General features: G+C 51.1%; 2 protein-coding genes across 4 annotated transcripts; both read right to left on the bottom strand.

Moving 5' to 3' along the window:
• Positions 1 to 28220: 28220 nt before the first annotated feature.
• Positions 28221 to 43853, bottom strand: KCTD15 (potassium channel tetramerization domain containing 15). 3 transcript variants are annotated; one of them, XM_033128874.1, is made up of 7 exons: positions 43703 to 43853; positions 41994 to 42090; positions 40451 to 40543; positions 39636 to 39811; positions 34544 to 34688; positions 31865 to 32170; positions 28221 to 30665 (listed from the first exon to the last, which is right to left on the bottom strand). In XM_033128874.1, the coding sequence occupies exons 3-7, from the start codon at positions 40514 to 40516 to the stop codon at positions 30507 to 30509; spliced, it is 852 nt and encodes a 283-aa protein (XP_032984765.1). In that variant the 5' UTR covers positions 40517 to 40543; positions 41994 to 42090; positions 43703 to 43853; the 3' UTR covers positions 28221 to 30506. The 3 variants fall into 3 exon arrangements, with proteins under 3 accessions (XP_032984765.1, XP_032984763.1, XP_032984764.1); XM_033128872.1 differs by lacking the exon at positions 28221 to 30665 and having other exon boundaries at positions 31691 to 32170; XM_033128873.1 differs by lacking the exon at positions 28221 to 30665 and having other exon boundaries at positions 31691 to 32170; positions 41994 to 42087.
• A 30421-nt stretch (positions 43854 to 74274) lies between these two features.
• CHST8 (carbohydrate sulfotransferase 8) lies at positions 74275 to 138373 on the bottom strand. Its single transcript, XM_033127030.1, has 4 exons — positions 138030 to 138373; positions 133905 to 134120; positions 76381 to 76418; positions 74275 to 75837 (listed from the first exon to the last, which is right to left on the bottom strand). The coding sequence occupies exons 2-4, from the start codon at positions 134032 to 134034 to the stop codon at positions 74731 to 74733; spliced, it is 1275 nt and encodes a 424-aa protein (XP_032982921.1). The 5' UTR covers positions 134035 to 134120; positions 138030 to 138373; the 3' UTR covers positions 74275 to 74730.
• Positions 138374 to 142199: the final 3826 nt, after the last annotated feature.

Raw genomic sequence — 142199 nt, 5'->3', positions numbered from 1 at the left:
TGTTACACATCCAATCTGTTATGCCTAATGCAGCGACTACTCTGTTTACAGCAGCAGCAAAATCAGCTTCCATCCAACAAATGACCCAGCAGCAGTGGGCCAGCCGCCTCCGAAATGACATCTGTTAACTCTTTGTCAAATGCCCTCTCGTTGTCCCTTTCTCCCAAACAGCTAGCTCCGTGGTTAATTACGACCTGAGCATATGACAGTCTTTCAGAGTGGAGAGAACTGCTTCGGGGCAGGGAGAAATCTAGCTCCAAGAAATTCTCTTCTCTCTCTCCCTTCAAAAAATAAAAGCCATAGCAAATTGTTTGAAAATAAACATTCATTTGTAGCAACAGGCTCGGTTGTTGGAATATGTTTTGATTAAGCCCCAAGATTACAGGGTAACTGTATAGCACTGGGTCTAGAAGCCCAGCCCTTCATGGAAAAAAGAATCACATTAAATTCTCGTCAAACCATAAGGAAGTTTCCATCAGAGGAACATGGGCGGCCGCGATGCCTGTGAGCTGGGGACCTGGCCCACGTTTGTGTTGCTGTTATCAACTTCGTGAATGTTGAAAGGCAATTTCATCTTAATTGGTCATTGGAAGTTGGAAAGACCAATCTGCTAAACCGAAATTTAGGCCCAGCCCCAATTAAGGAGGGAAAGTGACTTGTATGTCCTGTTGTCTGAGGTTCGTGTGGGCTGGATTTCCTTCCAGGAGGTCCTGTGTTGTGGCTGGTTTCTGGTACTGGATCTGGGGTTGCATCTGGAGACCTCCTTACTTTCACTTCCCGGGAGGTGAGCTCAAAGCTGCAGAGTCTAGGCCTTCACTTTGGGATCCATGCATTGGCCTAGAGCTGAATATGTGCAGATCAAGCATTCTGGACCTCTGTGTTCTCTGCCAGCTCACGGTCCCGGGTTCTTGCTAAGTGGCTCCACTGTGATTGCCTGCCAGCGTCTCTATGTGGGGTTCATGAAAGGATTGGCCAGGAGCTGGACTGAGCCACTCCCATAAAACCAGAAGACTCAAACCTGGCCCGGACACCCGTCTTTGCAAAATCCAGAATGGAGTGCTGCCGTGCTTCAGGAGGAAGCCCCTGATAGCTGCTACTGGCTGTACAGCTGAACCCCTGTCCTGATTGAGGGGAGTACCCGGCAGCCTGGCCAATGCCAAAGCATCCAATAGGCTGCCTTCCTCTGCTTCTCTGCCTTTAGCAGAGGGGACCCTGAGAGGACTGCCAGTCACAGGCGTGAACAAGGCCTGTTCTCCAATCTGTGGACAGTAAATGGACTGACATTCTCAGAGACTATTTTCATTTCCTTTGCTGTTTTTGATAGAAATACATTTTAGTACAATTCAAAAATCAGATTGTGATCTGCTCTCTTTTCCAGAAGCATCCTTTGCGACACCACCCAGATGGGCTCTGAGGCCTGGCTGTTCCTAGCTCTTCCCAGCTGAGGGGTCTGTAAGGGTGAGAGAAGGGTCCCTGAGAGTCCCAGATGTAAGCTGCTTGTGTGAATCCTCCAGTGCTACCTCAGACATGAATTTCCTCATATGGGGGCATTTAAATGTGCCTTTGCTTAGAAATCAGGGCCAGACCAAGTGGACGGTAATGGTTAGAGGGAGTGACTCTGGAGGTGGCGAGCCTGGGGAAGGAGGATCTTTATTTCTGCATGGATTAATTCACCAAGATCTTGACTCATAAGCCACCAAAAGGGCCCTAGACCTTGAATCAAAGTCAGACATTTCGGCTCTGGCTTTCAGTGTTGTGTCTCCAATCCCTGTAGTGAATAAACATCTGTGTGAGTTCAGTTTTCTAATTTTTGGCAATCAGTTCCTCCAACTAATATAATTACATTCGAAGTAAGTTATGTGACAGGAGTAGAATTGGAAGAGAGCATTGAAATGAGCACGTTGGCTTTGTTCCCTGCTGGCTTTCTGCTGGCAAGAGACAAGTTTCCCAAACCACGCCTCACAGGCAGCCACACGTCTGGATGAGATCTTATGTGGTCTTGTGGCACATCGCAGAGCCCCGGCCCTGGGGTATCTGTGGCTTTGGTCCTGCAGACGGCATCTTTCCCATGTGATTGGATAATCTGCCTCCTGACACCCCTGCTTGCCTCCGAGTTTTGAGACATTCATCCTGAGAAAGGGAGTAGGAAGAGCTGATACTTTGGAGTCGAAGCCCTTATGCGCTGACCCCATCCCGCGCCCTGCCCACCGGCCTTGTCATCTTTACATCCCTTCAGCTGTGAGCAGTTGCAGGGAGAAGGCCACGGAAGCCACCTTTTGAGTCTCCTTTCCCAGGACACCCCCCTTCCTGCCTGCCCAGGACACAGGTGGAGTGGGGACTCATTTCAGCCCGGGCCCTGGGAGGCGGGTCAGGGTCAGTCCCGAGGCCAGAGCCCTTCCCTGCCATAGCCGCAGGGCTGAGGCTTTGGGTCTGGGACGCAGGACCTGAAGTTTCCTTTTAGACGCTGTCTTAGGGATGCACATGTGGATTAAATTAGAGCAATATGTTTTTCTAACAGCATCTTGGCTGCAAAGTCAAGCAGATAAATGGAAACAAACCCAGCTCTATGTGAATGAAAAGGGGCTGCTGGGGGTGGGGCGACACTTCTCCCTGAAGCACCACAGGGCCGCCCTCCTGGGCTCTCCCCACCCTCCCTCCTCCCCCTGCAGCCCTGACCCCTCATCACAGGACTCTTCCTGCCACTCCACACCCCTCACCAGGCCTGAGGTCTGGCCTGACTGGCTTCCTGCCTCTCCCCTTATGCTGTCTGTGCAGCTCCATTCCTTGCCCATGCTGTGCCCTCTGTCCAGGATCTCAAGTCCGTCTGGCACTGTGGTGAAGAGTACAACATTCCAGAGTCACAGTGGACAGGTCACTTACCTATTTCCCATGCAGGGTCCTGTAAGGGTAGGACAGTAGCTCCCTCACGGGGCTCAATGAAGGACTGAATGAGAGAATCCATGTGAAGCCCTTGTCACAGTGCCTGGGACACAGCGAACATGTGTTGGGCAGTATCATGGTTGTTACCACTACCTGCCACCTCTCCAAACTCCCCCAGCCATCAGGGCCCAGTTCTGTGGTGGCCGCGCTGACCACCTCCCGTGGAAGGGATCATCTTCTGTGGGACTCGTTCTGCACCACCTGGCAGCAGGTGGTGCAGGGAGCCCCCAGGGTCCGGCTTTGATGGGGTAGCAGCCGGGGCGAAGATGGCAGGTAGTTAGGTAACACTTGTTGGTAGATTGGCTTGTGATTATGGGTTTTGTTGGTGGTTTTAAGAGAAGAAAGAATCGACCAAACTGTCCCACAAAGGCAGTTTGCATCCATCACTCCTGGGCCTACAGGGCGGCTCCCACGGCTCCGCAGGGAAACAGGTGGAAACTTCCTAGCAGCTGATGCCTCATCAGGAACTAATTAGTCACCGATGACTCAAGAGTCCAGCAGTGGTGTATCATATTTGTTTAAACCATTCTGCTTTGTAAACACTGTCATGAACTTGCAGTAACGGAGCCCCTTCCTTGGAGGAGAGCGTTAGGGGAATCCCTCCTTCTCCATGGCCTTCGCCCGTCTCCCTGGTGCCCACTGGCTGTTTCCTCACCAGAAATGCTTCAGAAACCCTTCCTCGTCGGACAACCCCACTCACCTGACATCCCCCAACAGCTGTGGTCTCCAAAAGGGCAGGGAAGGGGTTGTCCCTAAATCTGTCACCAACCCACCCCCCACCCCCGCCAAGGCCGAGGCATCTAACACAGGTGTCATGAGAGGCAAGCGCTCTGGAAATCCTGAGTGACTGATATTATTTTGGAATGCCAAGTGACCATCAAGTGCTTTTCTCATTTCATCGTTACTTTGTGACAGAGAAAGACTGAGGGTGCCTTTCAGATGGGCAAATGGGCAGAAATCCTCCTCTCCTCTTGGTCCTCACAGCTCTGTAACTACACTTGTCTTCCAGACACAGCAGATTCTCCTGGAAGGCAGGGACTGCTTCCCACTCCTGTGGCCCTCCTCTCAACACCTGGCACACAGTAGGTGTTGTGCAAGTAGATGCTGTGACTGAGTGAGTAAATAGGAGTAAACAGAGAACACATGAGATAATAGAAAATATACCTTGGTCTCTGCCCCTGGTTCCTGGTACTGGGCTCCTGAAACCCCTGTAATTTCCTCGGTAGGAGTGTCTTTTGTTCTAATAAAGCAACTCTGAGTGGGCTCCTGGAGGGAGGCTGGTGACCAGAAAGACCAGCCATGACTAGAGGCTTGGAATTTTCAGCCTTGTTCTCCCCCGCCCCAGCCCCATTTTCTTTGAGGGGACAGATGCTGAAAATGGAGTTAAAGATTGATCACGCCTACGTGAGGAAACCTCCATAAAATCCCGAAGTATAGGTTCAGGGGCTTCTGGGTTGGCAACCACATCCGCACACCTGAGGGTGATACACCCCAACTCCACGGGACAGAAGGACCCTCCCAGACCTCACCTTATGTTCTCTTCATCAGGCTGTTCATCCATAGCCTTTATCACATCCTTTTATAAACTGGTAAATGTTAGTAAGAATTTTCCTGAGTTCTGTGAGCCACTCTAGCAAATTCATGTAAAAAAGTAATATAAATGGAGCCACTTTAAAATGGAGTTGGAACTGCTATCCCAGAGGAATGTCTTATGCCTCAAACCTTTGGAATGTTAAAATAGGACAAAATAACCTTTGGACTGGGCTTAAAGCAACATTGTGTCCCAAAGAACACAAGAAATCCTTGTTTGCAAGGATAACAAGAAAGTAGATATTATGACTATCTGACTGATGACTACTGGATTGAAAATTAAAAACATTGTTTAGAATTAGTGTCACTATGTTAGTTTATCTGCACCAAAAGAAATGCCTTTCTTCTATGATGTAATTGTCCCCCTTCCCTTTCTCATAAATACCCCTTGCCTTTATCTCCTAGTCAGAACACTATTTGGGCTTCTGCCTGAATCAGTGCTTCCCGAATAGCTACTCTTTTTGAATCTCAACAAAATGCTTGTTCCCTCTTCCTTTGGCCTTTTATTTTTAGGTTATCATTAATCAAACCCAAGGAGGGAAGTTCTGATTTACAGACGATCGGTCAGAAGCACAGGTGGTAACCTGGATTTGCCATTGGCATCTGAAGTGGGGTGGGGGCAGCCTTATGGGACTGAGCCCTTAACCTGTGGGGCCTGGTGCCATCTCCAGGTAGATTTGTCAGATAGTGTCAGAATTGCGTTCAGTTGTAAGGCACCCAGCTGGTGTGGCAGAATTGCTTGGTATAGGAAATCACCCCACATATTTGGTGACCAGCAGTGGCAGAAGGGAAGTGTTCTGTGTGAAAGTAAAGAAGAAAGACACAGGAGGAAGAAGCACTGAGTTATTTTTTTTTCCTAATACAGAGAAATAGAGGTTGCTAAGAAAATGACAGTGCAGGTTTATTTCACTTTTAGAATATTGTCACAAGAATCTGGTGTGAGTGTGAAAGAAAACAAGGGCTGTGTGACAGCCCCTCTGGGCAGTGACCTTCAATGAGGGTGGCCTGTAAGGAATAAATGCCCTCTCTCCTTTTCCTTTCTCCTTCCATTCTTGAGCAGGAGAATCCCGGGGGCTGGACCCAATTGGAAGCCAGAAGCAAATGAGCCTATTAATGCGTCCCACACGGGCCAGGCTTGAGGGCAGCGAGCCAGGTGGAGAGGGATCTGCAAGGGCAAAAGGAACACATTTGGCTTTCGTGGGGAGGCAGAGAAGCGGCTCCCATTTCTCAGCAGCGTTCTCAGATCCGGACAAAAAGGGCCTTCATCGGCTTTGCTGAATCCTCTCCAGTTCAGACGCTGATGCTTTCTAAATTCCCCACAGAAGACGAAGACAGACTCGAGTAGGGTTGTGGTTAGAGACAAATCTCAGAGGTGTCCACCTCCCACCTTTCTACACCCCAGTCTCCAACAGGGGCTCAGAAATCACAGCAGGGCTCCATCTCCAGTGCTGGTTTGGGATTAGCCAGGTTACAGCGGTGTAGGAAGAAAGCAGCAGATCGCTGTCTTTTCTTTTAGGAAAAAAGAAGGTTACAACCCACAGGCTGCTCTTATATACACGTCCTTTATGGAGACAAAGGGCCGGTGGAAAATTAGGAAGTAGATTTTTCTGTTTTTTGTCTTATTTATTTATTTTTAAAGGATTTGATGCCGCTGTCTTAAGAATCTGAGTTTATATTAAAAATGTGAAATTGCCAAACCTCAAAGCAAATCCGTGGAGCCAAAGTAAGTGGAATGGTAGCCGAGAAGAAAAACCAAGGCGAGGCTGTGATGTGGGGTAGCGCTGGAGGCCCTGTGGCCTCGCTCATCTCGCATTCCGCCGCGCTCAGGTTGTGTGGGATCACAGCACTTTCCAGCGCTTGTTCGTATCTCTTGCCCCGGGTGAGCCGGCGGGGCTGCAGCAGCCCACACATTCAAAAGACCTGCGCTGCTGACAGAGAGCCTGGGCTGGGTCTCTGTTGGGAAGTCCTAGGATCTGGGAGACCCCTTATCTGCATGCAGTTTTCGGCGGTTCACCCCAACACTGCTCCCTTTTACCTCCACAGCGTGGAGACCCCTTCTCAGGGTCCTGCTAAGCACCTCCCTTTCTGGACAGCATTTATCTTTTCGTAGCTTGCTTTTCCACCTCCTCCCCTTAAATCCAGAGGATGCCAAAAAAGGTAAACACATTTTAAGAAAGGAAAACTATTAAAATTGTAATACTCGATATATACCGGTAACAAAAGATGAATGCAAGTCACGTTTGACTTCTGTAATTACAAGAGGTGCTCAAAGTGGTTACCATCAGCGTCCAGACACTTCTGATAACAGCGAACTACTGCTTGAGTAGTGTTGACCCAAAACGTCCACTTGCACACATTTTTTTGGCACGCCCAGTATATATTTAATATAAATTTAATATAAGTATGTATATTTTAGATCTTGTCATATATGTATGTTTATCATTTTCATTACTGAGTATATTCCAGTATATGACTATACTACCATTTATTTATCCATTGCTTAGTTAATGGAAATTTAGGATATTCCCACTTCGGGGCTAATAAACAACACTGAGCACATTTTAATGTCTCCTCATGCACCTAGCCTTCAGGATGTGGGGTACACGGCTAAATGAGGACCTGTCCAGCGATGGGGAAGGGCATCTTCAACTTTCCTAGCTCTTGCCAAATTCATCTCCAAATTGTTCAATGAAGATACACTTCCGCTGGCAACACAAAACTATTTCCATTTCCCTGCATCCTTGCCAACAGTTGGTGTTATCAGATGATCAATCCCATTTTGCCCTTCTTATTTATATTTCCTTGAAAATCTTTCACATGTTTATGGGTTATTTAGTTTTTCTCACCTATGATTTGACTGGTGATATCCTGACCATATTTTATTAGATTATTTGTATTTTTCTTATTGATTTATAGCAGTTTGTGAAGTATGCTGGATCCTAAACTTCGGTTATATATATGGGTTGTGAATATTTTCTCTCAGCCTGGGGGTTGGTTTTTTGTTTGTTTGTTTGTTTTTAACATTAATTGTGATGTCTTTTGATATGCAGAAATTTCAGATTTTAATGTTGTTGAATTCTCTTTCTCTCTTGTGGTTTATAATTTGTCTATTTTACTCAAAAAATCATTTTCTACTCCCAATGACATAAAAATATTGTATTTTTTTATTTTTATTTTTAAAATTTTATTGGGGAATATTGGGGAACAGTGTTTTTCTCCAGGGCCCATCAGCTCCAAGTTGCTGTCCTTCAATCTAGTTGTGGAGGGTGCAGCTCAGCTCCAAGTCCAGTCACCATTTTCAATCTTTAGTTGCAGGGGACACCATCCCATGCGGGAATTGAACCAGCGACCTTGTTCTTGAGAACCCACACTCTAACCAACTGAACCATCCGGCTGCCCCTCCAGAAGCTCAGCGGCAGCTCGTTGTCTTCAATCTAGTTGTGGAGGGCTCAGCTCACTGGCCCATGTGGGATCGAACTGGCAACCCTGTTGTTCAGAGCTCACACTCTAACCAACTGAGCCATCCAGGCACCCCAAACTGTATTGTTTAATTTCCAAATATTGGGGGATTTAATAGCTAGCTTACTGTTATTGATTGTTAATTTAAAATTTTGTGATCAGAAAATGTACTCTATGATTTCAATCCTTTAAAATTTTTTTATGGTCTCTCTCTCTCAAAATATATATATATTTTTAATTTATTGGGGTGACAATTGTTAGTAAAATTACATAGATTTCAGGTGTACAATTCTGCATTACATCATCTATAAATCCCATTGTGTGTTCACCACTCAGAGTCAGTTCTCCTTCCATCACCACATATTTGATTTCCTTTTAAATTTATTAAGATGTGTTATGTATTCTCCATTTCTGACTTTTTTTTTTAATGTTTTCTAGCTCCTTTTTCATGTCCCTATCTCTTTAGCAGGTCTCTGGTGCCTGCTGAGTCCACCCTTTGGCTGTGTCTTTTGTGAAGCTAGTTGGGTGGTGGTGTGGTATAGTCTGAAGCTGGCCACCAGGTGTGTTGGTTCTGGGGTCTCTTGGGAGGGTCTCCTGTGCAGGCCCGGGTCAGCAGCTGCCTGACCCTGGGCCACCTGGTAGGAGCTACAAAGTGATCTGCAGTTGGTAGCTTGCTGTGCTGGGATTGGAGGGACCTGGTAGAGGCTATTGCCACTAGTGCTGGGAGCTGCTTAGCAGGAGGTACAGGACACACGCCGAGGCCAGCCGCTGCTTGTTTGGGACTCATGGACCTTTGAGAGGTTTTAGGAAAGTACACAGTATGGTTCAAAGCTGGCAGCTTGTGAGGAACAGCAGCTAAATAGGGTGGGGCGAGCAGTGTTAGCCATATTGGTGGAGACTCAGATACGGTGCTATCTTTCACCTGATGGCTAGGTTGGGGGAGGGCTCAACAAAGAAACAACGGTGCCTGCCAGCACTTCTGCTGGAAGAGAGATGTCCCTCTAGCTCTTTCCCTGAAGCCAGATAATTCATTTCCTCCCTGCATGTCCCTGGTGCTTTTTGAACTGCTATCCCTTCTCCAGAGCTTGGGTGAGTGTTTGTGAGTAAGTCTGTGTGTGGGCCCTTTAAGAGGTACTGGGTCTGCAGCAGCCCTCCATCTCACCTGGATGGAATCCTTGCAGATTTTCGCAGCCAGATGATGTGGGTGCTCTGGGCTGAGGAGCCTGGTGTGGGGCTGGGACCCCTCACTCCTCAGGGGGTACGTCACAGCCAAGATATCCCTCCCAATTCTTAACTGCCACACATCAGTGTAGGACCAGCCCCTTTTGCATCTCTTCCCCTCCTACCAGTCTTGCTTGATGTGGTTTCTTATTTATATCCTTAGTTACAGGAGTTCTGTTCAGCTAGTCTTCAGGTGGTTCTCAAGAGTGCTTGTTCTATAATATAGTTGTAATTTTGATGTGGCCATGGGAGGAGGCGAGCACAATGTTCACCTACTGTGCCATCGTGACCAAAAGTTCTCAATGTGGTTTTCATTTGCATTTCTCTAACAGCTAACGATGTGGAACAGTGTGGGGACAGAGTCCCAGAGAGCAGTTTCCAGGCTCTCGGCCTCACGTGGAAAGGTGCTGGCTTGGGTGGTAGATGGCCGTCAGCTGTGACTAGTTGGCCATCAGCTGTTACCAGTTAGCCATTAGCTACTGATCTAACGGCTGTGGCTAAGCTAGCAAGCGTGGATTGCAGTTAGCACAGTGAAGTGCAGTTAGCAAGTGGGGTCGGTAGGCAGAGAAGCGGACGGTGGATAGTGGATCGTGTGGCTCCTGCTTCCTGTGTCTCTAACCCAGCCGCCAGCGAGAATATAGTGGTATGATTCCCCTATCTATCGCTCCATGGGTGTTCCTTTTTGGCCTCGCCATATCCTGCGTTCTTATGTGGGGAACGGGACCAGAGACCCCGCATGACACCCTGCATGACAAACATCTTTTCATGTGCTTATTTGCCATCTCTATATCCTCATCACTGAAAGGATTGTATAGGTTTATTGCCTATTTTCTTATTGGATTGTTTGCGGGTTTTTTTACTGTTGAGTTTTGAGGGTTCTTTAATATATATTCTAGATACAAGTCCTTTGTCAGATATGTGATTTGCAAATATTTCCTCCCAGTCTGTAATTTTGCCTTTTCATCCTGAGTCTTATGCAGAACAAACCTTTTTATTTTAATTTTGATGAGGTTTAGTTTATCAAATTTTTCTTTTATGGATCATGCTTTCAATGTCAATCTCAGAACTCTTTGCTCAGTCCTAGATCCTGAACATTCCTCCCTACGTTTTTCCTAGACATTTTATACGTTTACATTATACATGTAAGTCCATGAGCCATTTTGAATTAATTTTTGTTTAAGGTATGAAGCTTAGGTTGAGGTTCAGTTTTTTGCTTATGAATGTACAATTGCTCCAGCACCATTTATTGAAAAGCTCTCCCTCATCCACTGAATTGCTTTGGCTCCCTTGTCAAATGTTACTTGGACATATTTGTGTGGAATTGTTTTTGTGTTCTCTATTCTGCTCCACTATTTGTCTAGCTCTCTGCCCACATTATCTTAATTAATGTAGCTATGCGTATGTAATGAACCTATGTAATGTCAGGGAGAACGTTTCCTCCCACTGTATTCTTCTTTTTTCCAAAATTGTTTTGACCAAGCTAGGGCCTGTGTCTTTCCACATAAATTTTAGAACAAATTTGTGTATATCTATAAAAAAATCTTACTATGAATTTGATAAGAATTGCATAAAACCTATAGGTCATTTGAGGGAGAGACTTGGCATCTTTACTATGTTGAGTCTTCCAATCAATGAACACAGTATGTCTCTACAAGTTTTTAGGTCTTCTTTGATTTCTTTCATCAGCATTTTGTAATTTTTTTCATAATCATATACTCTTTTTTTTAATTGAGGTATGTTTGACATAACAGCATTTCATCATGCAGACCCTGTACATGTTTTGTTGGATTTATACTTAAGTATTTAATTTTCTTTGGAGCAATTTTAAATGGCATTGCATTTTTTTACTTTGGTTTCCACTTCTTCGTTGTCATGCAACTGATTTTTGCATGTTGATCTTGTGTCCTGCAACCTTACAGAACTCACTTACTAGTTCTAGGAGTTTTAAAAAAATTCTTTGGGATTTTACATGTAGGCAATATGTCATCTGAAAATAGAAACCATTTAATCCTTTCATTCCAATTTCTATGCCTTTTATTTCTTTTCCTTGCCTTATTGCAGTGGCTAGAACTTCCAGTATTATGTTGAATAGAGTGGTAAGAATGGAAATACTTATCCTGTTTCTGACCTTGGAGGGAAAGCATTTGATTTTTCACTATTAAGTATAATGGGAGCTATAGGTTTTTTGTAGATGCTCTTTATGAAATTGAAGAAGTACCCCTATGTTCCTACTGTACCAAGAGTGGTAATCATAGATGGCTGTTGAATTTAGTCAAATGCTCAATTTGTGTCAATTGATATGTTCATATGATTTTTCTTTTTTTTTAGTCTGTTGAGATGAATTGGTTGGTTTTCAAATAGTGAGCCAATCTTGCATATTTGGAATAAATCCCACTTTGTTATAGTGTATTATTCTTTTTATACATTGCTGGATTCAATTTTCTAAAATTTTTGTTGAGGATTTTCATATCTAAGTTCATGAGAGCTATTGGTCTGTAGTTTTCTTTTTTGTCAGGATTTGGTATCAAGGTAATACTGACCTGAATAAAATGAGTTGAGAAGGGTTCTCTCTTCTGTTTTCTATGTAGAATTGGTGTTTATGAATATTTTGAAACATTCTTTTTTGAATGTTTTGTAAAATTCTTTAATGGACCATCAGGGCCTGGATATTTCTTTTTCAAGAGCTTTTAAATAACAAACTTAAAAGTTATAGACATATTTAGATTATCTATTTTGTTTTAGCTAAATTTTGTAGTTTGCAAGTAATTGGTCCATTTCTTCTAAGTTGTCGAATTTATGAGTGTAAAGTTATCATAGTATTCCATTATTACCTATTTAATGGCTACAGGATCTATTGTAACATTCCCTGTTTCATTCTTGATATTAGTGATGTGCGTCTTCTTCCTTTTTATCTTTGCCAGTCTTGCTAGAGGTTTATCAATTTTTAAAAATCTTTTTGAAGTACCAGATTTTAGTTTAATTTTCTCTATTGGTTTCCTGTTTTAAATTTTATTGATTTGTGCTCTTATTTTCTTCCTTCTGCTTGTTTTGGGTTTATTTTGCTCTTATTTTTCTAAATTCTTGATATGGAAGCTTAAATGATTGATTTAAGACTTTTCCTTTTTTCTAATGTAACTATTTAATGCTATAAATTTCCATCTCATCACTTCTTTAGCTGCATATCACAAATTTTGACATGATGTGTTTTCATTTCACTCAGTGATATGTTTTTTAAAGTTTCTTTTGAGACTTCCTCTTTGACCTATGGATCATTTGGAAGTAAGCACGTTGTTTAATTTCAAAGTGTTTGGAGATTTTCTTGTCTTTCCATTATTGATTTCTAGTTTGATTCCATTGTGATCAGAGAACATACTCTGTGTGATTTCAATATTTAAAAAACTTGTTAAGGTTTATTTTATTACCCAAGATATGATCTATGTTGGTGAATGTTTCATCGGCACTTGAAAATAATGTGTTCTGCTATTGTTGGGTGAATATTCTATAAATGTCAATTAGATCCTGTTGGTTGATAGTTTTGTTTAGTTCTTCTGTATCTTTGCTGATTTTCTACCTAGTATGTTAATCAGTTACTGAGGGTGAGGTGTTAAAGTCCCCAGCTACAATTGTGAATTTTCCTATTTCTCCTTTCAACTCTATCAGTTTTTGTTTCATGTATTTTGAAACTCTGTTGTTTGGTGCACACAATTAAGGATAGCTAGGTCATCTTGGTGGATTGATCCTTTTATCATTTAGTAATGTCCTTATTTGTGCCTAGAAATTTTCTTTGATTTAAAGTCTACTTTATGTGATATTAATATAGTCACTCCTATTTTATAAAAAAAATGTTTGCATGATATATCTTGTCTATCTTTTTATTTATTTAATTGAGACATAATAGACATTTAACAATATATTAGTTTCAGGTGTACAATATAATGATTTGATATTTAGTGTATATTGCAAAATGATCATCACAATAAGTTTTGTTAACACCCATCACCACACATATTTACATCTTTTTTCTTGTGATGAGAACTCTTAGCAACTTTGAAATATACAATACAGTATTATTAACTATAGTAACCATGCTGTACATTGCATCTCTAGGACTTACTTATTTTATAACTGGAAGTTTATACCTTTTGACCCTCTTCATCCATCTCACCCCCTCCCACCCCATGGTTGCTCTGGCAACCATGAATCTTCTTTATATTTGTGAGTTTGGTGGGTTTGTTTTTAGATTCCACATGTGAGATCATATGGTATTTGTCTTTTTCTGTCTGACTTAATGCCCTTAGCATAATGCCCTCAAGGTCCATCCATGCTGTCACAAATGGAAGGATTTCCTTTTGTTTTTATGGCTGAATGATATTCCATTGTATATACCACACTTTATCTGTTCATTCATCAATGAGCACTTAGGTTGCTTCCACATCTTGACTAGCGTAAATAATACCACTATGCACATTGGGGTACATATCTTTTCAAATTAGTGTTTTCATTTCCTTCAGATAAATTCCCAGAAGTATAATTGCTGGAGTGTATGATAGTTCTATTTTTAATTTTTTAAGGACCCTCCATACTGCTTTCCACAGTGGCTTCACCAATTTACATTCCCACCAGTGGTGCACAAGGGTTACTTTATTTTCACATCCACACCAACACTTATTTCTTTTTTTTTTTTTTAATAATAACCAGTCTAACAGATATAAAGTGATACATCATTGTGGGTTTGATTTGCATTTCCCTCATGGTTAGTGATGTTGAACACCTTTGTATATACCTATTGGCCATCTGTATGTCTTTTTTTGGGAAAATATCCATTCAGATCCTCTGCCCTTTTTTTAATTGAATTGTTTGCTTTTTTGCTATTGAGATGTATTAATTCTTTATATATCTTAGGTATTAATCCTTTATCAGATATATGATTGGAAAATTTTTCATTTTCTCAGTGTTTTCCTTTGCTGTGCAAAAGCCTTTTAGTTTGATGTATCCCCACTTGTTTAGTTTTACTTTTGTTGCCTTTGCTTTTGGTGTTAAATCCAAAAATTTATGCCAATTTTTTAAACAAAATAATATTTGGGTGGTATATGTTTTCCATCCTTTTATTATTTTTAATGTCTCTGTGTTATTATTTTGAAGTGAGTTTCTTGTAGACAGTACATCCCTGGGTTGTGGATTTTTTTTTTTTTACACATTCTGATGATCTCTGTCTTTTAATTTATGAATTTAGAACATTTATTTTTAAAGTACTTATCAATGTGTTAGAGTTTAAGTCTGTCATTTTATTACTTGTTTTCTGTTTGTCACCTCTGATTCTCATTCTGTTTCTTTTTTTTTTTTTTTTTGCCTTCTTGTGGGTTATTTGGGCAAGTTTATTTTCATTTTTATTTCTTTATGATTTTTTGAGTATATTGCATTGTATAGTTCTTTTATAGATTGTTCTAGGTATTACCATTTAAATATGTAACTTTTTTCAGTGTTAAAGTTTGACCATTTCAAGTAAAATGTAGAAATTATACTTCCATTTAGATCCTTTTACTATCCCCATTTTTAAAACAAAATTGTCTTAAGTATTTTCTTTCAATTTTAGTATATGTGCTGCCAAAGCGAGCACTAGTATTTTCTTAATATACATTGAATGTCACATGAGATAGTATTATAAATTCTGCTTCAACCACACAATATGATTAAAGAAATTCATGAGGTAAACTATAGTCTATTGCACTTACTTATATTTCTACCCATTCCATAGTTTTGTGGTTTTTTTGATTGTATTTTTTTTCTTTTCTGAATGTCGCAGCCTTCTTCTGTTAATTTCTTTCTGTTTGGAGAGCTTCCTCTAAGGATAGATCTGCAAGCAACAAATTCTCTTAGTTTTCCTTTGACTGAGAATGACTTTAATTTCTCTTCATTCCTAAAGGATAGTTTCTCTGGACAGAGGATTTGTAGTTGACAATTCTTTTCTTTAAGTGCTTGAAAAATGTTGTGCCACTTCCTTCTAGCCTCTATGGTTTCAGTTGAGAAATTCACTGTCATTCAAGTTGATGTGCCTTCTCAGATAATGTTGTTCCTCTCTGGCTGTTTTTAAGATGCTTTTCTTGTATTTAAGTTTTGGAAATTTGATTATGAAATACCTTGGTGTAGATTTCTTTTAGTATTTCTTCACATACTTTTTCAGTTCCATATTTCTTCTCCTCTAGGACTCTGATTATATGAACGTTACATCTTTTGTTATTGTCCCATACAACTCTGAGGCTCTGTTATTTTTTTCAGTCTATTTCCTGTTGTTTAGTTTGAGTAAATCCTTTTGATTTGTCTTCAAGTTCATTGTTTCCATCCTCTGTCATCTCTGTTCTACTATTAGGTCTATCTAGCAAGGTTTTTTGTTGTGGTGGTTTTTACTTTTATAATTTCCATTTGGTTCTCTTTTATTACTACTATTTTTTTGCTACAATTTAAAAAATTGTTTCATTTGTTTCAAGAGAATTTGTAAGTGTTTGTTGAAGCATTTTTGTGATACTACTTTAAAATTCTTGTCAGGTAATTCCAACATCTGATTTATCCAGGTATCGGAGTCAGTTGTCTTTTCTCAAGTTGTGGTTCTTTGGAGTGATGAATGATTTTCAATTGTATCCTGAACATCTTGGTTATTATGTTAAGACACCCTTGACCTATTTAAATCTGTTTTAGCTGGCAGTTGTTCTGTTTAGGTTCAGTACATAGGTTCTGGCACACAGTTATAGGCATTAGTTTTAGTGACAGTTTGGTAATCAGAGCCCTTTCACTGTGATTCTTGTCTTTTAGCTTCATTCTCCTAGCACTGCTGGGGCTACTGCTCAGTGTCTGTTGGTGTCATTCCCAAGGACACTTGGTGTTGCTGAGCCATCCTCTCGGTGGAGGGTTGGGATAGGGAACAGAAGCTGTTGGACCTGAGTCTTTTTATACCTAGTAGAGTGCAGGTAGACACATGGCTCAACTGATGCTATACCTGCTGGTGGACCAGCCCACCAAAGCATACTCTGTTTGTACACCTGCTGCAGGTTGTACAACCTGCGAGTGCCTGTGTCATAGAATAGGCATTGGAGGCTCCCCACGAAGTCTCTTTTGAACTTTTCCTTACTTGTCCTTTGTTCAGAGACAGCAGACTTTCTTTGTCTTTTTTCTAACACCTGTTGGCAATTCTGGGTTCTAGGAATCTTCACCACCTAGGCCCGGGTATATGAGAGATATAAAAGAAAATTTTGGAAACTCACTACATGGTTATTCCTCAAGTCCCAAGTTTCCAAGCTAATCCACTTTCTTCTTTTCAGCTTTAAGAATCTTTTCATCATTATCTGTTAAATAATTTCCAGGATATTTATATTGCATTTTGGGGGCATTGTTGAAATCACCCTTTCTTTACCACATTGGTAAGGGAGGGTTTCCTGCCCTGGGTTGTGGGGATGGTTGAATTCACAACCACCAAGACTGGGCAAATAAGATTTAAAGCATTTTAATAGTCACATATATTCATAGCCCAGGGGAGGACACCACATGTCACATAGGGTCACATGAAGGTTGCACTCAGGACACAGTGAAAAAGCAGGAGCTGTGGGAGGTAGACTAGTAGTATCAAGAGGGTGGAGTGCACCCTGATTTCCACAGGAGGACATGATTAGCTTGTTTGAATAATTCCATGGGCTAATAGGGTACTGAAACCTGATACAGTGTGTTTGCCTGGCCCCTTTGATAAGAAGGGTTGTTTGGCTAGGGGAACGTATTTGTGGGAGCAGAATGAGGAGGAAACTTGCACTTGGATCATTCAAGGTCCTCCTGATCTTACCAGATATCAAGACAGCACATGATAATGAACTTTACTACACAGGGACAAGTAGGGAAAAGTATCACCTATCTCCAGAACTGGAACTCAAGTTTTATTTTTAAAAGAACTTTGTTTTTTTTTCCCCCCTTCTTCTGCCTCCCCCCGTCCCTCCATACGCAGTCCAGTTCAAGCTGTTGTTTCTTAGTCTAGTTGTGTGGACACAGCTCCCTGGCCCAGGCTGGTATGAGCCTTGCGCTCCACCCGCCACCATCCCCACCCCCTGCTGAGGCAGTCAGTCACCAGTCGTTGGTTGACTGCTTACAGCAGCTCATGGCAGCTCTCCTCGGTTGCCGGCCAATCACGCTGGCCGCTGCCCACTCATGGCAGCACAGGTAGCCCTTGGCAGCACACAACAGCCCACGGCAGCACATAGCAGCCCACGGTAGCTCAGGGCAGCCTATGCCAATCTCCTACTGCTCACAGCTGCCCAGCTCCAGGGAGAGCCGTTGTTCACAATCTTAGCTGTAGAGGGCGCAGCGCACTGGCCCATGTGGGAATCGAACTGATGACCTCAGGTGTTAGGAGCATGAGGCTCCAACCACCTGAGCCACCAGGCTGGCCCAAATCCAGGTTTTTTTGATATAAAACTTTACTTCTTTAGATCTTCTATTAAAATTGTGGGAATCTTCTTAGACCATCATCATGAATCTTGAGCACGCCATATGCAGCTTGAGATGATTTAGAAAGTGCAACTTAAATTGTTTTCCATGAAATATTTTAATTGAAAAGGACTGTAACCTGGGGCTGCTGGTTAGCTCAGTTGGTTAGAGCACAATGCTTGTAACACCAGGCTTGCTATTTGGATCCCCTGCATGGGCCAGTATGAGCTGTGCCCTCCACAACTAGATTGAAACAACTATTTGACTTGGAGCTGATGGGTCCTGGAAAAACACACTAAAGTAATAAATAAAAGTTAAAAAAAAAAAGAAAAGGAATATAACCATATTATAGATAATTAGGGAAATATGGAAAAAAAGAAAGACCTTCGTACTTTTAACCCACAACCACACCAATTATAATTTTAGTGTAATTTCTAGTCTTTTTCTCCCCCACACAAAATTTAAAACTGTAAGGATAGAATACATATGGTCTATTAATCTGCTTTTTTGTATATGATGTTTTATCAGAGTTTTTCCTCTCTCTCTTTCTTTCCTGAACAATTCAGACCAAAATTTAGTAGATGGAGCTGAGCAAGGGGGGAAGCGTTGGTGATCCAAAGTAGAATTTGTACCCTGAGAGGTTAGGAGGACATCTGTACAGGAGAGCAGCGCGGGGTGGGAGTGTCTGAACCCAGGATGGGTGAGGGGAGCATCTGTGCAGGGGGGTGACCTAACACACGTCTCAGAACCCAAACAGGATGAGGAAGGTGTCTGAGAGTTTGGAGGGAGGGAAGTGAGTAGATATTTTAAGGCTATGGGGTCATGTTTCTCACTGTTGGAAAAGAGAGTTAAATATATGAAAACGGAGAACGTTAGACTGAAACGTGGTGTTAAATTGGAATTGAAAGCATTGGTGAGAAATCATGATTTTCTCTTATAAATAGAAACAGAATTAATATGCATAAAAGCATGAGTACATATGTACATATGTTCCCTGGCACTGTCCACTGAGAAGTTCTAGGAGAAGTGACACCCCAATCTTCGTTTTTAGATATTATTTTCCATTAACAGGAACCAGGGTTCCTTTTAATGCAGGAAGGGCTGGAGCAGAGAAAATATAAGATGAGCTTGAAATGGCTTGTTGTGCCAGGAAGCAAGGAGATACTCAAAAAATGATGAGGACATGTCAAAAGAACATTAAAGCCAACATAAAGGGGCCAAATCTGGGACAATTGGGGCACCCAAATAAATAATGAAAGTAACAGATTATAACCTACTGAATAGAATACAAATGAATGAGTAGCAAGTCACTGATGTAAACAGATGAATAGATGAAAAATTTGATAAGGATCAAAGTTTTACGTAGTTTCAAAGTAGCTACCCACAAAATACTAATTAATTACAAAAAGGAAAGGAGTAGCTTTACGGTGGGGGAGTGTGGTAGCCACCACCATAATCTAGTGATCAAAGTGAAAATTATCAGTAATGGAACAAACAGAAATCATGTGCCACCTGATAGGATGCAATGAGAACAGGAATACCCTTCTGGGATATTCCTGCCAAAGATGCATAACCAGAATCTTTTTTTTTAAATTGAGGTGAAATTCACATAGCATAAATATAACCACTTAAAAGTGAACAATCCATGCCACTTAGTACATCCATAATGTTGTGCAACCACCACCTCTATCTAGTTCAAAAATATTTTCATTACTCCAAAATAAAACCCCATACCCATTAAGCAGTTACTCCCCATGACCGCCTTCCCACAAACCCCTGGCAATCACTAACCTGCTTTTCATCTATGGATTTACCTATTCTAGATATTTTATATAAATAGAATCATACAATGTGTGACCTTTTGTGTCTGGCTTCTTTCACTTTACGTAATGCTTTTGAAATTCATCCAGGTTGTAGCATGTATCAGTCCTCATTCCTTTTCATGGCTGAACAATATTTCATTGTATAGTTATACCACATTTGGTTTATCTATTCATCCACTGATGGACATTGAGGTTGTTTTTACCTGTTGGCTATTGTAAATGGTGCTGCTGTGAATGCTTGTGTATAAGTTTTTGTTGGGTCACCTCTTTTCAATTCCTTTGGGTATATGAGAGTAGAATTGCTGCCTCACATAACCTAATCTTATCATGAGGAAATATCGGACAAGCCTGAACTGAGGGACATTCTGCAAGATAACTGGTTTGTAATCATTAAAAATGTTAAGGTCACGGAAGTTAGGGAAAGACTGAGGGGCTCTTCCGGGTGGAGGAACTAAAGAGCAATGACTGCTAAATGCAGCACATGGTCCTGGACCAGATGCTTTGCTGTTAAGGATGCTGCCAGACAATTGGTGAAAGCTGAACGCATCAGAGGAGTAGATGTTTGTAATGGATCACTGTACTTTCCTGATGTTGGTGACTGTATGATGGTTACGTAGGAGAATGTCCTTGTTTATAGAAAACACACACTACTTTCCTGATGTTGGTCACTGTATGGTGGTTACGTAGGAGAATGTCCTTGTTTATAGAAAACACACACTAACATATTTCGGGGTGTTGGCACGTCATGTCAACAAGTTACTGTAAAAATGGTTAATCAAAAAATAGTTTTAGGGCCGGCCCGGTGGCTCAGGCGGTTAGAGCTCCATGCTCCTCACTCTGAAGGCTGCCTGTTCAATTCCCACATGGGCCAGTGGGCTCTCAACCACAAGGTTACCGGTTCAACTCCTCAAGTCCCGCAAGGGATGGTGGGCTCCGCCCCCTGCAACTAAGATTGAACACGGCACCTTGAGCTGAGCTGCCTCCCGGATGGCTCAGTTGGTTGGAGCGGGCTCTCAACCACAAGGTTGCCAGTTCAATTCCTCGACTCCCACAAGGGATAGTGGGCTGTGCCCCCTGCAACTAGAAAAAACGGCAACTGGACCTGGAGCTGAGCTGCGCCCTCCACAACTAACATTGAAAGGACAACAACTTGACTTGGAAAAAAGTCCTGGAAATACAAACTGTTCCCAATAAAGTCCTGTTCCTCTTCCCCAATAAAAATCTTTTAAAAAAATAGTTTTACATGGGACTTGCAACTTTCGTATAAATTTGGGATTGTTTCAAAGTGAAACAAAATTAATGAAAAATACTTGCTCAGTTGTCTCTCAAGAGTTATCCCTATTTGTTTCCAATTTTCTCCTGTTCTCTCTTGGATATTCTCCAGTAGGTTCTTGCCTCCTCATTCCACTTGATAGGACTAGTGTTAAAGTCCCCAACGAGCTCCATGTGGCTGCATCCAGCAGTCAAGCCCCAGGCCACATGGTACCGGCCTCATCATCAACATACAGCAGGTCGGCAGGTCGACCCCTTCCTCCGATGCAGCTCCTGGCCCTCCTCCCACCTCACTGGCTGCTCCTTCTCAGACTCCTCTGCTCGTCCCTTCTCATCTCTCCTGACTTCTAGACATCAGTCTTGGGGCCTCTTCTCCTTTTCCGTTGGAGACCTCATCTAGTCTTGGCTTTAAATACCACCTAGCTATTGATGACCGTGCAACTCCTACCTGCAGCCTGGGCTCCTTCCTGAGTTCCCCACTGTGTATCCGATCACCTGCCTGCTCAGCATTTTCATTCGTATGTCTAACATGCATCTCAACTCAACGTGTCCAAAACAGCCTTCTCTATCTTGCTCGCCCCACAATAATCTTGCTCATCCCAGTAAAAGGTTACTCTATCCTTCCTTTGCTCAGGCCAACAACCTTGAAATGACCCTAGACACTTTACTATGTCATATCCTACATCTGAAGAGGCAGCAAATCGCACTGGCTCTTCCTTCAAAGGGTATCCAGAATCTAGCCACCTCTGACTACCTCCACTGCTTCTACCCTGCTCCAAGCCACCTTCATTTCTCCTCTGAACTAGTAGAGTAGCATCTAACTGGTCTCTCTGCCTCTCCCCTTTCTCCATTTGGTCCGTGTCACCCCTCTGCTCGCTACTTATGTCACTCTTATAAAAGCTCAAGTCCTAATAATGGCTAGCCTGCAGGGTATCTTAGGTTGGGATGCTCCCGAAGCCGATGCTAAGACAAGTACTTGAGTACAAGTCATTGACTTAGAGGTGATTCCTGGGAGCAAGAGGAGAGAAACAGGGACGTGAAGTAGGAAAAGGAAGGATGCCAATATACAGTATGCTGATAAGTGAGTTACTGGTGTGAGCAACCAGTAGGTGTTGGTGTGGGCTCAACACCCCTGGGGACCTCTGGAAGAGTACCCAGTGCATGCCTCACAATTGTCAAATGCAAGAGGCAAGACATACGGGTATTTATTCACCAACTCCACATTGGTTGAGGCTACTCCCAGGGGCATCAACTCCCTGGCTTTCCCCATGGACGAGGGTCTGCTGCACTCCTGTGGCCATCACAGGCCCGCAGACAGAGCTGCAGAGGCAGTAGGAAGCGATGGGGTCTGTGTGCATCCAATGGGGGAGTGCTAAGCAGATATAGGTGGGGCATGAGCAGCACCTTCTGTAAAGGCCCTACATGACCTGACTTCTGTCCTACCCCAGGGAGCCCTGTGACCTCACCTCCCATCACGCCCCACTCTCTGACTCACCCCAGCTGTTCCTCAAACACATTATGCATGCAGCTACCACAGAGCCTTTGCACTTGCTGCCACCTTGCCCAAAATGTTCTTCCACGAGGTATCTGCCTGTCTTCTACCTTATCTTCTTTGGGGCTTTATTTAAATGACACCAGCTCAGCAAGGCTTTCCTGGGAAAACAGATGATGGCCTCCAGTTAGAACAATCTGAGGAGAGTCTAATAAAGTACTAACAAAGGTGTGGAGAGGGCACAGGGAAATCAGAAGGGGCAGTGAGTCCCCCCGGGGTTGTAAAGGTGGTCATAATTATCATCACTAGGAAAGAGAGGTGTTCTTGGAGCTGGGTGGGCTGTGCAGGAAAAGCCTCATGATAGGGTCTGAGGCTTTTGGCGGAAGAATGCTCACTTGCATTCTTCCCTCCAGTCTCCTCAAGGTGTTTCCCATCAGCCACGCCCAACAGGAACCCAGCGGGTAAGAAAGCCCCTTCATGCTGTTCACAGATGTCAGCCACCAGACACAGGGCAAGGAGAGAGGGGCAAACGATAGATGTCCAGCACACTCACCAAAATAGCAACACACACACACACTGCCTGTCCCCTTCCCTGCTTTATTTTCTTCCTTAGCACTTAGCACCATCTAACTGGTGATACACTTTGCTTATTTTGTTTATTTTCCATCTCCCTCCACTGGTGTGTAAACTCCACAGGTCAGGGATTTTTGTCTTCATTCATTGCTGTATCTTCAGCAGCACCTAAACTAGTGATTGGCATATAGCCTGTGTTTAATAAATATTTTTTGAGTGGATAAAGTTGCTAGGTGTGGAAGGCAGAATAATGCACCCAAATATGTCCACATCCTAACCTTAGGAATCTGCCAATACTCGTATATTAGGTTACATGGCAAAAGGGAATTAAGGATGTAAATGCAATTAAGATTAATCAGTGGACCTTTAAATAGGGAGATTATCCTGAGTTATCTGCATGGGCCCAATATAATCATGAGTCTAGAAAAGTCAGAGTCAGAGAGATTTAAAAATGCTACACTGCTAACTTTGAAAATGGAAGAAGGGGCCATGAGCCAAAGAATGTGGACAGCCTCTCGAAGCTGGAAAAGCAAGGAAACAGATTCTCCCCTAGAGCGTCCAGGAAGGAATGCAACTCTGATGACACCTTGATTTGAGCCCTGTGAGACCATTCAGACTTCTGACTTCGAGAACTGTATGATGACAAATTTGTGGTTTTAAGCCATTAAATTTGTGGTAATATGTCACAGCAGCAATAGGAAACTAATACACTAGCCTTTGTTTTAATGGTGGAAGCACAGTCTCTGGAGCCAGTTGGGGCTGGTCGTATAGCCCTCATAGGTGAGGGACCTTAAACCTTTTCTTTTCTGTGTAAATAAAACTATTAGTTGCTCTTTCCCACCAATGTAGTTTAAGGATTTGTGAGCTGATGTATGTAACAGACATGGCCCCTGACCTCTAGTAACCCCTGACCTCTAGTAACCCCTCTACTGTCTAGTGGCCCCTACAAGTGCATGGCAGACTGTAGATAGACAATACATATTTGTGACTGGATAAATACATTTAGTCAAACAATGTTCCATAATAGATTTCATCTTTCCTCTGTTTTTAGGACACTGAGGTTTCCAACCACATTTTCCTTTTTACTGATGTCAATACATTTCCAAAATCTCTTTGTGCATACCGCAGTTTTGGAAATTAGTCTTCTACTTCTTCAAAGCAAGAGCCCCAGTGGCTGCAAGGCTGCTGTTCGCCACATACAAGAAGAGCTGTGGACAGTTGCCTTCAGCACAGGGTGGTTCAGCCCGCTGGCAGCTGGGCATCTCCCAGGACAGTGCGCCCCGCATGTGGCCAGCAGGGGCTGAAAGGTGGGGAGGGGAGAGGAGGTGGACTAGAGGCGGTGTTTAAAGGCGCTTTGATAAATTACCCTCCTGGGCTGGACTTCCACTGGGCTCCTCTCCCAGGGCCTGGGAACCGGGGAGGTTGAGAGCAGGATGCACCAAGCGCGTGAATGATGGTGCTGCACTCATCTGAGCCAAGGACTCCTCTCCCCGAGGCAAGAGAAGTGTCAGGGGCCAGTTCAGCAGCTCCCGTGGTGCCAGCCAGGGTGCGCACGTCCAAATCACCCTCCCTTCTGGTGCCCGTCCAGGATCAGCGCTCCTGAGACTGCACACCTACTATCTGTGCAGGGAGGTGGGGGGTTCCCCAGACGTGTGGGGAAGTGGGAGCGCCTGACAGGGACAGAGGAAGCAACAGAGCAGGCCGTAGCCAGAGGACTTTCTAGGCGGCATCCATTTGCCCACCTCTGTACTGCTCACAGCTAGTGCCCCTAAAACCCACAGGACCTGAGTGTGCAACTCTGAGGGGAGGAAAGTGTTGTGAAGTGAAGCCAGCAGGAGAACAAAGGAGAATTTTCGGAGAGGGAGGCACCTTCCACTAAGGCCTCAGGGGCTGGGGAAGTGACTCACTGGGCCCCTGGGATGGACCCACCCACGGGGGCTCCCTGGGACTGAGACTGCGGCTCAGCTGCCCAAGCACAGGCCCCGTGAGGTGGAGAAGGGACTGTCAGTCTCCTGCCTTAGTTGGATGTGGCCTCCCCAATGGTTCACCACCCCCAACACACACACCTCAGGAGCTGGTTTGTGTGCAGCCTGGGGGCGGCCCAGTGCTCACTGGGTGCTGTGGACGGGGCTGCTGCTGCTGCTGCCGCCGCCCAGGGGAATTGTAAGCTCGGTCCCCTCTGCCCAACCCTCACTCCTATTGGCCCAGCAGGGACCTGGACTCCCCAACTCTCTGCAGAGCCACACTGCCCCCCTGTTGGAGTTAGGTCAAGGTGGCAATGTTGGCGTCTGGCTCTGACCCAGGGCTCCCTGGACAACTGTGATGAGAACTTGGAGAGCTCTCGCCGCACGCCCAGCTTCTTGGGCAGGGCAGTTGCACAACCTCCCCCAATTATGCTGCGAATACTGTGTGGCAACCGGGCGAGAATTCCAGGACCTTGTACGTACTCGTACAAATCTGCCTGCCTGCTGTTTGGCTGCAGGGCGAGGTGTGTGTCTTTGTGAGCCTGGGGAAATGGGGGGTGTGTTCGCGTCCAAGAGGGCGTGCCCGCGTCCGGAGTGGGAGCTGCCACCCCACCCTGCCAGTGTAGACTGTGTGCCCCAACCGCAGCTTCTTCGGGAGCCCTGGACCGGGTCCAGGACACAGAGGAGGAATCTCTGGTGACAGTCTAGACATGGGCTCTGAGCAGCAGGCTTGGCCGGGAGCAACTCAAGCCCGTGGTAGCTGGCGCACTTCCCGCCAGCTCCAGCCAGGGGTGTGGGGGTCTGTGTGGTCCTGGGGGCGGGGCGGTCATCCTTCAGGCGCTGGGACTTCCTGGCCCGGCCCTGGCTCCGCCCCTGCTCTTTTAAGACTGTCCTGGTTTGTGACATCTGTGCGAGGAGGTCCTCCACCTGTTATTCCAGAGCCACTGGGTCAAGGAAGAGCATTGTCTAGAACCGGTGCCAGTTTGTCAGGATTGGCCGTTCTGTGTAATGGAAATAAAGACAAAAATCCAAATGCAGCTGACCTCCCGCCCTCACATTTGTCTTTCTTCCAGTCCTGTGCCTACCCCTTTCCTTCATTAGAATTTTGGAGAAGCCTGGTTCCTTGTGGAGATGCCAACATTGAGGTCTGAGAGGTTTTTGGCCCTATGTGCAAGTCAGGGAATTTGGGGGTAATCCATGTTTGATGTCATGACGAACTTGAAAACTATGATATGGAAAGTTCTCTTCCAGAGAACTTTACAGAGCCTCAAGTAAATGATTCTTGTGGATAAACAAATGTCTTCTCTTAGCCTCCTGGGTTGTCTTGTGCTCCACACACCTGCAGAAACTCCATGGCACATAAGGATCTTTGCAGCAAGCAGGAACCCTTTGGATAAGGGATGTCCAAAGCCTCCAGTCACATCAAGTCAGTTATATGACCTTAATATCGTACACATTTTGTCCAAGACATCCTTCCACTGAGAGTAGGAGGGTGAAACTAGAAACAGAGCCTTTCCCTGTGAATAAACAGCAGCCAATGGGCAGCTTGGATCCACATCCCCGGGAGGGGCACCGTACCCCCGAGGGGGCCCCTCACTCTGCCCTCAGCTCTTGTTTGGAGAGCTTACCATGGGTCAGGCGGGTGCCTTGTTTGTCCAGTGCTGAGGCTCAGGGGAAGAGAGCTGCCAACCAGTGTCTCGAATAAGATCAGCTGGGGGCAAGGGGTTGGGGCTGTCCAGGGGCTGGGCTCTCCCTTCCACTGAAGAAAACCCACAGAGAAATGCCGCTGGACTTACTGAGGATGCGACGCATAGACTGAGGCTAGGCCTGGAGGTCTAGGGAGAGTCCCTGGTCAGCCCTCCTTTCTGACCCTCAGCATTCACGGGGTGTTTTCCATTTAGGTCACTTCAGAAAACTCGGATGCTTCTAAGAGAACGTCACCGCTAGTCTTGCTCCTGGCAGGAAGCTGCTCTTTGCTGCCACCAATACCTTTTTCTTTCTCTTGGTCCACAAAGGGCTACCTCCTGGGCCCCAATCTCCATCAAACTGTGACATCATAATTCCTACAACACCCCACTTCAGCGCAGGGTCAGGCTCAAGGCCAGCAGCTGGCCTCTCTGGATAACTGTTGTCCCTCCAGCTCTGTCTAGAGGTCCCCATTGAACCAAGCACCCCGCCTCAAACTGAAAATCTTCTGGCAGCCCCTGGTTTTGTATGTTCTACCTTGTCACCGACTTATGAGAAACTCATCTTTTGTGTCCTAGAGTGTCTTCCAGGGCCATTGCAGCTGTTTTGCCGTCTCCAGAGTCAGGAGGGAAAACAGAGCCCAGTGGGATGGGACCATCTTGGCAGGTCTGCCTCCTGGATGGGAAGGAGGGTAGCCCCTCCAACCCTGTGATCATTAGATTCTGCTGGGCACGGCTAAATTAGTCTTCCCTTGGTCAGGGCTCAATGGAAATCGCATCCCCACTTCTCATATCTGCGCTTCTTTGCCCCCTTTCCAAATGTACTAGTGGTTTGGTTCACACATACACACATGCAAAAATCAATATAGTGCAAAAGGCCCACTCCACCCTGAACACAGGAATCCAGGATTGGCGGTTTGGGAGATGAAGGAAGTCTGAAGTCAGTGCCTGCACCGCCCTCACTCCCAGGTGTGCCAGCAGGGTACATGCTAGGTGCCTGGGGACCCCTCAGCTGCTTAGGGCTCAGCTCTCCACAGCAGCTCCTCAGATCAGGAAGGTTAAATACCAGGGACTTGGGCTACTCAAGGTCCTATTCAGTGGTCAAGCCAAGTCCCAAGTGTGGAGTGGTGGCTCCAAAATCACCTAAGTCAGAGTACCTTCTTGTGGCTGCCTCAGTGAATTAGAAACAAAGCGCTAGATCTGTGTTATAATTTATAAAATATCCTTTATTTATTCTTAGGAACACAGTCAAATGGTAGCTTAAAAATAAACAACACTTTTTAAAAGGTATTATTAGTGTTGTGACCTGGCTTTGAGCCCCTTGTGAGGACAGTGGCAGAAGCCACTGGCTACAGCTTTGCTGAGTTCTCTACTGCGCTGACAGAAGTTTGGTGGGAAACAGGGAGGTGTTGGATCAGCTCTGTCCAGTTGCTTATAATAAAAAATTATTAGTTTTGAGGTTTATGAAGAGCAGAAGTAACATGTATAAATTGCTGGTATTTGATCAAAAGATTACTTACAATATAGTCATCCCAGGAAGTATATAAATGTTTTGAAGGAAAATTGATCATTTGTACTAATTGTTTATGGGGACTATGTATATTAGAATTTTAGCATTACTATGGGAGAATAGTATTTCTCTACAGATTCAGAAATTCCACAGTTTATGTGAAATTGTACTTCCTGATTTTACTTACTTTAAAGAAGAAATAAATTAAGAGTAACATTCAGTAAGGTATTTTTTTTTTTTTTTTTTTTTTTTTTTTTTTTTTTTAAGCACAATGGTTTACTCAAAAAGCTAGTTTGCTTAAAAATGTTAGGGAAGCTCCACCAATCAGTAACCATGCTGGCTATCACACCAGAAAAATTCATGAACACACGCAGCACTGAGCTATTTTCACAAGACTTCCTTTCTAATAAATACAACACTTTCTCCTCTCAGAATGTGAACCTCAGATGCCAAAATGCAGATGTGCCAGCTGGAGGTGCGTTGCTAAGCAAAGAAGGCTAGCAAGTCTGTCCAGCAAATTAGATTGTACAGCAGGATGACGTCTGCTTTGCAACCTCAGACAGGAAGCGGCTGTGCTCTTGTCCTCCAGGCAGGTCAAGACTGGTGGCCCTTACCGGGCATCTAAAAGTGTCCTCATGGGCTAGAACATAAGGGCTTTGAGGAAAAATACAAAAAGGCTCATTAAAATTAGAGGCCTACATTGAGTACCTTCAAACTCCTTCCCTTGGAAAGAGATGCATTGAGGTTTTGTGCTGCACTCGGGCGATCTGCCCGTCTCATGCTGGGGGCTGCATGTTCCCCGGCTGGCCTGAGCTGTGGACTATCACCTTCTTCTACCACTTTGTGGGGCTCTAAGGAGGACTTCAATTTCAACCAAAAGCCAGAGGGAAAATCTCTACAACACTTACGACTGGGTCAGAAGCCCTTGGATACCTTCTCCCTGCCTTCCCCAGGTTCACAAGCGGTTAGGGCTATGAATAAGAATTCAGAATCCATGCTGCCCAGAGTGGATAACCACAACAGTGAGGAAACACCCAAATGCAAAAATAAAATAACAGTCAGCTCGGGACCCTGCCTCTCCCCCAGCTAGCACTGCCGGTTCTTCCTTGATCTGAACTGAATGAACCAAGGGAGGACTCCCACCCGCAACCCCCTTGCACCACATCCAGTCAGGAGACCCCTGCTGTTTCTGCACAGGACAGAGCCTCAGTCTTTTGCTTTATAGCATCATTTATGGCATGAACTAGGAACGCAGTGTGTTTACACAAACACATGACATTGTACATCAGCATCTTTACAATATTAAAGGAGTCATATACAAGTCCACAGGCATCATACACAGGGCGGTGCAGGCCTGGCACCCCACTGAGCAGTTATCTGCAGTTTTTCCACCAGGGGAAGAGCCAGTTCAGGCAAGCGTGACAAGGCTGGGGTGTCCATCTTTGGGCCTGTCTTCTGGGAGGCAGCAGGTCTATGAGGACCCCTTGGGGCCAGTCCTTGTTGGAATCTGGGGCCAAGAGCCCCAGGTATACCTGTGTCTGGGTCTTACGAGAAAGCTAGTGTCACAAGTTTAATTAAAATTCAGTGTGCATCTTAGTGTGGGAAGATCAGAGCTGAGGACGGCTTCCTGAGGTGGGGCCCTAGAGGATGCTGCTGACATACGGGCCCCTTCACCGTGGGGCCCATTCCTGAGGTAAGGATGCCATGTGGCCCTCTGGCTGGTCCGGATGGGGAGGGCCCAGGTGTGAGAACACACAAACAGGACTGGAAGCCCTTGGGCATTAGTGACCCACCAAGTGTGGCCTGTGCCCCAGGTGGCAGCAAAGGTGAGGGTCTCAGATGGTTCCCCAGCCATCCATTCCTCACACCGAACCACACTCCTCCCAGCAGCCCTGCCCCCGAGGGTCCTGCTTCAGCTCCTATAGCACTGCCCTCCTTGCAATTGTCCCTTGAGCAGGGACCAGAAGTCTCCAAGCCCCATTCTGGGCCCCTGGGCCGGAGCGCCTGGCAGCTCTTCTACCATTGTGGCACGTCGCACATCGGACTGAGACCGGAGCACCAGATAAAGAAGTATTGGGCCTTGTCCACCTCTCTGGCTTGTGCGGTTACAATTAGTTCCGTCTTAAATACTGTAGAAAAATAAGCCATCTCTGATGCAAGGAGACCCACTAGAGTCTGCCACACGTGGAGAAGGGCGGAGCGGTCCTCTGCAGCGGGCTGGGGAGGCCTGTGTTGACCCCGCTGCAGCAGGCCCCAGGGCCTCCCGGGGAACTGGTGGCAGAGTGCCCACCAAGGCATCTTTGGGTCACATCAACAGTCCTTCAGTAGGCACGCCTCCAGCACCCCACTTTCTGTTGCCATGACATTTGGGGCTCCCTGGGCCAGCGTTATACTCTCCAGCCCCATTTTCAGTCCCACCACTAAGCAGGTATAGGCAGAACTCCCCAGCACTGTTTCCAGGTACCTGGGCTGTCCCCAGGTCCAAGGGGCCTCAGGGGGGCATTGAGGCAGGGCCTAGTCCAGGGGCTCCTGCTTTATCCGGACAGCGGTAGGGGTGGGCTGTGGTCGCCGTTCCTCCCGGCAAAGCACATACTCGCTGAACTGGGAGGAGTCCACGCCGCCCCCGCAGGACGCGGCCATGCTAAAACCCCTCTGGAACAGCCTCTCCAGGACCTGCCAGGGAAGAAAGGGGGGGGTCAGCAATGCCCAGCTGCCAGTCTGCCTGGCTTGGCCTGGTGGAAGGTAGCCAGGGCAAGCTACCATCTCCTGTTATGATCTCAAGTCTCACAACAGAGGTCCCTGAGAACCACCAGATGGGCAAACACAGGCGGGACAGAAACAGCCAGGGCCCCTCAAGTGACCAAACCTCAGTGGGATACCCCACCTTGCTGCCTCAGGGGGCCATAGTCTTGATTCAGGGAGGCAGAAAGTGCCTTTGGGTTCCTTGTCTCTTCTCCAGGGTGTAACCTGACCCTCTGCTCTCCAGACACGTGGTCCCAGGGCCCCTCCTCACCGAGGCCTGCCCCAATAATAGAGAGACCCTGCCCCCAGCCTCTGGGCAGCCACCTGCTTCCCAGAGCTGCTTTGAGGCCTGGGGGCTGATCAGCTCAAGGGAGCTGGGGGTGGAGAGGAGGAGGAGTCTTCTCTGTGTTTGAATCTCTACAGGCCTCCATGTCCACATGGCTGGTGCCTCTGTGAGGGTGGGGTCTGGTTACTGTGTCCCATACCTGTGTCCTGAAGCTAGCAAGTTCTGACTGACAGCCTGTGGAATGTATGCATTGTCGGGGAGGGGAACTTTCCCCACAAAGTCTACTCTTTCTGCCCCATGCCTGAAACAGGATTCCGCTCTTGGGTCTGGAAGAGTTGGTAGAAAATAGGCCCCACTCCATCCTGGGCTTCCCAACTCTTAGACCCATTTAGGGAAAGCCTTTCTAGAAACACCCTAGGCAGCTGGATGAGGTGCCTGTGGCTCAGGTCAGCTGGATGAGGAAGGGGCTCCAGGCCACCTCCACTCTCAGCCTTTGTTTGACCTGCTGCTCCTATTGCCTGGGTTTAATTTGAATCCAAACTCAGACTCTGGGAGTCAAATGAAGCATACTTTGTTGAAAGTACTCTGGACAATTTTTATAGAACATCCTTTTGGGAAAAAAAAAGAGCACGGATCAATTTTTTTAAGTCCATCCCCCAGGCGCCATCATTTAATTATGAGCAGGATATAAATTATGCATCCACGCATTGTTGCCTTTTCTGTGAGCTGGCAAGGAGGGCTTCACCATTTCAGGGGCCAGGGACCATGCCTCCCTCCATCTCTCTGCTGCCGGAGGGCTTTGGGGAGGCAGGGGTGAGGTGGGTGGGGCAGGCACAGCCCTCACCTGTACTGAGTTGAGCCGACAGTAGCCATTGAGCGGGAAGCGGATGACATGGGTGGGGTCCTGGTTCCACCCCGCATTGACGGAGTTGCACATGACGTCCCCGGTCTCAGGAAAGACCTCCTCGATCAGGGCCTTCTCGCCACTGAGAGCAATCCGCTCACCCAGGTCCGGTGTGACCCGCACCACCAGGCAGTCACAGGCCCGGCTGCGGCGCCGCTGCTCCTGGTCCTGCTGCCAGCGCTCCAGCTCACGCACCATGGGCTGCAACTGGTAGTACCGTGCCTCCTCGTACAGCAGGCTGAAGTCCTGTGGGAAAGCACAAACAGGATAGGGGGAAGTGGGGCACCTCCTCTCACTCTTCCAGGGAACTGTGACACCCCTCTTGCCCCTGCACAGTGTGGACTGGGATAGTTGCGCCCATTGTACAGATGGGGAAAATGAGGCTCAAGTAATTGCGTGCAAGCACAAGGGAAGCAGCTGGTGTGTACTAGTGCAAGACCTCCTGAGCCCTTCCTTCTAGCCCTAAGCACTCAGGGAGGCTTCATCTCTCTGGAGCAAAGAGAAGCGTCTGGGAACACCAGGAGGCTAGACTAGAGAAGACTCAGGTTACATCTGTGCCTGGGGATCTGCTGCCTTCTCAAAATCCCAGAGGGGAGAGTCTCACCTGCCCTAGAGGAGCGCACAGCCCAGCAGGGAGGCAGAACAGACCTGCCTAGGCTGGATGCTCGGCAACCTCACCTTCCAGCCCTGAGGACCTGCTCACCAGTGACGATCTCCTCAGAACCTCAGGTTCCTCTTCTAGTAAATGGATGTAGACACCCAGGTCAGAGAAGGGATAAGGATTTTAAAGGACAAGAGGGTCTACCAAGTGCCTGGCTGGCCCCTGCCCTAGCAGGCTGTGTGAGGAGGGGTTTGGGGGGGGGAGCCCATCTCTCACCAGGCAGGCAGCCCCCTCCCTGGCTGGACGGGCTCACACTAACTGTTCTTCAAACACATGCCTACCCACACCTGCCCCAGCCCTGCGTAGCCAAGGACCCATGACTCATGCCACTCACTGGGGCTCAGCTCAAGGTCAGCTGGTGAGCCTGAGGACCCTTGGAGGACAGGCAAGGAAGCCCAACAGCAAAGCAGGGCCTGCCCTCCCACCTGCTGGCTGCAGCCTATGGAACCGCCCTGAAGGAGGCCGCCAGTCAGGGACCCATCCTGTCCCTCCAGAGGGGTTCCACCCTGGGCCTCTGCTCTTATCTGCTCCTTAAGTGATATGTGCACACCAAACAAGCCTCACACCTTTCCTCATAACCCAGAACATCTCCACCCAACACCATACTAGCCATTCCATGCGGGAGTTGGGTATCCCTCTCCCCAGCCTGTTTTACCCCTGGGCCTGAACACATCTACTCAGACAAGCCGCAGGCCCAGAGGCACCCCTAAGTGTAACTTGCCACTTTGCTCCATCTTCCCTGCCTTCACCCTGGTCCACAGCCTTCAAAAAAAAACAAACCCTCCCTTGGCCTGTTCCCACCTCCCATCCCCCACCCCCCCCACATCCTTCTCTACACAATAGCCAGGGCAATCAATTTGCAAATCTTATCATCAGTCCCCTAAGTCCGACCCATCTACCGCATTCAAGGTAAAATGCCAAAAGCTGAGCTAGCCTCCAAGGTCCTGACAGCAAACAGCGGCCTCCCTGACTGCCCTGCCCCTCGAGTCCATACAGCCCCAGGCTGACACCTCTCCAGTTCTGGAAGGTACTGCTCCTGGCCACCCCACCTCCTAGCCAAGGTCCTCACACCTGTCTGTCCCCCCTCTCCTCCTTAAGCTACCCAGAGAAACATCCTTTCCTCACACATGCCCCACCCGCCGCCCCGCCAGCTTTCTGGTTCCCTCTCACAACACTCTACTTTGAAGCATTTGCCTCTGTGGAATTCAAGTGTTTTTCGTTCAACATCTGTCTTTTCACTAGACCACAAGTGCTATGGGGACAGGACTGCCTTGTTTCAGCCGGGGTCTGGTTGCTGGCACCCAGTAACTTAGATGGAGGACAAAACAGCCCCAGGACCACTGGTTCTCTGGGTGCTGGAAGGAAGGAAGGAAGGAAGGAAGGAAGGAAGGAAGGAAGGAAGGAAGGAAGGAAAGAAGGGAAGAAGGGAAGAAGGAAGGAAGGAAGGAAAGAAGTTAGGGAGGAAGGAAGGAGTTGCAATCCAGCATAGCCCAGGCCTGAGTTTCCTTCCTTCAGGATCCCTGGTGCCACAGAGGGACCCAACATTGAGGCAAAGGATTGTCGGAACTAGAACAGGTTCACTCCAAGACCTGGGAGTCACCTTTTGCTTACGGGGTATTTGGTTTGGATCTGGGTTTTACCCCTACACATTGTCAACAAGGAACAGATTTACGAGCCTCTAACTCCTGTAACTCCAGCACACAACGGCCCTTCAACATGACAAACACGAAACCAGAGTAAGTGCCGCCGCTGCTGCTTCATTGTTGTTACACCCTGATAAATAAGCTAAAAATGTGAGAAAACAAAATTAGTTTAGAAAAACTGATTTAGCCCTTGGCTTCATCACTTAACTTTTTATGGTTGCCATGACGACCGTGGGTCCATTTATTAAGTCACAGCGTCCCCTGTGTAATGCCACCGCACAGGCAGCGCTGGGAAGCCACCAGCTGCGGACTTACCTTGAAGTCATCTGGTAGCAGCAGTTTCGACGTCCGCAGGAAGCTCAGGACGTAGCGAAAAATCTCCCCATCCCGGTCAATAAAATAATGTTGCTTCAAACTGTCCAGGACGATGGGTTCAGTGCCATTGAAGAGGCGACTTATTCTGGGAGAGATGGAGGGTGGGATGTCTGATGGAAGGGCTAGTCCCCCTGACTCGCCTCCACTCCTTAGGGACCACCCTGCTGGATGGGCGAGGGGCCTTACATCAGTGACTCTGGGACTGTGCCAAGCCTGATAGATGTCTGCACACACCAGCGGCAGCCAGGCCACGGTCAGACAGGACACCGGCACAACAAACAGCACATGCCACACACCTGACCTACACACACAAGCCACAGCCAGAGAGAGACACACCCCCACTGCAAACGCCCGCCCGCCCGCCAACACGTTACAGGCCTGGAAAACTACATCAAGACACAGACATAGCCTCCTTGCTTCCCCTTAAACCCTTGCCAGACAGACCCACCCAGAAAAACTCCCCCCGACCATCAGACATCCCAGCCTATAGCCACACACCCAGTAAACACATGTAAACCATCAGACAGTCTTGGGTCCCCCACATCCGCTTCACTCAATCCACATGGCTGAGCATCAGATGTGACACACCTGGGCAACAGGCACAGGGTCACATGGTTCCTTCCCTTGCAACACACAAATCACAGGCAGACCCAGACACATCCTGGCAAAGGATACACCAGCCCACACGAGCCAGCCAGAGACACAGCTATGTATATGCAACAAACTGACAGATAAACCAACACCCACTAACTCAGGGAGCCCTAGGGGAGATGTGAGGCAGCAGAAGGTTCTGCACGCAGGCCTGCGTGCCACCGTGCACACACACCACACACCACACTGTGTACACACATCACTGTGTACACACAAACAGTGTAGGCACGTGCACGACAAAGCACAAAAATGTGCACACCTGAGAGGGGTCTGGGAGGGGAGACAGGTCCCAGCACCCTGTCCTCTGAAGGAAGGGCAGTGGTTCTGACAAAAACGCAGGAGTTCTTCGGCAGCTCCTGAGGTCTGTCCCCAAGCACTCCAGGGAGGAGGAACCAGGCCTCAGAGCCAGAGCTTCGGCCTCCCCAGCACCCAGGGTGGCAAGCTCTGGGTTGGCTGCCTTCCCCTGCAGACCCCAGGCCCAGCTGTGGACAATGAGGAGCCACCAAGAGGGGTGGGGACTGCCAAGAGCTTGGCTCAAAAACAGGAAGGAAGTTGGCAGGGTTTTCCCAGTGACAGCACCTCTACACACCCTTCTGCAGGTAGGGTCACGCACTTGTCCACAACAAGACCCCGCCACGGCGGCAGCTCGTCTGCACAGCCTGGGAGGAGGGGAGGCCGGACCTGAGACTCGGGCCTTCCAGTCCAGCCTGCGCAAGCTGATGCCTAAGCCCCCTCTCTCTCTGCCTGTACCTGCGCGGACCTTTCAGGGAGGAGCTCCTCTCCCCCAGCAGCCCTGTCCTGTCCCCGATCCGGTTCACCTCTGCTGAGGCCCTGCCCTGCCCGTCATTGTGCACCAGAGCACATGAGCTGAGCAGAAGCTGAGGGGTTAGAGCCCCAGTGTCTCCCTCGGGGCCTCTCATCTACACTGTCCCCTACTCTGGTGGCCTGGCACATTCAGGCATCAACCATGAGGGTCTGCCCAGGTGTGGAGTAGAGATGTAGTCACCTGTTCTCACTCTGGGGACATGGCCCAGCCTCTGTCGCAGTGGGGCTGTATGAAAGGGCTGCCTCCTGGATGGGCATAAGCAGGTCAGAGCCTGTGGTGAGGTGTGGAGAGACCTGAACCTGTGAAATAGCGCTGCAGTCACCAAGATACACTCATCTCAGTGCCACAGGCCATCGAGCCCTATCAAACCTGGTGGCAGGTAGCCCTTAGGCCTGGTGATAACGGTACCAGGGGACACAGCCCTAATGGAAATCCTTGTGGGCACCATGGCCTGTGCCAGCCCTCAGAGCCCCTACGACCTGGCCTCAGCAGAGCCTGGGCATTCAAGTGTCAGACTGAGGGCCACCCACCATCCCTGGAGACAGATGGGATTGAGCAAGGCTGTCAGGTGCCACGGGCAGTCATCAGCAGACAGCCGAGGGCCCCCACATGGCACCAACAGAAAGTAAAAGCCACATCCATAGGTGAAAGAGCAAGTCCGAAGCCTCAGCCTCCCGGCGGAACTTTCTCCACCCTTCCTGGTTGAGCTCAAACATTGTGCAGCAAGCAATGCTCTAGGTTTGGCTGTGTTGCAAATCCCTCTGATGTCAGAGCTGGCTGGGGCTCCAGACCATCCTGTCAGTCTACAGTTCTCTGGATCCACCCACCTTCCAGGGCTGGCTGGGTTCTAGGTTGTCTTATTGTTCCAAAGCTAGAAGGTTCTCGATCTGCCTTATTTCAGGACTGGCTGGTTCTAGAGCTCTCCATGGTTCAGTGTATCTTCACAGGACCAAGGTCTTTCATGCCCTTAGGGTTTGAGGCTACCAAGGATGTGAGCAGGTTGAGGGAAGCTTAGGTCAGTCACCTGTGCAAAGGAGTCCGAGACACTTCAGGGTCTTAAGAGTCAGCTCCTGCCCCAGGCCACCCTCTGACGGAGGCTTTAGGGTTGGGGGTACCAACTTCAGAAGCTTTGGCTCCAATTTCCTCAATGTTTCAGCGGAAGGTTTTATTCGTTTTGAAGCTCCTGGCTGTCTCCGTTTGTTGCTTCCCACAGCCTGGATGGACGTGAGAGGGAGGCTACGATGGCAGCAGCTAAACTACATCCAGCAGGCACACACCAGCAAGGTGTCAGTCCCAGGGAGTCTCCTCCCAGCCCCCTTCAGCTGGGCTCGGCTGTCTCTGGGCAATGACTGACAGCTGATCCTGGGCCAACCAGCAGTGGCACCTGTTCCTTGTGTTGGAGGCACTCTGACCAGCCAAGAACCAGAAGCCCAGGCATAGCTCTGGGGGCAGGGACCCAAGGGTCTGGTGGCACGAGCCCCTGGTCTCACAGCACTGTCCAGAGTAGGACTTTGCTGACATCCAGAAGCCCCCCAGGGGGTCTTAGGGCTTTGAATTCTCCCTTTCCAGGTGACTCACAAAATGACACCGGGTGAGGGATTGCTCTTGCTTTCCAGAATTGGTGAAAAAAAACAAGATTTTTCATTTAAATGATTCATTCAAAGAAGGACGAGAGATCTGAGGGGCCTTTGCCAGTACAGCTGCCCAACCCACTTCTCAGGCCTGGCCTGACCCACTGTCCCGACTGTCCTACAGGTCCCATAATCCCCTGGCCTCTTAGGCCAAAACTTCAGGCCAGGGGAGCAGGTCTCCCATGAGCCAGATGCTATCCAGGCAGAACAGTAGACATCGGGACCCCCCAGCCTCTGGAAAGAATGCAGACCGCCAGCCCCTCTGGGCACATCCTGCTGCCAGGGGGCCACAGGGGCCCCAGCTCCCCAGCGGGATGGGTGAGGAGCAGCTGCACTGTGGGTCTGGGTGGGGGGAGGACCACCCCCTGCCCTTCCTGCTCCCACGCAGCAGCCTGGAGACAATAATGAGGAGGCCATTCTCTGTGGGCCTGGGCTGCGATTACCCCAGAAAAGGCAAGTTTCTGATTTCAGGAAACTCTTCAGAGAGGCTGTGGGCAAGAGTTTTATGAATTTCACTCACAAATGTTGTCAACCGATTAAGGGGTGATCTATCTCAAACAACTCGGGAATGCCACAGAGGGAAAAATTGAAATTAAATAAGCTGAATCCATCTCCCGTCCTAGACAGGGCTCAGCAAGCCAGCGCACAAGCCGGCACTGCTGCTGTGGTCTCGTGGCTGCCGCCCCCACCCCAGGCCCCAAGTGCCCCAGGCCTCGCCTCCGTTGGGCTGAGGGGGTGAAGCCTTGACTGCTCTCTGTCCCCCAGACTCCCCAGCTTCTGAACTGGACACTGCCTCCACCTCAACGTTCCCTCTCGAGGAGCACCTCAGCCCCCAAGGAGGGGTCCCCCCCCGGGCCCCCCACCAGCTGAAGCAGCCACCTCCTCTAAGCTCTGAGCAAGCACACTGGCGACGAGGCAGCCTGACAAGAAAGCTTCCCAGAGATGATCCCTCGGTGTCTGGGGGATTAATTAACTCCTCTTGCTATTTTAAATGTATAAAACAGGGGCGACGCCGGGCAGCCGCAGCCCCCCCCACTGCTCAACCCTCAGCAGTGGCCGCCTCACCGTGCCAGAAGCAAGCAGTTGCAGGAGCGGCAAGCAGCACATAGCATCACCTCCGGGAGAGGCTCACAGAGACCCATCCCAGCTCGGGCCAATGAGAAACCAGGTCTGCCCGTGGGAGGGAAATGCCCAAGAGGCAAGAGCAGAAGAGTCAGCAGTGCCCAAGGCCTCCTACAGATGGGCCCGTGAGGCAGGAGCACCAGGGAGCTTGGCAAGGTGCGAGGGTTCTGGTCAGAGACGCTGTTTGTGCTGATGGGGTCATGAGGCTCATGCTTCTCCATAGCCCCAGATATCCCTGAACATCCGGGAATTCCTACCAGTCACTGCAACCCACCCCTCTTCAAGGGAGCCTGTTGCCAGCCCTAAGGGTCCATCCCAACAGGCAAAGATGGCAAATTGCAGCTTCCCTCCTCCTTCCCTTTTCATGCTTTCCCAAGGGTTAGAATCGGAAGGAGGATTAAATACTTCTCCCTGACTCGACTCCAAGTATACAGCATTGCTCACAAGTGATCGCCTGCAAAGGCCAGGCCTGAGTCCCATTCAGGAGGAACCTGAAGGTACGTGAGATTCCCCAACCAGTTGCTGGCCAGCTTCAGGTGGGGTTGGCTCTGAATAAGTGGCTTCTGCCAGAAGCCCCACCCAGCACTACCAATGCTACCCGCTCAGGGTCACAAGTCCCTGTGCAAAGCAGCCTTCAACATGCAGACTTGGCCTCCCAAACTCTAGTTCTCCGGGTCTGTATTCGTGAGTGGTCCCTGGAGAGCCCCGTGTGTTGGCTGGCAGAGGAGACAGGCCCCACTGGGAGCAGGCTGCAAGTGCCGTCAGTCATCATGCCAAGCCTGGTGTGACAATGGGCTCTTACCTGGAGTCGGGGTACTTGGTGAGTGTGGCCAGGCTGCTGGTATACATGTGACCACCCACGTCGATATGCACAGGTGCGTTGGACTTGGTGAGCTGGGCTGGCAGTGGGATCCCCTGGGCGGCCAGGGGAGACACGGGTGACCGGGTGAGAGACAACCGGGACATGCTTCCTCCCTCCTGGATATGGAAACAAGGCAGAAAACAAGAGTTTCTTCACAACAGAGCTGTGCACTCCCTTTATTGCCAATGTGATCACAGATCTAATCAGATCACTTGTGCCTGTGCCTGATCACATATTCAGCTGACAAATTGTGGCCACCACTGTAATTAAGTGTATTTGCATCATTTTCTTCCGAGTACCAGAGGGAACAAGAAAGATGCTTATTAGCAATAAGAAATCAAGAAAAAAAATTTTTCAAGGTGTCAGCCTCCAGGGGGGCATAAAACAAACTGCAAAATTCTAATTAAAGGTCGCGGGCTTATGTGTTAGATGTGAAATATCCCCTGACAAACGAATCACCAATTTGTGAATTGGGATTCAGGGGTTTTTGCAAGTTTGTCTCAGTAACGAGACACCTCTAAATTAGTGACTTCCTCAGCACCTAAGGCGTTGAGTTTTATACATGTAGTAAATTTCACATCAAATTAAGAGCATTTTTGTTTCAAAAAATACATAATCGTACAGCCAGTCAACAGCCATCTCTTGAATGCCGCAGCTGTGAGGAAGGGCAGCCAGGGCACCGGCGAGCAGGTGCTCAGGAAGAGGGCAAAGAGGTGGCCACCAGCCGCTGACCGGCCCACCCTGCTGGCTCTCACCGCGGTGCCGGCGCTGCCTTGGGCGTGAAGCGAGGACCCGCTCGGCCGCTCCTTGCGGTGAGGCATCTAGTCTTCCATTGCTGCCCGGAGTATCTGTAGGAAGCACCGACAAACCAGAGAGGGTTTACTTCTCAGTAGTCGTGGGTGCTGTGTATCCCATGGAGTCAGACGCTTATAATAGTCCTTTCTGGACCCCATGCCATACCACACAGCGTTCTCTAAATTCCACCCACCACTATCTTGTTCCCATACCCCAAAGTATGCCTCTGGGCTATAGCAAATGACTTGCGAGCGTACACATACACAAACACACACACACACACACACACACACACACACTCTGTCTCTCACGTGTTTTCTGGGCAGTTCCATGTCTGCTAATTCAGCTAATGACAATACTGAAACATATGCTTACCATAATTGCCCCAAAATGTTTCAGAACAAATCTGATTTTCCTGGTATTTTGGTTGAGAGCCATGTTACCAAGCGTGTCTCCTCTTGCATCAGCAGAGAACCCTGTGGACCACTGCTCAGGGATGATCCTCCACCCTCCATGGGCCCAGGACCTCTCAGACCCCCAGAAGGGTCTGATCTGTGCTTAAGGTATCCCAGGCCCCCTCTAGGGATCACACTCCGAAGGCATCAGAGAGCTGGCCAGAAGGAAACTGACAGCGTCTTGGCAAATGGACCCTATCTCCTGCTCCTCCCCAGTCACTTCGCGCCTTTCTGCTCCACAGCCACCTGAAATGACTGTCCTTCAGTCTCTAGAAGGCACCCAGGGCATTCTATGGGCCCTATGCAGGAGGGCGGAGAAGAGCGGGTTTACGTAGCCCTTTCCAATGACTTGGTGCTGTCTCATGGGGGTGGGAGGTGTGCATAGTGAATATCACCCTCCCCACTGGCTTCCACAAGCTTAACCGGGACTTGTTTATCAAAACCCTCAGGAAGCAATCTCCCTTAAGAGTTGACTTTGTGCCTTGAAATACAATATCCAATTTTGAAACATGGACCAAGGTCCAATGGGCATCAAATCCTGCGAATTTAAGATTACTCTCCTAGGATTTGTTCTGCCCTCAGTGTCCTGGCAAGTCCCCTAACATGAAACTGGGTGGGGGCAGGGGTTTGCTATTAGCAGACAGAGATGTTTAATTTATACCCTCACTGGGGGCTGCTCAGGGTATGCTGCTTTTGGCATTCTTGAGTTCCAGTTAGCTTAAAAAAAAAAAAAAAAGCAGGTCACTTATCTCAAGGAAGTTCTGAGAAACCAAAACAAATTTCAGGAATGGGTTATCCTGCCTTGGGAGGCTCTGCTGGGTGAAGAGTCAGAAGGAAAGCCATACTGAGGATAAACTATGCTGGAAGGAATTCTGATGACTATGCTATTATAGCAGACTGCACAATGTTTCCCCCTACTACCAGGACACTACTCAAAAGTGACATTTAACACCAAGTACCCTTCACAAAAGCTGCTCAGTCCCGTTCTCACCCAGCCTCTTTTCCATTGCAAGCACAACCTGATGTTCACGGCAAACGGGAAACTCACCATTTGGAAGCCCCAGGCTTTACGCCTTGACCCGAACCTCCACGGCTCCCTCCGACCAACGCATCTGTGCTGGACAACCCTTTCCCCGAGACCACTGCTGAGGTCAGAAGCATAAAGTGGGTGCAGTAAGAGATACAAGTTCATTCCGCCAACACCAGCACCAAATCCATGACCCAGCCCCAGCACCACGGCCCTCCCGAGACAGCCTGTTGCAGGGGCCTCGGCGGTGGTGTGCACGAGAGCTGGCTGGGTATTGACCCGCTTCTCAGAGCTGCGGCGGGAGCCCGGGGTCCCGCGCCCGCCCGCCCGCCCGCCACCGAGCCCCGCCCGCCAGAGCAGAGGGAAGCGAGCAGAATGCCACGCTCATTTACACACAAAATGATTTTGTGTCCCATTGTGCTCGCAGTTGTTCAGCTCTCTGGGGGTGATTAAACTGGCTGAGCTGCGGCAGCTTGAGACGATTTCACTAAATCGCTTCTTCGTGAAGTTGCTTCCTTGGTAAGCTATTATTTTAACCATAAAAGGTAAACAGAAGGCGCCTCCCGAGCTCCCTTCAGCTCTGCGCCCTGGGCGCCAGCCCGGAGGCGAGACTGCCAGAGGCCCGCAGAATTGTCCAGGGGGTAAGTCGGAAGGGAAGCCAGCAGGCCACCTGGTGCGCGCCAGCCCAGTGGTGGACCCCGCCGGCCGGCGGATGTGAACTTCGGGTCGCCAGAAGCCGACTGGGCCGAGGCCGGCAGTGCCGCAGGGCGGGGGTGTCCGGGGAACCCGAAGAGCCTGGCAGGGTGGGGAGGGCTGTGCGGTGGAGGCGGGCGGAGGACAAAGTTAAATCAAGAGGCAGACACTTAGAGACCACAGATGGGAAGCTCGCCTAATTAAGGACGTAAAAGCGCTTTTGTTCTCAAAGTTTATTGTTGGCGGGATTAAAAAAAATTAATTGAAACTAATGCTGTTATTCAATGCAGTTAAATTCCTTCATGCACATTTGAGATAGGTAGTGAAAACTTGAAGCTTATTTTTCTGCAGAAGAGGGTGGGGGGCGCGGGAAAACCGAAAGGCGCTTCGGCTACAGGAGAAGGGGGGATGCTTGGGACTGTGTGCCCGGTGCGCACGTCCAGGCACTGAGTACCCGCGGCAGCAGGAATCCAGGGGCGGCGATCGCGTCTCCATGCGGCCCACCCCAGAGCCCCAAGCCCCGCGCTCCTGGGACAACCACCAGCGCGCCAGCCCCTTGCCTCGTTTCGGACTCTGGGGGTGGGCCTCAGAGGACGCACATCTGTCCCGTTAGAGACTTTTTCTCTCTCTGATTTGAGCGCCAAGCCGGGCCCTGTCCGCCCCGAAGCCCCAGCTGCGTGAGCCGGGTTCTGACCCCGGAAACTCGCCGGCCCAGCAGGGCGCTGAGCCTTGCACTGAGGCCCGAGTACTGGGACCTGCACCCGCCCCCCCCCCGCCCCCTCTCAGCCCCGCGCGGCAGGAAGCGCTGAACCCGCCCGCGTGGGGAGGGTCTACCCGGGGCCCGGGCCAGCCCACGTGGGCAATCCCCCCTCCCTCGCCAGGCCTTTGTGCTGGGTGCCCCCACCGCCCAGCACCGGGACAAAGCAGTCGCCCCCGCCCAGGTCCGAACCCCGGCCAGGGCGACTTTCTCCATATTGCAGCCACTTTGGGGACAGGGGTGAGCGGCGCTGAGCGGTGGCCACCCGCGCGGGGCTTACCTTGGAGCCGGAGCGGGGGATCGGGCTCGGTCACAGCCCCCGCCCCCCGCAGCCGCCGGTCTCCGGCGCCGGGCGCAGCCTCGCCGCCTGTGCTCGCTGCGCGGGTCGCTCCGGTCTCGTCCTGGAGTTACTTTCTCTCTCGCCCCCAACCCTCCCCCCCACCCACCCCTCCCGCCCCGGCCCCCGCTTCGCGCAGCCCCTCACGGCGCGGCGCGCCGGGGCCTCCCCTCCCCGCCCTCCCCTCTCCTCCTCCCCTCCTCGCGGCCGCCGCCGCCGCCGCCGCCTCCTCCTCTTCGCGCCGCTCTCCCGCTGCCCTCCCGCGGCTCCCACCCCCTCTCCTCCCTCCTCTCTCTCCAGCCGCCTTCTCGGCTTGCTGGCGAGAAAACCAGCTCCCTACCCCAGTTCGTGGCCCGTGCCCCGTGGCGGCCGAGCCCGGACGCAAAGGGCAACGATTCCGCTCCAAATTACCCAGCGCGGCGAGCGCGAGCGGGAGCGCGCGGCGACTCCTGGCTCGGGGCTCGGCTGCGCCGCGGGGCAGAGGATTAGAGTCTCAATTAGCTCCGCGCGCCCGCGCCTGCCGCGCTCGGCGACAGAAATGCGCTGTTTCCCCTCCTTTCGCTGGGCGATTCCCACCCGCCTCTCCCGGAGCCCGCGCCTTCCCGCCGGGGCCTCCGCCAGGACCCTCCCGGGAGCGGTGCGCCCAGGCCCCCGCGCCCTCGGTCGCCCAGCCCCCCGCCCCCCGCCGGCCGGCCACGCGGCGCCCGGGCCTCCTCCGGGCTCAGGAGGGGGCGGGGGAGAAGCTGATTTTAATCATTGTCATTTCATCTGATGTAATATTTCCCCGGGCGCTTTCAGCTGGGCATAAATTTTCGGCTCCCAAATAAGTAACACAGGGCACGTTTCTCACATTTCTTGACTCCTCGGTTACAAAGAGGAGAGCAGCCGCCGCCGCGGCGCCCGGGGCCAGGGGCGGGACTTGGGAAGAAACTGGGCTGCGAGTCGGCGGGGGCTGGAGCGGAGCCGGGGGCCAAGGCCGCCCCTCCCCCTCCCCGGCCTTCCTTCCCGGGTCTCTGCCCGGATTGCCCCTCTCCTGGGGAGCAGTGCCGCTCGTGACGTCTGCGGACACGCGGTCGGTCACTGCAGGGGAGGGGCGCGCGGGGGGCGCCCAGTCGGCCGCCCCGGGCGAGGCGCGCCATTTCCGCTCCGTGCGCGGTGCGTTCGAGACTCCCCACAGCGCAGAAGCCAGCGCCCGGGGCGTCCCACCCAGGTCCCCATATCAGCTGCCCCTTCCTCATCCTCTCCAACCTCCTCCTCCCCTTCCCCTTCCTCCGCTTTCCTAGGCGCTCCGCCCGTCCCCCACACCTCCGGACCATTTCCCGGCTCCTAGGAAACGGAGCGCAAAGCTGCCAGTGCGCTGGGCCTGCACTACGCCCCCGTCCGGCTCCGAGGGCGCCGGGGCCAGAGCCAGGCTCGGTCTGGAGGGCGGGTGCGCTCAGACCCGGAGCGGCGATGGGGCCCCCACCCTGAACTCCAGCCAGACCTGGGCGCCCTCTAGCGGCCACACTCATGGGGGGCACTGGGCGCCGGCTCGAAGCAGTGGGGCTGGGGGCATTGGTGGGAGGACAAAGTTGGGACCTGCTTCCCTTGACTAGGGGACCTCACGAGTGGGAAGAGCGCCCGGCCCGCTCTTCTGTAACTTCACACGGGAATAAGCAGAAACTTTCCTCTTAGGGGACGGTATTTATTTATTTATTTATTTATTTATTTATTTATTTATTTATTTATTTATTTATTTAAGAGCTTGAACTACAGGAGAAGGGGGAAATTTTCTCATTAAAGTTACATCCCTGCAGTTAGTTCAATTACTTGATATATGCAGAAGATGCTGTAAATTTATAGATTTAAATAGCTTACAAAGATGCCGCAGGCCCCATCAGTTAATTTCCTTAATTTATGGATTTTTAGCTGCTCCTAGAACAGGAAGGGGGGGAGGAAGTAGGTCAGGGATCTGTGCAGCGGCATCAAGGCATCAGCCGGCCCACGGGCTGCCCACTGTGCTGCTGGTACCTGGCGCCCCAGGACTTCTGGCTCCCAGCTCCTGCCTGACAGAACCACTCTCTGCTTTGCACATCCTGGCCAGGCCAGGCAGGCCAGACCAGGCCCTGGAAGTCTGCTTTGCTCTATGGCTGACAGTCCCAATCTCTGCAGGGCTGCACGAGGCCAAGGAACAGTAAAGCCCCCATTTACACACACCCCACCGGGCGTGAAGCAAGTACCCGAATATTTTGGCCTCCCGAATCCCTTCTTAAATGGTGGCTGGGATCACAAATGGAGGAGAGCATTGTGGATACCCCAAACTTCTCGGACAGAAACACCCCTTCCTTGGCCTTTGAGTGTTTGCAGGGGAGGGGAGAGCATATGGAAAAAATGCACCAAGCTCATGTTTGAGGGTCACAGACCCAATGAAAACCTGCATGTGGTGGCCCTTGTGGTCCCCAGTGCCCCTCACTCCTCTTTCCTCTCCTAGGTGCCTGCTTTGTGTTCAATAGGAATGAATATATACATATAAATGAATACTTAAAAGATTGGTATAAACTAAACTGTTTTAGGAAGCCACGTGGCAATGTGATTAGTATTGGTATTCATGACTTAACATTTCTTTTCCCACTAGATGAAGTTTCTAAGATTTGCAAGGTACATGTCAAGGACGGGTGTATAAATGGATTTTTATTTATTCACAACTCCAAGACTAATTGCTTCTCTTTGCCTCAAGGCCACGAGATTGGTTTTAATATGACACTTCAAAAGTATTCATGGAACTACAGAGATACTAAGTGTCACTATTTAAGAGACAAATCTCACCGTGGTACTGGTGACCCTGAAAATAGGATGTTCCACTTTATTTTAAATTCCTACATTTTTTTTAAGAGTTTCACTTTCTACCAACTATATTAAAAATGCACAATTTAATCAAAACAAGAACAGACCATTTTGAAGGAACTTTATTTCCTTAATATTGCGGGGAACTTTGTTTTCATATTCCTGAATCCTTTTATTAAAGAGATGAACTTTATATATGTCATTAAGAAGAGTAAGTTTGGGTCATAATTTATTCTCGCATTTTAAAAGTTCCTGGCTAGGGGGCAGCTAGTTACCTCAATTGGTTAGAGCACGATGCTTGTAACTCCAGGGCTGCTGGTTCGATCCCTGCATAGGCGAGTGTGAGCTGTGCCCTCCACAACTAGACTGAAACAACTACTTGACTTGGAGCTGATAGGTCCTGGAAAAACACACTTAAAATAAAAAGAAGTTAAAAAAAAAAAAAGGTTCCTGGCTAAATTGTCAACCATGTTTTACACTGAGAGACTTAGATGTGGACTGTAACAGGCTTTTAATGATCTGTGGTATACAATGCAGTGGTGGGGCTTATTTTTTTTTAATTGAAGATGTATAATTAGGATTGAAAACATATTGAAACATCTTGTAAAATACATCTTGTTTCATTACTATGGTCCAAAAGATGAAATTGGATGTGAGTCTAATCGGAATGTAACTTGCTTTATCAATAGGTGTGACTAGCACTTAAGCCATTACAGTTTGCATTTTAAAAAGCAGGGTCAAACCTGGCTTGCTTTGAGGAGCCTTCACACGTATTCACCTGAAGTGAGATGCAGGTGCTGTGGACAAGCCCTCAGTCTCCAGATGTTTCAAAGTGGCTTCCAGTGTGACTTTGTTGCTGTTGCTGCTTGCAATTATATTTCAAAATGAAGACCTTAATACGGAAAGTGACATGAGCCCAAAATGAGATTCCAGAGTCTGCTGAACTCAACTCTCTCAGGAAGGCTGTGACAGGACAGCAGACGAACAGGCTGAGACACAGTTGGTGCCCACTGAGGGTGGGGTTGAGGGGCTGGAGTGTTAAGGCAGGGCTGTCTTCTCCCTTGCCCTCAGGCCCCCTGGGGTAAAAGCCAGACCCTCCTAGATCTGTGCCCACCGCGAGGCACAGAGACAGCCCCTGACCAGGCTAGGATGGAGCCAGCCTGGCCCAGAGATCACAGCCTGACATCCACGTAGCCTCTGCTTACACTCCAGGAGTCCCCTCGATCTTTCTTCCTGGTTAGGACCTCAGAGAACCTGGAGGGAAAAGGGCGTGAGGAAACGTGGGAGTGTTGGTGCTGCCACCTGGCCCCCACCACATCCCCCAAACTGGCCTCTTGTCTGTCAGTGAGCAGACCCACTCCCTGGAGAGCAGAGATCCAAACCTGCCTGAGGGATGTGGGTGGAGGCAGATTGTCCCTGCCTGTCCTTGAAAATAAAACAAGACCAGCCAGCTCTCACTGAGCTCTGCTCAGGCCTGGCACTAGTCTCAAGGGCACTTATGGTTTCTGGTGGGAGAGAAAGCAGGGGCTGTCTCCAGGTGCTACAGACCACTCCCTGCCCCTTCAACCCCCTCCACCCCATCCTGCCTTCTGCCTGCTGCTTAGAACCAACTCAACTTACCCTCCCCAGGAGCCAACATCGCCGTGACCACACTGAGACGAGGAGAGATGACCAGGAAGCCCACTGTGTTGTGGCCTTTGAACGGCCTTGGGGGGACCAGGAACCCCTCAGATTGCTCAATACTCAGAGGTATTTGAACTTTTTTCCCAAAAGAAGTTTCAGCGTTTTTACCAGATTCTCAAAGGGTCTATGTCAGGGGTGCCCAAACTGCGGCCCGCGGGCCAATTGCTGCCATTTTTAATTGTCCCGCAGCAAATTCCAAAAATATATTTAGTTCACTTAAATAAACCAGGTGAGACAATACGTCCTTCACCTCGAGTGAGTGGCCCGGCTGTTTGTGTATTTTACCGCATATGGCCCTTGGTGAAAAACGTTGAAAAAAGTTTGGACACCCCTGGTCTATGTGAATTTGGGTGCAAGTAAGAAAACCTGCCTCAGGATGGCTTCGTGATGAGGAAAGTTGATTCTCTCACATAGTGGCAAGTGGGAGGCAAGGTGGTCCTGGAGTTGATTCAGTGGCTCCGCAGAGTGTTCAAGGACCCAAGCTCTCTCCACTTTCCTCTGCTGTCCTCCCCACACGGGCCTGTCCTCAGTGGGCACCTCCCTGGTCTCAAGATGAATGTACTTCAAAGCTTCACACCTCCCTGCACAAGCATGGAGAGCAAGGAGATGATCCCAGCACCCCACATTCCAGCCCTCTTTGTCGCATCCCATTGGCCAACTTCCAGGCCAATCTCTCGGAAAGGGATTAGCCTGGACCAATCAGATTTCGCTCCTGGCCTACATGGGGCTGGAACTGCTGCCCTGAGTGAGTCCTGGGGGGAGAAGGTCGACCCTGGGCACAGTCAGACTCTGCCTGGGGGAAGGAGGAGACAATGATGGACTTTGTGTTGAGGGTTAGGGTTCCCTCAAGGTGAAGAGCTGTTGACTAGGGCCCTGAGCTGGAAGGAAGGTAGAAGCAAAGCAGTGAAGAGAGGACCCAACCCCCAAGGGCAACTCCAAGGAAGCTTCAGACAGCGATGCTGCTCTAGGTCCTTCTCGGGTCCCGAGAGACACAAGACCCAAATGTGGAGGTGGCCTGGCAGAGCATGGCTATTTGCAGGCTATCAAGCCGGGCCACCGGCCCCAGGCCCTCCATGCCCCTCACCTGTAGGTTTCTCTCAGGGCTCACTCTTCTCTCCAGCTACAATAGTGAAGTCCCCAGGTCCTCCCAACAGCCCCTCAGGGACGAGACTGTTCCCTGTCAACAGCACCTGGGGTCCCACAGGGCAGTGCATCTCCACACAGGCTGGCACCTGACATGAGGAAGAAGCACAAAAGCAGTTCCCAGGACTGCTCTCGCTGTGCAGCAAATGGAAAACATTTCCAGGAAGATGAAGCTGTTGCCATCCCTAGGGACCCATGAGGTCCTCCTGGTCTCTGAATCAATGTAAGTCTCGTCTGGATCCCGGGAAAAACAGCCTTAAACACCAAGTCCTGCCTCTAAATGACTGTGTGGCTGCCACTCTGGCTGGAAGTGACCCTTGAAGTGGCCCTAGGGTAATAGGACAAGGGGCTCAGCAGATGCATGTGTACAGGTCTGAAGGGAAAAAAAAAGTTGAGACTGTCAACTGGCCAAATAATTCTCCAGGTAATCCACCAAAAGAAATCATTTATTCGGGAAAAGAAAAAGAAACGGAACCACCAAGGAGTGTGTGCACGCACACTCGGTGGCCAGTCTGCCCACTGGCCGCCCACGTGGGAAAAAGGTTGAAGGGCCCGACATGACTTCCCCCTTTAGTCACATCCCTTCCCCGGAAGTTACCACAGAGTTCAACAGAAAGTCAAGACTAGAGAGTTAACTAGGGGCCCCCGTAGTCCTCCCAGCTCTATGGTTAAGCATCTTAAGATGTCAATTCACTTTTATTAAGACAGTGAGGAAAGCAGCCTTTGGTAAGTCAGGAACCCTGCCCAGGGCTCCTTCTTGCAGCCAAAGCGCAGTACATTGACCCTCTTCTTTATCACAGGCAATTCCTTCTACTTGGGCCTATCCTGTAGACAACAAGAACTTGGAAGTCTGAGTCCAACTGGGTGACCTTGGGCTTTATCTCTTGAGTCTCAGCATCCTCCCTGTAATGTGAGAACAATAATCGTACCGAGCTGCTGGGGCTGCTGGGAGAAGTCCATGTGACAGCATATGCAGAGAACTTGGCCCAGCCCAGTGTAAGTGCTGCTGAAATGAGACGGTTAGCATCCTCTTTCAACAGACCTTCCAAGAGCCTCCGGTGGGGCTGTGGGTACAGGCTCACCCCTATTCCAGGCACTGTTGGTCCAGCACCCACCCACAGGAGGCACACAGGAACCGGGAGAATGAGAGGGAGCCCCCTTGAGTGGCCTCTTGACTCTAAGATTTGGGGCTGAAAAACCTCATGATTGTGTAATTAAGATAAAAATGTAGATATACATTAAAGGGGAGAATGTAAAAGTTGCCTAACATTTAAAGATAAAACACTAGACTTCAGAGAAATTGCATGCTTGCTTTGGGTCATGCCCCTGGGGTAAGACTGGTGTCCTCAGGCTCCTCTGTCCCCAGGGCACTTGGGGTGGATGGAATCACAGGTTGGGGCCTGGAGGCAGAGGAACCCCACAGGGCATTGGGGGTCTGCTGGTAAATTCTTTTCATTTTTCAAACTGTGAAACTCTTTACTGTCTTTTAAAAAGTATTTTTAAATTTTAATGAAGAATACATGATCATTGTACCACACGGCGGGGGGGTGGGGGGTGGAGAGAGAGAGAGAGTGAGAGAGAGAGAGAGAGAGAGAGAGAGAGAGAGGGAAATGAATGAAGAGGAAACAAAAATCCTGTTTCCCCTTCACAGAGAGAAATGTGTCAATGATTTCATGTTTGTCCAGTTCATGTACACGTGAGTGTGCAGGCACACACAGACATACAATTGCACAGACTCACAGGCATACACACACTCAAAGGCACACATCGACACAACCTCAGACACAAGTGCACAGACACACAGACACATACAGCCACAGACACACATACAGTTGCACAGGTGCATGCATACAGATATACAGATGCACATGCACTCACACACAAGTGGCAGACACAAAGGGGCACGCAGCACACACACGTAATGTTGCACAGACACACATACACAGAGTCCCACAGAGCCACCGACACAAAGCTACATGTGCACACACGCCTGAGCACAGACATGCACATAGTTTTTCAACTGTGGCATCAAACTATTCTTACTAATCCGTAGCCTGTCTTTCCCCGCACCATGTATTTCACAATGTAGAAAAAAATCTGACACCCGTATACTCACCACCCAGAATATACCAAATATTAAAATTGTGCTTCAGATCCCTCTTTACAAATAAAATGAAATGAAAATCTCCTCCCTTCTTCCCACTGTAATTGCTACCCAGAAGTTGCAACATTCCTGAGCACATTTTTTTTGCAACATATGAATGTATTTATAAACAATGATAACATTTGTGTATGTTTTCAACTTTTACATAAATGATGTCCTCTTGCATCTTGTTTTTGCCACTTGCTTTTCTCCCGTGTGCCCTCCCGTGTCCCTCCTTTGATGCATACCGGGTCTCTGTCTCCTGCCCTGGCCCCCCTCCCTCAGCCAGCTCTTCTGTGTATTATATACCAAGGGCCCCAAAAGGCCTCTCTTGGTGGAATTGGGTCTTTGAAGCATTTGCTGAAAGACGTGGTTTCTGACCACTGTGGTGTCAGAGGGAAGGCTTCATCTGCCACCTCCCACCCTGCTGCTTTTAGAAGAGGGCATTGCCTGGCGGGGGTTTGGGTGAGGGGTGGCCCCTCTTCCCCTTCTCCCTTCCTCTTCTTCCTTCCTTCTTCCTGCCATCTCTCATTTCCTCTTCCTCCTCCCCGCGTCTTTTCCCTCTCCTTCCTTTCCCTATCTTCCTCCTCCCTTTCTTCCCTCTGCCCCCTCCCTGCCCCTCCTCTCTCCTTCCCTCCTCCCCTCTCTCTCCTCTACTACTCCTTCCCCTCCTTCCTTCCACTTTCACCTCCAGGCCATGCAAGCCTCTGGCTGAAAAGCTGGAAGGTCACCCAAAGAAGTACAGAAAGAAAAGGCATCTTGATATGTTTCAAAATATATCTCCCTATGATTTTTTTACAGTTCTATTTTTTACATTTACCTCCCTTATCCTTTTAGAATTAACTTTTGCTTATGATGTGAGGTCAAGATCTAAAAAAGAATTTGTTTTTTTTAAAGATGGCTAGCCAGTCTTCTAGGTAAATCAACTAATACAAATTTTAAATTAGGATTTTGATTGGAATTGGAGAGAACCCAAATCTTCTTATTTTTGCTTTATTACAGAAGGAACATGGGAATACATGTGAGTTATAAAAATTGAACCATCTATTCTTTTAATAATTAGAATGAATTACAAATCCCTCTACACACACACACACACACACACACACACACCCTGGCAATCTCATTTTCCTCCTAAGGAACCTCAGTTTGGTATGTGATAAGTTAAATTATTCATTCTACTTTTTCCCTGCCCTGGAGTAGCTTTAGACATCTCTCCCCTTCTCCGGCTTCATGCGTGGCCAAAGGTACTTCTCCACTCCCTGATCCTGGGCTTCACCGAAGAGAAGTTAGTAGATGTGGCACAAGCAGAGGCTTGAAGCTCGCTCCTGCGGCTGAGCTTGCCTCAGACATTCCAGCAGGAAGAAAACGCCCCAGGCGGCTGCTGACCCTCCAGGCTGAGCCCCGGAATGAGACACTCGGGGTGGGGCTACACCAGCCACCACAGACGCCTGAGAAATAAATGCCTATTGTTTATGCCGCTGAAAGTTTGTGCTTCATTGTCACGCAGCAAAAGATGACTGATGCATACTGTATCCGTGTGTGTATGTGTGTGTGTGTGTACACATTCTCACACAAATTAGATTGGGATTATAGGAGATTTTATTCTATGACTTTAAAATTATAATTCTATTGTATGAAATTATGTGTGTGTTTGTTTATTTATTACCTACCTTGGCCCACCCCTAACGTTTGAAGGGCTTAGAACAAGAGGAAAAATGGAGATCCACATACCATATGTCTAAAATGTAAAAGGTGTAAGTTAAGCTAACAACTGTTAAATAAAATACATTTTATCCTCCAATTTTGACAGATATACCTTTATAATGACCTGGAAATTCAGGTTCAGTTGGAGTTCTCAGGTTCTCTGGAGTGAGTAGTGTGCTGGAATGTGGGGGCATGGGAAGAGCCGGCCCCCTGCCCCCTTCTCTCACCTACCTGGCTCCATCCCCATGGGGAAGGGCAGGGGGCACGGTGGTTCCCGTGTACCACATGTGCGCACCTTGGTCTGCACAGACAGGCTCTGTCCACACCCCCCACAAATGCCACCCCTTGCTTACCCCTCATTCCTCGAGCTGCATACACTGGTGGATGCTGTCGACCCTCAGGATGATGGACCCGAGGAAGAGGCCCATGCAGGCCCTGGTCGTAAGCCTCAGCTGTTAGGGCAGGACATTCCAGGGTTCCCGGTGCATCAGGACCCATGGACCTGTATTGTCCTCTTACCCTACTGATTATCATGGCTTCCTTTTACAGAGTCCATCTCTCCCTCTTGGGGATCCTTTCCATTGATCTTTACACACACTCAAGTTATCTCCCACTAAAAAACGCAAACAAAACTCTAACTGTCCCAGTACTCCCTTCCAGCCCCTCCCCTGCCTCTGTCCACCTGTCCCAGAAGCGTGGTCTACACTTCCCATCTCCTACTAGCTTCCCAGTTTCTCCCAAACCAATTCCAGTCGCCCTCTGGCCTTAAGGTCCCCAAACACCTCTTTCTCAGGTAAGCAAGGCCCCATATCACCTCGTTCAAAGGCATTTCCCAGGCGTTACGGTTCTGAGCCCCTCAGCAGCATTTGGCTCAGCCAGCCACTCCTCTTCCCTCTGCGTGTTGGAGGTTAGTGCTGCCCAAGAGCTCCCAGCTCTCCTCTTCTGTGGGCTCCATCTCTGCCTCCTTTAAAGTTAGACAGGGCCATGTAACTTGCTTTGCCAGCAAACTATGAAACAGAAACCTGAGGAGCCCGTGTGCTATTCCCATACCCGGGCAAGTGTGGAAGCTGGTTTCAAGATGGAGCCTCCATGAACCCAGTTCTGAGTGATGGTGACGAGCAGAGCCCTTGCTGACCCAGGTTGGACCAGTACAATGAGGGAGAAGTTAACTTCTCTCTTATTAAGACTTTGAGACTTTACGGATATTGGTTTCTGCATCCTAACCTTGCCTGTACTGGCTGCTGCACTTGACATCTCCAGAGCAGGGCCCTGTTCCCCCCAACCCCTACTCAGCCCATGCTTTCCAGCTTTGTTGGCTGGTTCATCCCCCTCTATCTGGCCACCCCTCGGCTGCCTTCTGTTCCCCTCTCACACTTTCTCCCCATGTAATCTCATGTAGCTCTGCAGTGCCAATGACACAGATTGGCACCCCCCTCTACCTGCAGATCCCACTTCCCACTTGATGCCTCCCCTGGGATGTCTCAGAGGTTCCTCAGACTCAACATGTCCTGACTCAGACTCACGATCTTGCTCCCTCCAAACCTGGCCACCTCCCAGTGTCCCCATCTCACCCTGCCACTCAGTTGTGCAAGCTGAAACCTGGGAGTCATCCAGGAACCTCCTCCTTCCTGACCCTCTTCTCCATTTCCCATCTCCAATCCATCACCAAGGTCTGTCAAATTACGCCTTAGAACCACCCACACCTCTCCATCACCACTGTCACTCTGGTCCAGCCACCCTTATCTCTCATCTGGATGGCTGCAGCAGCTGTCTCTCCAGTCTCACTGCTGTCAATCTTGCCCTTGCAATCCATTTTCCCCATGGCAGTCAGAGGAATCTTTTCAACATTTATGTAACTTGCTTAAAGCCTTGCCAAGGATTCCCTTGCTCTAAGATAAGATAACACCATCATTTGTGGCACATGTGGACTGGACCACCTCTTCCCTAGCTCTGTTTCCATGACACCCCCTCATTCTCTGTTGCAGGTTGCGCTCCCTGGGAAGCACACTCTGAGGTGCAGGTTATTGCAGGAGGTTTATTTGGAGAGTGCTTTTTGCATCAACATTTGTGGAAGGGAGGGTAAGAGAGGAGAGGGAAGAGGAAGAAGTTGAGCTCTTGCGCAGTCTCAACAGAGGCCTCAGCCGACCCAAGGAGCACAGAATTGTCCGCCGTTTCAGGAAAGCAAGCTGGGCCTCTGTGTGGCCATACTGATCCCTGGATGTGACATTGGATATGGGGTATGACCTTGGGCCAGACATCACTCTTTACCTGAAGCATTCTTTGACGGGGACTGACAGCTAAAGGCTTTCTGCAGGCAGCCCTCCCAGAAGCTGGGGGAACACTTTCTTCAGCCCACCCAGAAGCTGGGGTCTGGGTGGTGCCTCACAGTGTCCAGTCTGTCCCCCGCATGACCTGGGACAGCTCCTCAAGATTCTGGTATGCCGTGGGGGGACTCAGAAGAGGAAGGTTAGCGGGGTTGACTACAGCCTCCACTGCTGCAGTTGGTCTTCAGGCCACAACCGACGCTCATCTTCTCTCCCCCTGGTTATCTATTCTGAACTCTCCCCCACCCTTAGCTAAGAACTGTCCTGGCCTCAGGGGCTTACCTGGTGGCGTAACCAGCCCCCTGTCCCTGAGGGTTCTGAGATTCTGGCCAACATGACCTTTTCAGGCCAGAGTTGCTGCCCTTGTCCATTTACTGTCAAAATTGGGCAAGGAGGTACCAAGAAACACCCAAGTAGATTAATCAGGCACCAAATATATTTTCCTTGTCCCCACTGCATAACAAAAATGCTACCTTTTTCTGATGATCAGGGTCCATCACCCCTGTCAAGACGATGACTATCTTGCTTGCTGGTCCCTCAGCGTGACAAGCCTAAAGTGCCCAGGCCGCATTAGCTCGTAGTTCGTGAAACTCTTGCTGGGTTCCTTGGCAGAAGCATTCCTTGTTTGGAATCTCTAAACTCTTAGGGCCCTGGGTTGTGGGGATGGGAAGGGCAGATTCCCCAGGTGGGTGACTAGGCTTGATGGTAAGCAGGCCCTCTGACTTTCACGCATTGGTTCCCAGACCCATCTTACCTATGATAAAGTGTGTTAGTTTCTCATTGCTGCTGCAACAAATTACCACAAACTTGGTGAGTTAGAACAACATACGTTTATTATAGTTCCAGAGGTCAGAAATCAAAAATGGGTCTCACTGGACTAAAGAGCAAGGTATAGGCAGGGCCGCATTCCTTCTGGAGGCTCTAGGGGACCATCCATTTCCTTGCCTTTTAGCTCCTAGAGGTTGGCTGCATTCCTTGTCTCGTGGCTCCCTTCCATCTTCAAAGCTGGCTGAATCTTTCTCACATGCATCAGTCTGACACTCTCCTGCCTTCCTCTTTCACTTATATGGATGTTGGGTCTACCCAGATAATCCAGGATAATCTCTCCATCTCAGAATCCTTACTTTAATATCTGCTAAGTCCCTTTTGTCACGTAAGGGAACATACTCACAGGTTCTTAGAATTAGGAGATGGACATCTTTGGGAAAAGGGGTCTTTGTTTTGCCTACCACACATAGGTAGACCTGTGTCAACCCATTGTTGATTTAAAGTATATGCTCTGGAGAATGGTATCCCATCTTTGCAAAATACCCTCTCTGAGCTGGCACTTGAGCTGTGTTTTTTTATTTTTTATTTTTTAAAATTTTATTGGGTAACAGTGTGTTTTTTCCAGGACCCATCAGCTCCAAGTCAACTCATTGTCCTTCAATTTGGTTGTGGAAGGCACAGCTCAGCTCCAAGTCCAGTCGCCATTTTCAATCTAGTTGCAGGGGGCACAGCCCACCATCCCATGCGGGAATTGAACTGGCAACCTTGTTGTTAAGAGCTCGAGCTCTAAGCAACTGAGACATCTGGCCGCCCACCAGCAGCTCAGCAGCAGCTCAGCTCAAGTGGTTGTCTTCAATCTAGTTGTGGAGGGCGCAGCTCTCTGGCCCATGAGGGAATTGAGCAGGCAATCTTGTTGTTAACAGCACGCATTCTAACCAACTGAGCTAACTGGCCACCCCTGAGCTGTGCTTTTAACAGTCCCTTCCATTGCGTTATCAGATTTGCAGATTCAGGGTAATACGGTAAGTGATATGACCACAGCATCTTATCGTCATGTGCCACCCTCCCACCTCTTTTGCTGTAAAATGACTCCCTTTATCTGACACAATGTTGTGTGAGAGCCTGTGTTGGACCATCAGATACTCTGGAAGTCCTTGGATAGTGGTCTAGCTCAGGCCCTATGGTCAGGAAAAGCAAATCTGTACTCAGAATATGTGTTTATTACTGACGAAATGAATCACTGGTCCTTCCAGGATGTAAAGGATCCAATGTGGTTCACGTGCCACTAGATGACTGATTGGTGTCCTCAAGGAATGGCACTGTGTCTGGGACTTAGCATTGGGCTCTATTGCTGGAAGACTGGACACTCAGCAGCAGCAATAACCAGCTCAGCCTTGGTGGGTGAGAGCCCATGCTCTTTGGCCTCTTTCTAGCTTCCATCCTGGCAACCATGGCTACTCCTTTCATGCACGCTGTACGCCAGCAGTGAAGAGACCAATAACAGAAGCTGGTTAATGTCACTCAGCCAAGCCATTCTGTTGACCTGGTTGTTTAGTGTGTCTTCCATGATGGATGTTTTCTAAGGAGTGTGAACATAAGAGACAGTGAGCTTCACACTTGGTGCTAAGGCCCATCCACGTGACTGCCCCGACAGCCTTGGCCTATCTTCTAACCAGTCTCCTTCTAGGCCCCTGACCACTTCTCTTTCCACCAAAGTGGATGACCAGGTGCATTGTCCAGAGCTCCACCCCTTGGGAGGATTTCATTTCCTGCCACCTCTCAAGGCCACCCCTGAGGGGGGCTGCAGAGCAGACTATCCAGTTTCTACTTGCTTCCACACACCAAGCCAACGCTTCTGTGAACTAAGCTCTGGCTTTTCCCTCTTTCATCCGCTGGTCACAATCCCTGCCATGCAGCCCTAGGAGTCAAGGGAGAGGCCTTGGTGCCGCAGTGGTGGATAACAAGGGAGACTAGGCTACCTGCTCACACAGCTTGTTTGGGGCCTCTCACCCTGCTCATACCTGTTCCTGGATGTACCACTTGTGTCTTGTGATGGATGCCTCTGGCTCCGTTTGGCCTTCGGACATGGTGGGTCTGACAGAACTCAGCTCATCATGGGCAGTGCAACGGTCTGAATGTTTGTGTGTCTCACCCCCCAACACACACACACACACACAATTGTTGAAATCCTACCCCCTAGAGACGACAGATAGTATTAGGAAGTAGAAGCTTTAAGAGGTGCTTAAGTCATAAGGATGGAGCCCTTATGAATGGGATTAGCGCCTTATAAAAGGGACTCCAGAGAGATCCCTAGCCACTTCCATCCTCTGAGGACACAGCAAGAAGACACTGGGTATGAACCAGAAAGAAGGCCCTCGCCCAGCGGTGCTGGCACCATGATCTTGGACTTCCCAATATCGAGGACTGTGAGAAATAACTATTTGTTGTTCATAAACTACCCAGTTTATGGTATGTTGTTATAGCAGCCAGAAAGGACTAAGACAGGCAATTATGGCTGCATTTTCACTTGGTGTCCCATGGTCATGGTTAGGTACTCTAGCAATACCAGGGTTCGTAGCATGCCAGGAACTGCTTTTCAAAAGATTTATAATTTTGTACAGAGCATGGCCTTGTGACAGAACCTTAAGAGTCTGCATTGTAATTCTCTCTTTAGGGCTTGCCAAAAAATCTGCGTGGTGTCTTTTCCCAATAGTGATACCTCCAATACCACAGGGTGCTCTGGGTCACATAACCCGAGTCAGCACCTCTTGTACCGCAGCCTGGACCTGCTGTAAAGCCCTTTCCATCTCTGGACTGGCTCAAAGCTGGCAGCTTTTCATGTCTCCTGGTATGTGGTTTGGAGTATTCCTACATGAGGACTATGCCTTCAGAACCCCAAGAGGCCTACCTAGCATTGCGCTTTCGAGGTGGGAGATGCACGATGCCATGATTTGTCCTTTCCTTTGGTTATCCTGGCATGTCCCGGCCCACGGCAGCTCCTAAAAGTTTTATTGACATGATAGGCCCCTGGAACTTTATTGGGTTAATTCCCACCCTCCTCTGGAATGCATGGGTCTTTTGAAGGCCCACTATGTACTAGCCAGTACTTGCTCATTCATTCTGATTCGCGTGAGGTTACTGATATGATATATTCCCTATATGATATTCTACAGGATGTCCAGCCAATCCAGGTCTTGGACAGAGCTCTGAAGAGGTAACATATTTCTGGGACAAGACGTTAAATGTATACGTTTACATTTCATTATGAATGCAAACTGCATTCCATTCCAACTGAATGCAAACTGGTTTTGATCCTCTTTTTGATAGAAATGGAAAGTAATGTGTTTGCCAGATCAATGGACAAATACCATGTACTGAGATCATGGTATTTTGCACTGGCAAAGACACCACAATTGGCACAGCAGCTGTCGTTTTGACTACTACTTGGCTGGGTTTGCCATGGTCCACTGTCACCCTTCAGGATGTGTCTTCTTTTTGCAGGAGCCAAATTGGTCAATTCAATGGAGCGAGCTCTAATGAGGACCACTATCCTTGGAACCTTTAGGTTTTGTGAGGTAGCTCCAATATCTGCCCCCTCTGTACACTGCCCCTCAGGATGCAATGTTGTTTTTCACTTACTATTTTGGAAGGGGATGGAGGCAGATTCAGAAGCTTCCTCTTTGCTTACCCCATTCCAAAAGCTCTTACCTTACAGGCCAAGGAGTCCACGTGGAAACTGTGACAACCACTCAAGTAAGTATGTTTGAATTACACATTTGGGGGAAAGGGAAGTGACCATGGGGTGAATCTAAGCATCCAGTGGATCCACTGTAGGCCAGACCTGAAAGCCATCACTCCATCTATTACGTACGCGGTCCCATGTATCGCCACTCTCATTGAGGGCTACTGCGATGCATCAGACCTCAGCATATCAATATCAAATCAATGGTCCAATGGTCCTACATTTGTTTGGGTCTCTTCTTTCTCTAGGGCACCTGTTGGAGAGGGACTGCAGGTATGATTACTAGATATATGAGCTTTGGTGTTACAGGTTCATCTTGGGAGCTTACGTCTCCATCAGTCACTGGATTCCTGGTCTGAATACAGGCTCAAGTCCAGAAACTGGGCAAGGAGTAATGAATTTTTGTTTTTAATTGGGAGATTGCCTTTAGGCTCCTGATTATCCATTCTTTTATTTTTTTTTAAAAGATTCTTATTAAAATATAGCTAACATACAATATTATATTAGTTTCAGATATACACCATAGTTGTTCAACATTTATATACCTAAAAAAGTGATCACCATGATAAGTCCAGCAACCAACTGACACTGTACTATGCTGTCACAAAATTATTGACTATATTCCCTATGCTGTACATTATATCCCCATGACTTGTTTCTTTTATACCTGGAAATTTGGACCTCTAATTCTCCTTCACCTTCCCCCCACCCTTTTTTAATTTTTCAATTACAGTTAACATTCAACATTATTTTACATTAATTTCAGTTGTACAACACCGTGCTAGATAGTTATATAATTTAAGAAGTGATCCTCCTGACTAGTCTAGTATCCACCTGGCACTATACATAATTATTACTAATTATTGCCTATATACCCTATGCTATACCATACGTCCACATGACCACTTTGTAGCAATCAATTTGTACTCTAAATCCCTTCCCCTTTTCCACCCATCCCTAACTCCCCTCCCGCCTGGCAACCATCAAAACGTTCTCTGTATCTATGAGTTTATTTCTGTTTGTTTGTTTATTTTGTTCTTTAGATTCCACATATAAGCAAAGTCACATTGCATCTGTCTTTGTCTGACACTCCACTCACCATTGTACCCTCCAGGTCCATCCATGCCAACACAGATGGCAAGAACGCATTCACTTTCCATGGCTGAGCAATATTCCATTGTATATCTGTACCGCCTCCTCTTTATCCATTCTTCCATCGACAGGCACCCGGGCTGCCTCCGCATCTTGGCTATTATAAACAATGCTACAACGAACATGGATGTACACGTCCCCTCAAAGTAGGGTTTGGGATTTCTTCAGATAAATACCCTGAAGTAGGATTACTAGGTCCTTCTTTGTCTCTTATTATAGCCTTGTTTTAAAGTCCATTTTGTCTGGTATAAATATTGCTACCCAGATTCTTTGTTTGTTTGTTTCCATTTTCATGAAATATCCTTTACCCCATCCCTTTCCTTTAAGTCTGTGGGTGTCTTTCGATCTGAAGTGAGTCTCTTGTAGGCAGCATATGTAAGGGTTTTGTTTTCTTATCCATTCAGTCACCCTGTCTTTTGGTTGGACCATTTAATTCATTTACGTTTAAAGTAATTGTTGATAGATGTGTGTTGATTGCCATTTTATTATTTACATTTTTAATTTTTTTTTTCTTTTCATCTTAAAGAAGTTCCTGTAAGATTCCTTGTGATACTGGTTTGGTGGTGATGAACTCCTTTAGCTTTTTCTTGTCTGGGAAGGTCTTTATCTGTCCTTCGATTCTAAATGATAGTTTCGCTGGGTAGAGTAATCGTGGTTGGGTCTCCTTGCTTTTCATCACTTTGAATATTTCCTGCCACTCCCTTCTGGCCTGCAAAGTTTCTGTTGAGAAATCAGCTGACAGTCTTATGGGAGCTCCATTATAGGTAACTAACTGCTTTTCTCTTGCTGCTTTTAAGATTCTCTCTTTGTCTTTAACCTTTAATTACGATGTGTCTTGGTGTGGGCCTCTGTGGGTTCATCTGGTTTGGGACTCTGCACTTCTTGGACTTGTATGTCTGTTTCCTTCGCCAGGTTAGGAAAGTTTTTGACATTATTTCTTCGAACAGGTTTTCAATTCCTTGCTCGCTCTCTTCTCCTTCTGGTACCCCTATCATGCAAATATAGTCATGCTTGATGTTCTCCCAGTGGCTCCTCAAACTATCCTCCTTTTTGGTGTGGTTTTTCTTTTTCTGTTCTGATTGGGTGTTTTCTGCTACCTTATCTTCTAAATTGCTGATTCCATCCTCTGCTTCATGTAATTTACTGTTGATTCCCTCTCATGTATTCTTTGAGCATCCTTTGAGATCATTGAGCATCCTTGTAACCAGTGTTTTGAACACTGCATCTGGTAGATTGCTTGTCTCCATTTTGTTTAGTTCTTTTTCTGTAGCTTTGTTCTGTTTCTTTATTTGGGACATGTTTCGTTGATCCCTCATTTTGGCTGCCTCCCTGTGTTTGTTTTTATGTTTTAGGTATGGCTGCTATGGCTTCTGGTCTTAGTAGAGTGGCCTATATAGTAGGTGTGCTGTGGGAGTCCGTGGCGCAGTCTCCCTGGTCACCTGAGCTGGGTGCTCCAGGTGTATGCCTTATGGGGGTTGTGTGTGCTCTCCTGTTGTAGTTGAGTTTTGGGTGCTGTTTGCACATCAATGGGAGGGACTCACCCTCAGGCTGCTTGGTTGTGAGAACTGGCCGTGACTGTGGAGGAGCTATTTTGTAGTCGCTGACTCTATGGAGCAAGACTCGCTTTCACAGGGCTCTGGTGCCTACCCTGTCTGCCCTATGGGTGTGTCATTCCCGGAGGCAGCCAGGTGATGCTCTGCTGGGTCTGAAGTTAGCCACTGAGTGTGCCAGTCCTGGGACTTACTGGGAGGAGCCCCACTGCAGGCCAAGTTCAGCCACAACCTGTGCCCTGCCTGGGGACACCTGGCATGAACCACAAAGCAATCTGAAGATGACTGCTGCCCACCCATACTGGGTTTGGAGGTGCCTTGAGAGACCAAGCTGTGAACTGAGGCAGGTTGTTGCTAGTGCCAGGTTTGTGGATGCTCAGCCGAGGTATGGGACATGCCGAAGTCAGATGCTCCTTGTTTGGGTTTTGTGAACCTTTGAGAGATTTTAGGAAAGTCTCCAGCATGAGCCAACACAGGTTGTTTATACGGAAAAGCCGCTGGAAGTGGCTCGGGTGGGCACCCGTGTACCATTGCCACATTCTCAGTGCCTAGCACAGTGCCTGACTCAGAAGATATAGAATGGATGTAAGCTGCGGGCTTCCCTGCCTCATTATTGACCTCTTTTGTTATGGAAAAACGATCGCATTTCTCCCCTTCTCAGAGCCTTTCCTTCAGTGACTTCCATTGTTCTCAGCACCAAATCCAATCTCCTTATTGTGGCCTGCAAGGTCCTCCTCGACCTGGCGTCTGTCGCCCCTGGACCCTGCACATAATGAGCTGCAGGGGTCCACAACATATCCGTGCACACCGCCCTGGGCTCCAGCCCACTGCACTTCAGAGGTGGTTCTGAGTCATGTCCTTGGAGCCAGCCCTACAGGGTCATGTGCCCTCTCTGCCCTTGGGTACCCAGTTGGGGTCTGTGCTCCGCAGGCCATGGCCCTCCGCCCCAACCTGCCCCTGCTCAGGTTACCATCCACCTAGGACCCCATTAGGCAGAAACCCTGACTGCAATTTCATGGAGAGCCCAACCCCTGAAAAATGATGGCGAGCCCTTGTCCCCATGTAATTAATTCTCCTGTGACCGAGGCCTCTCCCCCAGGGTGGGCGTAGGGCCAGGGTGACTGATTGCACCTGCACCGCCTGCGAAGACTTTGGCTAGTGGGAGGCATTGATGGCGTTTCCCAAATGAAACGGTGCATGGAGATTAACGAGCCCTGAGCTGGGGGCTCTGGGTGCCCAAGGCCCGAGCAGTGAGGCCGGGCCTGCCAGCCCAGGGCCCCCCCGGCCTGCTCCGCCCTGCCACTTCAAGGAGCGGGGCTTTGGACTCTGTATCTTTGCGCAGGTTCCCAGGATCTCCCAGAAATGGTTGCCTCAGCCTCATGCCTGAAACCTCAAACACAAATAATTTTCAATTTGCCTGGGAGTTTCAATCGCACAATCCAATGTTAAATAATAGATTAGATGCCTCAGGGAGAGAAACAGGATTTAAGAAGAAGAAATAAATAAAAGGAAAAGTAAAGTTCAGCACATCGGCTTGAAGAGTAAGAATGTAGCTTCCCCTCCTCGCCTGAATTTGCCCGCCCTGCCTCAGCCTGCCCGGCTGGGTTCGCTTCCTACGGTCTGTGGGGATTGCCCTTCATGTATCTGGCTCTCCCAGGAGCAGGTTCCAGTCATCAGCAGCCCTGGGCTCCATCCCCACCCTCCTGCTCCAGCCTCTGCACCCCAAGGAAAGGCAGGACTTGTAGCCCTGGCAACAGCCACCTATCCAGGCCAACAGGCCGACCCAGACACAGAAAGATACAGAGAGTTACAGAGCACAGTCAGGCTGTCCCAGGTTACAGGCGACAGGCATGATCTGGTGGGGTTGGGGACAGACACAGGTGCAAGATGGTGGTGTCTTTGGATCTAAGAGGGGGCTGAAGAAAATGTGTCTATGGGGCATGTCTATAAGGTCTGGAACTGAGGTCATCTCTGTCCGGTGACCTTTCCCTCTGCCCATCCTGGCCACCCCTCCCCACCCCCAGCGCAGTCTGCCCTTGCCACCACAGGAAGCCACATCCTGTCCTAGGTCACGATTCCCAACTCCAACCTTCCCTCTGCCCATCAGCCCTTCCTGTCCTCATGCCCCTCCTTATCGAGCTTAGATCCCATGTGTTGCCATTTATCTGTCCCCTCCCTACTTCCATTATACTTGCCTAGGAGGACTGCAGCGCTGCCCTTCTCTGTGCTGCAGGAGAAGCGGGATGGCCTGTTGGTGGTCACCAGGGCCAAATTGCCAGGGTTTGAATCCTGGAACATCTTACTAGCTGTGTGAGTTTGGGCAAATCACTTAACCTCGCTGTGTCTCCGTTTCCTCATCTGTCCAAAGTGGGGAGGATAATGATTGTATCTATTTTACAGGGCCGTGATGAGGATTAAATGAGCTAATACATAAGAAATGCTTAGAGCAGTCCCTGGTAAACCAGTACATCCCATCATTCTTATTATCGCTTCAGGAACCCTGGTGGGAGATGAAAGTGGCTTGGAGTAAGATGAAGGCACTGGAGAGGGAAAAAAGGATTCACTTAGGGGGCAGAGAGAATGACACGTGCGAAAGGGAGGAAACCAGGGCTGATTCAGGATCAAGGGCTGAGATGGAAGCTTGGGGGAGGAGAGGCCTGAGGTGGGAGAAATGGGAGGCTCGGCTGGGATGTGAGAAGTGAAGGAGGTACCCTTTGATGTGCCCAGAGGTGTGAGCTGGGCAGCTGGCCATGGGGGTCTTGAGGTCAGGGTTGGAGGTACAAACTTGGGAGTCAGCAGCATATCAGTGTGAAACTGGCTGAGCTTGTCCAGGAGTGTGTAGACAGGAGTGTCTGTCTGTCCAGTTCAGAATGTGGGATAGTGGAAGATGCAGAAGAGAGCTGTTTCCATGGTGGCAGACCATGGCAGGTTCAAGAGTAAAGGCCAGTGGAGGCGTGGGGCAGCAGGTCCAGTTTTGCTGGGAGGGAAGGGACAGAAATGGGCCCAGAGCTGGAGGAGATATGGGGCTAAGGTGTTTTCTGTTTTGAAGATGGGGCCTCAGTGGGAAAGCTGATGACCCAGCAGAGAGGGGCGAGTGAGTGAGTGATGTCCTTGAGAAGGAGACAAAGAGCTGGGGATGCAAGAGGGAGTGGAGGGCTGACCCCTGAAGGGCAGGGAGAAAAGATGGGGAGCAAGGCTTGGTGCAGAAGGAGCATCATGTTGACATAAGACAGTGATGGACTTTCTGGCCCTTCCTTGCATTTCACAGCAGTGAGATATGCACCGTTAGCCACGCACCTTTGTGTGGATGTCTGCGTGAGCGTGTCTGTTATGTCTGCTGGAGTGTGTGGATGCGTGTTGCTCTGTGTCTATATGCACCTAGGGTTGTGTGCACGGGTGAGTGTCACAAGTGTGTGGATGTGTCCGCATGTATGTTTGTATGTGTGTCCGTGGATGGGTCTCAGGGTCTGGATGTGTATTTGTGGGGATGGCTCTATGTGTCTATATGTGTTCTGTGTCTGTGAGTGTGGACATGGTGTGTGTGTCGAGGGTGTACGTGTGGTGGTTGAGGTCACGGATGGCCCGACGTCACCCTCATGGGGAGTGGAGGACAAACACCAGCAGGCTTGTGGTCATGAATGTAAGGAAAGCCGAGTGAGCCCTTGCCTCCTGCACTGTGGGGGACAGACTAGAGGGGGTTGGTTTGGTTGGGGTTTCCAGCAGTGTGAGACAGAAGGAGCAGTGTACAGGTCATAAGGCGGGCCAGGATGCACCCCAAGTCTAAGCTTGCCAAAGAGGGGAGTGAAGCCAGCAGGGGTGATGGCAGCTCCCCACACATCCCTGGTGACATGTGACCCTTCCACGCACTGGGTTCTCCCTGCTGACCAGTCTGTGCTGTGCTTTCTGGGATGTTCTGGTCCCCCACAGGGCCCATGTGATGGGTGCTGGGAATATATGGGGGCTTGGTGTTAGAGTAGATGGGTCCGCTGGAGCTGGTAGAGTCCAGAATGGCCTCCGGGGTCTGCCCAGAGACAGCTGGAGAGGCAGGGCTCCCCTGACTCCACGGCTGAGAGGGAGAGAAGGCAGAAGACCGCCAACCGGGTTGGGAGGCTGGTGACGTGGTGTGGGGACAGAGCCCCAAAAAGCAGTTTCCAGGCTCTCGGCCTCACATAGAAAGGTGCTGGCTCAGGTAGTAAATGGCCATGACTGTGATCAAATGGCCAGCAGCTGTGGCTAGTTGGCCGTCAGCTGTAACCAGTGAGCCATTAGCCATGAATATAACTGCCGTGGCTAGGCTAGTAGCAAAAAGAAAAAGGGGGAGCTAGCAAGAAGATGGTGGCTGAGTCTGCAAGCGGCACAGTGAGGGTTGAGAATTGTGTTGCTCCTGGTTCCTGTGTCTCCAACCCAGCCGCCAGTGAGAGTATAGTGGTGTGACTCCCCTACCTATGGCTCCGTGGGTGTTCCTTTTTGGCCTCACCATGTCCTGCGTTCTTGTGCGGGGAGTGGGACCAGAGACCCCGCCTGACCCCGCACGACACTTGGTGTAGTCGGCAGGATGCCCCGCCTGACACTCTGCAGGCCGCCCCGCACGACACCCCACATGACAAATGGCGCAGCGAGCAGGGTACGGTGCCGGCCAAAGCTCTCCGAAGGGTGATGGAGCAGTTTGTGCCTATGAACACTCAGTTGCAGGAAGACCAGGAGGAGCAGCTGCCTGAGGGCTGGAACCCCGTGGAGGGGTGGGAAGACATGGACGGTTCCCCAACCAGCAAAGCCGGAGAAAGCGAAGGTCCTTGCGGCCCTGTGGGCTGGGAAGTGCTTGCTGAGGCAGCCCGGATGCAGGACTTGTAGTCCCAGGAGGAAACGCTTGCTGAGTCCTCCATGGGAGCTGAGGGTGAGGTCAAGGTCATCCCTCACCCCCAGGACAGCCCTGCCGAATGACTATGGACTATGGGGAATTGCCTTCCATCCCTAATTTAATGGACAGCTTGACTGTTTGGGAACATACCACCATGTAGTGGAACTGGCAGATGTTTGCTTTTGTGTCTTGACCGGCCACCATTGAGAATATGTAAGCACCTTGACTGTGAGCCGCTGTTGTTCCAGCACGGTACCCTGAGAGGCCCAGAGAGAGTGGCAGTGCCCTGAGAGCCCTGGCTGTGTCCAGGAAGTCTGGCTGTGTCCAGAGAGAGTGGCAGTGCCCTGAGAGCCCTGGCTGTGTCCAGGAAGTCTGGCTGTGTCCAGAGAGAGTGGCAGTGTCCTGAGAGGCCCTTGTGTGCCCGGGTAGACTAGTGGTACCCTAAGAAGTCCAGGAAGTCTGGCTGTGCCCAGAAGTACTGGTGGTGCCCTGAGAAACCCTGGCTGTGCCCGGGGAGACTGGTGGTACCCTAAGAAATCCAGGAAGTCTGGCTGTGCCCAGAAGTACTGGTGGTGCCCTGAGAAACCCTGGCTGTGCCCGGGGAGACTGGTGGTACCCTAAGAAATCCAGGAAGTCTGGCTGTGCCCAGAAGTACTGGTGGTGTCCTGAGAAACCCTGGCTGTGCCCGGGGAGACTAGTGGTACCCTAGGAAGTCTGGCTGTGCCCAGAAGTACTGGTGGTGCCCTGAGAAACCCTGGCTGTGACCAGAGAGCTTGGCTGTGTCCAGGAAATAGCATTCACCTCCAGGCTCCTCGCACAGGGCCCCTCGCGGAAGACTCTTGTCGCGTAGATTGTGAGGCGAGAGCCTGTAGGGGTGGAGTGTGGGGACAGAGCCCCAAAAAGCAGTTTCCAGGCTCTCGGCCTCACATAGAAAGGTGCTGGCTCAGGTAGTAAATGGCCATGACTGTGATCAAATGGCCAGCAGCTGTGGCTAGTTGGCCGTCAGCTGTAACCAGTGAGCCATTAGCCATGAATATAACTGCCGTGGCTAGGCTAGTAGCAAAAAGAAAAAGGGGGAGCTAGCAAGAAGGTGGTGGCAGAGTCTGCAAGCGGCACAGTGAGGGTTGAGAATTGTGTTGCTCCTGGTTCCTGTGTCTCCAACCCAGCCGCCAGTGAGAGTATATAGTGGTGTGACTCCCCTACCTATGGCTCCGTGGGTGTTCCTTTTTGGCCTCACCATGTCCTGCATTCTTATGTGGGGAGTGGGACCAGAGACCCCGCCTGACACCCCGCGCGACACGCGGTCTTCTGTGTGTCTGAGGGAATGCTCCGCCCCTCACGGAGATGCACACAGTCGGGGCGTTGCCGCCACCTCGTGGGCTGGCAGGAGATAACCAGGCCGCTGCTCAGGAGCGAGGACTTAGCTCCCTCAGGTGGCCAAGCCCTGTCCCTGCCAGTGGAGACCTAGGCCCTCCTCCCAGGTAGCTGGGCGACCCCAGGACAGCACAGATGTCTATGGGCACGGCGGTGGGAGAGCACAAGAGAGATTGGTCCCAGCCTGGTAGGAAGGTGCATCCCAGCTCCAGATCTTGTCCTGTTCAGCTCTGGGCAAGTCTCTCTGTACCTCAATCGCCTCACCTGTAAAGTAGGGTGAGGTAGGCAGCATCAGGGCTGCTGGGAGAGGACTGTGGGGACAGAGCCCCAAAAACCAGTTTCCAGGCTCTCGGCCTCACATAGAAAGGTGCTGGCTCAGGTAGTAAATGGCCATCGACTGTGATCAAATGGCCAGCAGCTGTGGCTAGTTGGCTGTCAGCTGTAACCAGTGAGCCATTGGGCACTAATATAACTGCTGTGGCTAGGCTAGCAGAAAAAAAAAGGGGGAGCTAGCAAGAAGGTGGTGGCTGAGTCTGCAAGCGGCGCAGTGAGGGTTGAGAATTGTGTTGCTCCTGGTTCCTGTGTCTCCAACCCAGCCGCCAGCGAGAGTATCGTGGTGTGACTCCCCTACCTATGGCTCCGTGGGTGTTCCTTTTTGGCCTCACCATGTCCTGCGTTCTTATGTGGGGAGTGGGACCAGAGACCCCGCCTGACACTCCGCATGACACATGGCGTTGTCGGCAGGATACCCCGCAGGCCGCTCTGCATGACACATGGCGCAGTGAGCAGGGTACGATGCCGGCCAAAGCTCTCCGAAAGGCAGTGGAGCAGTTTGTGCGTATGAAAACTCAGTTGCAGGAAGACCAGGAGGAGCCGCTGCCGGAGAGCTGGACCCCCGTGGAGGGGTGGGAAGACATGGACGGTTCCCCAACCAGCATAGGCCGGAGAAAGCGAAGGTTGTTGCGGCCCTGTGGGCTGGGAAGTGCTTGCTGAGGCAGCCCGGATGCAGGACTTGTAGTCCCAGGAGGAATGGCTTGCTGAGTTCTCCGTGGGAGCTGAGGGTGAGGTCAAGGTCATCCCTCACCCCCAGGACAGCCCTGGCAATGACTATGGACTATGGGGAATTGCCTTCCATCCCTAATTTAATGGACAGCTTGACTGTTTGTTTGGGAACATACCACCATGTGGTAGAACTGGCGGATATTTGCTTTTGTGTTTTGACCGGCCATCATTGAGAATATGTAAGCACCTTGACTGTGAGCCACTGTTGTTCCAGCACGGTACCCTGAGAGGCCCAGAGAGAGTGGCAGTGCCCTGAGAGCCCTGGCTGTGTCCAGGAAGTCTGGCTGAGCCCAGAGAGAGTGGCAGTGCCCTGAGAGCCCTGGCTGTGTCCAGGAAGTCTGGCTGTGCCCAGAGAGAGTTGCAGTGCCCTGAGAACCCTGGTTGAGTCCAAGAAGTCTGGCTGTGTCCAGAGAGAGTGGCAGTGCCCTGAGAGGCCCTCGCTGTGCCCGGGGAGACTAGTGGTACCCTAAAAAGCCCAGGAAGTCTGGCTGTGCCCAGAAGTACTGGTGGTGCCCTGAGAAACCCTGGCTGTGACCAGAGACTTGGCTGTGTCCAGGAAATAGCATTCACCTCCAGGCTCCTCGCACAGGGCCCCTCGCGGAAGACTCTTGTCGCGTAGATTGTGAGGCGAGAGCCTGTAGGGGTGGAGTGTGGGGACAGAGCCCCAAAAAGCAGTTTCCAGGCTCTCGGCCTCACATAGAAAGGTGCTGGCTCAGGTAGTAAATGGCCATCGACTGATCAAATGGCCATCAGCTGTGGCTAGTTGGCCGTCAGCTGTAACCAGTGAGCCATTAGCCATGAATATAACTGCCTATAACTCTGTGGCTAGGCTAGCAGAAAAAAAAAGGGGGAGCTAGCAAGAAGGTGGTGGCTGAGTCTGCAAGCGGCACAGTGAGGGTTGAGAATTGTGTTGCTCCTGGTTCCTGTGTCTCCAACCCAGCCGCCAAGGAGAGTGTAGTGGTATGACTCCCCTACCTATGGCTCCGTGGGTGTTCCTTTTTGGCCTCACCATGTCCTGCGTTCTTGTGTGGGGAGTGGGACCAGAGACCCCGCCTGACAGCCCGCACGACAGGACTATCAGGCAATGCATGGGAGAAGCCAGCACAGTACCTGCTGCCCTGAATGCTTGACTCAGGCTGGTACACTGTAGGCCCCACGTTCTGAAAAGACTCACTTCTGACCTCTGACCCTTGCCTTGGGCTTCAAGTGTTCTTGGGAGAGGTAACCTCCAGCCTACTCTCTCCACCACTCCCTTCTCTAGGCTGGTCCAGAGGTGGGGGAGGGGGCAGTAGCATCTGGTCCCAGGTGGCCCCAGCACTGGCCGACCTGTGGCCACCCTCTGCTGCTGTCTCACAGCTGAGACTCTGTGCAAAGGGCCCTTCTGGGCAGCGTGAGGAGTCTGGGAGCAGCACAGCTTTCAACGTCAGGCCATGCCTCACTGAGGGAACAGAACTCAAGGCTCCCACGCTCTCTCCCCCAGCCTGGGCCAGTGGACCATAGAGGGCAGCCATGGTCAACAGTCCCCGTCCTCTCCCCACTCCAGTGACAATTCCCCTGCTCTCCAAGGGGACCAGTTTAGTCCTTATCCAGGTCATTGTAGCCATCAGCGTGGAGTCCCCAAAGATGAAGACAGCGTTATTTCAGTCCTGCTCAGCCCCAGACTGCCCACCCTAGGTCCTTGAGACCACTCTGGTCCATTCCTGAGCCCAGGTGTCAGCACTAGTCCCCCTGTGCCCAGATCTGGGTCCCACTGCTCTTAGGTGGGGTGGGGAGGAGACGCCAGGAGGAAATTCCCTTGATGAACCATGGGTGCTCCAGAGAGGAAGAGCTAAGAGGAGATGGAGGAGTGAGGGGAGACCACTTGCTGGCCTCTGGATTCTCCTTATTGAGGTGGAGTAACCTCAAGGACGAAATTGGCAAATGGGTCCTGCCTGAGAAGGGAAGGAGGTGCTGGAGGACTGTCCCTTCATCCACTGCCTGCCCACTTCTGTCCTGGGGCCCTGTGTGGGAGGCCGGGCCAGTGGGGACAGCAGGAGGCGGAGGGTTTGGCCATGTCTTAGAGGCCAGAGGTGCCTGCCTCTCATACCTGACCACCTGGCTGGATCTCACATCTCATCTTTCCAGGGAACTCCCGGGCTTCTGGGGCTCACAAGCCTCAGGGAGAACCCTAGGTTTTGGGGATGTCTGTTTTCTTTACCACTCAGAGAGCAGAGCTCATGTCTGGGGAGGTCTCAGCTGCTCCGAAGGCAAAGGCCTGGCAAAGGCTTCACTGTGGGCTGCCCTGAGAGGCCCCCATTTGGAAGACCAGGCTGGAGAAGGGCACTGGGGGTTGGTGGTGGTTTCCCCAACTTGATGAACCTGCTTGACCCCTGGGAGGAGCCAGTGGCCCTTTCTTGGGTTCCTGACCCAGACAGACCCTCCCTCCAGACTATACCAACAAAATGGGGAGCAGACGAAATGGGGCAGGGTTGGCAGGAGGGAGCAGCACAAGATGGTCCCAGAGAAGATGGGGACTGTCCACAGTCCCCCCTAACCCTGACACATTATAGGGATTCACACACATGTACACACCCCCTCACTCCAGACACAGAAACCTATAAGACAGATAGCTACCACACCACTCACACACACACGCGCACACACACACACACACACACTTTCCTGTGTTGGCATATGGTCCACTGCTCCCAAGCCTTAGGGCTATACAAGGCTTGAGGTTGGGGTTGGGGGCTGGAGCTGGGTCCAGAACCACCTCAGTGGATTCAGAAGGAGGACTCAGGACCGGGATCTCTTGCTGGGGACCATCAAGTGGACATCACGGTCATTGCCTGTTATCTGCTATCACCATCAAGAAGGAAAGCCCCTCTTGGATGGGTGTGTGGTGCGTGTACACCTGTCCAAGTCAGGTCTGGTTGTCTGAGAGATGACACAAGTAAAGATGTGCTTTCCTTCACTCCAGCATGCGCGCGTGCACACACACATGTTCACACTGTGGGAGGATGGTCCCAGGGCGATCCTGATTGTCTTCAAGCTGCAGACTGTCCCACCTGGGCTTTCGGGTGTCCCCGTTGCTGAGCAGATGACCTGTGCACTGCCTCAGTCTTGGCCAAGGACATCCCATGACCAGAGACGGCTTCTGCAATTGTGAATTGGGTCTCACTTTGTGAGCACCCCGGCCCGTTTCCGGGCAGTTGTTTCTGGGTCATCTTTAGCCCTCCCCACCTCCTCTCACTGATCTGGCCCTGGCTCAGCTGTGCTGGGTCAGCCTCTGGTTCTCTGAGCCTCTCAGCACCTGCCTTCCTGCCTTCCGCACCTGAGAGTCTCTTAGGCCCTGACAACAGCCTCCTTCCTGCCCCTCTGGGTTCCTGTTGTCAGATGGCCCAGGCCACTCCAGCTGAGTGGAAGCCTCCCCCTACTCAGCGTTCTTGGACGCATGTGGCCCGAGCAGGCAGGTGGCTTGTTCCACCTTTGTACATTTCCAGAGCCCATGGTGGAGGCAGAATGGGAGATGCAGCAGCTCATGGCTGGCTGGGACCCAGTACAGGATCCAGCAGCATGTCCCACCCGGGGGACCACAGTGCCTCCTTGTCAGGGTCCAGCAGAACCTGAGACCCTGGCAAGTGGGAACAGATTGAGAGAAATCTCCTGGGAGAGATGCACAGAAAGACCCAGAAGGGCATGCAGCAGACTTCTGGAAGACAGAGGCTGACAGAAATATGACCCCAAAGTAGGCACACAGACACACTCCTAGAAACAGTCAGGCAACACTTCCCATTACAAACGAGACCCCAAAACAGCCAGTCACACCCATACTCAAAGTTCCAACAAACACTTTCTCCGAGAACTTTGCAGGGGCCCCTGCAAAGTGCACTTACAAGAAGAGACCCCAGTGGCCTCCATGGGGATAGGTCTATTTTCTTTTAGGATGACGGTGCCAGCACCAGGATGGGAGGACCCAGTTGACCGAGTCCTGGCCTGAGAGGCCTGAGTGCGAGGTTCTGCAGCTGGCTCTGAATGGGAGCTGCCAGGTCCCCTGCAGGTTACTTTTACCCTGGACTTTCATGCAGCTGGGCCTGCAGGCGCCTGGCTCAGGCTATCCTGGGGAGAGAGAAAGAACTGCAGACAGCATGGGGAAGGGTTCATGTGTTCCCACACCAACACACACAGTGTAGACACTGCTGCTCTGGAAACCATGTGCTTTATTTGGAACCTTATTCCAAGGGAACCTCCCCCTGCGTAGTAGAAAAGCTGCAAACCTGCGGTTTGGTACAAGGCAATGGCTAAGGGACTGCAGTAAATCCCTTACCGCTGGGCCTTTGTCCTCTGGGCCTCAGACTTCCCTGGTCATCCTGACTCTTGGCTGAGCTGGGTGTGGGCAGCTGAGACTCCTGGGGTGTCCGGCCCACCTCCCAGCATCTTCCTGAGCCAGGAGTGAGGAAGTGGATGTGGGACAAGGACCAGGGTCCCAAGCCAAGGCCTGGGCCTCTGGCTCCCACCAGGGGTCTGCAGCAGCCACGGCTCCTCACGTCCTCGGAGCCCCGTTGCTCTTGGGGATCTCTTGGCTGAGGAACCATGGAGAATGGAATGCCCCGCGGACAGGCGATGGGTGGGCAGGGCGCACACAGCCAGTCGGCTCCGCGCCTCAGTACAGGTCAGCGAAAGGCTTGGAGTAGTTGAACATCAGATAGTCCATGTAGTAGAAATCGTAGGTGCGCTGCCGCTGCGGGATGGGGAGCTGGGCGAAGTACTGGTGGGCGATCCGCGCTGTGGTCCGCGCCTCCTGGGAGTGCCGGTCCTTGAACCGGGGGAAGGTCAGGTTCTGCGGCGCGTGGATGAGGCTCAGGAAGAAATTGGCATCGTCCTCCATGCTCTCAAACTTGCCCACAAAGTCATAGTCGATGAGGCAGGGGCTGCACAGCCGGCTGACGTGGTCCCAGTGGATGTCCATGCCCACCGGCCGGTGCACGTCCAGCAGGTACTGGACGAACTCGGGGAAGCGCACGCCAGAGCCTGTCCGCAGGGCCTCCCGAGAGGCATTGGCCCGGTACCGGGCCAGGATGGCCTTGCCGAAGACCGGGTGATAGTAGCTATTGGGGTGCTCGAACTTGTCGCGGAAGGCGGAGACCAGCCTCTCGAAGGGTTCGCGGACGAAGAGCATCTTGGTGTAGGTGCTCAGGCGGTGCAGGATGCCCTGGCGGTCGAAGGTATCCAGCCGCTTCAGGGCGCTGCCGTAGTGCACCGTGTTGTGATGGATGTCGGCGGTGGACGAGGCCAGCCCCGCCAGCACCATGAGTACCCGCTTCCAGTTGGAGCAGCCTGCCTTGGGCACCTCGCAGTACAGCACGCGGTGACGGTCCTCCACGAAGATACGGGACACGTGGCGGGGCGTGACCGCCCTGCGGCTGCTGCTCGAACGGTACTTGGCACACGCCTCCCGCATCACCCGCTTGCGCTCCTGCTGCCTGTGGTGCAGGCTGAGCCAATGGCCGTCCAGGGCCCGGGGTGCAGGCCGGACAAAGGGACCGGCCGAGCTGTTGGCCGGGATGGCCGCTGCAGATGGCATTTTCTTGATAAGCAGCCGGCGGCGGCGCTGCCGGGGTCGCACACGGGCCCCCATGTTTGGGTGGGCTTGAGGTTGGTCAGGCACCAGCAAGTTGGGGCCTCTCGGTGCCCGACTGGACAAGTCTTGGGTGACCCTCTCTGTGAGTGCCTTAAAGTCACCATCTTGAGAACTGCCTGGTGGGAAGTCCTGGGGCGAGAAGAGAAATGGTTACCAAGACAGCTGGACACTGAGGGTCACACAGGCCAGGCCCTCGACATGGCCGGGGTTCCTGCCCCCTCTGTGGCCCTAGTTTTTCCCAGCTGAGGGAGAAGGAGACAAGCTGACCCTGCAGGATGTGATCCCTCTGGTCTGAGTCATTGCTCAGCTCCTGCATCTCTCCTCTCAACTGGCCATGGTCTGAGATGCAAGAGTCACTTGGACCACAAGATGGCGCAGGCCTCCCAGGAAGCGCGGTCTGGCGGGCGGTGGGGGTGGGGGGTTAGCTAGTGGCCTGTAGGAGGCTGCTCAGATTTACTGAGTCAATTAGCACACTCCAAAGCCGCCATCCAACCACAGAGGGAAATTCATGGGTCTCAAGCCCCGGGCTTTGTTCCCAAGACTCCTGGGAAGGACCGGACACATTTTTCTTTCCAAGAATGGGTTTAATGTGAACTCCAAATTTTCTTCCCTGTCCTCCCCAACTTTCCCCAGGCTGCTCATGCTGACATTTATCTGACTCTCAGAACTCACATTGTGGGGCTGTTGTAGCCTGATGTTGAACTTTACTCCTGAAAAGCAAACAGAGAGGACAGCATTAACAGAGGAAGTACCACGTGGTGCCCAGAGACCTGCTCATGGGCTCTTGACTGTGGGTGCCCGGTAGGGAGGGCGCTTGGGGTGGGCTCTGTGAAAAGGCAGTTTAGGAAGGCAGGAGGAGAGGCATGGCTCAGTGCGCTTGCCCCTCCCCTCTCCTCCCCTACCCAGATGGAAAATGGAGGTGCAGCAAGGACCTGAACCCCTCGCTCCCAGATGACGCCACTTCCCGGCATCTCACCTCCCAATGTGACCTGGAAGGTCTGGCAAGGCGCCCTGCCCAAGGGTGCCCACACCCCTGCCCAGTGGAGCAGCCAGGAACCTCACGACCCATTTCCTGCCTCTCTCTGTCATTAAACCACAGGGGGAAGGACCCTTCAGAAAGTCCCGTCCATTCTCTCTTTATGCCCTGTCCGCTGGCCCTGGCTGTAGTCACTGTGGACTTTCTGTACTTGTAACACAACACACTTGTACCCACACCTTTGCACACACCAGGCCTGGGAGTGGAACACACAGTTTCCCTTGGGATAGGGGCCTCCCCACTTACTCTGGAAAGTTCCCTCACTTAGCCATCCACTTTGCCATTTTGGCCTCTCAGTGGGCCCTGGGGCTCTGGGGGTGAGCGGGCCACATCCCGCTGTCCTCCAAAGGGCTGAGCAGAGCCCAGGCACAGAGTGTCCAAAAATCACTAACCGTGACTGGGGAAGGATGGCGAGAGATCAGCACATCACTGTCCACACTTCAGAATGTCCCCTCTGCCCACCAAGGAGGCCATCTGCCTGGGCTCACCCAGGATAAGAAACACTGAGGAGGCAAATCTTTGGTCAGAGGAGACTATCTTGCTTCATACCTGGTTTGGTCTGTTTGGGGGAAAGTAGTGGGAGGACAAGAGGATTCCTTTTGGGGGAACCTATTCAGGAGTCTGGGCCACCTTCCTCCGTCCCTGTTTGGCCTTTGAGGTGCCAGGGGCTCTTCCTGCTCCTGTGCCATGTGAGTGGATGTCTCTGCCCTGAGGCTTTGTCAAAGGCCACAGTCACAATAAGAACCAGCCATTCCTTAAACAAGCGACTTCTGACTGGCATGATGGAGCATGGTGCCTGACCACACCTGACAGAGTTCTGGTGGCTGCCTGGGGGCCAGCACTTCCTCTCCTGTCTCTGTGTACTTGGCAGAGGTCCAGTGGCTGGAGCACAGCTGGCAAGGGGACGTCCAGGTCCTCCATCCCTGACCCAGGTACTCCACTGATTTCTCCATAAGGTCAAGTTTTACAGGTCCGGTCACTGCTAATGACTTAGCCTCATACTGGTCAGTCTAAGGATGTGCCCACACATTTCCTTCTCTCATCAGCAGTCAACGAAAGGGGGGCCCCAGGTCACCCTGGACTGAAAAGCCTAAATTCCCTGAGCCTGCCGGGACCTTTCTTGAGTCCCAAGAATGGTGGCAGTGAAGGCAGAACTTGGGCTGGTCGCATCTTTTTTTTTGCTGCAATATTATTCTTGGATTCCTTTGGGCCGGGAACAGGGACATGCCCTTGCCTGGGCAAAGGGAGGGGTCCACACCTTCCTGAGGTTATGTACATATCTGAGTGCATGTGGGAGAGCTCTGAAACAGGCCTTCTGGACTCTTCCACGGAGGCTGAGACGCTCCGTGTAGAACTGGCTGCACCCCTAAGGGCATGGGATATGTGCCATGGGTGCCTGACCATGAAGCAGAAGCCTTTTAGAATTAAGCTCCTCTCCAGAGTCTCCCTCTCAGCTCAGAGCCTACTTCCCTCTGGCTGGCCACCCTTCCTCCCCTCCCTCATCCTCTTCATGGAAGCCATCCCCAGCATGAGCTTCCTGAGCTCATTTCTTTCTGGCATGTGCAGTTTCCTCCTGCAGCCGAAGATCACAGCTCCTTTCTCCAGAAGGGACGCATTGCACACCATACTCAGTTTTCCTCCACACTCCCAGGTTTCCTTAATTATTTTCTTCTGGTGATGGCAGCTGGCTCTGCTAAATCACCTCTCCTCAGAATTTCAGACACAGGAATTTACTCTGCTTGTCAATCTTGTCAACTTGTCAAGGTGCGATGACACTTATTTATACTCCTGTTCTGGAGCAAATGAATCATACTAGATTTGGTCAAGAGTGGGACTGAGAACCACTTATAAAAGGCATCCTGCCGGCTGGTAGAGTCGGACAGAAATGTGCTTATTGAGGTCGAAGCCCCTCTGGTTGAGATCTCCCACTGGCACGCTCACCACATCCTGGACGGTGGTGCACTGTGGGGCCTGTCCTATTTTATCTGTGTAGACTGGACAGAAGGAGTTTCCAAGGTTGGCCCACTCGAAGACTGGTCGGGTCAGAGCCCTAGATACAAGATGGAGAAAAAGTTCTCGCTGGACAGAGCTTGGGGCTGGGTGAGTCTCTGACCTCTTGGACACTTTTGCCCAGCAAAGCTAACCTTGCCGTAATTGACCCCTTTGAAAAGAAAAACTGTCTTGTGGAATACTCATCAACAGATCTTATGGGGAGCCTGAATTTGCCACAAGCTGTACGTGCCCAACCCTTAAACTTATGGCAACTCATTGGGCAAAGACTGCCCCTTACCCACATGGCCACTTTGGAATAAAGACAGAAACTTAAAGGAAATGTAATGGACTCTCCCCCTGGCCAGAGGCCCAGTGTCCCTACTTTTTCCATGGAGAAAGCTGCTCTTCCACATACAGCTTGGATAAAGGCTAAAGCAAAGACCACCCCAGCTCTGAACAAGTGAAGGCCAGGGGCCTTAAGCATCTTGAGAGTGGGGGGTCTCTGCTTTTCAGTGGGGCCACTTCAGGACCCTGGACAACTCCATGGAGAATGGAGAGCCCAGGGAGGCAGCTGAGGGCTCTGCCTCTGCTGCACCCCTGAAGAAGGTACTGTCACCAGGAGCCATCAGAATTGGTACCACTTACGGGAGACTTACAGAGTGTGGGAGGGGCTTGATATCAATATAACCACTACAGCCCCTCCGAAGCCCCCAAATAAACATACAATTTAGATAAAAACAGTGGGCTTGCTGAGCAACACAAGCTGCTGTTCCATTCAGTGCCACCAATGCTGCCACGCATGTCCCCTGTCCCCTCCCCCCCGCCCCATTCCCACCCTGGGACAGAGAAACCCCAAGGCAAGTCATGTACGTGCCACCTGTACAGTGTCTGAGTTACCTGTCCTCTCCTTTCAACATAACGTTAACAATCTGTAAGGGATCTCCATCCCCTGCACGGTAAAAAATAGCCACTTTCTCTTTCTGGACAGATGACATTCGTAGAGTGGTTGGAACGCGTGCAATATGATAAGAGTGAGCGACAGTGTGAATAGACAAGGTGTGAGTTATCAGGACTGCCAAGTGTTTTCCACATTGTGAACTCTTCATGGGCTGAAGGTTTTCTTCTGGGTGTTTGCCTGAAAAGCTTCCTGGTTACCTAGCAGGGGAAGCTAAGGGCTGATGAGGGTGGGTGAAGCCAGTTCCTAGATTTAGGCCGTGCAGCCTGGGTCTGGAGCAGAGCTGGGGAGGGGGCTTCACTGGCATGTGAGCTATTGGGGAGGAGGGTCCATTGCCCACTCCTCTGAGTCACAGGAGGGAGACCTGCTGGGTTCAACTCCAAAGCCTCAATCCCAGATCCCCAGGACCCACTGGGGCTGGGGGCTGAGGACCAGACTTTTAGGTGGTCTGTGTAGACAGGTGACTGACGTGGGTCAAAACATGACCCTAGAAAGGGCTGGAAGTGCCTCCTGAATCCTTGGCTGATCATGTTTAAGGCAGGTGACTGGCATTCCGGCTGCTCACATCCCAGCTCCAGGACCTGGCAGGGTGTGAGTCCTGACACTCTAAACACTGCAGCCAAGAAGGAGTCAGACCTACAAAGACGGACAGAGATGGGGAAGAACAAAAGGGACCTGGAGAAGCCGCTAGGCACGGATGTAAGTCTGAAGTCCCTGCCCTGTGTGAAGTTTGGACTCATTGTCCTTGGATCTTTGGAGTTTCCTGCACAAAGCTGTATTTTCTTGGTTCCTTTTCCATGTCCTAGTCTTCTGGTGGCTGAGACTGTGTGGCCACATCCACCTGTGCTGTCCACCCACATGTCCACTTAGGCTGCCCCTCAGGCCAGGAAACTTCCAGAGGTTTCAGGCTGGCCTGAGCCACACTTAAAGTGAGGCCCTCACCGTGTCTTGGCTCCCCGACGTGAGAGATCCTGAGTCCAAGGTTCGGCCCCGCCCCAGACTCCCTGGCAGTTGGTGGGACAAATGCTGTTGCCCTGCCCTGTTGCTTCCACATCCCAATTGGAAAGAAGAAGCTCCTGCACCTAACGTGTGCCATGAGAAAGGCGTCCTGCCACGTCTCGTCAGTGAAGGGGACTCACATGGCAATGATGAGCCACAGGTGGGATGCCGGGATACTGGCAGGAAGGAGAAAGCACACAGGGTGGGTGTGCTGCCCACTGGGAACCGCCCGTAGGGAACTGCCAGACCCCACTCCACAGGAGATATGGAAAGTTTCTGAATGACGGCCTGTATTAGTCAGGGTCCTCCAGAGAAACAACCAATAGGGTACATACATGGAGAGATGGCCAAGGGATGCATTTTAAGGCATTGGCTCGTGCAGTTGTGGGGGCTGGCAAGTCCAAAATCTGCAGGGCAGGTCAGCAGGGCAGACCCAGGGAAGCACTGATGCTATAGCTCGAGTCTCAGGGCCGTCTGCAGGCAGAATTCCTTCTTCCTTGGGTCACGTTCCACATTATGGAAGGTAGTCTGCTCTCAAAGCCTCCTGACGTAAAGGTTAATCACATCTGAAAAATACCCTAGCAGAACCTCTAGACTGTTTGACCAAACATCTGGGTACCGTGGCCTGGTCAAGGTAACACACAAAACTAACTACCACAGGGGTGTGTTCGCTTCCTAGAACGACCACAAAACTGGGTAGCTTAAAGTAACAAAAATTTATTCTCCCACAATTTTGGAGGCTAGATGTCTAAAGTCAAGGGCCATCTCCTTCCAAAGCCTCTTCTAGCTTCTGGCAGCCGCAGATGTTCCTCGGTTTGTAGCAATTTAAGTCTGATTTCTGCCTCTGTCTTCCCTTGGCTGTCTTCTCTTGTGTGTCTGTCTGTTCTCCTCTTCTTATCAGGACAAAGTCATTTTGAACCAGGGGCCACCCTGATGACCTCATCTTAATCTGCTTACATCTGCAAAGACCCTATAAGATCACATGCTTAAGTACCAGGGGCTGAGCCTTCAACATATTTTGGGGGGGACACAATTCAACTCATAACAGGGTGTGAGGTGACTTCAGGGGGCTTTAAGAGCACTCAGGAGGCAGGACAGCAACAGCCTGGAGAAGGTACAAAAATATTTCCCCTGCTGGTTTGGGTCATCCAGTTAGTAGCGAAAGATGGTGTTAGTTCTCCAGGTTCTTGGGGCAGGGACCGTGTCTGGTCCACCTGTGTCAGACAGAGTCTAGCAAAATGCCTGGCACACAGAGGGAGCTCAAAAAATGCTTGTGGAAAAGCTGATGCTGCCTGGCCTGAGAGCTGGCCCTGAAGGTGGGGATGGGCGTTGGGCTTCTCCCCACAGAAGCCAGGCCCAGGGTTCTGGCTGGAGTCCACCCAACCCAGACAGTGACTTCTCCAGCTCAGCCTGGCAGCCTGGGAAGGGTCTGCATGTCCAGGTGGCAGCTGTCAGCCAAGTGGCTTGATACAGACAGGAGTGGCCCAGGTTGAGGGTCTGTCCACTCCACCCAGGCTGTGTGGTCTCTGTGTGGCTGGAACTACGGCACACCCAGCTGGTGCTTGCCATTGCCATCTGTGGGGCACCAGGCCAGGCCCTGGGGCCTCACGGCAGCCACACCTTCTCTGGCTCTTTTCCCGCCAGCTCAAGCCCTGTCCTTTTGTGGGGCAACCCTCACTCCCAACATCCGCCTCTGACTGCCTCGTTGTGAACTGCTCCCTTCATCTGGGCAGATTGTTAACTTATGCAGATTAGATGCAAAACTGAAGTTTAAACACACTCAGCAATTAGAGGGCAGCTTGGACTCAAGGCACAGAATTCAGATGTAAGAAGCCTTACCAAAGAGCCTTCAATTCTCACTTACGTTCACAGGAAAATTCAGCTCATTAAATTCTTTGCTAGGGCCTCCATCGCAGCCAGGAGAGTAGCCTCAGGCACAGCTGTGCCGGGTTCTGTTGCCCGAGGGCCCTGGGCAGGGAAATGGGGTTCCAGACAGTGGGACTGCCCCGGACAAATGTGCCAGCTGCTCCTGGAACCCAAAGAGGGCTCTGTGGTCAGAGTGTGGATCTGAGGGAAAGGCAGGTGTCATGCCAGACATGGGTGGGGCAGGGGCGGCCCTGCAGTGGCTTCTCCTCTTGCCTCAGCCTCTATGGGTGGGCTTCTTCCAGTTGCTCTGAGACCACCAAACTCAGAGTGGTCTCTCCCTTTTGGCCTCTCCCTTGGCCCAGAGCGTCCACTCTGAGTCACAGATTTTAAGGAGTCAGTATGTTTTTAAGGAAGGGGAAAAAGAGAGCAACCTTGGACGAATCCTTTGACCTCACTGAACCTTAGTTTCCTCATCTGTAAGACAGGATAAAAATACCCATCCTGCAGGTCCGCAAATGTGCAAATGAAATGCTGCACAGTACTGGGCACAGAGAGAGCCCCTGGGCTGGGAGCTACTCGTGCCATGTGTTCCTAACACCTGGGCCACCTTAAGAGCTGCAGAGTTTCCCTGAGCCCAGCTCCTGCACCAGCACAGGGACGCTGGGACCTGTCTGTAGGGGAGGGAAGAGGGAATCTTCCCGTCGTCGCAGGCTGATGGGCACCTGACAGCTCTGACCATTTGTTGCTTGTTTTGTTTAGCGATTTCATTCCCTCGCCTCCATGATTAGGATCCACGATTCAACTGGGTAGTTCCCTGTCAGCTCAGCCGTGGCTGTGAATTCCCTTGGAGCTGTCAGAGTGGAGCATCCGAGTTCCCTGTCAGTCAACCAGCTAGCCCGTTAGCTGGTCTTCGAACCCAACAGCTGTCCTGCCACTCCTCGCCCGCCCGTCTGTCCATCACTTGGTGAGCTCAGGGGGTGACCCTGAGCATCCCTCCTGTGCCTGCCTGTCCACAGGCAGGGATCCTCAGCTCCTGCTTCGAAGTCCTCCTCTGTCAGAGCCTGGGGGTGGCTTCTACCATGTTTGGGGTGTGTGTGTGGCCCCAGCACACATGTGTCATGCACTGCACCCCCACGTGTGCATTTGGCATGGAACAGGACTTGGTCTGTCTTATGCTGTGTTACACCATGCAGGCCGAGGGGGTGCCTCACACCCCATCTCTGTGCTGCACGTGTGCATGCTCCCTGCTGGGTGCTGTGGCGTGTGCTGGGTGGGGCGTGTGTGTGCTCATATCTGTGTTCGGTTTCTGAGAGTACATGGCACACGGCTTACAGACGGTCACACCTTTTCTTCCCTTCATGTATTCTTGCAGCACACGTAGGCCCGGAAGGATAAGCAGGAGCTAGTGAATACCACCGCCGATGAGAAAGAACGCGCTCAGCAGCAAAGCCACAGTGACCTCTGATGGCCCCTGTCTCTGCCTCCCCTACAGTATGTTGGCAGCAAAGACATCAGGCAGCAGAACAGTCATTCTATCCAACACCATTTGGCCATTCACTCCACACTGACTGAGCACCTGTATGTGCCAGGAAGTGTCATAGGACTGGTGTCAGAGTGTTGGTCATGAATGAGACAGCGATGGCCGTGCTCTCAGGGAGTTTAAGTCTAGGAAGGAAGTGAGGCACGGAATGGCAATTCCATGTGTGACAGAACATGGCAGGCAGCATGAGATGGGGGATGGCAGCAAACCCAGGTCATCAGGTCAGGGCTCCCAAAGGTTGTGACAATTACTTGGCACCTGTGGGATGATGACCTTCCTGGCAGAGCTCGGTGGCCTTGCACCATGAGAGCAGGGCCGTTGGGATGAAGGGATATAGAGACTGAAGGGTGTCCAGAAATGGCAGGACCATGGTGCTTGGCGGGGACCAGCGTGCAAGGGCCTTACGGTCCCAAAAAAGGTACTAGAGCTTCTCTCCTAAGGTCCAAGGCGGGCCTAAAAGGGCTTTAAGCTGGGAGTTATTTTGAATTTAAGGACCATTCTGAGATGAAGAGCTGAAGACAGAAGCAGAAAGGCTGGTCAGCAGATGATGTCATTGTCCAGACAGGAGATGTGCTGATGGCAGGAAGTGGAGGAAGACACGAAGACTCTTTCGGGAGGAACAGTCAGCAGAGGGGTGTGCTGGGAAATGCTTAACACCTGACTCTCTGGGTCCTGGGAGGAACCTCATTTGTAGTGTTTGCTGGTTTCTGTGCGTATACACCCCCACCGAGGCAGATTTCAAGCTACCCCTGTGGATGTGGAGTTGAGCCCTCGTGGCCGGTACAAGCCAGCTCCTGCACACCCCTGCCTGAGCGGGACCTGGGGATAAGGGGGAGCAAAATAAGGGAGATTCTGACTCAAGCAGTGGGTGGCCGCTGCTGCCGTTTCCTGCGAAGAGGGGCAGATCCTTGTTGAATTTGAGATGCTTGTGGGTCTCCTGAGGGCAGACATCCAGAGGGCAGACGGAGGATGGGGAGGGAAGGGACAGACGTACATGCACAGGGGCAAGTTCCATGGCCTATGGCTCTCCAGGGCCCAGTGAGAGTAGGGTCCCGGCACTTCTCAGAAGAGAGAATGCAGAGCTGAGGTAGCCAATTACCTAAAGCCCTGGCAGCGGGCCTGGCCTGAGTCCTGCCTTTGTCCGGAGCCCATGGAGAGCCCCAGTGCCAGCTCTGAGAAGCCGTCGAACGGGACGGACATAATGACTCTTCCTCTTTGGCTGTCAGAGCACCTAGTGATAGTTCTCCAGCCAGCTCTGCAGGAAGGAATCTAATTTGGCTTCAATATTGGTGAATTCCCACCAGGGGTTACCAGGAAATAAAGGGCTGCCACTGAAGGGCTGCCTGTTTGCAGGAAAAGTGCCAGCCGCACTGACTGGGCCAGGCCTGCGACGGGAACGTCTTCACTGGAACAGAGAGTCAGGCCATCGGAGGCCGCCAGTTGGGCAGCCTTATTCCTGTGGTGGTCAGGCCACAAGACAACGATCAGGCCTGCTTTAGCCGGCTTCTGGATGTGTCACTCCGGCTGTGGCATCAATTACTGAGCTGGCCTGTGGCTGTCAGAATGGTCACAGCTGTTGCTGGAGATATCCTGAAGAGCCACAAAAGTACATCCGTCCTAGCTGATGTTTCCTTTAAATGCCATCCCCCACCTGCTGCAGGGGCCTGTCTGTCCTGAGGGAGGCGTTCCAAGCCCCCAGGGAAGAGCCAGGTTTCTGCTAAGGGTGCTGCCCAGGGGCTCATGGATGGATGCACTCAGAAGGAAGCCCTAAATGACTGAGCACCAGTTGTCACTGCTGTCCACTGACTGCACCCCAATTCTGGGCAACAAGCCCTCCCTCCTGGCCCCAACTCAAGCACCATGAGTGGGCTGCTGCAGCTCTAGACTCTTCCTGTCTCCAGTGTCTCCTCCAGCACCACAGGGATCACCGAGGGGCTAGTGCATTTCAGGGATCGCACTGTGTGCCCTTGAGCAGAACAGGGCCTCTGGCCACTCACAAATGGAAAGGACAAGGCTGGAGGTGTCTTGAGCACCCGGGGGCCCTAGCAGTCAGTCCAGATGCTCTCTGCTATGGGTCTGGATAGCTGCAGGACACATCTGAGAGGAGAGGTAATGCTCTGAAGGCAAGGCCTTGAACCTAGAGTTCCGTCCAGCCAAGAACGGGCCACCAGCAGCTCAGGAATCCTGTGGCCTAAGGATTTGGCTGGCTTCTCCGAGGGGTAAGGCTCAGAGTACAGATGTGAATCATGGCCTGGCAGTGGCTGGCTGTGGGGACACCATCTTCCCTGGACATCTGGCCAAGAACTGCTTCCTCTTTCTACTGCTTGGCTCTGCCCAGCCTAGCACCCTGGTCCAATGGTGAATACCACTGGGTTGCCTGTGGGCTGACCATGGCAACCCCAGGCCATGCTGGGGAGCATAGACATTCTATGGTCCCATCACAACGTACTGGGACTGTGCCCTACACGCACACCACACACGCATGCATCACCCAGCCTCAGGCTCATGCAAGGTGACCAGTCCCTCGGGCATTGACTGCCTGGCTGAGATACGGGGGGGCGGCCTGCAGGCTGCACGTTCAAAGGTCTTTCTGGAGGTGACTGGGGAATGGCCTGGAGAAGAGGAAAACTTAAAGGAAGAGGAAAATGGATTAAGAGTCTTACATCCTAAGGTAGGTGAGCAATGGTGGGACCTGAACTCCGGCAGGGCAGGGAGATGAGAAGGGAGGGCAGATTCTGGAGAACAATCAAGTGCAGGGCTGGAGGTCTTGGGGAGTCAGGGTTCCAAGGGGTAACATGAGGGAATGTCTGCCCCCCACGCTTACATGCTGTCCGAAGGAGGTCTGGGGGAGGGAGGAGCTGATTGGGAGAGAAGCCCCCACCCTGGGTTTGGCCATATTGAATCAGAATCACAAGACCTGCAGGGTGAAGCTCTCAGCTGGAAACAGTGCAGAGTGTGGGGAAAAACAGTGTCCGGATACAAACCACACAATGCAGCCCCGCGACTTCCAGCATCCTTGCCGCACGCAGCATCTTTGATGCACACAGCCAACAAAACGCTGCATAACACCCTCATTAGCTCTGAGCACAAGAATGGGAAGTAGAACTAAACACTGGAAATGCCATCCAGAATTTTCACTACTGTCGTGTGGACTTAGAATTTGCCATAGACTTTAAGGCAATCCCTCAACTGAGAGCCCCAGTCCCCTTCCCTCTTTGGCATGCTGGGGATGTCTCCTGAACTATAAGAGGTCCCATTTGCAGGGAACTCGGTACTGGTGTTTGCCTCCTGGAGTGGGGGCTGCTGAGTGCCCGGAAGTCACTGTCTGAGGTCCCCAAATTCTCCAGGCTCAGCCATGGCACACATATCTGCAGCAAAGCCCTGGGAATGAGACCGCGGCTTTGCGAATAGAATATGGTCCCCGCAGAGTGGTTGCTTGAAGGTGGCCAGGTCACTGTGAGAGGAGGGTGGAAGATGTTCTGAGCTGTTTCCCTGCTGCCTTTGAAGTCCAGCCAGCAGCCGCTCAAGGAGGAAAGAGGCATCACAGGCACAGAGACGCCCCGCCTGGCTGCATGCATTTCCTGTGGAATGAAGACTTCTTTCTCAATTACTGGGCATGTGTTTGGGGCACCTCTTTGCAGTCACGAATGTGCTATTCCAAGACACAAAGCAGCCTGGCTTGTGCCTGCGGCCTTCTACACCTGTGTACAGTGGAGATGAAGAGCTGCCCATGGAGATGTGTATGGGGCCGTCCTCTCCGGAATTAATGATTCCATAGCTGGGTGAGAGCCGCTCAGCCCACCGAGGCATCTTCTGCAGGATTAAACGTCATTCCTTCTAATGACTTGATTTATGTCTGGAGGTTTGCAGCTCCAAACAAAATATCGTGGTGATGGCAATAAATCACACAGAGGATGCTTACAACGGCTAGCATGTTTTCTGTTTGTAGGGAAGTGATGGCAGAAAGAGGGGCTGCTGTGTAAGGGACACGCGGGACAGAGAGAGCACAGGACACACGTGATGTCAGGCGGTGGGAGCTTGAATGGGGCTATGAGGCTGTGGATGCCTGAGGCTTTGGTGGGGATTTCTGGCTGGAGATGGCAGGGATCTCAGAAGAGCTGGAAATCCACAGGAAGGCACCATTCTGGGTGCCGGGGGAGGTGGATATCCTGAGAATGTCATTGCCAGCTTTCACCTCCTGTCTGCCCTGCTGCATCCTCCGTGGAGTATGCGCCTGCTGAGATCAGGCCCCGGGATCCACATGTGTCTCCTGAGAGTTACACCCCTCTTGGGTGCTCAGGACAGCTTCTGGAATACACTGGGGCCATTTTCTAGTCTGTAGCCCTGTCTTAGGTGGGGAGAGGCCTGGATAGGGCCAGGCAGGGATGTCTCTGCAGGGCTGAGCTCCTTGGAAGAATGAGGACCCACTGGGCTACAGACAGGTGCCCCTGGGCTGGTATCTCTTACTCAAGGATCAGCAGAGAGTGATCGCTTACCACCAAGACCTTGCCTTGCAGAGAAGAGCTCAGAGGACCTGACATTGACAAGTTTACCTCCACAATAGATTTAGATAAGACCCCAGCCTGGGCTCAGGAAGAAACTGGCAGCCCTGCTTCCCCAGCTTCCATCCTTGTCCGCAGCTAAGGTCTTCTGTCACAGATGCTGTCATCCATGCCCCCGACATCTGGGACTGGCTGTCCCCTTGAGGCAGGGCAGAGGCTGGAGATGGCATGCAGGGCTGGTGACCACTTGAGGGGCAGCCACAGAGAAAACCTGGACCGTTTCCACCAGCCCAGCAAAAGCTCCAATCTGGCCAGAAGTCTGTGAGAGCAGGAGTCTCTTCATTGGTAAAATAAATCCTGCCTCTGGTACCCAAACAGAGGGACAGGGGATGGGAGGAGGTGAGACCGGGGTCGAGTTTCAGGGGTCGGTCTTCTCATCCCGGGGGAGCACAGCTGCTCTGGGGGCCTGTGTATTCTTTTCCTGAGACAGAGAGATGTGTTCCTGGAAGAGCCCCATGGACTACAATGCCACATCAAAGACAGTTTGCCCATAAGAAGTCATGATACTGGGTGACTCAGGGATGCTGGGCACTGGGGGAAAGCGATCCCTTACCCCTTGTTCATGGCACATTTAAGTGGGACATGTGGGTAGGGGTATCAGGGTAGGGACAGGCTCATGTGTTGTAAAAGGGGTGTCCTCCACGTCAGATGTGATGGAGCACAGATGATGAGGAGATGGAACACGGGTGGCACGCTGACGGCAGCTGGGATAATGGATGGATGGTACATAGAGGATAATGGGTAAGATGGTATAAGGGTGGCAGGTGGATGTCGGGTGGATGGTGGGTGGATGGTTGAAGGTCGAAAGGGAAGGATTTGAGATGGGGGCCAGGCAAGGGTTGGGACTCGACTGACGGGTGGCTGGAGGAGAAACAGAGGGATGGGAAAGCTACATGGCCACAGGCAGGCTCCATCTAGTCCAGCTCCACTGGCCAAAGGTGTAGCCTGTGGTTGTACCTTCCCTGTGGGCAAGGCAGACAGGAATCTGGGGCCTCCCTGACTGTCTTTGGCTTCCCTAATGATCAGGAGGTGGCACAGATGACAGTGGTGGTGGCAGCTTCAAATCAAAGATATGCCAGGGCCCCAATGATCCGCTTGAGCCTTGAGTGTATATATTTTGGCTGCTGCAAAATATGGTTGAAAGCAATCTCCTATAACAGAAGACAAAGCCTCTGTCCATCTTTCAAACGAGCAAAAAAACCAAAAACGTTTCTTTTATAAAGTCTGGCAAATCTTGATAATGAAAACTTTAGAACATATGATACTGCCACCTTTCTAATTCCAGGCAGATAAGGCATAGGGATAATGTGTTTCAACTTTAGACGCAAGGAATAACCTTTTATCACCTAATTTAACAGCGTTCCTGGGAAAATATGTTAGGAGAATGTAAAATGTTTCAAGGATAAAATATGCTGTCTTGGATGGCAAGGGTTTTAATTGCCCCAATCAGAGTCCAAACACACTTCCATGGTAGCTCTGACAGACGCTGCTGAAGCACGCAAGGTCCGCCAGGAGGCGAGGTCAGCGGCGACTTCTGCCCTCTCCCCCGGGAGCTGTCTGGGCTCCGTGGTGCTCGTCAACATCGTCGCCGTGTGAAGTATGAATCGGTTCAGACATTAATATTAATCGGCCAACACATTAATATTAATCAGTTAATATATATTTCCCATGACAACAAGAGATAAAGGAATCTTATTATATGGGGGATCAGGGAACATGGAATATCTACCGGTAAGTGGATTTCCTTGGGACGCACGGCATAAAGAAACCTAAGCCTCTTAGGTTTGTCATCTCCGCAGAGAGCAGAGCTGGGGCGTACGCGTGGGCAAAGTCGCAGCAGGAAAAGCCTCAGGGAGTACATTCCTCTCCAGGGGCAGGGGGCTGTTTCCCCCAGTCTGTGAGCAGGTTGATGGGATGGGGGTGGGTGTAGGTGGCCCCCACCTCTCAGGGCTCAGACGGCCACCGCCGATCTTTCCCTAGGGGCAGGCAGGCTGCACAGAACCGGGTCCCTAACTGCCCACGGGAAAGGACACGATGAGTCTACCCTTCTGTGATGACTCATCTGGGGCCTGGTGGGTGCTGAGGATACAGGGTGGATAAAGAGAAGCTCCGGGCTCTCAGGCATTTTGGCAGGGTTGGTTTTTACTATCCGTGTTTTGAATGAGGGCGGTGAGTCTCAGAGAGGTAACATGTCTAGCCCTGGTTCAAGTTGCTGGCCCGATGGAGGGCAGAGCCAGGGTCTAGGCCAGACCTGTTTGACTATGTGCCCTCATTCTAACCATTATGCGACACTGCCTTTGGGCCAGAGGACTGGCCATGCAGAGGGTGACAGCAGGTCTCACACAGACATCACAACAGTGTCACAAGGTCTTGGCCTTGGCTGCCCACATTGGGTTTCCTGGGGAGGCCAACCTGCTGGGTGGTAGAAGGTATAGGGGCAGAGACCTCGCCACAGAGGACTGTCTTTCTGCAGGCTCACTTGCAGACAGCCTCCGCAGGCAAAGGCACATCTGAGCACAATTAACATTTGAAGCACTAATTATTTTACTTGGGTGTCTAAGTCTGCCGATCCTTCAATTTCAGTTTAATTGGAGAAAAATGGTCATCAGTTACTGAACAGCAGGAGGGCGGCTCCATGCTTCCCTGACATGGAGCCAAGCCGAGAATCATCGGAACATATGTGTCCCCACCACAGCAGCTCGGCAGCCGTGCCAGGCGAGGGTGCAGTGGGTGGGCCTTGGGCACCCTGCCCCGCCGTCCCTGACATCTGCTGGGAAGGCTTTTGGGCCGAGTTACTTACTCGCCTTTTTATCTTTTCAATTTTGTTCCATTTTCTGCAACAGCATCTGTTGCAAGAAAACCAACTACAAGAGGAAATGGGATTCATTATTAAAAGGAGAGCTTATAATGTCTCCTTCACTCCCCCTTGGACTTGATAATAATCTGAGCTCATAATGAAAAATCCTCCGGCCCTCCCTAGCATGGCAGGGAGGCTTGAGGGGGCTGGTAGGGGTGCATTCACCTGCTGCTGAGGGTCATAGGTGCTGTCCTGGAGGGGAGGCTCAGTCCGAGGGGCCCATGCTGCCTCTCCCCTCCCTTAGGGGTGGGCGTCTGGTGTCCAGGGTCTCAATGGAGAACTGTGAGGCTCTGCTGGCCACACTTGTGGAAAACTAAAAAGAATGTTTTATTTTGCCTTGCCTATTTTTGTCTTTGGTCTCCTACGGGCAACCCATTGAGAGCCAATCAATAGTTCTACTGGAGTTAGGGTTAGGGAGCCTGAGAAGGTGGGCCCCAGGAGCCTGGCTGCTGGTGGAATGGGGGCGTGGCTCCCTCTTCTGGCCGGCTCTGCGGACTGAACGGCGTAGCCTGGGGTGGCATGAAGACAGGGGTGGCTCAGGACCCAGGGAGAGGGTAACTCTGGGTTTCTCCTCAGGGACAGGCCCAGAGGCCCAGGCAGCCCCACAGAGGAATGAACAAGAGCCCCTGAGGAGAAAGGGTCTGTCCCCGGGCATGCCCTAGCTGGGGACCAGAGCCTCCCCATCTCTGCAATGGGATATCGACGGACGGGAACGGCAGCAGGGTCTATGGAGAGGGCTACCTGAGCTCATCGGCAGGGGAAGGGAGTCGGAACACCTGGGCATATTTAGACGTTTAAGGTCTGGGTGCTGAGTATCAGGCAGTGGGACAGCCTGGCTCTAACAGCCCACCACGTCCAAAGAAGAACTGCACTGGGTGAGGCGGGGGCGGCATTCCCCTTGGTCCTCAGTGGGAGGGGCGCTGGACAGGGCAGTTCTGTCCACTACCCTTACTCACCCCCCCTCCTGCCTATCCTGAGGGAAATGGCAATCTCCAGCCACAGGGCTACGCTCCTCCACAGAACCCGTCAGGAGTGTGAATTTGGTAGAGGCACCCGGCAGGTGGACGCAACGGAGACCAAGACCAGCCTTCTGGCTGCTTCCTCAGTCTCCACGGAAAGCCATGCCCCACACGTGCAGGTGAAAACAAGTTCAAGGCTTAAAAGGCTTCCTTAGAATCAGTTTCGTGGTGAAGTATTTCATTCACGCAAAATAAAGTATACAACACATAATACATACAATATAAAGAATAAGAACACATGTACCCAGGTATTCACCACCCAGTTTAAGAAACAGGTTTATCAGTAGCATCGAAGATCTCACACATCCCATCCCACCCCAGGCAGTGATAAACACGGAATTCTGTGTTCATCATTCGTCTTTTCAACATCATGTTTTTTACATGTGCTTATACCCCTAAGCTACTTATCATTTATTTTTGCAAGGTAGCTTGCAATAGGCCACAGTGGGAGTATTTACACCACAGAAATTGGCAAATGTTACAAAGCAGGGCTTTGTTTGTTTGTCCCGTGCCCCCGAAGCACATTTACTAGCATGTGGCTTGATTGTAGGCCACCTCCGGGGGAAGACATCACCTTCCAGAAGAGGCTTCTGTCAGCTGAGATCAACTCTCTGATTAAGGACGCAGCAGTGAGGCGTGAGCAGCCCACACTCACAGCAGCCAGGAATGGCTGCGTCCACTCGGAACGCAGATCTGGGCGGGCCCCACGGCAAGGCCATATATCGAAGTCCAGACTAGAAGTGACCCCACAGATCTGTCATCTCATTTTTTGTTCAGTGACTCATAGTATTTACAGGCCACTCCCTGTAAAGTCAAGCACATACCTAACAGGGCTCTTCCCAAGCTGAAATTATTTATGACTTGACATTCAGAGAGGAAAAGCAATTTTCTCAGAATGTCTGATGTCATGACATACAGTCCGTTTGACATGCATACGCCCAAACCCGTTGCTCTGCGGGTCTGTCCCTCCATTACTATTACCCTGAATTAAGAAAGGAGACTTGAGATTGCTTGGCAGGACGCTGACTCAAGTAGCATCCAAAGAAAATGCCTCGGGCATCTTCTGGAAAAATACACGCTTTGGAAGGAATGACAAGATGCACAAGTTATTTGGCCAGATCACATTTTCTAGGGCTCTTTTGTTAAGAGATGCTGGAGTGAAGCCTGGCTCCTGGCTCCTGGAAGCGCCCGCTTCCCAGGGCTCCTGCTGCATGGCTGTGCACAGGTCATACCTCCTGCCTGAATTTCACTAAGCGGCAGTAAACTCAAAAAACATGCCCACCAACAGGTGAGTGGATAAACAAATTGTGGCATATCCATACAATGGAATATCACTGTCCATAAAAAAGAGACAAACTAGCAACACCCAAGACAACATGGACGGAGGTCACAAACATCAGGCTCAGTGAAGTAAGCCATACTGTCCTTCCTGTAGGATCTCACTTCTGTAAAACGCGACAACAGGCAAAACTAATTTCTGGCAATGGATTAAGATCCATGGTTGCCTGGGGGGGCGGGGCCATGGTGGAGGGGGTTTGAGTGAACAGGGGCATGAGGGAACGTTCTGGGGTAAGGGAAATGTGTATCTGCATTGAGGTGATAGACTACATTTGCTAAACTCACTTACAACGAATGTATTTTCCTGTGTATAACTTATGTCTCAATCAAATTGATAAAAATTGTGTGAACATATTTTAGAACTCTACAGTGCCAGGTTAAAAAAATTTTTTTTTAATTAAAAAAATTCAGTTTTGCTGAGATCTTGCTTGTATCTCAGACACGAAATAGTAATACCTGGAAGGAAAAGGCTTTCATAAAACTGAAAAAAAAAAAAAAAAGAAAGTGAATTCAATAACATTAGCTAGAGTCAATTTTCAATGATCCTTGAGTAAGCAAAGCAATTCGGAAACACTGTCCCTACCCCACCCCCCAAAATAAGCCTTAGGCGTTCCTTGTCCTATGCGGAATGAGGGGTCCAGTGAGTGGGGGCCCCTCACAGTGAGAGGTGAAGGCTGCCGGGAGCCTGGGGTCAGATCAGACTACGGGTATGCCAGAGTGCAGTGGCCGTTGTGGAAGCAGAGTGACACAGCTCACAGCTGAGTTTCCCTCCGGAGATCACTCTCAGCCGCAGAAGGTCGCCTCACCCAAGGTCACATCTTCTTCCCAGGGGCTGCCTGCATCCAGCAACTGGTTGAAGTGAACAATGAGGTGCAGACCCCTTGCATCAATTCTGGACCCCTCTGCAGGTCACGCCAGCTCCAGAGCTCCATGTGGGACTGGCTGACTACATCACAGACCGACCTCTCCTTCTGCCCACTCTTGCTTCCTTCCCTTCCCCCACAGGTATTGATCCAAGAGAACACATACACATCCTACATTTTCTCAGTCTCCTTCCCTAGAATCTGACAGATGGTACCAGTGGTTCAAGAAAGCAGATGCTAAGGTGAAATGTTAGAGTTGAATCACCTGGTGACCAGCCAGCAACGAGACCCCAGCACTGGTGCTACATGGGGCACAAATCGCCCTGGCAAAAGGCAGTAATGTAACTGAAAATTTTTACTGGTGGTGAAGTCGGATGGCACACCAGTAGAAGGCAACGGGCCGGTGTGTAATAACATGTGTCAGGAGGCTGAGAAATACGGGGGAAGTAGTAATTTAGGGACGATGGAGTTGGTTGGCTAGTGCCTCTTTGGCAGCCTGTAAAGACACTCTCGTCTTCCACAGGAAGAGGACCGGTCCCAGGACGTAGTCGTAAGAGTAACCGAGCTGCAGAGAAGGTTAGCTCCCTGCAATGTCAGGTATCTGACTGAGAAGGAACTGGGTCCTGAGAAATGGGATGGGGACATCTGGATGGATGCATGTGAAGAGGAGAGGTGAGTGATCTAGAAAACAGGTACTGGCAGGAGCCAGGAGTACACACAGCACTTGACTTGAGGGTGTCAGCTAAGAGAGCAGAACATAAAGTTGGAGAAGGAGGAATAGCTGATAGGAGGGCCTCCTCCTGGGATACAGGATTTCACAGTATGGGAAGGACCCCAGATGATGATGCTTGCAGGCTGCTAGGATGGTGCTTAGAAACGTGGGGAAGGCTATGGCCCACACTAAGTGAAGCAGAGATGGTCCACCTGCTGTGCAGACCGTGGAGGCTCACAGAGGTGATGGTGCCGGAGGGACCTATGAAAGGCTGGGAAACCCACCACATGACTATGTTTTGGGAGGGCCTGGAGCAAACTCCCTTGTCTAAAGCAATAGAGAATACTCCGATGAGAGGAGTACCAGCAGGAGCTCAGTGACGGCTCTTCTCTGTAGGCCAGGGCTGAGTGTGGGAGATGACATTACAGACCCAGTCTCTCCGATATCAAGGGGGACAGTAGGATCCTGAACTAACAGAAAGCATGGTGCTTAGTCACCATCAATGAATCCTAAGGAGTAGCAATATCAGTGCAGCAACCAAGAGGAGCTGACCTACAGAGAGCTATGGAGATGGTTAATAGAACAGGGCACCCCTCAGGGCAAGAAAGATGGGCAGCCAACAAGGCTATTGACCAATATGTGCAACCGGAAAAATCGAGATGGCCAATCAAGAGGCTGAGGGCAGCTGTCCCGAAAAAAAGGCACAATCCCTTGGCCAGTGATCGGGTCCAGAACTCAATGACTGAAGGGGAGATCGGGTCCCCAAGAGGAAGAATCCCGGAACATCATGGCAACGGTACAGAGTAGTGTTTCCCAGCCCTTCCCCAAAGTGACCTGTAGCCATTTATTTGGATAAGTATACACCTAGGGGAAAGGGGAACACCCAAACATTTCTAGATTTTTGTCCGAGTAGACATTTACACCTGGAGACGTGACCCTTGAGAAACTGACATGTCGCTGTAGCTGCCCTGGTAGAGTAAGGGGAGACAGGGGGCCAGGTAATGAACAGCCCAAATCTGGCTCAAGTCAGGTTCACTGACTCCCCTACCCTGGTGATCATTTTTCCATGGTCTCTGGATGTATGGTCAGAAGGGACATAAGTGATAGCTGGCGGAACCTCTATGTCCTGGATCTGTGGGTGGTAAGAGCCATCTTAGTGGGAGCCTTTGAAAGTTACCCAATCCCCCGAGCCAAGATATTACTTCTGGGAGAGTGGCAATGACTAGTGCCACCTTTAAAGACCGAAAAGATGCAGGAGCAATCATGCCATCAAATCATGTTATAATTCACCAGTCTATTCCCGACAAAGGACAATGATGGGTCCTGAAGGATGACAAGCAGATTACTGCACTCCGTCAAGCGGTAGCCCCAACTGTAACCTCTGTGTCAGGTGTGGTAGCTTGCTAGAGAAGATTTACCTGGCCTCGGGTACATGGTATGTGACACTGCTCTGACAAATAGGTTCTGTTCCATCCCTGTCAAAAAGGAGTATCAGAAACCAAGATTTGCACGTGCACATGATACCAGTTCTTGGGCTCAGAGAAAAGTAGATAATTTATCTCTAGAGAGATTAACAGTAAAGTGGGAAAGACAGCTAGGTGAACACGTATGGCCTTTAAGGATCCTTGAACTTCCTGAAATGGAGAGCAGTGTGTGTGTGTGTGTGTGTGTGTGTGTGAGAGAGAGAGAGAGAGAGAGAGAGAGAGAGCGTGAGCGCCCAAATGTTAAGACCCATTCCTGTGGATCTTTAGTGGAAACTCCACACTATGATTCGATCACGGGAGCCTAAGGGTGTGTCTTACTCTGTCAGTCTAGGTCTGTTTCAGAGTGATTCTCCTCTCACTGGAAGGCTGTTTCCACTAATTCTCTGAAGGGGCCAAGTCTCTGTCCCAGACCCACCTTCCCATGGCACAGGTCCACACAGGCTGCAAGACCACAGGGACCAGTCTTCTCTGCCTGGCAGGTGCTCTGACTTTGAACTTAGTATGCCACATGATTTCTGTGAAGCAGTTCTGCAAACAGATACCCACAGTCTTGAGAAAGATCCCTGAGCGTCATTGGAGAGATGCCGTCACCTTCCGGTACTGCGAATTTCCACCAAGGCATCCCATAACCTACTGTGGGCAACCTTGAAAGGAGCTGCATGAGGTTTGCTGCTCGGACTGCGTTTCTCTACTCAGGGCTCCTATGGCTTACTGGATGGTTCCAGCACAACCTCATGTTTACGTCTGATTCCAGGACAAGTTACAGGCTTCTACTACAAATTGTTTTAGAAACTATGTTAAAGCACACACTTTCTTTTTAAAGGTAGTATGGGAGGACTTATAAGGAGAGCAACAGGGTCCCCGTCTCACCCCTGCTTCTGAGAGTTGACCTCCTCTAACCAGACAGCACCAGTCTGAGCCTTCAGTGTGAAGTACCAGGAGGTGGGCTTGTCTGGTTCTCTATGGCCACTTATTTGTCAGCCAAGACGTCCTCTCATCCTTCGACCTTCTCTTTCTGAGAGATGCCCAGAGCCTGGATGTCCGAGAAGAAAGATCTCATTTTGAACCCTTACCTAAGCATTCAGGGAATATCAGAAGAGACAAAAATGTGTTTTTGTAAAAATCCATATATACATACGAACTCTAGGGAGCAATGTCTAGGGGCTGATGGAATGAGTCTTGAATTCCATTTAGCACACAAGCAGATACACTGTTTCACACCCATACATTCACAAATGTAAGTACCACTGGAGTCTCACACCGTGATCTGTAGCAAAAAGCAAGTGACTTAATATCTATTTATTAGCCAGCTCTGAGAATGCAGGACAGAACAGTGTCATTTGGGCTGAACAACTGCAAATACCATGAAGGCGCGTAGCTGAAGGCGGTCAGATCCTCAGAGGGGAAGGCGACTTGACTGGTCAGCCAGCACAGATAGAAAAGGAGGGAGGCAAGGCTTTCTGCCTCCCTGACTTCTGAGGGTTCGGTTAACCTTTCTCTGCTTGGCTGTACTCCATCCTGTGGGAGTGGGGAGGTCAGCTCGGGCTGGTAACAGTCACGGCTGGGAGTGAGCTGGGGAAGACATTAGGTGGTTGGAACTAAGTTAAAATGAGACTCTAAATCGCCATAAACTTACATTTCCCTTGACACCTCTCTCTGTCTCTCTCTCCCTCTCCCTCTCCAGATGGAAATGGAGCGAGGATAGTCAAGGCAAATCCTGTAACTATAAGTGGCGAGTGGATTTCTGCAGGGGGGCAAGGTTGGGGTGGGGAGCCGTGCCTGGTCTCCTCGACACAGACTGTACTCAGGAGTCCTTCTGGAAGGCAGAAGTGGCAGGGTTCTCACAGCCTTAATGAATCCTGGCAATTTCCTCTCCTCTCACTGTCTCCCTCTCCAGACAGGGAACTGTCTGGTCACCCAGAGATGAAGTGCACTTGCTAAAGAACTTGCACGCGGTCTCTCCAGATGTCAAAGAAAACTGGTACGTACATGAGAATAATAGCACAGTGCTCCTTACTGGCTTTTGGATTCCTTTGGAGTCCATTGCACTTTGCGTCTGAGAGAACTGCAGTTCTGAAGTAGTATGAGAATGTGTTTAATTAATCCTGCTCGACTACGGCCAACTAGTTTGTGGCATTTTGCTGAAAGCTCGTGGCTGGGAGCTTGGAATGACCGCAGACTCTTTACAAAGGTTGACAAGAGTTGTCCTGCGTCTGTTGGTGTTCTATTTTCCCAATTAATGACTCAGGGAAGGGAAGAGATCAAATGCCGCAAAAATGTTCCAAACATTTTCAGGGCCTTTTCACGTGGCCAGACCACGACCCCACCCTCTCACACTGGCTAACGGTGGCCAGGGGACACAGAGTCCCCAGATCAGCCCTGAGAAGTTTTGAGCAGTCAGAGGATATGATGTATTTATCTAGCAGAACATTCTCTGGCTGCATGTCATATCCTCATCAAGAATGGGAAGAGGGTAATTGGATTTAAATGTCAAGATGTTCCCAGCGTAGGGTGGAAGGCACATAGCTCTTTTCTCAGCTACATTTTTTTTTTTAAGTCTTATAATGAAAACTGCAACCACTTGTTGCTGAAGGTGACAGGAGAAAAATCTCCAGGAGTTGGAGATAAGCACTGTCACAGCCTGGGGGCCAGGTTCAGGGCTCTCAAATGCAAAGGCGACATAACAGACGGTGGGGGCATGAGTGAGAAACCCAGGATTGGGCAAGGGGCCAGAGCTGGGCAGAGGACAGAGGGGAAGAGGCCCAGGGGAGCCCAAGGAAAGAGCTGGCTAGGACACCTGCCCTGGGAGGATGCCACACTTCAGAGAGTGAGACACACCCAGGTGTCCCCTGGGGACATTGCTTTCCTGGAGTTCTGTCCTGTGGCCTTTTTCTGGCTTTTGAAAAGCTGATTGTTAGACCATAGCAGCATGGGGAGGTGAACTGTACCTCCATTTGTCTCAGCTCTAATCACAGCCGCAACAAACTCTTATGCCTGGTCACCAGGGCAGCCGATTTCCACTGCTGGGGACAACTCTGAGTACATGTCCCACTGGCCCTGAGCTTGGGCAGGGAATGATAATTACACACCACTTTCTTTCAGGTATATCGGGGCCAGGGCTGTGGGCTGTATCCTACATGGCCACAGACCCCCCACTTCTGCCTGTGGAGTAGGGAGGCAGGGGCGGGGGTGGTGGCCAATGTCCCTGCTGGTGCTTGTGCATCTCTTCAGGAACAGAGAGTCTAGATAGGACATTTCCCACAGACCCAAGGTCATGGAACCGCCTTCCTGTAGTGCCCCAGATCCCCAAAGCTGCCCCCAGACTCATCTGCCAGGTAAGTGGTCACCCCAGTTGGCCCCACAGGCAGTGGACTATACATCCAGTCTGTGCTCAAGCAAACACCCCAAAGTGTCTCAGAAGGATCCCTTCTCTGTAAAAGTGAGGTCTGCCTCTCTGGAGATGGCAGTGCCAGGCTAACGGCACCGCCAAGTGCAAATCATAGACAAGGGACGGGGAAGGGGAAGCTGTCTGGCCAGCAGTTAGACCAAGACCCGCTGGGGAACCTTTCTAAGTGCCTGTGGGAAGCACCACTCCCCATCCTGATTTGGAGGGTCTGGAAGAGCCTGGTGTGAGCCTGACCTGCGTCCAAGGTTGAGAGCCCCTCGTTAGACTAAGGCTCCCTCCCTGACCCCAGCATGTTCATAGCTGACCAAGAAGGACAGCGGCCCCCAGGAGGTGGGGTGGAGTGGGGAAGGCCCGGAGGGGCATCCCGGCAGGCACCGGGAAAGGCACGCAGGGGTCCCAGGTCAGTACTGAGTTCCTTGCTAGTTCTTCACTCCAACTCCCAAATGCACCTGGTCTTCGAGGCACTCTCTTATCGGTCCTCCAGGTTCCTTTCTTGCCCTTCTGGGTCTCAATTCTGTTCAGTGGGCACAATTGATAGGAACAAAAATGAAAGCCAACCATGCAGACTGGGGGCAGAGTTTGCTCCCCAAACTCAGGGGAGGAATTCCACAGGCTGCCTCCACCCTGACGACCTCTAAGACTGTCCCCAGGCTGAGGGTCCATGACAGGCGAGTGAGGCAAGAAGCCCTGCCAAGAGAGGGCTGGGGCTGGGGCTGGAGCCCCAGCCCTGCCCCCGGTGTCTGTCTCAGTCACCACGAGTCTTGGCTTTGTTGGGATGAGGGCCCTGTGGCTCCTCAGTGGGGAATAGTCCTCTTTGTAGGTGATAGGATGGCACCTTGGAAAACACCCGTCCTTACCTAGAAACAGGTGGAGGGGGCATTCTATTCCATTCACAAGTGTGAGTGATCCTTCTGGAAGAAAGCCGAGAGTGTGATTTTCTATGGCTGCTGTAGAGAGCTGTGTGTGTGTATGTGTGTGTGTGTGTGTGTGTGTGAGAGAGAGAGAGAGAGAGAGAGAGAGAGAGAGGAGAGGGAGAGAGAATACACTAGAACAGACCCTCTGGCTGCCTGTGGGCCAGCGAGTCAGGAGGAGGGAGGCACTTGGCTGGGGGCAGGCATGTCTCATCTTACATCCATGTTCTCACACTGCCAGGGGCACACTTGACGCCTTTCCCTATCAGTCTGTGAATTCTCTTCTCTTCTCCAGCTCAATGCTTGCTGTGTGTGAGGCATTTGAAGCCTGTCTGGATGTGCCCCTTTGCTCCCTGCTGGAGAAGCAAGGTTGGCCACGGTGGTAGGAGGCTGTGCGCCAGCGGGGGAAGGGGCCTAGAGCTGTCCCCACCCTCTCTTCCATCTTTTCCCAGCCAGTCTGTTTCTAGGGGTTGTCTTGAGTCTCTGCCAACAGCTGGGATTTTCTGATCAAACGCCAGGCCTGGCACTGCTGCCTGCCAGTAAGCACAAGCCTTTAAAAGCTGCTCCTTCTCCCCTGGGCCGGGAACTTCTCTGCCTGCTGTTTGCTATGGCCTTTGGCCCTGCTTGGGCCACGGTGTGGAGGACCCTCGGACAGAGACCCTGCTCACCCTCTGCTCAGCTTGATGCAGGGGTTGGGAGATGTTTTAGGAACCAGCTGGGAAGGATTCATGGTTGTCAGTGAGACCTCACCATACAGGGTCTTCACCCGCTCCCCCCGCGCCCAGGCAGGGAAGGTACCCAAGGTAAGTCCAGCTTCCCAGGTGTTGTGCTGGGCGTGGTGGCAAGAGGCAGGAGAGGGCCAGCCTGGGGCAGCTCTGGGAGCAAGACGGTGGGTCGCCACACTCGACAGACTCTGCAGCTGCTGCCCCTCCTGGCCTGGGCACCGGGTGAGTGCCGTCCCTCCTTCCTCTCCCCTCACTGAGCTCCTGCAGTAGGGGTGACAATGGAAGGGCATGCTTCTAGAAGTTACGAGCCTGGGCTCTGGCCTGGCTAGCCACCCCCCCATCCCTTCATCTCCACCCCACCTGAGTCAGGGGCAGCGCCCCTGTGTCATGCCATGTGGGTCCCCGTCACTGTCTCCTCATAGAGAAATGAGCCTTGACGTGGAGGACCCACGAGGTCAGCCACTGAAGTCTCTGCCACAGGCTGCAGGTGTGGAGCAGGGGCCCTGGAAACGGTGCTCCTAGAGGTCACATGTGACACACACAGGAAGTTTCCGCTCTTACCTTCCATGTTTTGGAGCTGAAGCTAGAGCCAGCGATAATTTATCTATTCTACTCCGTCTTGTGCTGAGGCGTTTTGGACGGTGGACAAGAAACAACGGCATAGATTAAAAGTGAGACTGACAGAGGAGGGGAAAACAAGTAGGGAGATATGGATGGATCCAGACGTAAGGCTGAAAGTTCATTTCACGCTGACGGAGTCCCTTGGGAATGGGCTGTGGTATAATAAAGGGTGTAACTGGTCCTGGTCCTCAGGTTCCTGGTGCAGAGCTTTAAAACCCTAGGGATTTCCTGAGAGATCAGTGTTATGCTAATGAGGTAACCCTGGTTGGCCCCAAGACAGCTTCAGGATGTGGGCTGGTCGCCAGAAAACCACCTGATGGAAGGTTGGAGCTTTCAGGACCTGACGGAGGGAGGGCGCCTGGCGATTGAGTTCCATCTCGTGCTCCACGATTGACCATGCCTACGCACTGAAATCTCCGGAGAGATTCTGGACACCGAGACTCAGGGGAGCTCCTGGTTGAAAACGTTGACGTGCCAGGAGTGTGATGGGCCCTGACTCCACGGGGGAAGGACCTGGCAGCCCTGCATTCAAGACCCTCCCAGACTTTGCCCTATGTGTATCCTTTATAATAAAAGCTATAATTGCAAATATGGCACGTTCCTGTGAGTCTTTCCAGTGAATTATCAAACTGAAAGAGGTCATGGGATCCCCTAAATTTGTCGCTCGTTGAACATCAGTGCAGCTGGCCTGAGGACCCCACTTGCGGCTGGTGTCTGCAGTAAGCTCCGTCTTGTGGAGGACTCTGCTGCTCACTGCGGGGGCTACACACAATCCAGGTATTAGTGTCAGAACTGTATTGTAGTGTACCCCAGCCGGAGGAGAAACAGAACGTGGGCTCATTCACGAGGAGGCGTGAGCTTCCCAACAGCCAATGCAGAGCAAGGATTCTTGGTCTGAGGGTTAGACAAGAGGATCTCCTGTGTGACGGGCCACTGTGCTTGATCTCATCCTTAAAGGGCAATCACGAGCCTCAGGGGGCTCTTTTTCAGATCCTCAAAAGAAAGAGGCAGCATCACAATGGAGCACATCCAGCTCTCAGCTGAACTCACAGAGCCACCTTCAGTGTGGTGGCAGACCCGGTGGGGTGCAAGTGGAGGCTCCGCTGTCCCAGTATGTGGGTAAGGGACCCCCTACCCTGGCACGCTAATCTCTGCCATGTGATGGAGGTGCTGAGATGGCTCTCCTGCTCCCCTGAGCCGTGAGCTGCTTCAGGTGAAAACGGGGTCTCAGGCAACCCAGAAGGAGAGCAGCGCATCCTCACACCTCCCCTGTGCCCAGGCTCCTCTTGGGCAAACCAGAGAATGGGGCTGGCCCCTCCCACCCAGGGCCCGGAGCTCAAGGGAAAAACTTGAACCTTGTCTCCAATCATTATTCACATATGGACCCACAACGACACATCCAGTGAACTGGGGGGCGGGAGGGATGGCAGCATATGCCAGACACTGGGAGGTGAGGTGGGCAATGGTGTGTCCAAAGGAAAAAGACCACATGTCTGCCCAGACCACATGTCATACCCAGCAAGGTCCCCATATTATCTCATTTAATTCTCCTGATGTCCTCTGAGGAAGTCTCTATCGTTGACTCTATACCACCTTATGGATAGGAAAACTAATCTCAGGGAAGCGAAGTGTATCCCAAAATGTTTCCCCTACTTATCCTTGCCCCACCCTACCTGTTTCTCCACAGCAGCCAGAGTGATACTTTTACATAGTAAATCAGAACGTGTCATCTCCCCGTGAAAGCACCTCAGTCACATCCCACCTGGGGTACACAGCCTCCAAGATGGCACCAAGGCCCCACTGTCTCGTTACTTGCCCTTGCAATTCCCTCTCCATGAATGTGGGCTGGACCTAGAGACTAGCTTCTCACACACACAGCTAACCACGTGGTGGGATGTCACTTTTGAGAGTAAGTCACAAAGACAGAAACTTCTGTTTTGTTCGCCCTCTCTCACTTACTCGCTCTGAAAGAAGCTAGCTTCTTGGTTGTGAGCCGTCCTATGGAGAGGCCCACACAGCAAGGAACCAAGGGAGTTCTCTGGCCAACAGCCTGAGAGGAATGAATCCTGCCAACAGCTGTCTGGCTGAGCTTGAAACAGTTCCGCCCTCAGTCGAATGTTCAAATGACGGTGGCCTGTTTCCCCCTGGGCTTCTGCTGGATTTCCCACTAAATTCCACTGGCAACTGAGACCTGGAGCTTTTGGCATGCCCAAATGGCAGGGTGTTCTGGTACAAAACGGGGGTGGGCCCGTCCTCCCTCTGTTCCACCCCTGCGAGATGCCAGCAGAGCAGCTCCCCGTGCCAGAATGCTTTGTCAGCGTTTGGTGAGATGCTCTTCTTGTCTGCCCCTCCCACAGGACCCAGACATGGTCCACAGAGGGCAGGGTCAGACGTCGGAGTAGAGCAGCTAACACCATGGGTGTCTGAGCTGGCCTCCATCCTGAGGCCCAAGGCTCCTTCACTGGGCAAGACTGCCTTATGGTGTATTCTCTCCCTGGGGGCAAGAGCAGGTCCTCTTGACCTCAGCTCAGTCTCCCAGGGAGCTGGAAGGGGTGGGGTCTGCCTCTCTTCCTCCATCCCCTACTCTCTGGGCTCCCCCACACCTCTCTTCCCAGTGGGCTGTGAGCCTCAGAGGGCAGGTGCATGTCTGGGTACCCACGGCCAGCTCAGAGATGGCAAAGGGAGGCTGATCAAACCAAACCCAAATATCAGTGGGCCTGCTAGGAGCTCTCTCCCAGGACTGCATGAGGCCATGGGGCATGGTGATGTGAGGTTCAGCCCAAATGGGCCCCTTCTTTGCCTGGCACCGATTGGCTCTCCATCCTCCCCACCCCTTCTTTGGACCTGAAGGACATCCTTTGGTGAGGGATGTGCCATGCAGTCCTGAAAAAAGCCAAGAGGAGACGCAGCTATTACCCAGAAAGCCGAAGGGCACCTCCCCTGCCCCAGGAGCACACTAACAGCAGCTTGTACATGTAACCAAATCCAGGACGCGGACGCCACCCTTCGCCCAGGCCCGAGACTGCAGAGAATTATGAACTAGATGGGAATGTGTTCCTTATCCCGAATTTGTCCAGGAAATCATGGATTGGACTGAATTTACCTGAAAGGGTATCTAAGTAGTCTGAGACAGGTGGGCTGGAGGTCTAGATCAAATAATTACAGTCTATTCTGGAAATACAGCTCTGCCTGTTAGGCCCCAATCTGTGTGGACTGCCACAGGTCTGGCTGTGGACCTGCCATGGGGGCTGAGGTGCATGATGGAGCCCCGGGCTCTGCTCACAGCAATCCCACATTGGTGCTGGGCTGCCACAGCCCAGGCCCTGGCCCTGTGGGGAGAGCACCAGCTGAAGGGCATCCATCCATGCCCCCCCACAGGTGGTATAGCCTGGCTGGGTTCGGGGCTCAACAAGGCAGTGCGGCCCAGGGCAGAGGGACTCGGGAAGGGAAGGCACACAGGTTTGTGGAAACAGCACACAGACGCTGGCCTGGAAGGGAAGCCACCAGCCTGCTGCACAGGGAGGCTTCCCTAGGGAGCAGCTTCACTTGGCACCTGGTCACGGTAATTACTGCTGAACTTTAAAACCTAACGCAGCAAAACTGCAAATATTTAACATGTGTTCCTTCTCCCCAGGGAGCACGGAGGAGACGGGAGCAAATGGACAGATTCACAACATGAACTCCTGAGTCTGCTCACAAAATGGGCTAATAAGGAAGCCAGCCACGAGGAGATGCACAACCCTCAGCAAGCAGCGGCCCCCAACCCCCAGAACTGCTGGCCGCGGCGACTGGCCTGCTGCAGACGCTCGGCTCCCCCGGGCCCACTCAGAACTATGTGGCACCCACTTATACAGACACTCATGGGTGGGGATGCATGTGCTACAGGCCTGCAGGAACCTGAGCGCACACACAACATACACAGGCGCAGGGCCCTTGGGCCCCACACGGCAGGGACTCCGGTGGTGCTCAAGCTGCCATGGGAGCCTGGTTCAGCCTCCTGGGTTAGCAGGAGGTTGTGGTCTGGCCCTGCTTTTACATCCCAAGCAATACCAATGGAGGACTTCCAGGAGGGGATGCCCATGGTACCAGGTTTTTCCCTGGCAGGAACACAGGCTCAGCAAGGAAACATATGATTCTGAAGACAGGGAGGTAGTATGAGGATTGTGATTTGTGGGGTCCATCTGAGGAGCCAGACACATGGCTTCCAAGGGCCTCTGAGTGATTCTGGATGAAGTACATTGTCCTGGCACCTGCATGTGCTGGGAGGAGACTTGTCAGGTCAGGAGCAATCAGGGAGTGTGGCCAGGCTGGGCTGAGGGTGTGGGGTGGAAGCAGAGGCACCGAGGCCAGGCAGCCGAGAGAGCCCCGATGCCAGCCTGCTGGCACATTTTCCTCCCACTCCCTTTGCTCGCGACTCTCAGCCCACATCTTCCTCTCCTCTTGCCAGGGAAGCTCCCTCCTCTGTGGCAGTGGGATGAAGGAGCAAACTCAGAGCTGCCCTTGCCAAGCACTGTCGTCAAGAGGCACACACTTGGTGGTTGTCTCTGCTCCCGGGAAGCGACACAGCTCCGTCTTCTCTCCCACCTAGAAGGGAGCTCTAGAGGCCTCAGCCTCACCACTGCCCCCGGGCTGAGTCCTCACACTTACGTGGCCCAATGCCGGCACCAGTGTGACCTGGTACCTGCTTAACTCTGTCCCCTTCCCTACCTACCTCCCCACCTTGCACTCCCGCGTGCCGCCTGGTCATCTCTAGAGATCAGTGGCCCCAGGGCCCCCTCTCCAGTTCCATGAAAGCCTCAGGGCAGAACTGGGTTAACTTCAGTTCCTAGCCAACCTTCCAGGTCCAGGACGGGAAGGAGAGAAAGAGCGCAGGGAGCCCCCACCTCAGCGAGCAATGACCATATGCCCAATCCTGCCTGCCTCTCCCTGGGCTCACGGGGACAGGACCACCTGCAGGTGAGAGCCCTGAATGGCCCCATTCTCAGTGTCCCAGGTGGGCAAGTCCAGCTGAGCCCAGGCCACCCTGACCTAAACCTCCCAAAGCATCTATCATGACTGGCTGAGGGAACACAAAGGGACAGGGGATGCCAGGGCCAGAAATGAGGGGTCACCTGCAGCTGAATGCCTCAGCCTGGTCCTCCTGTCTCCCCTCACATCTCAACCCCTCCCATCCTCATGCCTCTCTCCTGAGACTCCTGGGGTCCTAGGTGGGAGGGAGAAATCCTATCTCCCACTCGTGTAGCCTTTGGAACAGATGAAGAAGAGTCACCCGTTTCTACTAAAGAGGAAACCAAGGCTCTTTCAGGCGATCAGAGCTGTCAGGAGAAGAGCATGTTTGGCCTCCAAGACCCCATGCAGGGCCCAGTAGGGAACCCAGGCTGGCAGAGTGACCAAAGAGATATGGCAGTTGGTTTTTAATTTTCACCTTGCACAAATTTCATTACCAGGAATTTCAGGTTTGAAGGATTAGGACGAGGCTCAACTCTCAGAGCGAGGGTCTGGAAGGAGCCCCGATAGCAGTGAGTGGATGAGCTCAGGTGTAGGGTGCCCTGGGAGTGCCCTGGGGCTGTGTACCAGGCTCAGCCTGGAGTGAAAGGAGATGCCCTTCCAGGCCCAGGACCGCCTAGCCCTGATCAAGTCTCTGACAAGCACAGCCACAGACATGGAGACCCAGTGTGTTCCCTCAGTCACACACACAGCCACACAGCTCCTATTGCACCCACACAGTGTGACACACCTGCACATATACACTCATGGCTCTCAAGACAATATCTGCCTCCCTGCACACACGTACACGTGCGTGGCTGAGTTCAGTGGCTCCCTGGAGCTCTGGGCAATCACTACCTGGCCCCTCTCCCTACCACCTGCAGGGTCCCTCCTCCGGGGATCTGCCTTGAAGCAGCTACAGGCTGGCTCTGCTCCAGCCTGGCCCTTAGTTGGGGTCTAACCAGATGTGGTCTCTTCCTCTGGGCCCCATGGAACAGCTGCCGAGAGGAGGGGCTGCTGGGGATGGCCCCTTATCCGTCTTCCCCAACCCCCCGCCTCCCCACCCAAAAGTGAGCCTCTCAGTGCAGCCTGGCTCATGAGCCCTTGGGCTGGCTTGCCGTGCCTGCCATCTGCAGCAGGACCTCCTGGCTGACTCTTTCCTGACCTGGGGGTTCCCAGGTTGGGGAGACAGGGAAGGAGACAGGGGCGGGGGGTGGGGGTTCTGGGGTGGGGGCAGGCTCAGGAGGGGCAGGCCTGGGCCGGCCTCTACCCCCTTCCAGGGCTGTCCCTAGCAGATGGGGCCCACCCAGGGGCATTGTCTGGGCTTGCTCCTGCACACAGTGGGGGAGGGGCGTCCTCCTGGCTGCAGGAACACATTTTAAGATGCTTTCAATTATTCATGGGGACTTGGAAGAGCTGCCTGCCTGCCCCTTGAGCAACCCTGCAGCCATACTTTGCAGAAAGCTGCTTGTAGCTCCTCTGGCTATGCCCCAGAGGGGCCATGTGTGTCCTCATCTAGGACGAGAGAATCACTGGGGAAGGCAAGGACCCCTCACACTGTACCTGACCCCAGGGGTGAAGGCCTGGCCCAGCACCTTCCTCTTCTTCTGAGAGGCTCCACAGGGCTAGGGGCCCCAGGCCCAGGGCGCAGAGACCACCTGCGGGCCAGGGTCTCCCTGGAAGGGTATTGGGCAACAGTGGAGGAGACTGGCCAGGGCCGGGCCAGGGAGTCCGGGGTGGGGTTTGGGTTTCAGGGGCAGGACGCAGCTCAGGGCCTGGGTGGCTAGTAACTAGTGGAGCCAGGTCAAGGGCACATGGCTGGAGGCCACGGTCATTGAAAGCCTGAAGCAAGAGCAGCTGGCCTCACTCAGGGCCTACACAGTGGCTGTTGCGAGCCCCACGTGGGGCTGGGGGCACCGAGCAGGCAGGCCCAGCACCCTTTGCGATGTACCTCTTAGCACCAGGACATGAGCCCTATGTCAGGTAGCAAAGTGTCCATAGACTGCTTCTGCCCACTGATGTCCCCATTCCCATTCCGCCAGCACCTGCTGTCCTCCTCCCCATTCTTAGCCCCTGTGCTTTGATGAGGTGACACCACACACATGTGAGGGGCATGTGATTCAGCTGGACCAGCTAGCATAATCCATTCCCTTGCCTTAGGAATGGGCTCAAGGAGGGTCAGGTGACAAATCTAAGGTGATCATGGAGGCCTGGAGATGCCAGGACCACCCCTAGGGGAAAGGCTGCCTGGAAGGGAAGCCCAGAAGGAGAAAGCAGAGGTGAGGAATGGAGAAGCTGAGTTCTGATGACACTGAGGCAGCACCTGAATATAGCCTGACCTGATGCCGTCCCTTTCAATTGAAATGTTTCTGTCAGCCCAGAATCCTTCTCCTAGGAAGGGGACAATGGGTGAACACAGGGCCACCACTCCTCCCTTCCAGGTACTGGCCAGTGAGATGGCCCAGGGGAGGGCATCCCGAAGACACCCCTCTCCTGGAAAGAACTCAGGCATACCCAAGGGGGTTGTAGCCTCGGGCCTGTATAGCAGAACCCCAATGACAAACACAGGCACCCAGCACATACACTTGCATAGACACACACAAGAGGCACACATTCACAGAGACATGTGCCCCTATACCCATGTGCACTCACATGGATAGATACATGCACGGACGTGCACACAGTGTTGCACACACACGTAGACACGCACATTCTCAAATCCAGTCATATACACACACTTGCAGATGAGCCTCAGGCATTCATCCTCCAGGTATGCTCACACGTGCAGGTCTGCTCACACTCGCGGCACGCATGTTCTCAGGAGCCCAGGGCGTGTACAGCTTCCCACTAAACGCATACTCATGTGTGTTGGGAGCCCCCACGGCCCGCAGGGACTGGGGGCAGAGCCTGATACTGCCTCCTAGTCTCCAGCAGGCCTCGGAGCACAGCCCGCGGATGTTTGGAAGGGTGAACACCAGGTGAAAATGATTAGCTGTCACTCAGCACTTGATTGATGCAGCTTGTTCTTGGCAAAGGGCTGACATGTTATTGATCCACTTAGCGTACTCATACCAGCACCCCCCTGAGCCTGGACTAGCTAAAGAACATAAGAAGCAGGGGAGGGAAGGGCCATGTCAGTGGGTGAGGAACGAGGCCTGCTGCCAGGCCACTACAGGCCTACAGCCCTTGCTGGCCAGCAGTTATGCCTGGGGCAGTGGGGGCGAGAGGTGGGGTGGGGGACAGCTGTTTCTCCTCAGAAACCTCTTCGAGGCTTTTGTTCTTAGTCGTGAATGCCCAGGCCAGGTTGGAGAGGGGAAGGGGTGTAACCAGAGAACAGAGAGGACAGAGGGGAACCTGATGATAAGACCACTGGAACACTGGGTGTAAGAGCTGGAAAAAAAAACAACCCAAAACAGCATTTGGGCCCTTTACTTGGAGAGGTGAAGATTTTTCTGTTTCCTGACAGAATTTAGTCCACAGCAGGGGTTACGGCTTTAGTCTACCAATAAACCTTGACTGACTTCCCTCTCACTTCCTTCTTACAGGATATTTACCTACCCATCCATTGTCTGTTTGTCCATTCATCCACCCACTGACCCACACACCCATCCATCCATCTGTCCGTGCACCCACCCATATATCCATCCATCCACCCATCCTACCATCCACCCACCCATCCACCGATCTGTCCATCCATCCATCCATCCATCCATCCATCCATCCTTCCATCCATCCATCCGTCCTACCGTCTTCCCCTTGCTCCTTTCCTTCCTTCCACTCAACAGACATTTATTAAGTATCTGGCATGTGCTTGGTCCTGACATCCATTATGCTTATGGGAAGTGGGAAGGTAGCTGGAGGTAAACAGAGATAGGAACAGATCCTGTACTGGGAGACGCCCAGTGTCAGAGGACCCAGGACAGAGGAGGGGCAGAGGGCAGATACAAGTACGCAGTGAGCTGGCTCACGGCGCCCTCTGCTGGTAGCAAAACAAATGCACACCTCTAACGCCAACACTGGCTCTAGAGACCTTGGAATTGGGCTTCCTGGGGTGGCTATGGAGCTCCCAGAAAAGGTCCCCAGAGACCATCAACCTTCCTGTTAGGCTCTATCACCTCCCACAAAGGTTTCATTCATGGATATGGGGAGTTTGGGTTTCCTGTTGCTACAGACCAGGCATATCTGGGACAAATGGCCTTGAATTTGGAGATGGCTACAGGTGCACGCCAAGGACAGGTAGAACATTTTAGGTCAGACCAAGCTTTGGTCACCCTGGTTTGGGCCAGGTCTGACCATGCTTCCTCCCTGCGTTTAGGTTGGGCCAGAGCCCAGTGCTGGCCACCTCTGCTTTCGGCAACAGTAGGCATGGCCGACCTTCATGGGGACTCCCCAACTCTTGGCCCCAGCTCCAGGCTAGGCTGGCCCCTGTAGGGAGACAGGAATGCAGGAGCGACATTTAGGATAGGTGAGCAATGTCTTGCTCCTGGAAGCTCCTGCACTGCACACCAGCTCCCTGCTTCCCACGTCCCTTCCGGCTTTGGAATAGAGAAGTTACCCAGCTCTCATCAGTGTTGGGTGCTACGGTCTCTGCAGAAGCCCCGGAGGGTTAAAGCGGGGAAAAGAGCTTCCCCCTTTGCAGTGAGGAGATGCTAGATTTGGCAGAGACGCTTCAGCGGCGTGTGATTTTGGCTGGTGAACAGGGGCCAATGGGATAGAGTGGTGTGTGTGTGTGTGTGTGTGTGCGCGCGCGCGCGCGCCAGAGGGCCTAGACAGTCCCTCTCTAATGTACCAGGAACTGTGGGTCCTTCTCCGTCTTCTGACAGGCAGGTTCTCTAGTCAGGAAGGCATTGCTGGGAGTTCTGTGGCTCAGAGGGATAAACTCCCAGCCTGGGCGGGAGGGAGCCGTGGAGGCCCATACAGAAAGCAAACAGTGTGGAGCCCTCGCAATAGGGAAGCTGGAGCCAAGGGTCTCCTTTGTGGTTCTCCACTTTCTTATCTTTTTATCCCGCAACTGACACAGTGAGTGTGCAGCCACAGCAGGGTACTGCCACGACACAGGCTAGCTGGAGAGTTGTTTGCAGGACAGGGTCACACACCGTGTAACGCCTGGCCTTGCTGTGAACAGTTCGAGTCCCACTACACAAGTTTCTTTATTTTTTGTAAGTCAAAATAAATTGCTCCAGGCCTCGTTCTGCTGAACGGAGGGTCAGGCTCAGCTGTGTATGGCCCCCTCCTCCTATCTAGGGTCATGCCAAAAAAAATAAAAAAGAAGCAACCCAAGCAGTCTGGGGTATCTGGGGAGGGGCCTCTGCCTTTGGTGTCCCCCACAGTCATGCCACCTCCCTGGGCCTGTCCCCCACAACCCCAAACACCTATCTCTTCCTAGCTTTGGGCAGCTCCCATCCCTCTCAGATTTGGACATTGAGTCTGCCTCACCTCTTTCAAAGATATTCCCTCTGTCCTTTTCCCTAGAACAATTCCTCAATGAGCTCAAAATTTCCAAAACAGAAGCCAGAAGTGAGAGGTGTAGCCTCAGATACAAACCCGCCCCCCACAAGGACACAGAGAGACCTGTGAAGAAAAAAATTCAACTAGGACTAAACACAGATTATCAGCCCCGATCGTCTTGCAACAGCTGTACAGCCCCTTTCTGCCTGTCCTGAAGTCCCTCCCCTCCAAGATTCCAGGTCCTCCGTCAGGCCTGGTCTCCCCCACAGTCTCCCCTTATGCCCCGGGGAGAAGCAAGACCCAGAGCTGCTCTGATCCTGCTTCTCCAGTCTCAGGCACCCCCATCCGACCCACACCCAGTGACAGAAGGTATTTGCCTTATATCAAGGGAAGTGTAAATTGTTTTTAAAAACATGTTAGCAGCTTCAGCAACACTTTAGAAAACATGTATTATTTTGGAGGTGTCAGACGCCCACCTTGTATCTGGCTCTAGAGTGTCCCACCCGTGACACAACCAGGGGAAGAAGGGGCTGGCAGGCAAGGCAGGTTCCAGCTTGGGGCCTGGAGCCTGCTGCCACGCAGAGCAAAACCTGGGAGCCTCCTTCCCGCTCTGCGTAGCATCAGGAATTCAGGACCCAAAGGGCAGGCCCATGGCCCCACCTGCAGCCTCTATGTCACCTCTCCCCTCCTACCAGGTCCAACGGGGTCTGAGTCTGCTTCTCTGGGGGCTGCGGCTTTTCCCTCTCCTTGGACACATTGGACTGAACACATGCAATCTCATCTTCCTCCCAAGATCCCTGTGTAATTACAGCAAGGGGATAAAACAGAGTCCCCAGGAACAAAGAGACCTGGAGGGGGGACAGCAGCGGGTGACAGATTCCCACAAGTTTGGGGAGTTGGAAAGTGGATGGAGGCTGGTAACAGATACCCCAGGTGAAGGAGACCTGTAGTTGAACACGCGTGTGGAGGGCTGACCTGCCTCACTGAGTCCAGAGAGGCTGAGGTGTAGCGGACTCCAGCCTGGGAGGAGAGCAGGACAACACGGAAATAAGAGGATGAACTGGCAGCTGTCAGAGGGACGGTCAGAATCCCAGGCATCCTACCCAGCCTGCACACACCAGGGGTCCCCCCTCAGGCCGGGGACTGCAAGGCTCTCTGTTACGGGATGAGTCATGTCCTCCCAAAATTCGTGTTGAAGTCCTAACCCAGGGCTTTAGAATGTGACTGAAGGTAGGGTTTTTAAAGAAGTAAAACAGTTATCACGGGTCATTAGGGTGGGCCCTAATCCAATTTAACTGGTGCCCTTCTACGAAGAGGAAATTCAGATACAGACACAGAGGAAAGACCAATGGAAGACACAGGAGAAGAAGGCCATCTACCCGCCAAAGGAGAGAGGCCTCGGAAGGAATGATTCCCTACTAACACCTTGATCTTGGACCTCTTGCCTCCAGGGCTGTGAGAGAATAAATTTCCATTGTTTAAGTCCCCCAGTCTAGGAGGGTTTGTGGCAGCCCTAGCAAACTGATACACTCTTCCTTGGAACTTTCCAGCAATATACTGACTCCTCACTGCACACTGTGAATGAGGTCCCATTCCTCATTTACATAAATCAGTGTTTGGTGTCCCACTCTCTACTACGAATGAATAACTAAAGGTCACCAGGCATCTGAGGACAGCCTCCAACGCAAGAGAGATGAAAAGAAACAAACAGAAAAGGACCCCAGAGGAAACAAAAATAATTCATGAACTAGCCCAAACCTGCGATCAGCTTAAACATAAATCAGTAGGGAGCCGGTAAAACAAACCAATGGTACATCTTTACAACGAATAACATAAAGCTGCTAAAAGGGTTTCACCCCTTTTATAATCTAGATGTGTCAACGTGGAAAGAAGTGCCCCATGTAGTGTCAGGTAAAAGAAACGTATTACAGTATACGAGGAGTGTAATTGCATTCATGCAAATTGCAGGTATATTAGAAGGGTCTGGCAGTAGGTGACAGGGAGGCTTGCAGTGGGTATGTGTTGAGAATATTTTCTAAATGGGCCCACACACAGGCCAGGTGAAAATTGCTATGGACTTCCTGAATTCCGTGCTTGCCCGGGTACCTCTGGACCAACAGAGGTATTCTTGTTGGACCTGGAGGGTCAGGAACTCATATACGCGTATCTGTCTGAAGAAGCAAGCATGAGGCCAGATACACAGCAAGTGCTCAATGACTGCTTACTGGGAAAACAAAAATGGGTGGATGGCTGGAGGGGAGGATGGCTGGCTGGTTGGACACGATCATATGATCATGCAGGTGGCTGGATGACAACCAGGGCTGGCGGACACAGCAAAGAGGTGAAAGTCATCCTGAGTGCCAAGTTGCCTGCCCCCGGAAGATCTGCACACTCCAGGGGCTCTGTCACCTCCTGCCAGAGCAGACACCAATGCCCAGAAAAGAAGTTGAACCTGTTGAGTTGCCAAGGCAACGAGAAGCATGCTGGGATGCAGAACTGCCAGTCTCAGGGAATTCCTGTCTTCCATTTCCTAAATCACAGTTCTGTCAGTGGCTTGTCCCTGTCAGCTCAGCTACCGGCCCTGTGTCTGTTTTCTCTCCCTGACCCTAGTTTTTAGGAGAAGCTGCAGCAGCCTAGCCAAGATCCCCGTTACTCACGCCTGGGAATGGGGGCCAGGGTCCAAGCTCCTGCAGGTTCAGAACACACTGGGGACAAGGCTGGGGATGGCACAGCCAGACATTGGATTAGGAGCTTCAAGCCATTCACAGCACAGCCGTGGCCTTGACTCAAGAGTAGTCCTGGGTGAGTGGGGAAAGGGAGAGCCAGGGTGCAGGGTAAAGGGGTGACTTGTTCAAGGGCAGGGCTCGAGGTCTTCACTGGTGGGAGGAAAGGGGGCAGCTCAGATGGCAACAGGGCAAACACGAAAACAGAGCAGAGCAAGCATCCTGAGTGAGTCTTCTAGAGAGACGTGGGTATGTGGAGAAGGTGACACAGCTTTGACGCTGGGGTCAGGGTCTGTGGAGCGAGCAGCTGGCCGGGTCTGTCCAAGTGGGCTGCAGTGGGGACGCTGTGTTGGGTATAGCGCTATGTGGTCAGTAGGCTGCGCTGTCCTCCCACATGCTGGGCTGCTCTGCACAGCAAGGAAGGTCAGAGGTTTGAGGCAGTGTGGGTCAAGCCTGGAGCCAGGATCCCACACCAGGGTGGGCTGGGGAAGAAGGCGGCTGAGGCAGGGGGCGTGGGGAGGGCAAAGGAAGAGCCACGCCCAGCTGGGTCACCATCTCAGAGTAGACAACCGGCAAGAGGAGAGTGAGAGGATGAAAGAGCTGTCAGGAGCTGGAAGGACTCAGCCTGGGCTTTGTCATCTGATGACGAAGGGATATTTGCCGGTCACCCCTGATGAGGCCAGAAAGCATCCTCGTCTCTCAGGCTTGCTGGACCAGTCAAGTCTCCTAAACCAGCATTTCTCAGCCTTTGATCATATTCAAACCACCTTATTAAAATGCAGACTCTCATGCAGCAGATCTGGGGTCAAGCCCGGGACTCTGCATTTTTAGGAAGCTCTCACGTGTGGCCAGGGCTAGTGGTCTACAGCCACACTTTACGTACCGTGGTTCTCAATATTAGGTTGGTGCATTTCTAACCTTTTAAATTGCAATTTTACTTTTGCACCAACCTAATAAACCCTTGCTGTTAGAAATGTAGACTCCTGGGCTCCACCCAGACCTATTGGACTTGTTCAAAGGCAGGGCTGGAAGTCTTCACTAGTGGGAGAAAAGGGGGCAGCTCAGACAGCAACAGGGCAAACATGAAAACAGAGCAGAGCAAGCATCCTGAGCGAGCCTTCTAGAGGGACGTGGGTATGTAGGAGAAGGTGACACAGCTTTGGATCAGAATCGTCATTTTAACAGGTTGTCTGAGTGATGTGTAGTTATGTGAAAGTCTAAGAAGCACTATTCTGAACCAGTGGAGCTTTGAAAACTGCTGCCTGAGTCCCTCCCTTAGAGATGTGGATTTAATTGGTCTGGGGCGGGGCCTGAACATCAGGCTTTTAACACTTAAAGAACTGTTATTCTAAGTAGCTGTTGCCCCATAGATGTGGCATTGGACTTGTACTTCTGTGGTGGCTGTCACCCAGCCCTGCCCTCCTCAGCCAGGCTCTGTCCGGGACACTGCAGCTCAAAAGAATGGCAGGTTCAAAACCCCAATCCCAGCCTCTCCAGCGACGATGAAATGCCTGAGTCTTGCCTGATAGCTCCGTGCCTTGAGGAATGGAGACCCTGGGGAGGGACATTGGGAGGAGAGGCAGGTGCTTTGCAAACACAACTGCCCGTGCCACGGTGGCATTTGAGAGAGCACCTCAAAGACAGCTGAGGTGGGGGCCTGCCACACCACTACTGTTGACCTGGTATTCTAAGGCTATCTCCAAGCAACAGTGCCTGCCAGCGGTGACCAACTCTCTCTCATTCCTCCACTGGGAGAGCAGATGCTGGAAAATGTGGCACCTCCACAGACCACGGTGGTCTAGAAGAAGCTGCACGTGGCAAGTGGAACCTCACTTCACCCACCCACCGAACTACACTGGTTCTTGAAATGGCAGCAGTGGATTAGGGATAGAGGGGCCTGTGCCAGGGGAGGCTGGGGTTACCCATGGCAGAAACCCCAATGAGAACTTAGGGCTTCATAGCTGATGCCCGACTGCTGTCCACTGACCAGCCCATGGACTTATTCAAACAAGCCAATAACACCTTCCTGCAAGAACCAGGGTCACCTCACCCCCTTGATACTACGAGCCTGCCTCCACAGCTCCTGCTTCTTCACTTTCCATGTGACCTTGCATGGCACGTGGTGTCTGCCTCCCCAAGGCTGTGAGTACCTGGGACTAATCCACTGTTGTTGAGTTCATCTGTCCAGTGTTGAGTGTTGGCCACTACTACCATAATTATAGGGGGGAGTCTCCCTTACCAATGAGGTGAATAGGAGGTGATTAAACAGGTGCCCGTCTCTAGGAGAGGGGCCACACTGAGAGGCGCCAGTGTGGAGGCTCAGAAGATAAGCATTATACTTCCAAAGGTGAGCTTTATTTTAAAATAAAGGCCCAAGTTGATTACTATCCCTAGTTTCCTCCTTAACAAGATAAAGATCTTAGAATTCTTACCTCCAGCTACTATTTCCATCTAAACTTCCATGTTATTGCAGTTCCTAACCCTCCATAAAATTGGTGTTGTTTACTATTTTTAAAGTAAGTACCTGTTTATATTTATCTACATGCCTACAATTTATTTCCTTACCATTATTTCTTGCATCTCATTCTTTCTGGTTAAATTTTCTCCTTATGGGAGTACAATGATTTATCATAAAAATAAAGCCACTTCAGAGAGTGAGGGAGGCACTGATAATAATCACAACAGGCCAGAGTGTAAACTGGGACTGTCCCAGGCAAACTGGGCCAACGGGCAGAGGTTTGATGGCTTCTTTGGGCACTGTTTACAGAGAAGTTGCTCTCCAGCTCAGCAGCTGGGTCAGGCCAGACGCCACCTTAGACCCCAGTCCTGGAGGCAGAGCCTCTGGAATGGCTGACTGAGGATCTTGCAAATTTCTTCCCCCAAAGAAATAACAGAACTGGAATTAAAAAAAAAAAAAAAAAATCCCAATTTAAGAACTCTGGAAATTTACCAAAAGTATACAACATATTTAAGAAACTTTTTTTTTTCTTTTCAAGAAAATCTACTGAACCTCAGAAAAAAGAGTGTAAGCCTATGGTATTTTAGCCTGGGGCTGCTTCCATCAACCCCACCCAGTTCGCTGGTAGTTGAAGTTCTACCAAGGTGGAGCAAGCCATGAAGACTGGTTGAAAAATTCTATGCCCAGGAATGTTGTTGAAAATAATAATTCTAAAATCTCAGCTAGCCTGAAGTTGTGATACAGGTTGGGGAAAGCAATAGACCAACAGATCGGACAGAAGTTTAAAGGGAGATCTGGGAAATGAGATAATTAAAGTAGACAACAGATAAAGCAATGCTTGAGAGGGAAATTTATAGCTATAATGTCTGTATTAGAAAAGAAGGATCTCAAATCAGTAACCGAAGCTACTACCTTAAGAAACTAGACAAAGACAAACTAAACTCAAAGCAAGCAAAAAGAAGGAAATAATAAATATTGGAGTAAAAATCAATGAAACAGAAAAACAAAACAAAACAAAAAACAAGACAAAAGCAATGAAACCAAAAGTTGGTTATTTGAAAAGATCAACAAAAAATTGACAAACTTTTAACTAGATTTAAGAAAAAAGAAAGAATACAATACTAAAATCAGGAATAAAAGAGGGAACATCACTAACGAATATAAGGAAATATAAGCAACATCCTAATGCTGAAAAATGAGACAACTTAAATGGAATGAACAAAGCCCTAGTAAGACATAAATTACTGAAGCTGACTCAGGAAGAAATAGAAAATCTGAATAGACCTATAGTAAAGAAATTAAATCAGTAATTTAAAAAATTTTCCAAAAAGAAAAATCTAGCTCCGGATGGCTTCACTGGAGGATTCTACCAAACATGTGAAGAAGAAATACTGCCAATCCTTCACAAACTCTTTCAGAATTAGAGGAGGAGGAGACACTTACCAACTCATTCTGAGACTTACTTTAATCTGATACCAAAGCCAAATAAAAACATCTCAAGAAAACTATAAACAACTATCTCTCAAAATATTCCATGATACAATCCTAGCAAACTGAATCCAGCAACATATAAAAAGGACCATATACCATGACCAAGTGGGATTTATCTCAAGAATGCAAGGTTGATTTATTTATGCAATGCACCATATTTACAGAAAAAGGATAAAACCACACAAACATCTCAATAGATGTAGAACAAGCATTTGACATAATCCAACACCAATTCATGGTTAAAAAAATTTTTTTTGTCAACAAACCAGCAGTAGAAGGAAACTTCCTCAGATGGTAAAGGTCATCCTATAGCTACCATTATACTTAATGGTGAAAGATTGGATGTTTTCCCCAAAGATTGAAACTCAATTCTTCTGCTTCACTTTGTACTAGAAGTTCTAGCCGTGCAATCAGGAAAGGGGGGGAAAAAAGGCATTCAGATCAGATAGGAAATAAAACTCTCTTAATTTGTAGACAACATAACCCTGTATTTAAAACAAATCCTAGGGAACTCACAAAAAGAACTACTAGTATTAACCAAGTCACAGGATACAAGATCAATATATTAATAGAAAAATCAATTGTATCTCTATATATTAGTGATGCACGATCCAGAAATAAAATTAACAAAGTAATCCCATTCACTATAGCATCAAAAAGGTAGGAATAGGACTTAGGAATAAATTTAACAAAAGAAGGGTGAGACTTGTATATTGAAAGCTGCAAAATATTGTGAAGAAGAACTAAAGAAGATCTAAATAAATGGACAGGCATTCCATGTTCATGGATTGGAAGACTCAATATTGTTAAGAGTGTAATTCTTCCCAAGTTGATTGGGAATGAATCAACGCAATGCCTATCAAAACTCCCAACAGGGTTTTTGTTGGCAGAAATTGACTAGTCCTAAAATTTACATTAAAATGTACACGGTTTTATAAAGGCCCGGAATAGTCAAAGTGATCTTGGAAAAGAAGAATGAAGCTGGAGGACTTACACTTCCTGATTTTACAACTTATTATAAACTTTAAGATATTGTACTATTGGTGTATAGGTCAATAGAATAGAATTGAGACACCGGACATAAACCCTTATATTTATGGCCGATTCATTTTTGACCAAAGTGCCAAGGCAATTCAATGGAGGAAAAGATGATCTTCAATTAAGTCGTACTGAGACAATTGGATATTCACACGCAAAAAGATGAAGTTAGACCATTATCTCACACAAAGCACAAAAATTAACTCAAAATGGATCAGAGACATACAAGGGCTAAAAATATAAAACACTGAGGAAAACACAGGAGAAAATCTTTATGACTTTAGGTTAGGCAAAGATTTCTTAGATACAACACCAAAAGCATGATCCATAAAAGAAAAAAAAATGATGAACAGTACTTCAAAAACTTTTGCACTTCAAAGACACCATTAAGAAAACGAAAAGACAAACCACAGATGGAAGAAATTGTTTGCAAATCTAATAAGTACTTGTATCTAGAAAATAAAGAATAACAACTCAATAAAAAGACAAATAACAATTTAAAAGATGAGCAAAAGATTTGAATAGATTATTTTACTAAAGAAGATACTCGAATGGTTAATAAGCACCTAAAAATATGCTCAATATCAGGTGTCATTAGAGAAATGCAAATTAAAGCCACAATGAGATACCACTTCATACCCACTAGAATGGCTATAATTAAAAAGGCAGATTATAACAAGTGTTGATGAGAATGTGGAAAAATTGGAGCCCTCATCCATTGCTGTAGGAATGCAAACGGTGCAGCCATTTTGGCAACAATTTGGCAGTTTCTTTAAAAATTCAGCATAAATTTACTATACAACCTAAGGGTCTGTCCAAGAGAAATGAAAACATATGTTCACACAAAGACTTGCCTGTGAATGTTCATAGCAGTTTTAGTCATAATCGCCAAAAAAGTATAAACAATCCAAATATCCATCAACTGGTGAACAAACCAAAATTCCGTGTAATGGAATATTATTCAGCAATAAAGAGGAATGAACTAATAATACAAGCTACAACATGACGAATCTAAAACATTATGCGAAGTGAAAGAAGCCAGATGTAAAAGACTACATACTGTATGATAACACTTATGGGAAGTGTTCAGAAAAAAATAAATCTATAAAGACAGAAAGTAGGTTAGTGGTTGCCAGAGCAACAAGGAGTGACTGCAAATGGGCATGAGAGATTTTTGGGGGGCAATGAAATATCCTAAAATTGGATTGTGGTGATGGTTGCACAATTCTGTACACTTAAAATAGGTGAATGTTATGGCATATAAATTTCACCCGACTAAAGTGTTTTTTAAAATAAGCCCGAGCGCTCAGCCCCATGGCAGGCATTCCCTGGAGTTCACAGCTTCCCTCTCATTCCTCTCGTTTTCTGGCTCCTGGGATTTCTCCTTCCTGAGTTTTAAAGATGTTTTAGGTTCCATGTTACCCAGGGCGGGAGGACACATCAGCTCAGTCACCCACACTGCCAAGGTCACACTGTTGGTATTTGCTCTCGTGAGATTCTGGCATTTTCTGCTCCCTGGGAAAGGCTGTGTATTCCCCTTAGTGAAGCAAATGGAAGACATGAAAAACAGGCTTGGTGGAGGGATGTCCTGGCCTGGGCGTGAGCTCCAACTGACTCCTGCTCTGGGGCCTGGCTCCCTCACTCCCCTCTTTAGGACACAGGAATGGTCCGATGGGACCAAGCCATGCCAATGCCCTTCCTTCCTCTTTCTCTGATCAGCAGGAAGTCCCAGCACGGTCTCAGCCTCAGACCCAAATTTACCAGGCCACAGAGTGGACGAAGGAGGCAGTTCCAGACATCAGGAGCTCCTGGAAACAGTGCTGAAACGCCTGCTTGGAAAGGAGTGAGGGCGGACACCAGGAACCCCCATCACCCCACTCACTGTGAGTTCCACTAGAACAGGGACCTCATGACCCCATTCTCTGCAGAGTCTGGGTGTCCCCGGCTAGGCGGGAGCTCACTTCTGAAATAAAGGAGTGCAAGTGGAAAAGCGCCCCAGCAGTAAGAACCCTCTTCCTCCTGGCCTGTAGTCTTACTTCTCTCACGGACTGTCCCTCCCACTGCTTAGGAAGGGACGAGGCCCACACATACTTGTGTTTTGCAAGCCCTGCATATGGTACCTGCTTGAAGAGCAGACTTGGTTGAAGCCCAGAAAAATCCTTTAATTACTGCTGTTCCTTCTGGCTGGGTTCTGGGAAGGAACTAACTCGAGTAGCTGAAATATTATGAATGTGATTTCATTACTTGGTCTGCCCAGGTGGCAGGTAGGGGTTTACAATAACTGGTTTTGCCAAGTTCGCGTTAGAATGGCAAATCCTCACCTGCTTCTGTGGCTGAAGTCACCTGCCCCAGCCTGGGCCCTGACTGTGTGTCCCACGCCTGCTCGTGGCAGGTGAAAATGTCAGCGTGCACTCAGGACAACCAGCCCCAAACTTCAGTGGTTAGTATTTCCCATGTGAGCTGCAAGCCCGAGGCACGCACACACACACTAGTACACACGATTGTGGACGGGAGCCAGACACGCACACACATTCAGAGAGGTGCCCGCCCCTTCACCAGCACACGCATGTGTGCACACATCAGAACATGTCTGCAAAACACAGGAATAAAGCACACCCCCAAACATCTGCGTGGCCGTGGCGTGCGGGCGCCAGGCTGACCCTCCAATACTATGCGTGTCAGAGTGCGGCGTCCCCAGCTCGGAGTAACTAATAAGTCCCTATGTGTTTGGGATCAGAAGACCAGAGGGAGGTTTGGGATGCGGGACAGACACTTTCCTTCCAGCCCATCCAACCAACAGTAGGTGTCAAGTGTGACTTATTGTCCGACTCTGAAAACACCTTCTAAAATTTGAGCTGCTGCTTAAAAATCAGGAGAATTCACATAAATATATGTTACAGATTCCTAGCTTCATTGAAAAACAAAATAAAAAGGAGGATCTGGCCCCCTTGGGCCGGCAGCCCACACGGAACTCTTGGCTAGAGCTCAGCAGCAGCCCACCCAGGAGATGTCTGTCCACTTCCCCTCCCCCCAACTCTGTTTCCCGTGGTCTCCCCTCCCCAGGCAGCTCTGCGCTTAGTATACATTTTCGGATGGACCTGGAAGTCCCATACAGTTTTCACTGACATCATCCCTTCTTTCCCCCATCTCTCTTCCTCCAGGGCAGGGCCTGGAGGGCAAAGGTCTTTGACCGGAGGTCAAAGGTCAAATGCATTCACAGAGGGGTTGTGGCTTTTTGAGGAGGGTGGGGTGGGAGTCCCAGACTCTTTCCAGGCTGTCTTTCCCAGGACAAAGCACATTCAGATACGCAACCAAAATGTGGCGAGGGGTTCACAGATCACCCCGTCAATCCAACGCAGGTTGGGCTGTGAGAACCACTGTCCAGCGACTGGACCCTCTAAGGCCACTAGCGAGGGACCCTGACCTGCTTTAGGGACAACCAAGCTGGGGGACGAGGGGAGCTTGGATGGGGACCAGCCTCCTCTGTAGGTAGTCTTTAGGACTTCTGAGGGCCGGAAAATGCCATGGCCAGGCCTTTGGGCTTGGTGAGAGACAGCCCCCAACTTCCTGCCTGGACCCCAGACTGTGAGAATGGGAAGACCCCCAAGTGCTCCTCACCCGTCTGTCAGAAGCCAGCTACCTGTGCAGGGGCTCCCTAGCAGCAGCTGCCGGGAACACTGCAACCCATTTAAGTTAGGTTATTTTTCCCATGTAAGTAAAAATTTTTGAATGAATTCCACCATAATTCAAATTAATGCTGCAGAGCCCCAAATCCTTTATAATGAAAACATCAGCAGATATGTAATGGTGAGAGCTTCTGGTTTAGATGGGATCTGCCTGAACTCCCAACTTCCTGCAAATCTTTCAGGAAGGAGAAGACCCATACTGACCCTAAAGCCACATGAAAGGTGTCACCACAAAGGGGCCGCAGTGGAGGCCCGAGGGCCTCAGCCCACATCCGGGGTGTCCCCGATGGGCCCACTGCACCGCGGATGGTGCATTAGCCTCCAACAGAACCAGCCCTTCAGCGCTTCCGTTGTCATAACTACCACCATGACCTTTTCAGGGTTTAAAAAAATCAAGAACCACCCAGTAGCCATGGAGAAAGGACAGGAACCGTAGCAATAGCCCTGTTCTTGGACCTTGTTCGGGCACAGAACCATCCTCCAATGCCCATGCTAGCAACTTCGGGCTCCGGGGACATGAGTGGGGCCTTGAGGAGCCTGTGTCAGGACCCCGCCGCCCCTTCTCCACGCTGGCAGTGGGTGCGGTCTCCAAATGCACTGTGCGTCCTGAGTCCACCACTCCCAGTCCTCCGCCCACAGCTCTGACACTCCAGGCCAAGTGGGGCTGAGTGGGGAGGCAAGCCAGGCGGCAGAGGCCACCCCTCGGAACCCTGCACCGCTTTGGGATTGGAGTCTCACCCGGCCTTCCTTCTCGCCCTGGCAGATCTGGGCTGAGTAGGGGGTTTGGTTCTGATGTCAGGTGACCCTTATGAAGATGCCTGGGCGGTGAATGGGGACAGAGGTGGGGCGGTGTGGGGCACAGGGGGGGGAAACGAAGTTCAGCACCACCCGACACTGGGCTCAATGCCAGCCTGGCTGCAGTCACTGTGTCCCAGACCAGCTGTAATTCTGGAGCGTCTCACACACAGATCTTGATCTCTTCCTCCTCCTCTCTGGTCCCTCTAATTCATTCCAGTCCAGCAGAGTGGGAAAGGGGTCAGCTCACACCTGAGCCCCGCTCTGGGCCCGCTGAGTCATGATGCACGTCGCAGGCGAACAGAGCCTGATTTACCTGCTGAGTGGGAGGACTCGGGCAACAATCGGCTGCTGTGGAGACACAACCTGAAACTGGGCTTTCCGGGGGCTGGCACAAGCATCGGAACCTCCGGCCCTGCTCGGCCCCTGCCCAGGCCCGGACACAATGGGAGACCCACTTTTCCAGCTGCACTGTAATTTCAGAAGGTGTCTTTGTATGAGCTTCATTAAGCATGACACCAGAGCAGCCTTGCGGCTGGGGTTAGGGAGGCGGCTGCCACCAAATCTGCTGGGTGTTGGCAAGAAATGCCCTTTGAGGAAATGGTAGAAAAACAGAAAATACAAGAAATGTATTGACCACGACATCCACCAGTAGCAAGGAGAGCAGAAGGAGTCAAGCAAGGGCTTTGCCATCAGGTAAATCTGGGTTCGAATCCTGGCTTGGACCACTCCGGCTGCAGGATTTTGGGCATCTGACTTAACCTCTCTGAGTCAAAGCTGAAGACGATGCCTGTCTCCCAGGGTGAAGGGAGATGAAATGAAGGCACTGGGGCAGTGCCAGGCACCAATAAACGATAAATGGTACCACGTTTCATGCACACTAAAGCTAATTACATTGTCTCATTTTAAAAATTATCGTCATACACGTGTGTGGAGCTCTGTGGCTTTCCAAGCCATTTATGTCCATTATTTCATTAGATCCATGCAATGATGCCGTCTTCTATTTTTAGCATTTTATTTTAGTTCCTTTAAAACATAAGTCTTGCTTTTATTGGAAACGATTGTCCCAGTATTCTGTTCTGCTCTCCTTTTTTAATTTCTCCACCCCTAGGAACCTTTAGCACAACAATTCTGGGACCATTTTCTATTAATACGAATTTTCAGATTACAGCGCTATGATGTCTGTTTCCTAATTTAATTAGGTGATTCCTGTTATTAGTTCCTACATGCTCATTATTTTTCATTTAGCATATTTTAACGTATCAAAGGAAAAAGAGGCTCTGGCAGGAAACCGCCCCCAGGGCATCTTCTGCAGAAAGAAGGGGAAATGTTCCCTTCACCTGCAAGAGGGTGGAGGGACCCAGAAAATCGAGGCCACATCAGGGAAACAGAGGCCGAGTGGTCACTGCTGCCACTCAGAATGGCCCAGTCTCAGGTGAGAGAGGGTGGGGGCAAATCAACTCCCACTGCAGAGATGGGGCCCGCAGTGGGTGCCCTGAGGTCAGGGTCTCCCAGGGAGGGTAGTAGTGAGAATCCTTTATGAAGCCCTGTCCCCGAAAGTACAATCCAGCGAAGGCCCCAAAGCCAGCACTCCCAGGGTCCCCCAAGCCCACTGGGCTCCTACCGCTGAGGGCTGCATATCTGACAGTGCCCCCCTTTCTGGTATTCATTGGCTGATTGCTATGTGGGCCCCCCTCTCTGCCAGTGCATCAGTACTGCCTGCTGCACAACTCCAGGGGGGCACCCTACACAGTGCAGTTGAAACAACACTACCCTGGACTTAGCACAGAACACAGTGTGAGTGGCACCCCCAAACATGCACGCCCTGCCTCAATGCTCCCACCCCACTGAGGTGGGCTCGGCTATCCCTGGTCCCCTCCCCATTTCTAACCCTCGCATTTTCCACATGGAGCCCACCAGGGCTCCAGTTCACTGCCCACCCGTGGCACCAGAAAGAACTCCCACAAAGCCACTCTGGAGCTTACAAAGAAGAGGGGGGGCCAGAAGCCCAAGGGCCACGCTTGGAAAGGGCCCTGTTACAGGTATCCCCACCCCCGGCCCTGACTTTGAGAACCTGGAGCGTGCTGTGACGAAGGCACTCGAGAGAAGGGAACTCAGTGGGTGGTTGTACTCAGAGTACAATTTTCTTTGCTGTGGCTGCAGACAGGCGAGTGGAGGGAGGGTGAGGCAGACGCTCGTGAGCCTGGGCGGCGCTCGGCGAGAGCTTGAACGCACTGCAGGTGCATTGTTTAGAAACACCGGGTTCCGAGAGTCCCAGCCCTGCTGATTTCGCAATGATAGATTGCCAGCTACTTAACAGGATGGATCACTGCAATTACATGTCACTTCTGATATTCCCAGTCACAACAAGGAGGTGTCAGCCTCGCAAGGTTTGTAGGAAATACAGATGATGCTTCGCAATGCCATTAGAAAATGGTTTCAGGAAACAGACTCAAGAGGATTCCAATAAAACCCACCTGTCTGGGGAAAACAGACAGCTCCATGGAAACTGGAGGGGCTGGCTCCCCTCCCCAGGAAGCAGTGTGGGCTGGGACACCTTGGCACAGCAGGCTGCCCCTTCCCCGAGAGCCAGGGAGGGATGGCCACCATGCTTCCCTTTACTCTATCCCCTTACGCCGGTGAGCTGTTAGACCCTCGCAGTAGTTACTCCTGTGGCCCTGGCCCACCCAGGGCTTTTGGCCTGATGGTGTGGTCTCAGAGGTCCAAGGGGACACACCTGGACAAAGGTAGTTGCTGTAGGAACAAGACAAACCCTCTGACATTGTGACCCTCCTCATTGGCAGGGGCAGGACTGAGTGTCCCTGGTAAACTTGGGACCGAGAGTGAGGGCCACACTTCTTCCAGCCAACACAGCCCTGCCTCCAGGGGACCAGAGCAGGACCCTGGAGTCGGTCAGGCCCGAGTGTTGGAATTCTGGTTGTGTCAAGCTCTAGCTGTGAGATGTGGAGCAAGACACTCAGCAGTGTGAGCTCTGGGGAGAAACCCCAGGCTCCAACAGAGCCTCATCCAGGTGAACTTCAGGCTTCCGCTGGAGGTCAGCATCTGGTCACCTCTTATCAGCTAGAAAAGGCAAACCAACAACCCACAGCTCCCCTCCTCCAGGAAGCCCTCCTGATTCCTCTAGCCAGGACTCCGCCCTTGGCTATATGGGAGGAAAGGAGTGAGTGTTCGACCTGTGAATGGAGATGTAGATGGAGGAGGAATGGAGCAGGGTGGGGATTTCCTGCTTCTCTCACCTGGTCCTGAGGTCTATGGATGGGGCTGGAGTCGTGGGTGGAAGAGTTATAGGGTAACGCTATACACCCTGCCCAGCATGTCAGATGTCATCTGCTTAAAATAGAATGTGTGGTCGCCCGCCCCCTCCCCCAGACCACTCCCCGTCTGGCACATCTGCCTCAGTGAGTGGCACCACCTGCCAGAGCGAGAAACCCCGAGCCACAGCCATCCTGAACCAAGATGGCTGCCATCCTCACCCTCTGCTCGTGACCCCTAATGCCCGGAAACCACCCCTCCCTGTCCCCGTCCACCCTAGGCCTTGACATCTCTTCAGGCCTCACTCAAACCCTCCAGCTGGTCTCCTTATGCTTGTTACCCCTCCCCTGCCCTTGCCCACAGCTCCACTACATACAAACACTGGAGTGGGCTTTCTAATGGCCACTACCCACCTCCAAACCCCCCCGAGGTCCCCAGAGCTTGCAGCAAAAGCTCCCTCCTGTGTAATGCTGCAAGGGCTTCCTGGGCCCCAGGCCTGGCTGTGTCTTCAGCCACGAGTTGAGATCCACAGGTCACACTCTAGCCCCTAACTCACTGGGCGTTTTTGCCATGCCTCATTCTCTCACGCCTCCAAACTTTGATCCATACTCTGCTCTCTGGCTGGGCTCTGCTCTGGGCCCAGACCAGGCACTTCCAAGCCTCACAGTTGTGGGGAAGGCAGCAGGTGCAGTGGGCAACAGCCAGCTGTCTAGGGACAAATCCTGGCTCTGAAGCTTCAAGCTGCGTGGCCTTGGGCATGGCACTCCCTTACCTCGGCAGTGTCGTCTATCAGGTGGTGTCGTAGTACGTAATTCACGGGGTTTTGACAGCATTAAATGAATACATGTAAAGTGCTCGTGATTGTGCCTGAGAAGGTGTGCCACCGTCAGTAGTGTTGCTGTCTGTGTATCCACACTAGGGAGGGAGAGCTTGGCACCTCATCTGGAATAGGAATAATCACTGATGATAAGAATTATATGCATTAAGAGCTGGCATGTGGTAAATACCTGATCGACGTTGGTTACTATCCTTGCATGCCCTCGTGCCCTGGAAGGAGTGCCCTGGGGAGGGCTGGCTGTGGACCAAGATGTCATCAAGGCTGTCCAGTCCCGTGGTGCGTCCTCGGGGCCCCTCAGCCGGGACCTCTGCCATCACCGTGGCTGCCTTCCCGCCTCGACACCCCAGCACCAGCCCCCACCCCCAGCACCACCACCTACAATTCCATGGCTTTGGGAAAGCAGAGTTACATCCATGAAACGTGGGGTGGCCCCACTTTCAGAAAACTCACTCTGCAAAAACCAAACATTAAATCAAACTTTAGTGTGTGCTAGCAACAGAATCTGTATCATAAAGTCACTTTTTTTTTTTTTAAATCAATGAACAAACCAATCAATCCACCTTTCACTTTGGCTTCATGGGTCACTAACAACAACTTGCTTCACCCCATTAAAACAAAATCCATCCCACTTAAAAGAAATAAGAAGGAATGATAAAATCAGAACATCGCATGGCGCGTCCCCGGTGAAGGGATGGATCTAGTGTCCTCAACGGTGGCTGGCTGACATCACAAAAGAGAGCCCGGCAGATGTACACCTTTTTGATGAAAGAACACGGGACCGCACGTAAATTCCGGCCCAAGAAAGAAGAAAAAAAACCAAACCTCTAGCTGATCAAACTGCTAATTTACTTAATTTGTCAGGAACACAAAGAACAGAAGACAATGTTGACCTACACCACAGACAGAATCAGGGAAAACCTCAATTGTGAGAAACTCTACAGGACTTGTGACCCACTTTCTCCCAATAAATAGCAAGAGCGAAGTTGGAGATGGAACCTTACAGATGGAAGAGATTTAAAGACTCACCCACCAAATGCATGTGTGGGCGTTATCTAAGTGCTGAGTACAATAAACTGGAAATAAAGGTATTTATAATATTTGTGAGACAAAGAGACATGTGAACACTGGCTGGATATTTGGTGCTATTAAGAAAGTGTTGAATATTTTTCCAAAAAGAGTTCTTATCTTTTAAAGTGAGAAATATATTGGAATATTTATGGCTGAATTGATATTCTATCTAATCTATGCTTCAAAATCGAAGGAGGGAAGTGGATGGGGCCGGCTTGACCATGTTGGGGGTGCTGGGTGACAGGTGCATGGGGTTCACTGTACTGTTCTAACCTCCTTCCATCTATGTTTCAAAATCTCTATAATAAAAAGTTCACAGAGAAAGGCAGTTGGCAGTTCATAAAAATTCAGTTTGCTCAGCCGCAGGTGTGGAGTCTACCTTCTGCCGCCCCAGCGCCAGCAGGTCAGGATGTGTCATTCCCGGTTCTAGCATGCTCTCCGAGTCTTTTACTTAGGGAAGGGGCAAGTTTAGTCTCCTGGGTCAAGAAGTAAGCTTTCCGAAGCCCCAGGACCTGGCAATCTGGGAGACGGAAAAGTAGTTGGATAGGTGAATTGGCTGATCCGCAGGAAAATCTAATCTTAGAATGAAGGTAGGTTAATTGGCAGTGATTCATGTTTCAAAAGGTTTGATTTAAACATGCAAATGTTTTTGAAAATATGGCTTGATTTACAAGAGTTGGCAACCCCATGAGATTACATCTAATGCGCGAGCCAGGTGAAGTGCGCTGAGAAGTTCAGGTGCTGTTAACACCTGGTAGCTGCCTGAGAGAAAGCTGAATGACACACCGACCACTAGCAACGAATAGCCCGCCTTCTCAAGCTTGTTTCCAAATCTTCACCTGTCCACCCTCCTGTTCCCACTTTGGTCAGTGCCACCAACAGCAGATCTTAGTGACTCTGTTCCCAGAGCACTTTCTGCTGCTGTGAAAAAACAGAGACCATGTGGAATTTTCTCTGGAGATGGGTCCCCCCAGTGGCCTTGCCTGATCCAGATGGCAGGGCAACCTGTTGTTGCGTCTGCACCTCCCGTGGGCAGAAATCCACAGGGAGAAGGCTTGTGTCCGGGACCTTTAGGGCCACCCACTCATGCAACTGGATACGTACACTTTGTAAGTACTGGTTTCCAACAGATAAATGTAATCAAGGTTTATATGCTCAGAGAAGCCAACAGGATGGGATTGTTTCACTTGAAAGATCAGAAGAAAATTGTAACTAATGTTGTGGAAAATTACTTTGATATTGCTTTCTTGGTACCGAATCACAATTAGGCTGCTGTGAGAAGTACAGGAAAAGAATAAATGAATAGTAACAAATCAACACAAACAGTCTGTGTCAGGAACGCTTTGCTCAGGGAAAGTAACATAAGCATTATTTAAAGTTTTATGACTCTGTTTGATGTGATTTACATAGAGTGTCAAGGTTGCCCATCACCTGGCACATGGTGAGGGAGGTCAAGATCCATTGACAGCCAGAAGAACACGGCTCAAGACCCAAGTGTGCTTCTTGCCTACATCCACCAGGCCCAAGCGGTCCATGGTTGCAGGTGATGCCGGCTTCAGCTTCCTTCCATCCTACAGGCCCTGCCAGCCCGAGGCTCCATGCTCCCTTCCCTGCTCTCCACTCAACCCAAGAAATCTCACACGTGCGTGCACTCGGGCAGCTGTGCAGGGCCATGCTGGCTGGCATGAGGGCCAAGAATCCACTGCCCACAGAAGACATGAAGATCAAGTGCTCTGCTTTGCCAGCTGGCTGCAGCACAGCAGGGCATGTATCGTGGCCACCAGACACAACCCCACCTAGGAATATAGCACCTGCTGGACTATATTCCCAGCTGGACGTCATAGGCACACTCATTCATGCCTTCTCTCTCAGGCTCGTTCCACAGAACGCAGACACTGGCCGCAAGGACCCTCTCTCCACGTGTGCGCCCCAACCACACACACACACCAAGATACGCACCAAAGATATGTGGGTGCCGTTTACCCCAAGCTGTGATTGAGGGTCCCTTTTCAGGAGCTTGCTTTTGCACAGATAATACACAACTGCGAGGCCAATTTTCAGTATGTCCTTACGACACTGCCTTGGAGGGCCCGACTCTGCTGACAGTGTCACTGGCCAGTCTAGCGCTCACATGAGGCTGTAAAGTCCCCACAGGGGAGCCAGTTTGGTCCCTCGTCCTTGCTTCTTCAGAAGCCGGGAGCAGCCAGACCCACTTGTGACAGCCACGATCTGTGACGGTCCGGCCCAGGCATGAGTCAGCACCAATGATTGGCTGCTGTCTCCTGGGGCCCATGGCCGCCTCTCACTGACTCTCTGTGATTAAAGAATCGACTTGTTAGCCTCCCCTACCAGGGCCTCTGGTAGCAGCTGCCAGGCCTGGGGCCCTACTTCTGGGCTCCTCTTGCTCCTTCTGCCTTTCCATCTATTTCCTGCACACCCACACTCTACTTTGAGAGTGCAAGCCGGTCAGTGCGGAGGGGAGGCTGCACACCTGAGGACCCTGTGACCCCTCCTCTCCCAGGGCCAGGTACCCCCAGGCCATGCTCTGCCCTCCTGTGCTATGTGCTGCTGGCAGGGGTGGTGCGGGAACCCTCTACCTACGCCCCCAGCCTCCACTCATCCTTCATATTGTCCATGTCCTGGAGCACATGGTGTCTTCATGCACCCTCCCCTAACAAGGCCCCCAGGACCACTGCTGAGAGACGCTGGTCCTCAGGTCTGGCAACGGTGCTTTTCTTTCACTGCAAAGCAGAATGAGCCCTGGCCTTGGCCCTCTGCCTGCTACCCTTCCACCCTGCTGTGTTCTCGGGGGCAGGAGCAGGCACCTAGTCCGAGCTCCCCTCTCCACATCCTATCTGCCTGAGGCTCCAGAACCATCCTTCCTGCTCTCTCCTCTCTGCCTTCCTCCTGTCCCCAGCAGACCTCGGCCAGTCAGGGAGGGTTGCCCCTCCAGTAGGTCACCAGGGACAGGTAGGATAGGAGGCAGCAGGTGGGGCTCCAGCAGAAGTAGTCTCAGCCTCACAAAGCCAGGACGTGCCCCAACCCCCTCTGCCCAGGCTGGAGGGGCTGGACTTGAGGGGTCTGCAGAGCTGGGCAGAGACAGAGTTCCACTCAGGGGAACTCAAGCAGAAATCATTCACCCTCTGATGTCCCATATCAAGTGGAAGAGGCCCAAGAGGTGGCAGAATCCTCCTTAAATCTGAGTTTCTTCAAAAGCAACAACCAGCTGAAAGATGAGCAGCTTGCCGTCATTTCCAAAAGGAGTGCACAGGCTAGAGGCCAGAGGCCAGAGGTCAGAGGTCAGAGGCCAGAGCCCTAAGACTAGTGGTCTGACATCAGACACAGTGTTCCTATAAGAGGCTGATACCCCCCAGGAGGAGGCCAGACCCCTCCTCTGCCTGCCAGGGGTCTCGGCCCAGACTTGGCACCAGGGCAGCTATGGAGGCTGGCACCTTGTGTGGGAAAGCTGGGGCAGGCAGGTGGCGGGGCCGAGCGTGAGGGCTCACCTGGCACCTGCTGGGGGATGAGCTCCGTGGGGTCCTGCAGACTGATGAAGAGGAGGAGGCCTGCGGCTCCGAACAGCAGGATGGATGAGAACATGCAGGCCAGCCGCATCGTTCCAACACGCAAGGGCATCTGGGCCTTGCTCCAGGGTCACCTGCGGGGTGTGGGAGGCGAGTTCTTCCCTCATCGTCCACACCAGGCGTCCATCAGGCCACAGTCTACAGGGCAGAGGGGAGAAAGATGGTCTATCACTGAGGCACGGGCCAGCCGGCTGCTGAAGCACCAGTCACTGCACGGGACCAAGTGTGATTCCCTTGATCCCTCCATCTTTTCGAACTGACTCAGGTATGTACCTTCTACCTTTTCACGCCCAAGGAAGTTGAGGCAAGCCCAGTTACCACCTGTCGCTGGCAGACCAGCTTCCCTCCAGGGTCTCCTGTGTTGGCACTCCCGGAAAAACCATGGAGAGAGAACACTCTGGCCTCTGCCTGGGGGAGCCACACCCCTGCACTGCCCAGGCTCTCTGAGCTTCTAAACAAGCACCCATTGTAGGTTCTAGGTACAGGCAGGAAACCAGGTCCTTGTCACTTGCCACTGGCCCGGTGGACAGAGAAGGCCTGGGATTTTCCTCTGTGCTGGCCCTTCTATGGGGTGCTGGGGTGTCCAAAAGGGTGTCCACAGAGCAGGAGGCTTTGAGAAGGAGCCTCCCAAGCCCAGAGGATGGCCGGGACAGACTGACTCCCCAAGCCTGCCCCTCCCCGACGCCAGCCAGAGCGGGCCCTCCCTGACAGACTGATAGACGGGCTGGCGGGATCAAGGCCCCACTGGATAATTGCATTAGTGGGAGCTGAAGCTCTGGCCAGATCATGGTTGTCCCCGATGCTGAGGGCCTCAGGCATGAGGCAGGGTAGTCAGATCTGCGTCTGACCGATCCTAGGCTCAGAGACTGGCACCAACGTTTCTGCAGATGGGCACCTACTACTCTGGCCATTGCAGACCCAGAGCTTGCCCACGAGACTTGGCCCTCACCCTGGTTCCTCCTGAAGGGAAAGAAATTCCAAATACCCCAATATCAACCTGTGATCTCAGTTGGGTCAGGCTGTAGGTCCAAGATGGGGGCATCCCAAGGCCACCTGCCTGAAGGAAGGATGTCAGTTCCCAAAGTAGGGTGCCATGCGTGCTGAAGGGGAATCCACACAGAAGGCCATGACAGGTGGGCAGGTATCCCAGGACCTCCTTTTAAAGGAGGGTCACTCTCTCCTCTGACTTTCACCTGTTCTTACCAGCCCAGGTCCAGGGACAGCACCCTCTTTCTACCCAAGGAGCCCTGGCTTCCCCCATCTTGGCACAGGGCAGTGCCTAAGGGAGGCTGAGCCAGGTGGCCAGGTCTCAGCAGCCTCCGAGACCACAAGTGGACGGCTGGTCGGGCCCCAAACCAGATGTGCTGCTTGGCACAAGGACGCTTCCCTCAGGTGCAGGGAGCCCATCCTGTCCTGGCACCCAGCCACTGGGGAAGGAAGTCTAGCTATTGTCCCTCTGCGTCCAACCTGTGGGGCATGAGGCAGGAAGTGATAATAAGAGAAGCCCCTCCCTCTCCTGCCCAGACAAAAATTCCCAAGGACTGGACTGTTCTCAGAAAAGCGGAGGAGTGTTAAATTGCAGGTTTGTGTTTCTCCCTTCTGCAGTCTCTGTAATTATTTTTTCACTCAGTTAACTTTAATTAACCTGCCCCAGGCCTCTACACACAGGGAACGCGCATGAACGCTGGGCTCTCTGGGCCGTGCTGAGCAGGTGGTTCCCACGACCTCCTGGCTTTCATGTTTGGGAGGTAGCGCTGATCCAGGCTCAGCTTTGTTTTTGGAGCTGGCTCTGGGACTGGCCCCTATTTCACTGCAGTGGCCCCCACCTCAGAGAAAGACTGCTGCTTCCTGCCATCACCAGCGTCACCCTGTCCTGGGCTTGCAGTGGGTGAAAATGGGCAGCCACATGTCCTCAACGTCTCAGACCTTGAAGCCCTCGTGTGGGGCCGTGGCCTCCCCCTCCGTGGTTGACTTGGATGGGCTGTCCTAGGGGCCAGGCAGGCCCCAGACTCTGTCGAAGGACAAGGCCACTCTCAACACTGCCCAAAGGATGCCCAATGCCCTGTGGCCTCCCAGCTACTGCGTGCAGGACCCACAGGTGCCAGGCCTGAGGTCCAGGAGAAGTGTGAGCCACTGCGGGGGAGATGGAGCTAGTCTCTCCTGCTCTCGCTCTGCTCCCCACCCCTAGCAGTTGGCTTAACCCTTGGGTGTCCCAGGAAGTCAAGGAAAAGAGTCGAAAGCGTGGGAATGACGTTATACACACCGAAGCAAATGGCGACACCGACAGATGGGGCGCAGGGGAGTCAATTCAGTCCTTTCTGCAGCAAACGCACATGCGCTAACATTCACTCACACACACGCTCCAGCACCCGCACACGCACGCCACTGACGGTCCCCAGCAAGACCCCAGCTGTAGGGAAATCGCCACAAGGCCCTGAAGATGCTGGTCATGGAGTTGGCACACTTTCTGCAGCCACACTGGCCTCCTGAGTCAGACACGGGGCCAGGAGGCCAACCTGATGGAGGGTGACCTCTGACATCAGGACATTTCATAAGGAGGGAGAGAGGGAAACAGAGAGGAAGAAGGGATGAAAGAAAGGACAGCAGGTTTATGGGTAGGCCCCGTAGCTGCCTGGGAAGACAGTTAACCACGTGCCACACAGCCTCAGCCCAAAGACTCTGATGCAAAAAGGGGACGCAGATGCCCACGTGATCATCATCGCGTCGTCTGCACAGTAGCTGGCACTGCAGAAGTGACTCCAGAAGGGCTGACCAGTCCCTTCTTCTCCGCAGTCTGTCACATCATCACCATTCGAGCCAGTACAGACTTTCCCCGTCCTGCAGCTATGAGCCGCTTCTCATGTGTTTCTGAACTTGTCCAAACCAACCCACCACACGGAGCCAGGCTCCAGCAGCCCATGCGCCTGGAAGCCAGGATGAGGACCACATCGCTGCCCCCAAATCTGGTGGGGGAAGAGGACACAGCCCCAGGACCTGCACCTTCACTGTGGCAGGAGAGACAGCCATTCGAATTTCTCTTTTCAGAGGCCCCAGGGAGAAGACAAGGACGCTCTCCATGCCTAGGGAGCTGGAGTCAGAGCCGTGCATGGCTTGCCCTGCCCAGCCCCTACGCATCAGACCCCAGCCTCACCCCCACCGCCCCGGGACCCTCTTGTCAGTGTCTGCTCTCACTGGAGACCATCTGACCCGCTAACTCCCTTCTCTGAGCAAAAGGAATCAAAAGGTTCGCATGCCTCCCCTCCTGGGTAACTAGTTCACAGTCTGGCTGGGTCTTCAATGCCCCAGGAGGGGGCCGACATTATAGAATCAATAAGAACCTCTTTCCTTTAAAGGTGGGGGGTCGATGGGAGGTCCCCACCGCACCCCCAGACACTCCAGAGAGTGTGCACATCTGATCCCCTCTAGTTCCCCTCAGGGTGCTTGTCTTTAAAGTCACAGATTATTTTCAAGGCAATAGGGAGATGCTGGTCCAAAGGCTGTCCCCTTCTCCTGGGGGGTCGAGCTTCTCCCTGGGGAGCGGATGCTACAATCTGTCACAGGCGGGGCTGGGCTGCTCTGGGACCCTGCAAACACATCCACAGGCCTCTGCTCCCACCTGGGACTCTGCATCCTCATCACGCAACTGCGTCACCCTGGGCTCCAATGGCAAGTGGAAACCCCTCCCTTACCTCCCGGCCTCCCTTTCAAGACCAACAGACAATAAGGAAACTCAAACAACTGGGGGTGGAGTGGGGAGGGGTAAAGCAAGAGAAATAAACAGCCCGTTGAGTTTCCAGGAGGTCCAGCCCTCATCACAGTTCCTACTCCTCCCAGCTGCTTCTCTCCCTGAGACCTGAACAGCGTCACCCATGTTTACTGTAAGAAAAATAAAAATCCAATTAATCTTGTAAACACCTCCTGGGACACAGGGCAGGGCCAAGGATTCCTCCCATTTCCTTATTTATCTGATTTAAAAAAATTTGTCTCTTCAGAAATTCACTTCAGGGCACAAGCAAGGACTTGGGAATTCAGCCAAAACACACGCACCTCTAGTGGTGACCGGCCGGCAGGCAGACGAACGGACGGCTCCAAGGACACGCTTGGCTGCAGCTGCTCCAAGGCCTGGATGCTTCCCCCCGTCACCCAGAGGACCCTCTCTGGCTGTGGGGACCCACCCCAACACCCCACTGGAGGCAGCAGGAGGCGTCCGGCCACGTGCCCATGGGTGCACCCATTCGGTGTGTGGACCCTGGGCCGGGAAAGTTCTCTGTCCAGTCAGTCTCTTCTTCGCAAGGGCAGGAGCAAACAATGACGTCCCTCCCTCCCGGCTGAGGGCTCCAGGAGAAGCTGCTCATCAGGAGAGAGGCTGCTATGGCAACTTGAGGAGAATGGAGCCAGGCACTGCCGTCACCTTGAATCCGGCACCGAGCATTCACCGTGGTGGCAGAGGGGCCGCACCTCAGCCCTGCCCCCGCTGGGGTGGTGCTGGGGCTGACCTCCGCTCCCCTCCTCAGCCTCCTGGCCTCAGTACCTCATGTGCTTCTCGCTGAAACGGAGTACACAGCCCAGTCCCCCGAGAATGCCACCTCCATCTGTTTTGTCAGACGAGTTCTTCTGTGTGTGCGGCTCCTGCTGTACTTCTGAGATGGGGTTCTTCTTGATTTCAGATCATTAAAATCCTGCAGCTAATTAAAACCGCTCTAACAGCAGCAGCAGCGGCAGCAGCAGCAAACTCTGGGACGAGTCCCTCCAGTTTTTATGCGTAGGCATAAAGTTGCAATGCTCTGCAACGATGACAAATGGCTGCAAGTGCTGGGACTTTAGGGCGGGGTTGCAGGCTCGGTGTGGCTTCTGCCCCACCGCTACCAAGGGGGAGTGCTAACCTGGGTCCTGAAATGCCCAGGGCCCAGCCTCCCCATGGCCGGGCCCTCAAGTTTGCACTCTACTCTTAGAGAAGGACACTCTCCCTCCACCTGCCTCCCTATTATGAGGCAGGGATTCCCTTCAATCCTCCACTCTTCTCGCAGGGGGCAGAAAGGGAGTTCTAACATCGAGGCTGAGGTGTACAGGAGGCTCAAACATCCCCAAAGCCTTGTCCGCACAGCCCAGCTTCCCACCATTGCTTATACAAAGAGGCTAACCGCGGGAAGCCTGCAAACACACAGCTGCAGAGAGTGTGGTCGCGATAGCCTGGCTGGGGTGTCATAGGCTGCAAGGCCCTCGTTTGCTGATAGCGGTAGAACCACCCCATAAATACCATCTCTTACATTTTCATGGCATTTTGTGCCCAAGGGGCAGAGGAGGGGACAGTAATTCTGCAGGTAGAGAAGCCGAGTCCTCACCATCCCTACCCTGGCAGAGTCTGGAATGGGGACCTAGTCTCCCCATACCTTATGAGTGTGTGTCCCTTGATGACAGCCCTCCCCCCACAGTGTGACAGCATTCACACTCCTGTGTCACACTCTTGGGTCCTTGGGCACAGGGTCGGCCTCCCCCATCTCTGTATCCCCAGCACTGCTGCACAGTGCCTGGCACAGGGAAGGTGATCGGTAACAGTGGCTGCATGTTGAATGCACATGAGTTAGTAGACGGAGGTGTTTGGGCCATCCTGAGAGAGGTACTCCGTGAACCCGGAATTTTAAAAAGGTCATTTATGTTTCAGGGAGCTGTGGGTTTGTTCTGATCAGGTCTGGGTTAGGATCAGGTCCAAACTGTAGCCCAATCCTGTGAGACAAGAAGAGGCAAAGAAGTGAGCTCCACGAGGGAGCCGGATGGAACCTGACGGCTCCCAATACTCAAAGCACGCTCCCTACCAGGGTGCCGCTTTTGTACCCTCACGTTGGGAGGACAGATTTTAAATCATGGGGCTTGAAGACTAATATACTTGTAGAGGTAACTCTTGACTCTCTCTATACATACATGTACTCATACACTAACACGCGTAACACATGCACAAAAAAATATAGTCACTTAGATGCCGTAAGATGGATTACCCCCACATAGATAGTATGATGCTGGGATACTCCCAAACAAAATTACAGTTTAAATGTGTCAATCAAAGTCAATGAAAGCAACACAGGCTACAACATGCATGAACCTGGAGGACATTACACTATGTGAAACAAGCCAGTCACAATAGAACAAGTACTGTATGATTCCGTGTAGTCAAATTCAGAGACAGAACGCAGAATAGTAGTTACCAGGCACCGTGGGGGAGGCAGGCATGGGGAATTATTAATGAATGGGGACAGAGGTTCAGCAGGGGGAAATGAAACAAGTTCTGGAGACGGATGGTGGTGATGGTTGTCCAACAGTATGAATGTACTTGGCTCCTCTGGACTTCAAAGTCGTTAAAATAGGAAATTTTATATTGCGTATATTTTATCGCAATAAAAAATCAAAATGAAAAAGCTAACTGGAGGTTGACACTGAGCAGAAACCGTTCTCTCCCTGTTACTTTCACTCATCCCGCAGGTGACTGGGTATGGGCCCGAGTTCATGCCCGTGTAAAGTTCATGCCCACGGTTGACCAGGACATGAGAGGGCTGGGTTTAGGGCCCTGGGCAAACTGATCAAGCAGCCGGGTGTCATGGGATGGACACCACATTAGGAGTGGGGAGCTCAGGTTCTAGGCCTGGCTGCCCTTCCAATCAGCTGTGTGACCCTCAAGACTTGATTTCCCTATTCTCAGAATCAGTCTGCATCCAAAATATCTACCATAGATGAGTTCTCGTGTTCCTTGCAACTCTGGTGTGAGACAAATGTCCTGAAACACCGGAAGGCACCTTGTGAATTTCATTGGCATGAGGCCACTTTCAGGCAGAGTAGGTGGCCCTCTGAGGAGTGCATCCCTCACCCACATCCTTGCCACAAATCCGGGTCACTGCTGGGCCCCTATGGATGCCACGCGGTTTCCCTTTGAGACAACTCTGTTACTTGCAGAAGGAGCAAAGGCTCCTGATGCAAGTGTCAAACTGGAAATTGTGTTCTCAGGTTCTTTCTGATCCACGAAGCCATGCTCCCCTGAGGCCTGCCTGGCTGAGGCGAGTTCCACCTGGGGCCACTCCCTACTGAGGTGACCACTGCTCTGTGTTTGAACCCCTACACGGAACTCCCCCTCCCCCACCTGGGCTAGTGCCTCACTTCATGATAGACATCATTTTGAGGCAGAAATCTCAACAGGGCTAATGATGGAGAGTCCACTGTATTTATAGTCATTTTTGTTATTTAAAAAAAACACTAATTTCTATAGCATGTAGAAGGGCCACCTGAGGGATTGTTGTGGTGATGACAATGTCCTCTATCCCGACTAGTATCAGTGTCCTGATACCAGTGTGTCAGTATCCTCATCGTGGTTCTGTACCATAGTTGTAGGAGGTGTTACTATTGGAGGAAATGGGATCAAGGATGCACACAATTATTTCTCTGTGTTCTTTCTTACAACGGTGTGTGAATCTAAAATGATCTCAAAATAAAACGTTTAATTAAAAAAATCAAGAACTTAAAAATAAAAGTTGCTGTCCTTTCAGCTCATGCATAATGGAAGCAAATTCTAATGTTGTGCACGTAAATAATAAATAACCATTTTCATGGATCAGCGCCATCCTCTGTTGTACGAGAAACATTTTAAAGTTAAGGGACTATGCCTTTAATAGGAAAATTTGATGTGTTAGCAACTACTGGTTGATCTTTGTGCATTTTTCAGTTGCAAATTGCACTTTAAAAATGCAAACAATTATTAATATTGATTTGGACTAAAACAATATTGAATTTCAATATATTTCCAGCACTTTTATGAATTACCCTGTGGATATGTGGTGATTGTGATAAAAGAGTATTTGCATGCTCAATTTCTTTTCAGTGAGGAACCTTGAAGAGGGCTGATGTGATCCAGGGATAATGAACTGCACAGAGACAAGACTGGCTTCAGAATCCTTGTCTACGTCCTCAAACTTAGCAGCTGGCATAGACTTTCAGGGCCACTTTCCTCTCTGGGTTTCATCCAAACCAATAGTAGAGAGCACAGATAATGAACACCTGCTCAAGGCCTGAAATGGGATTTAGCATCACAGTTTCTAGAGAAAGGAAAGAGAAAGGAATAGACATTTACAGTAGTACCTTTGTTTTCGAACATCTCCGTTGATGAGCATTTCGGTTTACGAACGCTGTAAACCCCCGAAGTAAACGCTTCGGTTTTCAAACACACCTCGGAAGTCG

This window comes from Rhinolophus ferrumequinum, chromosome 15, assembly GCF_004115265.2.
Source record: "Rhinolophus ferrumequinum isolate MPI-CBG mRhiFer1 chromosome 15, mRhiFer1_v1.p, whole genome shotgun sequence".
NCBI classification, from domain to species: domain Eukaryota; kingdom Metazoa; phylum Chordata; class Mammalia; order Chiroptera; family Rhinolophidae; genus Rhinolophus; species Rhinolophus ferrumequinum.
The sequence above is the reverse complement of the archived record's forward strand: the minus strand, read 5'-3'. Positions and strand labels throughout refer to the sequence as shown.

What these genes read in the sequence shown, in the direction of transcription:
- KCTD15 (XM_033128872.1), bottom strand. Translation starts at nt 40,516, where the DNA reads ATGCCTCACCGCAAGGAGCGGCCGAGCGGGTCCTCGCTTCACGCCCAA. An exon ending in AAGGCAGCGCCGGCACCGCG is followed by an intron (nt 39,812 to 40,450) that starts GTGAGAGCCAGC and finishes TTCCATATCCAG; the next exon opens with GAGGGAGGAAGCATGTCCCG. An exon ending in ACCAAGTACCCCGACTCCAG is followed by an intron (nt 34,689 to 39,635) that starts GTAAGAGCCCAT and finishes CATCTCTCCCAG; the next exon opens with AATAAGTCGCCTCTTCAATG.
- CHST8 (XM_033127030.1), bottom strand. Translation starts at nt 134,034, where the DNA reads ATGCCCTTGCGTGTTGGAACGATGCGGCTGGCCTGCATGTTCTCATCC. An exon ending in CATCCCCCAGCAGGTGCCAG is followed by an intron (nt 76,419 to 133,904) that starts GTGAGCCCTCAC and finishes TTTGCTTTTCAG; the next exon opens with GAGTAAAGTTCAACATCAGG. An exon ending in GGCTACAACAGCCCCACAAT is followed by an intron (nt 75,838 to 76,380) that starts GTGAGTTCTGAG and finishes TTCTCGCCCCAG; the next exon opens with GACTTCCCACCAGGCAGTTC.